Below are 143,138 nucleotides of genomic sequence, written 5' to 3' on the forward strand. Positions count from 1 at the left end.
CCCCTTGGAGAGGGCCCTGCGGCCTCCAGGGACCGGGTGTGGGGGAATTTTGGTGAAACTCTTACCAGCCCGTGGGGGTGGGGGTGGGGAGGGCCCGAGGCCAACTTTCTCAAAAATCCCACCCTGACCACCCCACCCCCACCCCTGAATGCGTCGTCCAGCCCCCCCCTCCCTCCCCCCAGCACCCAGTCTGGCCCTAGGCCGCCACCCCTTGCGGTTCTGGGCAGGACTTCATTTGAGCTAGCCCCTGTCTTTCCCCCATTTTCTCTTTTCCCAGAAGCAGGAAGAGGTAACACGTGAAAGTTGTCCCGAGCCCCGAGTGATGCGCTTCCTCTTTCTGTCTCTTTCAGGCAGCGCGCCTTCCTCCACCACCCTGAGCCTGGAGGAGAAGTACCAGGGAGGAGACCCCTCACTCCGCTCTTTCTCCCCCACTCCTGTCTGCTCACCTCATGCCCGGGTCCAGGGTGGGTGAGGGTGAAGAAGCCACCCAGCCAAGATGATCGCCTCCCTGGGGGCTGCTGCTACTGCTGTCCTCCCCCAGAGCCTGGGCCCCAGCAGGTGGGAGAGCAGCCCCAGAAGGAGCCCTGTCCGGCTGCTGCAGAGAAGGTGAAGAGGGCTTGAGAAGAGACACCCACTCGGGACAAGGAAGCTCCTGGTCTTCACGCTTGTAGACTCTTGACTGTTTTAGGAGAGAAGGACCTGTTGGTGGCCTTTTGCAGGCAGCAGGAAGCTGACCGTGGTTCTGCCTGGCACCTATGCCCCCACCTCTGGTAGCATCAGCATCAGTGTCATGAGCCAGTTTCAGGTGCCCCTGGCGGTCCAACCGGACCTACCAGGCCTTTATGACTTCCCTCAGGGCCAGGTGATGGTAGGGGGTTTCCAGGGGCCTGGGCTCCCCGTGGCAGGGAGTGAGGCCCAACTCCGAGGGGGTGGAGACGGGAGAAAGAAACGCAAGCGGTGTGGGACTTGTGAGCCCTGCCGGAGGCTGGAAAACTGCGGGGCTTGCACCAGCTGTACCAACCGCCGCACACACCAGATCTGCAAACTCCGCAAGTGCGAGGTGCTGAAGAAAAAAGTGGGGCTTCTCAAGGAGGTAAGCCGGCCCTTGCTAGGCTTCCCATCCCTTCTTTGAGATCATGAGGCCCTTGTTAAAGACTGGTCCACTGAAGCCCATTCTCTCACGGCTGGTCTCTTGGGCCAACTTTTGGTGGGACCACAGTTGGAAGCATAATTGGCCTCTGACACCCCCCCCTCCCGGAGTGGGCTTCTTTGCATTTGTATGAAGTAACCTGACCATTTGTATGAAGTAACTGAGTCACAGAGAACTGAGGGTAGCACCTGCATCGCTGGCACAGTAGTATCTTGGCAGGTAGTAGGCACCCAGATGTTAATGAGTGGATGCATGAGGTACTTCTGAGACACTATGGGACCCAAAGAGTTGTTGAGGTGAGAGGGTGAGGGAGAAATGGAGGCGTGACCCCACATTGGCCATTTACCCCTTCCATTCTGGCAGCGGACTGCCGGCTCAAGGTTGGTGGCGGCCTCCACGGCGGAGAGTTGGCAGAAGTAGCCAAGTTGAGCAGCTTAGGCGGAGCGCTGTAGCGGCTGAGGTCGCTCCAGGCAGCGGAACTGGCGCTGGACAGAGACAGAGGCCGGAGCTGTCTGCGGGGCTCCCCCTGGCTCTGCCACTGATTTCTCTTAGGGCCAGACAGCTCGGGCCTCTCTGGAGCCTGTCTTCTCCTTGGGGACATGGAGGAGTTGTATTTGGCCTTTGAAGCCTTCCCAGCTGGGCTGGGAGCTGCTGCGCTTCTGCAGACCAGGGCACCTGTGGCTGGGATGGACTGGCGGTGCGTGCGCGGGATTTCCCTGACCGCAGAGCGCAGAGCTGTGCTGCGAGCTGGTGGTGGGGGCTGCCGTCAGTGGCCAGGAAGAAAGATCCAAGTGTTGGGGGCAGGGAAGTGGGTTTTTCTGTCCCTTCTCACCTTCCCTTTCCATTTGCTGTGGACACTGGATGTCATGATCCAGGGACCACAAACCTAGTGCCCTGTTTACCCCATCTCTGGTTAAAGCAGACATCTGGATCACATCTGCATCCCCCCATTCCAGCCTGGGAGCCAGTGTGCAGCCCCTTTATGTTGCTGGCGTTGAAGGCGTCAGCATCCTGCTGGTTCTGTGCCCTGTAGGTCATTTCTGAGAGGAGCTGAGATCGGTATAAGACTTCACTTTTGGCCATGAGATCTGGTGTTCTGGTGTGATGATCACCCGCCTCGTGTAGTTTGTAAACCTTGGTTCGTTTACTTCCTTTCTTCTAGCATTCATTGCCTTCCCACTCCATGTATCTCACTGTATCCCTCCCATAACCAGACCCACAGGGAGCCAGGAGGCTGAGCTTTGTAGGCTTGGTGTTTTTGGAACTGGTGGCCCTTGTGAATGGTGTTAAGTGCTTCTCTTGGCAACAGCAGGGCATACCTGAGTGAAAGGGGCTGGGAGCAAGGCCAGGGTCTTGTCATCCTTGTGTGTAAGCTTCTGGCCCAGGCTGCCGGGTGGTCATGGTAAAGATACCGTAGATCTGGGTTGGCTGAGACTTAGAGGCAACCTGCTGAGAGATGCCTGTATCCCTGTGGACCTCGCCATGGCTGGCTGCCGCACTAGACCCCCAGGGTCTGTTAACACGTGGCTGGATAACCTGTGATATTCCAGGGCAGAGGGTTCACGTGCTGGTCTGTCAACCAGTGTTGGCTCACAACAGAATTCTAGTTTCTAGAGAACAAGCACAGTGGAGACAATAGAGTGAGCTTTTTCTGAAAGCCGACTTTCTTTGTTTTAAAGAGTAATAACTTTCTTCTGAGGATAGGTCCATGTTTTGATGAAGCAGAACTATGAATAGAAAAATCTATTTCGTAAAGAAATCTCTACTTGGTAAAATACAAAATGGTAACTAGTGTCTCTCTACACCTTTTTTTTTTTTTTTTTAAATTGGTTCATGAAAGCCAGGGAAGCACTGTCTAGATGACACTGCATGTAATGGGCATCCCTGGCACAGCCACACAGTTGAGTCATGCTTCAGAAACACTGCCTGAGCAGAGTGGTTAGCAGCTCTGGGGGACTGCTGGGACCTTAACCATTAGATTTTGGTAGCATGTACCAGAAGGAACATGCCCCAGGCTGGGGAGGTTGTTTTTGGCCCTGACTGTTCAAGTGGGCCAGGACACAGCATCCTAGGAACCTCAGAATTGAGACCTTCTACTTGCATCTCTGCCCCTGACACTTCCTCCTCTCCATTAGAGTGGTACCGCTGCTCTGGGCACCCTTTTCTTCCATCCTGGCCCCATTTCTCCCTGCTGGGCTGCCTTTGGGGCTTCTTGGAGTGGTCTGCTGATAGCTGCTTTGAATCATCCTGTAAGGGGGGAGATTATCTTGGGCCTTCTGTCTTATCTACTCCTCAGTCTATCCCCCAGTAGGCTTTAAGGAAGGTGCTGGGGAATCCCCTTACTCAAAAAAGTAGGTCATCACTTAAAGACTAGAGACAGTTCCCCAGGGACAAGTGACTGCTTCTCCGGGTCCTAACCTGAGGTTGGTGCAAGTTGACAGCAGCTATAGGTCTCACAGGGTTTCGTTCCTGTACTGTGGTCTGTCTTCCTTCCTAGTTCCCAGAAGGATTTAGATCCCAGGCTGATACCGGAGGCTGTTTGATTCGCATTCTTTTTGCCTGAGTGGTGATTTGGTAGCACAACGAAGATAGCTGACTAGAAAAGTAGGGTGTGATGGGTATGGAGAGGCGCAATAGGGCCCGTAGTAGGGCAGCACAGTTAATCACGTGTCAGTTTCCCCCAATGGTAATGTCAAAGTAACCCTTGTTGGTAGAGTTGTTAAGAGTAAATGAAATAAAATATGCATAATGTCTGTCACATAGTAGGGAATCAGAGCACTGTGACAGTGTTCCTAGAATGTGGAGAAGAGAATTGATCTTATTTATTCATTTATTTTTATTTTTTTGGTGGTATTGGGGTTCCTGGAAGCTCTTCCACCTCAGGCTACACTCCCACAGGCTACACTCCCAGACCTATTTTATACTTTTTTATCTGGAAACAGGGTCTCTTAAGCCAGCGCAGCTGGCTTCGAACCTGTGTCATCCTCCTGTCTCCGCCTCCCAAGCGTGGGGATTACAAGCGTGCGCCACCACGCCCGGCAAGAATTGATCTTTATGCAGAAACAACTGCGCATGAGTGTGAGTTGTAAACATGCCATACAAATTAAACGATTATCTCAAGACATCCCCTGGCTTGCTCAGAGAAGTGTGGGGCAGGCAGGGGAGCTTGCACACCCTGAGCAAGGGGTCGCCATGATCCTAGGCTGCCTGAGAAGTTGCCCCTGGATAAGGGAAGTGAAGCCCTGGTCGAGTAGGAAAATGACCCTTTATTTTGTGTGTGTGTGTGTGTGTGTGTGTGTGTGTGTGTGTGTGTGTGTCTGCGTCTGTATAGCAGAGCATGTGCGTCAGATTGGAAACATGGCTGAGCCACTGTGTGTGAAAGTGAGAGAGATGAAATGGTGGATGGTTTGAGAACCTTCTCTAGCCCTTGGCCAAGTAGAGTCCAAGTGGAGTTAGGGGCTGAAACACATCTTTCTACCTGGGACCTGGGGTCTCTCAGAAACATTAGAACACTACATGACAAATTCCTGCCCACCCTGTTGGTAGCTCTGTCTTCCTGAAGACAGGATATGAGTGGCAGCACTTTCCACATCACAGAGGGAGCTAATCGGTGGAGGAGAATTGATGAGTCTTTAGAGCAAGGGATCTGTCTTGGTGTTTACAGGGCCTGAGAAGGCTGGGCAAGGAGAAATGTTTACTTTAGACTTCAGAAAATTATATATATATATATATATATATATATATATATTTTTTTTTTTTTGGTGGTACTGGGGTTCCTGGAAGCCCTTCTACCTCCGGGATACACTCCCAGACCTATTTTTACATTTTCATTTTGGAAACAGGGTCTCCTAAGCCAGCGCGCGGCTGGCTTCGAACCTGCGCGATCCTCCTGTCTCCGCCTCCCAAGCGCAGGGATTACAAGCGTGCGCCACCACGCCCGGCTGAAAATTATCTTTCAAATGCAAGCAGTTTTCAGTTCCAAAGCTGCAGTTTCTAAAAGGGACGCCATATGGAAGGATAGAATTGTGCGTGCGTGTGCGCGTGCGTGTGTGTGTGTGCATGTGTGCGTGTGTATCAGTCACTGGGGATTGAATCCAGGAGCATTCTACCCCTGAGCTACATCCCCAGCCCTGTTTTGATTTTTACTTTGAAACAGGGTCTTGCTAGGTAGTGAGAGTCTCAGTACTTGTTGAGGCTGTCCTTAAACCCACAACCCTCCTGTCCCAGCCTCCCAAGTACTGGGATTACAGGCATGTGCCACCATGCCTGGCTTTGCATTGGTTTTTAAAGCAAATGCTAACAGAACAGTCATGAATGGTGGCCTAAGGAGAAAGACAGAGGCATGGGGGAGGACTGAACCTTCTGTGTGGCTGCATGGCTGCTGTCTGTTCTGTGCAGGTGGTAAAAAGCCGTGCTCCTGGGGGTTGGTAACACTGCATGCAGATTCAGGAGTGGTCTGAGAGGCCAGAGTGTGCTGAGCTTGGAGGAAATAAGTTGTCTTCCCAGTAAGAACAAAAAAGAAGAGGCAGGCCAGCCTACAACTTGAGGAGCTTAACAAGGGAGCCAGAGGGTTACTGTTGGGTCCTGGCCATGCTAGAAGGCATAAACTGGGCAAACGGAGCTGGTTGGATTCTCTGCTTGGGCATGAGCCGTTTGCTTCCACTGAATGTGTTCACATGCACTCAACTCACAATCACACTGCAGAATTCTGCGAGTAAAAGAAGGCTGAAAGACCAGAGATGGCATAAAGTTCAGTTTTTCAGCGGTTTTTGAAAATACATGTAAATGTAAGTTAATTTTTTGTAGTTGTAGAACATGTTGTTTAAAGGATGGTTTGTGAGCCTTGAGGAAGGCAAGTGGTGGACTATAGGAGTTCTCATAGTTCTTTATGAAGCAGCTCAGGAAAGCTAAGATCAGCATTTCTTTAAAGAAACGATGATGGCGCTGGGTGCAGTGGCACATGCCTGTAATCCCAGCACTTGGGAGGCCGAGACAGGAGCATGGCATCTCTGGCCAACTTCGTGGACAGATTAGAGGTCCAGTTATTGACATACATCCTGAAGGGAGGATGCTGATATAATTGCTTTGTTCAGTCTCTTTGTCCATCATGTATATCAGGTTCCATATTGGGATCACTTAGGAAAATTTAAAAGACCAGTCCCTGGGTCCTACACCTCCCCCAGGAATTCTAATCTAATTGCTCTGGGCTGGACTCCATTGGTCTAAGGCTCCCTGGATGTATGTAACGTTTAGCTGCATAAACATCTTCTGAAACAGACAAGAGACTAAAGTGATGGGTTCTCGCCTAAACTCTCTGAAGATGCTCACCCAAGTCTTAAGACACCTGAGTGGTTCACGGCTTTACCTCCACCCTTCCACTTAATGGACCAGCAGTATCAGTATCACCTGGGAGCTAGAAGTGCAGAATCTCACTGGGCAGGGGCACATGCCTGTAATCTCTGTACTAGGGAGACTGAGACTGGTATGGCACATTCCAGGCCAGCCTCAGTAACTTATCTAGAGTGTGTTTAAAATAAAATAAAAAGGGTTGGGGGTGTAACTTGGAGGCAGAATGCCCCTGGGTTCAAACCCCAGTAACCAAATAAATAGACAAACTCTCCGGGCCTTTCCCAGTTTCTGAATCAGAATCTGTACCTCAGTCAGAGTCTAGGTGATTTATGTCAGTAAGAGTTTGAGGAGCTAGTCTGCAAAACTTTTGTGGCTAGAAGGGAATGGGACATGGAGAAGAGAGCACAAATAAGGCACAAACAGGTACAGGATTCCAGTTGCCGACCAGGACAAGGAGGATGACCCAATCCATTTCTTCACCCTGTAAGCCAGGAAGGCTTACTCTGTGTTTATTCTTGTTCTTCTGCAGTGCCTATGGCGAGCTATCAGTAAAATGCTTTCAGAATGTGTGTGTTTTGAGAACAGCCAGGAGAGCTCTCATCTGTGCAGCTCGGCACCCTGACTGAGCCCCACAAGAGTGGTCGTAAGTGGTGATGGCTGTGCCGATGAGAGGTGTGTCCGTGGAACCTTGGGCCTGGTGCATGGGTGTGGAGCCTTGTGGAGCAGAAGGGATGTGCGCCTCTTTCACAAAATGTAGGTAATAGGTATGTCAGAGTGGGTGCTGGTCATGAAGCAGCTATTAAATTGTATGACGGGACAGTGGACTAAGGAAAGTGGGGTGTCTTGAACTGTGAGCCGCAGCCAGAATGGGGTTTAATCAGAATAAATGCAGAGTCTCTTGTATGTCTTTTAAAAACGAGAGGAAATGTACTAGTAAGAAACCCTTGCTTTTTAGCTGGTAGAAAGAGCTGAAATTCTACAAGGAATGTTGACAGCCTATCTTGAGATCTGTCAGAGTGGTCACAGGCAGGACAATTGAAGGAAACAGGGCTGCTGGGCTTGCAAATGATCAGAGGAACAAGCAGGCTGAGGCAAGTCCTGTGTGAGCGGGAGTCGGCTCCTTCATGTGGAGGAGTACACAGGACTCTTATTAGTGGGTGAAAGTGCTAGGCAGGCCTGCTGCACCCAGATTAGAAAAGGGCATGCCTAAAGTTTATAAGTGGTATACACTGAAGAGCTGGCCCTGAGATGTGCTGGCTGGCAGAGATGTTAGGAGGGCATCCCCAACGGGTGGGACCTTCCTCTCTTGGTGGGCTTCAGCTAGGACTTTGTAAAGTATAATATCGGGTCTGTTCTCATATTGCTTCAACAGCTACATTGTAGAAGAAACATCTAAGGCCACAACATTTTTGGTCAAGGTCTAGATTTAATTTTACTTTTTTCTGTGCCTGGATTGTTGGGGGGAGGGGGGGGCTCACCCTTTCTAGCTGAGTGCTCTGTCACTGAGCTATACCCCAAGCCCTAGACCTAAACTTATGCCTCAACCTAATCTCAGACCTGGGTTGGGGTAAGGTTTGTGACTTTCTGAAAGTTTCAGCCAAATGTCATATGTATAGGGGTGTGTTTTCTCATCTCAGGGGAGAGAAGACTATGTGTTTAGCAGGTTCTCTGTGACTGCCTCAAATTTAAGAAGCATCTTCTACCTGAGCTGTCTAGTATGATAGTCATAAAGCCACAAGTGGCTATTTAACTTTTTTTTTTCCGAGTCTGGGGATGGAACCCAGGGGCATTCGACCTCCGAGCTATACACCCCCTGCCCTATTTTTTATTCTTTATTATGAAACCGGGTCTCACTGAGTTGCAGAGGGCCTCACTCAGTAGCTGAGGCTGTCCGTAAACCGCGATACTCCGGTCTCAGCCTCCCGATTGCAGGGATTACAAGCGTGCACCACCACGCCCGGCTGCTATTTAACTATTAAACTAAAGTCAGTCACTCAGTCACATAGCTGCCTTTCAAGTACCTAATAGCTACATGTGGCTAGTGATCTATGCATTGGACAGTGCAGAGAAAGAATGTTCCTATCACTGCAGGAAGTTCTGTTAGGCAGCACTGTGAGCTAGATGTGTCTTGTCCCTGTGTGGTCCCTGGACCCTCACCACAGCCTCTTTCTAGTTGGGGGAAATAGCTATCTGGGTTGGTTGCTGTTCTCTGATGTTTTTTTTTTTTTTTGGCTTAGGATCATAGCCTCCCCCCATACCCCCCAGGTAAGTAGTGAGATCTGTGGAGAGGGACAGTATTTTGCTGAGTTCTAATCTACCGCAAAGCTAATTGCTTCTTGAAGGTACGGCCATGTTTTATTTATCTGCTATGGGGAGAAAATAGCAGTAGGAGTGAGTTGTGACTCCCCACCCAGACATGCTCTTCATGGCTCCCTAGTGGGAAAATTGAGTCCTCTTTGCCCATAGCCCTGAGCAGCAGCCCCAGTGAACTTTGTTCATATTGACTTCTAGTCTCAAATGTACTTCTTCATGGGCCCCACCCAGTCATCCCTCTGTCTTGGGTCGCCTCATTCTGTAGAAGGCAGCATGGTGACTGGATGTGGTGGATGGTCACGTCCATCCCATCTATCCCCCAGTGCTGAGAAGTTATCATTAGTCCCCATCGCTTCCTTACAGTGGCCTTGTGGAATGAGGCTAGGATATTCAGAAAGACAGGAGGTATTGGGAAGAAAAGAGACCCCCTAATCTTCCTCTTGAGTCCTGCTGATGTCCAGCTGGCTGGTCTGGTCATTCAAGTCCCTGAGAGTTGCTTTGCTGTGGGTTGCTGCCATACCTGGAGTGCACAAACCTCTTGGTGGTTGTGTCCTCTGTCACTTGTGTAAGAAATTGGATAAGTTATTAATCGTGGCCTGGTTGGATAACTGGCTGGTCTACAGGTGACCAGAGGCTGAGGGTTACTTGATGGCTTCATGTAACACACAGCGGGCCTGGGCTCTGTTCCAGCATTTGCTGCTCCTGACTCGTACAGCCTCCAGCTCCATCATGTCCCACCTACCCACAGCCACCCTGGGGACTTAGTGGACAATTAACGTACCTCCCCCTGCTGTGAGAGCAAGAAATCTAGATTCTCAGATGGGAGGAGAGTTTCATTGGATGGAGTCATCTAGGGGCACTGACTAAACCATAGGCATCCCCATGACTCCCTGCTCCTCCTAATTGTGGTCAAGGAAGCCTCAGAAAGGGGGCATAGGGAAGCTGGGTAAGAAACAAGTGGAAGCTGGGCATGGTGCCACACCTGCAATACCAGTCGTTTGAGAGTCTAAGGCAGGAAGATTGCAAGTTCAAGGGTAGCCTGGGAAATTTAGTAAGACCTAATCTCAAAATTAAAAATATAAAAATAAATAGGGTTGGGGAAGTAGCTCACTGGCAGTGTGTCCCCGGATTCAGTCCCCCGCATTCCCCACATACACACACATACACACAAGTCTCAAAGTACTAGACCACAGCCTCTTCTTTCTCTAACCCATTCTGAGCTACACCCCCAGCCCTATATTTTAGTCTTTTTTGTGTTTGAAACGGTCTCACTGAGTTGCAAAGGGCCTCACCAAGCAGCTGAGGCTGTCCGAGAACCACGATCCTCCGGTCTCTGCCTTCCGAATGCTGGGATTACAAGCGTGCGCCACCAAACCTGGCACTGTCGTACTTCTTACTGACATTTTCCCCTTTCCTTCAGTGATGCTGGCAATGGTCCTGGAATCCTGAAGAGACAGGGATGGCAGACTTACTTTGCAGGCTGTGGGATGGATGGGCGCACTGAGGGGGAGGGGGACAGCGGAGTGGGGAGGATGGTACTAGGAGGACACAGAAGAGAGACTTCTTGGAATGTTTCCTTGGTCCCTTGTACTGGAGGACGGAGCGCCTCTCTCTGGTGGTGGTTTGGTTTTCGGAGGCAGGAGGTTATCTGCTTTGACCTGTAGATGTTTAGGTTGCCTTCAGCCCCATTCAGCAAACCTTGCCTTGGACCAGGCGTGGGTAAGGCTCAGTGCTGAGCCTGAGTAGTGAGTAAGGGGAGGCAATGTTAACTCTCCTTAATGAGCTCGCAGTCTGGAAAGGGCAACAAGCATGAAAACAAATAATTACAGCTTGTCCTAGAAGGACTGTGATGCCTTGAGGGCAGAGCCCAGCCTTGGTTACCTTTGGGCCCCTTACAGCCCAGCAGTGAAGGAACAGCTTGAGAGTTTCAGTGTAGCCACATGTGAAGGATGAGGAGGGTGCCTTCTCCTGATTCTGCAGAGTGTGGGAATGCAGCTGGGATGCTGGTGGCTGAGGCAGCAGAGCAGGACACAGGCAGGTGGCTGGGCGCACTGGAGGGTGTTCATAGTTCCGTCTTGTGGAAGCTTAGATACTTTGTGTTCATTCCTTGTGGAAGTCTTCCTCCTGGGCTTCCCAGGGTTTCTAGGCTACTCAGTGTTTGGGTCCCGCCTTCTCTATAGTATCCTATAGTCCTTTGTTATTTGCTATATCCTGGAACATCTGGTGGCCCAAGGCTGTTGAATTTGGGGTGAGGGGACCCTGATGAAGTTCCCAGGATAAAGCATGTAGGAGGGCATGCAGGGTGTAGGCAGGGTGTGACTGCCACCTGTGCATGCTGCTTGTTGGCGTGGAAGAGGGTGACATTGTTGACTGCCTCTCATTGGTTTCACTTGGTCAACCCTGGGTGCCTTGGTTCAGTCTAGTTTGGCTGTATCTCCAAGGAGGGCCATCTTTTTTTGTCTGTTGCTGCTGCTGCTCCTCGGCTTCCTCCTCCCTGCGATTGCCGTTGACACAGACTTCCGCTGCCAAAGCTAATTGTGAGGCCTGATTAGTGAATGAAGGCAAAGGCAGTTCCCATGACAACTGCAAAGAGTTTCAAATATAGGGGATGATGTGTGTGTGATGGGCTGCAATTACTTGGGTGGAAATTGATGCGTGGACACCGGGGACTTCAAACATAGGCTCTGAAGGTGGAGGGGGTGTTAGGTTTCTTTGGCAGGATCCTTTGTGTGATGGAGAGGGAAGGAGGTCACAGACCTCCCTCGCAGTCGATTCTAAGTGCCTTTCCTGTGTCTAATGTTGGGCAAAACCCCACTGGGGCTCTGGAGAGGTACAACTCCAGTCATTCTGGTTGGGAAGCAGGACACACATAGAGGCAAATTCCAAGTGTCAAATGAGAAATGTTAGAAGTGCTGTCGGCTGGCAGGGGCTGGGGTAACCGGAGAAGACTTACTTCCTGAAGGAAGCGGGGCTTGAACCGAGCTCTGAAGTAAAGCCTGTGGAGAGAGAGTGACCTGGTTCAGGACACAGCCATGGCAAAGGAGGAAAGCCCCTTCCCCCCCTGTCCCCTGCGGGCTCTGGAAGAGGTAGGTGCACTGGAAAATCATATAGTGACTGATGTGAGCAAGGGGTTAGTGAGGCCCCTGCTCATTTCCTAGCTGTGTGGCCGTAGGCAATGTCTTAGCCTTTGTTCATCTGTAAAGTGGACATGAGTAATTCCTGTCTTGGTTTCTTTTGAAAATACTACATATCGTGTCTTCAGGTGAGGGGCTGTACATGGGGTTGGTGCTTGGTTGCTATTCTTGTAAATCTGCCCTGAATGTATGTCTGCGTTCCTTGGTCTTTATCTGTATGGAGTCTGGCTGTGGGTATCCATATTGCTGAAGTGCTCAGTGTGTGTCCCCAACATGGGTGAGTCAGTTTACTTTTCCAAGTGGGGAGGGCTGTGGCCCATTCTTCTAGGTCGGAGCGCAGTAGGGACTTGGGGTATGCTAGGAGGAGGGGTGGACACCCCTTTCCCCATGCAGAATGGTCCCAAGTACCTCTGGGTGGGCCACTGTGAAGTCTAGATGTAGAAGCAGTTGGGGCAGATAGAAGTGACAGAGGGTCAGTGGGCAGTGAAGAGAGCCCAGCTGGAGGCATGGTGCCCCAGCCTGTGCTCAGACTCCCTGGAGCCCTGGCATTCCTGGGCCCCACCAGAGGGGAAGGAGCCAGAGTGGATGAGGATGGGAGCAGATAGACTGCCTGGGGACTGTGGCTCCTTCAGGTTGCAGGCAGGGTGGGGACTCGTGGTTGGGGTAGGGCTGAGTTTGCAGGTAGAGATGGGTCACACAGGGAGTCAGGGTGGAAGTAGGCTCTGTGGCTTCTGCAAGCTGGTAAAAAAGATGTGTGTAGACTGAACAAGTTTAGGACTCAATTTTGGCAGGTCCTGCTCCCCCCTGCCCCAGGAAAGGAGGCATACTCCTGGATCCTTGGGGACCTCAGCGAGGAGGTTGAACGGGACCCTCTCTGTGCCCAGCCCGTGCCTTTCCACCCTCCTGTGTAGAAACTCAGCTCAGCACATTCCAGCTCTGCAGAGCCTGGTAAAGTGTGGAAGATGTGCCCTGCCCACGTGGGGAGGACTGCCATGTAAATAACTGTGCTTCACTGTGACTGGTGCCCTAGAAGAGCAGTGTCCTGCCCTGTGAGGAGCCCATGACTGAGAAACGGCAGAGGGGAGCACTGTTGGGTTCAGCCTTGCACCGCATTAGCTTGTGGGGAGCAGAAGGGGATGGATCCAGGCAGAAGGAGCAGCATTTGGGGAGTCTCTGAAGCAGGAAAACATTACAGTGCTCAGATCTGCAGCTTAAAGGGAAGCAATCAGTTCCAGTGACCCCAGTTGTCTTTGCAGTGTCTGCAAGGGGAGGGGGCTCTAGAATTTGAATGAGAAAGGCCTAGGTTTCAAATCAGCCTACCACTTACCAGCTGTTTTGACAGGCAAGTGACTTAACGTCTCTAAGTCCCTCCTTTCCCCTGTAAGAAGCAAGGTTGTTTGTGGAGTAAGTCAAATGAGATGATCCTACAGCGTGGTTGGCACAGGGCCTGGTATGTAGCAGAGGCTTGATAAACTGTGGCAGGCATCGCAGCAACAGTATTAATTGATACTGTCCACACAGTGTTAGTCTCTCTTGGCCAGCAGCAGACTGGGTTTGGGGTGGAGACCTGGGGAAAGGGCTTTGGGAGCCAGGGTAGGACTCCACTTGGCCTGGTCAATGCAAGAGTTGAAAGGCACAGAAGTCCAGTCCCTCACCCAGGCCATTGCTTGGGACATCCTTAACCTGCCTCCTCACCTGCCCCCTCCTACCTTGAAGAAGCCCCGAGGGCAGCTGTTTGTCTCTGGAGAAGGCAAGTGTGGGCCCTGCTTCCCCCTGGAGCCTCCACACCAGAGATGAGCCTTGCTGTCTGTCCTCAGGTAGCTCATCCGCTTCCGACCCCCCACCATGGGCCCAGGGAAGGGCGGCAATTAGGCATCTTTGATGGAGTGGGGTAATAGAGCGAGTCACTGCATCAGGGGCTCTCACGCATTCTTACTGGTCCTATGAGTCACTTCTCTGGCCTCATCTTATTTATCTATGAGCATGAGCAGCAGCACTCAGTTCTTCAGTTCTGGAAATGAAGAGTGCTGGTAGCTAGCAGCAGCCACAGCCCAGAGGCACTGTGCTGTGCTTCTTTGTGGGAGCCCCCACCGCTGTAGGAAGTAGCTGCTAATTTCATTTTACAGATGAGCAAAGAGAGGCTAAGACAGGTACGTTACCGCCAGCCAGGTAGTGGTAGTGCACGGGACCGAACTTAAATTTCTGGGTTCCAGAATGTGTGGAAGCTCCGGAGTGCTCCGCTACAGGGAGGGAGGTGGTAGAGAAGGTTGTGCCAGGGGATGCCTAGGAATTGTATCCAGGAGTGGACTGCAGCGTCTTCCTCTCCCCTCTCTTCCTCCCTGCTCTTAGTCTCTTGGTTAACGGCCTCCACAGGCCAGAGCTTTCTGGACCATTTTCCCTCCTCTGCCTCTCTTGGAGGCTGGAAGCCCAGAGGTCTTGGGGGGGGTATGAGTGGGGGGGATACCTCCTGCAGCTTCTGGAAGAGGGGAGAAACCACGTCGGGGCACCAGCAGTGAACCATGCAGTGAGGTGTTTGGCCCTGGAGGGTGCAGCTGACCCACAGAGGCTTGAGGGCCAGGTGGGGAGTGGGGGCTTCCAGAGCAGCCTCGGAGAACCAGAATGTGGCTGTGGTCTTGAGCGAGCAGCTGCCACAGACCTGGCTTGGAGTCCCCAGCTCTGCTGTGTTCGGGGCTGTGCCGCGTCACCTTGGCCAAGTGACTTCACTCGTCTTGCCTTATTTCCTCTTCTGCAAAACTGGGTAAAGGTTCGTGCTGCCTCGGCCTTTTCTTCTTGGAGGATAAGTGTATTGCGCCTCAAGCTTGAGCCTTAGCCACCACCAGGAAGGGGCTGGCTGGAGCAGCAAGGGCAGGGGTGGGAACAGCGCCGCCTGGGCCCTACCCCGGGCGCAGTTTGTCTTCTTTGACCCTGGAGGTGGGGGGTGCCCTCTGCGCATAATGTCTTCGGGGTGCCCTCGGGAGGAAGCCGGGGGTGCCCCGGGATCCCCAGCCTGCCAGGGCGCGGCGGCGGGCCTGGGAAGCTGCCCTCCCGGCTCGGCCGGCCCCCGCCTCCGGCTGGGCAGGCCCACGGCGGGCAGGGCGGCCGCGGGATTGGCTGGCGCGCGCGCCGCCCCTCGCACACCAGCCTCGCGGCGGGCGGGGAGGGGAGCGCAGCCGGCAGCTGGCCGCCGCCTCCTCTGCAGTGCCTCCCTCCGTGCGCTCCCTCCGGCGGGGATAATGGGAGGCCTGGCGGCGGCCGATGCACCAAAGGAGGCCGGCCGAGGTATAGCGCAGGGCCAGGAGGGACTGGCGGGCCGCGCGCAGGCAGGGGGGCTGTGCCCTCTCGGGAGGGTTCAAAAAGGAGAAATGAAAACAAAAACACACTGGAAGGCGAAAGGGCCCATCCGCGCGGGTCTGGGCGGCAGCTGGAGGAAGGAAGATGGTCCCTGCTGGCCTTTCTTCCTGAGGCCCCTTCCTCTCCCTTCCCTACTTCCCCCTCGGTGTTCCGGGTGCTGCGGGAGACTTTGCTTTTCTCCCGGTACTAGCTGGCTCATCGGTCTCTCTGGCTTCTTTTGCAGGTGGAAATAAAGGCTGGTGAAGGAGCCGGGCAGTGGGCACAAGGGGCAGTTGTCAAGGTACCTTGCGTGTGCGTGTTTGCGTGTGTGTGTGTGTGTGTGTGTGTGTGTGTGTGTGTGTGTCTCGGGGGTGAAGTGTTTGGATTGGATAAAAATAAAGGGTCTCCTCTGGTGATCCCTTAATCTCCCACTGTGTGTGTAGCAGCAGCTGAGGGGGAGGGGCGGCAGGAGTGTGGGCGGCCAATGAATTCTCAGGCCTGTGTGGGTTTTGTTTGGATTCTTTTTGCTTTCTCAGCTGGATGGTTTGGGTGCAGTTGGGGTTTGATTTGTTGAACTGTGTTGTTTTTTTTTTTTTTAAGACATACAACCCACTCCCCACCTCTGGCTCTGGAAATCTCTGGAGAATGTCCCTGGCACTGTTGGTTTGCATCCAATCTGCAGAAATCCCGTGGGGGGGCTGTAAGGGGGAGGGGGAATTGAGTCTGAAGCTGATAGGGTGTCATTAGTCATGCTGCTGTCACCATGGAGATGGCTGGAGAGGAGGTGGTGGGGGTGAGGATATTTTGGGTAGGGTGGGGGCTGATGCAACATCATGACGGGGAAGCTGGCGGGTGTCTGCTGTTCCGCCTGCAGCTTGGTGTCTGGGGGACTGGGAATGAGGAAGCAGAGAAGGGGGCACTGAGCTGTTCCAGGTGGTTGTCTGAAGTTGGGGGCTGGGCTATTTGGGGCAGTTGAGTGGAGAATCTCATGGAGTATTTGTCTTTATTAGGAAACCATGGGTAATTCTCCCACGTTGGCAAGGACCAGATCCGTAGGTTATTTTGGGCTTTGCCCTGTTTTCAGGGTTTGGGGACCCACCGAGAGTTTGGGATTACTCAGCAGTATCCTCTGCTGGCTCAGGGTGGAGAAAACAGAGTAGGAGACAGCTCGATGTGGCTGCCTTTCAATAGCAAAGAAACAAGAAAAGTGTGGGGACAGGTGAGTAGGGGCAAGCCCCGTGGGACTCCTCCTAGTAGAGAGGGAGCTGCTTGGGTAGCAGGTGGGTGAGCTGCCAATGTCCCCACATGCTCCTAATCTCCCCCCCTGCAAGTCCTCCTCCTGCTTCCTGTGAAAACTGTGGGAAGCTCTGAGGAGGTGCTGGAAGTGGCACCCTGCCACCTCACTGCCTGGGCGGGGATGCTTGCAGCCGGGAGGGGCCCTCTGCTTCTCTACGTGAGATGGGGACTCCTGAGCCTGCCGCTGCGGGTGGATCAGGAGGCCGGGGGAGGGAGTTCCTTGTCCTTGTCCTGTGGAACTTGAATCAAGGAAGTGCTTGTGGGAGGGCACAGATTTTGCTTCTGGAGCAGCTTCTTGGGGAAGAAGAGCCAGGTGGCGCCTGCTCCCTGGGGAGCCAGCATGCCTTGCTGAGCTGAGAGAGCAGTGGGCGATCACCTGGGGTGAGACTGTGGGAGGCCCCAAGACAAGCAGAGGTGTTGTGTGCCTTGATTCTGTGGGAGAGAGGAGTTGTGAGCTTACCCTGGCTCCTGCTGGCTTGTACTCCACCTCTTTTTCTGAGCAGAATCCCCAGGTTCCCCTTCCCTCCCTTGGCTGTCCACTGTTGCCTAGAGGAGTTGCGATCCTGTGTGTGCTGTGGCAGGGCTGTAGGCACTGAAATCACAGAGTGGACCTGTTCTTCCCCCCAGCCTGGGGAAAGCAGGACAAGGGGATGGGGACAGATGGGACCAGAGAGGGGCCAGCTCCCTCCTCCCTCTGTATCTCCAGCTTTGTCAGCAGAGCTTCCCTTTCTGCTGGGAGAAGGGACTGGTCTGTTTACTCCTGAAAGCATCCTTCCTGCCTGCTGTAGTGATGGCTCTCCCTGGCAGACCTGCTTCCCTTCCGCTCTCTCCCAGTGTGCTCTCCAGTTCTGCCTGCATTCTGCCGGCCTGGGATAAGGCCAGTTTTCTGCAGACCTGCTGGACGCTCCCAGTGTAATATTCTAGCCCTTAATGTTAAGGGCATGTGGCGGGGGCTATTTGAAAACTCAGAGGAAGCCCTCCAAACAGGTCTTCCCCTTCCCTCTTTTCAGTGCAGGAGCTGAGCCAACTGCCTCTTTACAGCTCCATGGTTGTGTCTGTACTTGTTTTTGTCGTTGAGCTGTCTGAGAGTCGTAGCTTCCTCTTAGCCCGGGCACTGCCAGCCAGCCTTCAGGCCTGAGCCCTATTCCTGGTGCTTCCTTACCCCACATGGGGTTTTCTCTGGTGGCCAGCTGGATGTGTTATTCCCACATTCCATAGATAAGGCAGTTTTGCCAAATACTCTTCTGTCTTCCGGTCTTGGTATAAGTATCCAGCATGGAAAGTGTTCCAGGTCAGGAGAATATGCCAAGACACAGGGTAGAAGGGGTATTACGGTCTGTGTTTCCACTGGACGGGTGCATTAGGAGTAAGCCCCATAGGTAAATGGTATCCAGCAGCCAGAAGAGATAGGACCATCTCCTGTGTGCTGAGTCTCACTAGGGTTTTCGGGAATCTGATGTATGGGTGTATGCAGTGCCTAGTACAGGCACAGAGCTGAGCTTGATAGGTGCAAGTTGTCATTTTCCTGCCTGGAATACCCCCTGTGTCCCCACGATATCCCAAGGAACATGCCGTAGCTCACGCTATTGCCACCTCCCCTCCCCCAGCAGCCTGGACAGGAGCACCAGGCAGCCCTGCTTTGGGGCTCCCACACGGCTCCCACGGGAACACTCCACTGGTTAAGGATGTCTGGAAACTATTTTGGGACAGTGCCCAGGATCTCTGCCTTCTGTCTTTACTTTTGACCACTGTAAAAATGCCCTGTTGTCAAGAATCTGTGGTCCTCAACTTTCTGTGCACTCTGAGGTCTTTCTTGTCTGTCTTGCAGCACTTTGTGAGGGACTGGGAGGAGCCCTTTCTCTCTGAGGTGTGAGGTGGTAGATCCAGAAGCAGGTGAGCCTGCCAGGCTAGAGCAGGAAAAGAACCCACCAAGAGTTGGGTTTGAGGATGGAGAGAGAGGGAGCTTTGTCATGCACGTTAAGAACTGGAGTTGAGTCCCAGAGCTTAACTCCACCTTGCTGGTGACCCCAACCCTTTTCACATGTCAAGGGAGAGGAGGAGAGCTTGGTGAGAGAGACAGCAGAGTGAGAGCCTTCCTATCCCTAATGGTGCAGGGGCCCAGGGCTGAGTTCAGGAACCCTGCGATGGTCCCGCAGCCCTCTTTTGGGCCCTGTGCTGGGTTCCCTCCAGCTGCAGATGGACATTGCTTCTAGAAATGGACTTTGTGGTCTTGCCAAATCCCCTCCCATACCCTGGAGGCTGTAGCAAATGGTATTGCTTTCTGGGGTGGGGGGGAGGGAGCGTGGGGAGGGGCTTTGTTTGGGCGCAGCTTTTGGGTCTCCCAATCCTCTTAAGTCCGCTCTTTCCCACTCCTGACCTCTTGGCTTTTGGCCTCATTTCCTCTCACACCCAGACATCTGGCAGTCAGCTGAGGACTTCCCCTTGTTCCCAGCATCTCTGCTACTTCTGAGGAGGTGGATTCCTTGTGGATAAGTTTAGGAAGCCTTTAGGCAAGCAGGGGACAGAAATGACTTGGATAATGAAGGCATACTGATTATTGTGCTAAGCAGGGATCCGACTGTCTCTGTTTTATCTCCCTTTCTTTCTCCCTCTGTCTTTCAACATGCATCGAGCATTTACCACGTTCCAGGTACATTAAGTACTAGGTACAGAAACATAGGAGAAATCATTGCTATTTGAATCTCACAAAACTGTGGTAAGTTAAGAGACATTGACTCAAACACTCTTAAGTGGGAAAACCAGCATCGCTGGTTTCTTATTTTCATGCAGTGGAAGCCTTTGATCTTAACTGTGTGCAGGGCTGTGAACTTCCACATGGCAGACGAAGCCCTTCATCCCATACCTACCCAGCTCTTTATCTTTGCTTTTCTCCCTGGCTCAGTGAGCTTCAAGGGACTTTGAAGGAAGAATCAATGTGCCAACCTTGTTTTTAGTAAGTCAGGCTAGTGTGGTCGGGAGTGGAGTAGCTGGAAAAGGAGCTTGATTTTTGAAAGGAAAGCGTTGGTTTTTGGTGTGTTGGGTTGGAGGTCCTGGGAGAGGTGAGTAGAAATACTGCCTAAGCTGTTGACCCTAAGTCCAAAACTGCCTTTGACTCATTAAGAGCATCAGTCCTGTGGCCTTTATTGCTTCCGGGGCTCTGCAGAAAGACCTGCTGGCTTAGAGGAAAGGGGCAAGAAGAGCAACCGTCCAGTCTTTTTCCTGCCTATTTCTTACTCTTGCTTGTGGGTTCTGTTTTACCTTACAACGGGGAACTCACTTAATGTCCGTGGACTTCTGTTTTCTCTGTAAAGTGAAAGGGTTGCCTTTGAAAGTCGAGGCAAGGCACCTTGACACCCCTCTTTGGTGTGACCCAGAGGTGTAGTCCTCTTCTCCTGGGGGCTAACCACAATCCTGATTTCTGTAAGGAGGACATCCTAATCTTTTTGACTGAGTTTAGGCCTCTCTCCCCTACTTCCTCTAGCCGAGGGTCTTTTGTTTGAGATGCCAAAGATTAGACCAAAAATAGGAATTTCCTTTTGTCTATCTGCCTCATCCTAGAGGAAATAAGGGGGGCAAAAGGATAGGTAACACTGACTTGGCCACAACAGTATTCCTTAGGAGGCAGACGAGCCATGGATAGAAGGATTAGGGTCCACACAAATCCTGGTTTGTCTGTGGCCTGGAACCCCAGTGCCCTTGGTGCTTAGGTAATTGGATTTCTCAGCCCCGCCTTCGGGCATTTTCACGTGTAATCCTAACCTCATGGGCTTTGCAAGGAAATAAAGGCATTGAAAGGGTTTGTAACTTGTCCCTGACAGTGAGCCCCTGAGCGCCATGTCTTGTTGACTGACTTTTCCTGTTTTGCTGCTTCTTGGGCATCCTCCGTCTCCCCAGGAATGCCCCATCCCCTGTCTTTCTAGACTGCAGGCTTTGGTTCCCAGCCTTGCTAAGCAGATGGAATTTACAGAAAGAGCTATTTCCTACCGTCCACCTTCCTGTACTTCAGGGAGGTCCCATCTCTGACTGCCGGCTACACTGCAGAAGGGGAAGAGCCAGGGAGGCCAGTAGCACCTGTCAGAGGTGGAGAGAGACCCTGGGAAGGGTTCCAGGCTGAGAGCCCCGTCTGGGTGCCCAGACTAACTCTTCTGATGCACATTCTCCTTTGGGTGTGCCTCTTGGGCAAATCATATCTCTGCTGGCTTCAGCAGGTTCAGACTGGGGTTCAGAGGGCTCTCTCTGATAGCAACAGGCCCTGCTAGACCCAGAGAGGGGAGACTTGTCCTTTATGATGTAGATAATTGTTGCTCCATACCCATAAGCGTTCTGGGGAAATGGATTTTCAGTGGATCTGGAGGTGGTACCCAAGAGATGCTCACCTTGTTTTTCTTGCTATCCTTCTCTCTTCCCCTGTCCTCTCCATCCTAAGACACACATCAGGGCCTCAGCCCATCCACATTCCTGCCCTCATGCTTTGAGTAGAGCTCTAAGTTGTAGACAGAAGCAGGAAGGCACTTCATACTTTGTGAAGTGTGGGCCATGGACTCCTTGTGTCAGAGTCATTAGGGAGCTTATAAAATGCCACAGAGCTGCCTCACCAAGATAGCCACTGACTGGGTCAAGCCTGTGGGCCCCTGTCACACTGTTAGGTAGAGTGACTCAAGACAAGGTATCATGGGGGCCCTAGATATTAGTGCTAGAGGCTCTGAGCAGGCCGGCCATGTGCCATCCCCCTGCTCACGGAACCTGCCTCTTGTCCTGGCGCCCATCCTACTTGATAGTTGAGCTCTGTGCTGACCTCTGCCCTGTTGCCTGTCCTACTATTATTTCTCTTTGGTTTCCTGCTTCCCAGCTGTGGGTTTCCAGTGGCATCTTTTGGACTCTGAGCAGTAGTTAGGGCTTAGCTTTAGGGTTGTGTGGTTGGAGTGGCGTGTGTCTTGGGGCTGTCTTGGCAAGTGGTCCAGAGCAGTCTGAACACCCCGGCGAGGAGCCAGAACCCAAGGCTCTGTGTCCAACCCTGGGAGCTCGTCCCCTTCACTTTGCAGACACTGCACCCTCCACATGGGAGACATTGCTCTCCATCGGGCCTCTGCCCACAGTCTGGGGGAAATGAGATGTGGAGGAGGATCTGGGTGGGTGCCAGGACATTTCATCCCTAAACACTCCCACCCACAGCTTCCACCCGGACAGGCAGGGGCCACGCTTCAACTTGTCTAGAGTGTTCCCAGTGACCAGTCCCTCTGGTTCAACTAGTTTAGTGGTTCACAGCCCGTTGCCTATTAGAATGATCCAAGGAGCTTTGTAAAAAGAAAATATCAGTGTCTGGGCTCAGCCTCAAAGAGCTGGGTATCGTTGGTCTGGAGTGGAGCCTGGCCCCAGTATTTTTTTTTTTTAAGCTCCCCCAGTGATTAGAATGTGCGCTCAGGGTTGAGTGGCCTTTTCCAGTTTGTTCGCCATGTCTCCCAGACCCACAGGTTGCCCCAGAATTCATTTCTTACCCATTGATAACTGTAGTGATAATAAAGTCTAGAACAGTGGACATAAGCATGTCTTTCATGTGTATTGAATGTTAGATTGACCGTTCTCTTCCGTGAAGGTGATCCTTGAGTTCATTGTTAAAGCCAGAACTTGAGAAGGGAATGGTGTAGCAGATGATAGAAACTTAGTGCTGTCCACCCAGATTTTAATTTTTAAAAAAACTTTTAACTGACGTGCAGCAGATACACAGAAAAAGACACATGTTGTCTACATTGTGGTGAATTTTCACAAACACACCGGTGTAACCAGCACCTGGATCAAAATGGGTTTACTTGCTCTGTTCTCAATGCCCAGAATTTCTATGGCATCTGGTTAAAGCCAGGGCAGGCCTTAGCACAGCAACATGCTCTGGCTTTGAGCCTGGAGGGTTTTAGCTTGGCTTGTGCCAGGAATACCTTTAAATACTTTCACCAGCATGATCCTGTATGAGTAGGCATCACTGTGCTAGAACTGGGGTGGAGAATGCTATGAGCACCTTCCCTGCGTTACCCTCCCCTCCACCCCCTTAGTTCCTTTTCCATGTGCGCCTTTCGTATGCCAGGCCCCAGTCTTGGGTAAATTAAAAAAAATATATATATACATATATATATATATATACACACACACACACATATATTTTTGCCTTTTCTTTTTTATTATACAGGTAATACTTATGTTCTTTGAAAAAATTAGAAAATAGAAGTAAGACAGAAGGGAAGGGGGGGGGAGAATTTGCCCATAATTCCACAATCCAGTCAATCACTGTTAACTGTTCCTGTCCAGACTTTGTTTCCTGCCTACTACATACCTGTGTATAAAAATGTAGTCAGCTGCCTTGTGGCTCACTTTCCCCTACATGACCCCTCGCACTTGCGCCGCTTACTGAACACTACCCGTGTGTGGAGTGGACACAAAGGCAAAGTTTTCACAGTTCTCTTCTGCAGTTCTCATGGCCACTCTGGGGCTGGTGATAGTAGCCTGACTGTCTGATAAGGAAACTGAGAATCAGGCCAGGAGCTTGATCAGGGGCTGATGTTTCATGAGGGGTGGAGCTGAAATTGAGGCCAGGGTGTCTGTCTTTTCATGTTAAATGCATTTGCCAAATATTTGTTGGATAGAGAACATCTTTCTCATTGGTGATTTTTTTTTTTTAAATTTTCACTTCAGTGGGAATGTAACTCTAGGGTTTTACTCTGTGTGTGGTACTGCTGATTGTTTTAAGGTCTTATGTTTGCTGTTTGAGTTCTAGTATATCATGTTAAAGAAGTGGTCTCATTCTATCAAGAAAGTTTTTCCTATTAGGAGTGGATATTTTATTTTGTCATGTTTGTTTAGCATGCTGTGAAGTTCAAATGAATTTCTCTCTGCTTATAAGTAAGATGAATTGTGTTAATATACTTTTTAATATTGAACTATCTTTGCATTCCTTGAATATACTTGGTAATGGGTATTTTTTAAACATGATATTTGCTTTATCAACATGGAAATTTTCCATCTATATTTGTGAGTAAAACTGACCTGTAATTTTCATCGTCAGATGTTGGTATTAGGCTAGATTGTGAAGCTTTTATGCTTCATGCTCTGGTACAAGTTAAATAATGGCGGCTTAAATAATAATTCCATTTCTTAAGGAATTGAAAAGATCTCATGAACCATCTGAATTTGGTGTCTCTCTCTCCTTTTGTGTATATATGTATGTATGTATTTTTTGCAGTGCTAGGGATTGAGCCCAGGGCTTCATACATTCAAGGCAAGTGCTTTACCACTGAGCAATACCTCCAACCTTTTTTTTGTGTGTGTGGTACTGGGGGTTCCTGGAAACCCTTCTACCTCCGGGCTACACTCTCAGACCTATTTTTAGATTTTTATTTGGAAACAGGGTCTCTTAAGCCAGCGTGTAGCTTAAGAGATTCTCCTGTCTCCGCCTCCCAAGCGCGGGGATTATAAGCATGCGCCACCACGCCCGGTGTACCTCCAACCTTTTTTTTTTTTTAATTTATTTTTATTGGTGCATTGTAATCATACATCATACTGGAATACAAGACTTGAGAGGATATACAAACACACATCATCCAATTAGCCCTCATCCAGCCCCCATCCCATTCCCTCCCCCTCCCTTGATCCCATGCTTGTTTGGTGATTAACTTTGATACATTTGTTTATGTACCTCCTGTGTTTTAAAGAGGCTCCATCCTCCCCTATTCCATACCCTCTGATTGGTCACCTTAGCAGCATTTTGCCAAGTTGCCTGGGCTGGCCTTCAGCTTTCAATCCTCCTGCCTCAGCCTACAGGCAAATGGGATTCTATAAATGTGCCACTATGCCAAGCCCTGAGCTTTGTATTTGTTTGGAGGGATGGGTCTTCACAGCTTTGTGATGTTTGTTTTACTTATTTATTTTTTGTGATACTGGGGATGGAACCCAGGGGGCATTCTACAGCTCTGAGCTATACCCTAGCCCTATTTTTTTTTTTTTTTAAACAGGGCCTCACTAAATTGCTGAGGCTGACTGCAAACCTGCAGTACTCCTGTCTCAGCCCCTCAAGTACTGGGATTACAAGCGTGCACCACCACGATGCCTGGCATTATTTTTTACTCTAGCTACTGGTATAAAATGCTTACTTTGCATTTTCATGAATGTGACCTATTTTCAGATTTATTAGTATAATATATATGTAATTACTTGTCCTTCAATACTAAGATTTTTTTCACTTTCTGCATTTCTAATATACAGAATTTTAAAAAGCACATAGATTTGCCAGTCATGCTATTTTCTTTTTTTCTTTTTTTCTTTTTTTTGGCAGTACTGGGGATGGAAACTAAGGGCATTCTACTTCCGAGCTACACCCTCAGTCTATTTTTTATTCTTTATTAAAATATGAAACAGGCCAGGCGTGGCGGCACATGCATGTAATCCCAGCGCTTTGGAGGCTGAGACAGGAGGATCGCACAGTTTCGAAGCCAGCCTCAGCTACTGAGGCTCTCAGCAACTTAGGAAGACCCTGTTTCAAAATAAAGAATAAAAAATAGGTCTGGGAGTATAGCCTGGAGGTAGAAAAGCCCCTGGGTTCCACCCCCAGTACCACAAAAAAAAAAAAAGAAAAAGAAATAGGAGCTGGACGTGGTGGCACATGCTTTTATAATCCCAGCATTTGGGAGGCAGAGACCAGAGGATTGCAGTTTGCGGACAGCCTCAGCTACTCAGCGGGGTCCTTCACAACTCAGTGAGACCCTGTTTCAAAATATAAAAAACGACCAAAAAATAGGGCCAGAAGTGTAGCTTGGAGGTAGAATGCTCCTAGGTTCCACCCCCAGTATCACAAAAATAAATAAATAAATATATGAAACAGGGTCTTACTAAATTGAGGAATAGCTCACTAAGTAGCTGAGGTTGACAGTGAACCTGCAGTCCTCCTGTCTCAGCCTCCTAAAGACTGGAATTATAAGCATGCACTACCACACTGGGCTCCATAATGCTATTTTCTAAAGCATTAATTTCTGCTTTAGTCTTAAATTGTCTTCCTCAGATTTAGTCACTAGTCATTTTTCTGAATTCTTAGTTGAATCTTTAGGGCACTTTTTCTAACTTTTTTCTTTGCTAATGAACACATTCAAAGATCGGACTTCCTCTTAAGTTTGATTGTGGTCTTCTCTGGGTTTTGATAATTTGTCTGTTGGAACTTTGGAGTGAGATGTAGTGTGTGAACATCAAGCCCCTGTTTTGCCTGGCTACCTTCCTCCTGACGGGGGCCCTGAGGAGAGTTGTTGCAGGTAGAACAATAGCTACCCTGAACCTTCAGGTAGAGACCCTAGTAATACCTTACCAGTTTGGCAGTGAGGACCTGTGAAAAATTTTAACCTAAGCAAAATATTTGAACTCATTGCCTAGGATGAGTGCATGTCCTAACCCCACATGGAAGTTTCAGTAGTAGTATTTAGAAAAGCCCCATGCTTTCACACAAGAGGAACTACAGCTAATGGTGAAGACAAAAAAATACTTGACCCAGAGCTCAGAGCCTGAGGTGGACTCGGCCACAGGTAAAAGTTTTGCTGCCTGCTTATTTTATGCACCAGCTGCTACCTTTCGGGCTCTGATGAATGCCTAGGATGGAGAGGACAGTAGAAGAAGAAAAGAGGGGTTCTAGGAAGAGCAGGACGGCCGTCTCCTGGACACTACCTCTGGCTCCATGTGGCTGCCCTAGAGCTCAGGGTGTGGGGCAATGAGGAACCACATCGTGAAGGCCCATTCTGCTCTCTCTGGGCTCAGCAGGGCCTGTTGCAGTCCTAAACTTGTTCAGACTCCCAGAGAAATGATGTGGCCCAAGGGAAAAGACAGGATACCTTGAAGGATAGATTCTCTTGCCCTTTATCCTGACTTTTTAAATTTTTTTTTTCAGTACTGGGGATAAAACCTAGAACCCTTTTATCTCCAAGCTACACCCCTAGCCCTATTTTTTTTAAATATTCTTTATTTTGAAACAAGGTCTCACTGAGTTGGGGAGGGCCTCACTAAGTAGCTGAGGCTGTCCATGAACCTTGATCCTCCTGTCTCAGCCTCCCAAGTACTGGGATTACAAGTGTGTGTCACCATGCCTGGCTGTCCTGACTCTTTTGAGAACTGTACAGCGAAGGGGAATGGAGAAGGCATACTGAACTTTTAGTTCAACTTAGATAACATCAGTAATGTTGTTCCTTTTTTTTTAATGGAAATATTTTTAAAGTTTAAAAGTAATGCATGTCCACTTAAGTAAATTAAATAACATATATATATGTTAATGCTGGAGTTAGCCTGCCTGAATTCAAGCCACAGTTTTGCCACCTACTTAATGTCCTCAGCTGCTAGTTTGAGTTTAAAGAGCACCTGTCTCAAAGGATCATGAGTATTCAGTAGAATACTGCATGGAAAGTCTTAGAACAGTGTCCTGAATCTAGAGAGAGCTTAACAAATGTTAGTTATTTCCAGGTACCTCTGTAATCCTAGTACTTGGGAAGATGAGTTGGGAATCCATAGGTTCTAGGCCAATGCCTAATAACTTAGGAAGAGCTTGTTTCAATATATACATAAGGTCTGGGCGTGTCGCTTAGAAGTAAAGCACCTCTGGGTTCAGTCTCTAGTATCACACACAGAAAAGTACATCATTGGAAACTGAGACTTTTAAATTTCTTCATTCCAGTGTAATTACTACAATTTATACAAATCTTTCCAGATTTTTTTTTTTTTTTTTGTGGTACTGGGGTTCCTGGAAGCCCTTCTACCTCCGGGCTACACTCCCAGACCTATTTTTACATTTTTTATATTTGGAAACAGGGTCTCCTAAGCCAGTGCGCGCGGCTGGCTTCGAACCTGCGCGATCCTCCTGTCTCTGCCTCCCAAGCGCGGGGATTACAAGCGTGCGCCACCACGCCCGGCTAAATCTTTCCAGATTTTAAAGTGAGTACATGAACTTAATGACTTTTCACACAGTAATATGCTTGTAGCATATGTATTTTCAAGTAATCTTTTATTCACTAATATTTTGAAGACATCTTTCCTTGTCAGTACAACTATTTTATCCTTTTAAATTATTATGGAGTATTTCATTTTAAGGTTTATGGTATTTAACTTATTTTACACTGATGGACACTCAGAGTTCTGAATTTTGCTGTTATAAATAATGAATTAAGCCAGGCGTGGTAGCGCACGCTTGTAATCCCCACGCTTGGGAGGCAGGGAAGGAGGATCGCGCAGGTTCGAAGCCAGCCATGCTGGCTTAAGAGACCCTGTTTCCAAAAATAAAAATAGGTCTGGGAGTGTAGCCCGGACATAGAAGGGCTTCCAGGAACCCCAGTACCACCAAAATAATAATAATAATAATAATAATAATAATAATAATAATAATAATAATAATAATAATGAATTAATGAGCATATTTGTACATATATTTTTTTGAAGTTGGCATAGAATAAAAACATGCAAGTCACATTTTGCCAGGCATGATGTGCCTATAATCCCAGTGGTTGGGAGGCTGAGACAGGAGGATCGTAGGTTTCAGGGCAACCTCTGCAGTATAGTAAGAGTCTGACCAACCTATCAAGACCCTGTTTCAAAATAAAAACTAAAAAGGGCTAGGGTGTAACTCAGAGATAAAATGCCCTTGGGTTCAATCCCAAGTACTGAAAAAAAAAATTACCCAAGTTACCTTTCCAAAGGATAATTTGATGATAATTATCAAATTTACTTTCCCACCAACACTGAATTGAGGAATTAATGGGTTTTTTTTGCCAGTTTGATAAGTAAAAATATCTAATTTTAATTTCTTTTTTCTTTCTTTCTTTCTTTTCTTTCTTTTTTTCTTTTTTCTTTTTTTGGTGGTACCGGGGTTCCTGGAAACCCTTCTATCTCCAGGCTACACTCCCAGACCCATTTTTATACTTTTTTAAATTTGGAAACAGGGTCTCCTAAGCCAGCACAGCTGGCTTCGAACCTGCACGATCCTCCTGTCTCCGCCTCCCAAGCGCGGGGATTACAAGTGTGCGCCACCACACCGGGCTCTAATTTCTTCTATTAGTGAACACTTAAGAATGGTGTTCTGTATATTACCTGTTATGTACATTACCTATTCTTAGATTATCTTTGTATTGAGCTATGAAAATTCTTAATATATTGACATTAATTGCTATTAGGAAAAGGCTCACATATATGTGTATGTGTGTGTGTGTTATATAGAGAGAGTTGTGTGTGTTTTTGTGGTTCTGGGGATTGAACTGTGGGCTTCACACATGGTAGGCAAGGACTGAACTGTACACCTAGCCCTTTCTGTTTTATTTTGAGATAGGGTCTTCCTAAGTTGTCAGGCTGGCCTCAAACTTGTAATCCTTTTGCCTCAGCCCCCCAAGTAACTGAGATTACAAACATGTGCCACCATGCTGGGCTTATACATACATTTTTTGGTTTGGGTTTGGTTTTAGGTGTTGGGTATTGAACCCAAGGCTTTACACATTCTCAGAGTATGCTCTAACACAGAGGTACCCTCTACCCACACCCAATTTGTTTTATTTTCAAAAGAGTTTTAGCCCATAATTTGTCTCTCATTGTATCTATCATGTGGAGATTGATCTTTGTATAATCAGAATTTATCAGTATTTTGACTTCTAAGTTTTTATAGTTTTATTTTAGACATGCATATCTCTAAAGTGAAATGAATTTTTATTATATGATATAAGATAGGTTTGAACTTTTCCCAAATAGAAAGCCTATTATCAGTAGTCTATTGCATATAGTTTCCTCAGTGGTTTATAATTCCATGTTAAGTATTTTATAAATACTCACATATTCATTGGTGTTCTAAGGCCTCTCTTCAGTTCTATTGAATTATTAGTCTGATTTTATGTATTTCATTGTTTTAATTACCACAATTCTTTTATTTTCTTTTTTTTTGTGGTATTAGGAATGGAACTCAGGGGCATTCTACCTTTCAGCTACACCCCCAGCCCTATTTTATTCTTTATTTTGAAACAGAATCTAAGTTGTGGAGGGCCTCCCTAAGTAGCTGAGGCGGCCACAAACCTGCAACTCTCCTATCTCAGCCTCCCAAGTACTGGGATTGTAAGCCTGGACCACCATACCTGGCTAATTACCACAATTCTTATTTAGCAGTGTTGTGTTTTTTTTTCCTGAAAAAACTTTCCCACAACATTTGTTTGCCTTCCCCACCCTTCCAAATAAGCTTGAGAACAACTTATGAGAAATGTTGAGGGTGTTTTTTTGTTTGTTTTGTGTGTGTGGTACTGGGGGTGGAACCCAGGGGCTTTTCTACCGCCGGGCTATACTCTCAGACCTATTTTATACTGTATTTGGAAACAGGGTCTCACTAAGTTGCCTTGAGCTTCACTAAGTCGCTGAGGCTGGCTTTGAACCTGTGCGATCCTCCTCTCAGCTTCCCAAGTGCGGGGATTACAAGTCTATGCCACCATGCCCAGCATTGAGAGTTTTTAATTGTAATCACTTAGAGCTTAGAGATTTGGGGAAATGGCTGGTTTTATATTAAGTCTTCCCATCCAGGGGCAGGGAGATGTATCTTTCCATTTAGTCTTCTTGGGTGACCATCACAGCTTTAAAGTTTTCTTCACATGGCTGTTACGTGTGTTTTAGGTTTATCCCGAGGCATGTCATGGTTGTCATTTAAGTTGTGAATGGGGTCATGTCTGTTGCACAGCCCACCCCCACCCAGCACTGGGGTGCACACCAGCCACACCCCACCCCCACCCCCACCCAGCACTCTTTAACCTGTCTGCAGGCATGGTGGAAAAGCCTCTGTTTTTTTGTCAGCAGTTCTGTGTGGTTGACACTTCCTGTCCCTCATTGTCTGTGCCTTCAAGGTAATACAGCAATGCCTGGATGTGGGGTCCCCATCTTATCAATTCCCTGTTCCCATGCCTGACACAAAGCCTAGCATGTAGTAAATCCTTCTGATCAATGCTCGTGGAATCAAATTGGTGAGCGGAACTGAGAGCTTCACCTCTTCAGAGCACGCTGGTCTGGCCCAGGGCAAAGAGCAGAGCCTGCGGCAGCCTGGCGCCAAGCCTGAAGGCTGTGATGTGGATGACAGGTGGGGCACCCACCCAGAGGAGAGGGTCCTGGGCCATTTTCCCATCAGGGAGGAGCACACACCTCATAATTATCCTAGGACCAACAACTCAACTTGTCATTAGTCCCCATTAGCACTAACTACTAGGGAGAATTGCTTTCTTGATTCCTAAACACCTGAAGGTAGCACAAAACAAACATATCTGCAACCTCAAGGCTGGTCGGCAGAGCTTATGAAGAGCACTGGTGGGTGGCTGCATGCCAGGCCCCGTCTCATGGCAGCGGGGTCTTGTTCCCCTTGCTGTCCTCCTCCCGTGTTTCCCAAGCCAGGTTTAGTCCTGTCAGTGTGCTGATCTTCCCATTTTACGCTTCTCTGGGTAGTTGAGCACGAAAGGCCCTGCTGCTTGACGGAGCTGTCCAGGTGTGCTGTCTGCCCTTCATGGCCGTTCCGGATCCGCAGGTCCCCAGTCTCCTGCCCTAAGAGCCAGGGTGGACGCGGAGGTGTGTTTATGCCGAGGAGGGCTGGGCTCACCAGGGTCATGAGGGGGCATTTCTCACCAGTGGGGCTTGGAGCGAGGGAAACCCCTGCTGAAGGTGAGCAGAGGACGTGAGCAGTTCCCAGTCCCTCTGCGGGGCTGTGTCAGTATGTCATCTGCTTCGCTTCACTGGGGCATTGAACTGTTACTGATTTAGCTGGTGATCTAGGTTCACCCTCCTGGCTCACTCATCGCAGGGCAGCAGAAGAGATTGAAATGCTTCTCTGGCTTCTTTGCCTGGTTAATTCCCCAGAAGCAGTGGAAACAAGCAAGGGTGCATACAAGAGATGTAGGGGTCAGGGAGGGAGGCAGAAGCACACTTCCAGGTCCCCACTCCACCTCGTCTTACTCTTATCTCCCCATGCTCACCTGGAGCAGGTGAGCCCCCTGGCCTGGAGCCACTGAGTATCTTCACCAAGCTTTGGAGGAGCTGCCCTCTCGGGGTTCTGAGCCGAAGCAGATGGCCCTCTGTCAACCCATGGAGTCCTTCCAAATGCCTGTCCCCACATCAGAGCACATCCCAACAGGCAGCCTGGCTGCTCGGGACTTCAGGCCACCTGATGGACAAAGCCTGTTCTAGCCCTGCCTTCTCTATCCACTCTTTAAAAGAGCAGAGGTGACCACGGGCAGCTCAAGCCTGCGTATCCACACCAGAGGTAGACAGAGACTCCATCCCCTGCCTGCCTGTAAGAGCCCCTGCTTCTGGGCCAAGTGGGGCTTCCCCGGTGTCTACGCTCACCCTCACCCCTGTAGGGTTAATTGAAGGAAGTAGTTATATTCCTTTTAACATAATTTGTAACATGTACTTTTTTCTTTTCTTTCCCCTCAGGTCTGGGGATGGAACCCAAGGGCATTCGACCCCCAAGCTATACCCCCTGCCCTATTTTTTTCTTTATTTTGAAACAGGGCCTCACTAAGTTGCGGAGGGCCTCACTTAAGTATCTGAGGCTGTCCATGAACCCCGATCCTTCAGTCTCAGCCTCCAGAATGCTGGGATTACAAGCATGCGCCACCATGCCCAGCTTACTTTTTTTTTTTAAAGTAACCAGTCTTGCCGAGCATGGTGGCGCACGCTTGCGCTTGGGAGGCGGGGACAGGAGGATTGCACAGGTTCGGAGCCAGCAGAGACCCTGTTTCCAAATAAAAATATAAAATAGGTCTGAGAGTGTAGCCCAGAGGAAGGGTTTCCAGGAACCCCAGTACCACCCTAAATAAATAAATAAATAAATAAATAAATAAATAAATAAATAAAACCAGTCTTGTCAGAGTTTATTAGTCTTTTGGAAAGCCTTCTGGATTCATTTATAAATATTGCTATTTTCTGTTTTCTAACTATCTCTGTCTTTATTAGATCATTTTTTATACTTTGCTTTTATTTTCTAGGTTCTTGAATCGAAACTTGACTATTTTCCTTCTTTATTGAATTGTGAGCTTTTCAGTGAATAGATATGTCAGATCCATAGTTGTCATTTTGACTGTTTTTCCCCCATGACCCTAGAGTTATTTTGGAGACATACCTAGGACCTCCAAATGCGTGTTCCTTCTGTTAGAGGGGCCTGAGTGCTGCCATTCCAGGCTGTGTGCCCATGCTTGGAGCCTGTGTGCTTGTGTTGCTGAAGCGTCACGTTGCCCTCTGGAGTGCACATGAGAAAGGCAGTTAAGTGCCCTGTGTGCAGAAGGGGTGGTCCCTATCTCCCTGACAGCCCCTCTCCACACATGCTGCTGCTGGTACCCAGAGACTGTCCAGGTGAGGTGCCCCCTCTGCCCTCCGCACTGAGGCTTGGACCCGGGGGCTCTTTATCACCAAGCTACAACCCCAACTTTTAAAAAATTCTTTGAGACAGGGTCTTACTAAGTTGCCTCGGCTGGCCTCAAAGTCCTCCCAAGTGGCTGGGGTTCAGGCCTCTTTCTTACAGGCCTTCTCCTCTGTTCTACTCAGTCCCTTGGTTGGAAGGCTCAGGGTTGGCGAGGAGGGACAGACTTAAGCCAGAGAACCTGCGTTTTGGAGCCTTGCCACCCTCTGCCTGCCGTGATCACTCACTTTACCCCGCTTCCTCTTCATTTGTAGACGGAGGAGAACCTGGACAACCCTTAGAGATCACCTGGTAGCATCCCTCTTTTAAACACCGTTTTTTACTTTGGCATAATTTCAGAGTTTCAGAAGAGTTACAGGAATAGTACAAAGAATTCTTTTCATTCAGATTCCCAAACATTAACATTTTACTGCTTTGGCTTCATTTGCTTTCTTCTTCTCTTTCCCTCTCCTTCTCTGTTTGCATGTGTGTTTTGTGCTGCTGGGGATGGAATTCAAGGTTTCATGAGGGTGCACACAGTTACACCCTCAGTCTCCTTTGTGTGTGGTTTTTCACTTGAGCCATTTAAAAGTTCACAGAAAAAGATGAGGTCATTTACTTCTAAAGAGTTGGATGTGGATTTTCTAAAAATCACATTAATAACCACAGAATAGTGATCTAAAATCAAGATGTTAATGTGGATACAGTATCATTTGTTAATCTGCAGACCTTGCTCAACAGTTTGCTGGCTGTCGCAACATCTTCTGGGGGAGAAAAGCCCCCAGATCACATACTATATTCAATGATAAGGATTTTTGTTGTTGTTATTTTGACTTTTAAATCTCCTTTAAACTGAAGCATATTCTCCCATTGTCATTTTATACTTTGATGAGTACATTGTAATTATACATCCTAGTGAGATTTTGTTTCGCAATGCATCTATTGATTGATAGGTATTTGGGAGAAGGGTTACTGGAGATTGAACTGGAGCTAAACCTCAAGCTATCTCTTGAGTTACACCTTCTTTTGAGCTGCAGGAAGGCAAAATGACTTGCCTACAAATTTAAAAAAAAAAATGGTAACAGGGTCTCACTACATTGCAGAGTCTTGCTAAGTTGCTGAGGCTGGCCACAAACGCGTGATCCTCCTACTTCAGCCTCCCAAATACTGAAAATTACAGGTGAGTGACCACCATATCCAGCTGTTTTGATTTTTTTTGTGTGTGTTGTACTGGGGTCTGAACCCTTCTACCTCCGGGCTATACTCCCAGACCTATTTTATATTTTATTTGGAAACAGGGTCTCTTAAGCCAGCAAGGCTGGCTTTGAACCTGCGCAGTCCTTCTGTCTCCACTTCCCAAGAGCGGGGATTACAAGCGTGCGCCATCATGCCCGACTATTTTGACCTTTTTAAGGAAAAAATTTAAGTTGATGAGGAATTTGAGCTGCAGGTAGGCAAAATGACTTGCCTTAGGGCCTACAGCATAGCAGAGCTGTACAGGAATCTGGCCTGTGCTGATTCCCTGACCACTGTGCTCTCAGGTTTGTATCACCAGCCAAGTCCACAGGCAGAGAGGCGGGGCGGGGCCAGCTCCCCCAGGACTGCCTTCCAGCCTCTCCTTTTGCGCCATCTCTGCAATGCCAGGCAACTGACTGGTTTGGTGTTGGCCTGGGATCAAGAACATAGCTGGAGAGAGGAGGACTTTAAAACTGGTCCAGCAACCTCCTCTCCCTGAGAAAGGTGCTGGGAAGGAACTCCCCACCTTGGGTGGGGCACAGCTGCCAGGAGCAATACCCGAGGGCCTTGAGTGTGGCTTCAACCCCCACGCCCCCGCCCCCACACTCTTTGGGGTCATTAGCTGGGCTTCTCTCATCCCCAGCCAGCAGGGAGGCCTGAGCCCTGTGTGGAAGCTGAGCCCAAGAAGGCAGGTCACCTGCTCCGGGCCATCCCTCTAGGGCAGTACTTCTGGGAGCCATCATTTACATGACAAGGGGGATGCTTAACAGGTAATTGACTGTTAGGTTATCTTGCTCTGGCAGAGCCCCCTTGTATTGTGCGTACTAACCACGTGGTTGGTTTTTTTCAACAAATCATTAGCATTTAGGTCTTTAAAGGCTGGTTTATTGCTTAATACACAATCTTGACAGCACCTTGAGCCTGGGGGTAGGTCTCACACTTAGTGCCTGGCTGTGAGGTGTGGGAGGTCTCCTGTCTTTGAAAAAGGAGCTACCACCAGAGTCCCTAGGATAGGATCCTCCTGCTTTCACTTTTGCCTCTAACTTAATGGGGAGGTAGAAAACCCGCTGGAGGGAGTTACAAACCCATCTTCCTCCCAACCCCCACACAGACTTCTGGTTTTCTCTTTTTCTTCCCTTTTCTTTTCTTTGAACTTTTTTAGTACTAAGGATTGAACTTAGGGATATTTTACCTCCAAACTATACCCTTCTTTATCTTATTTCTTTATTATTTTTTATTTTGAAACAGGGCCTCGCTAAGTAGTTGAGGCTGACCTTAAACTTGCCTTCCTCTTGACTTAGCCTCCCAAGTACTGGGCCACCACACAGGGGCTCCTTCTTCCACCTGTGCTTGAGGGCAGGCTCCCCAGCTCAGCCCTCCCCTCCGTGAGCAGGCAGTGTTCAGCGGCCACATTTGTCTTGCAGCTTAGAGAGATGGAGACTTTTTTTTCTAAAGTTTTTTTAAGTTACAGTTTTATTAAGATACAACCCATACTTTACCCATTTAAAAGGGCATATTTAGTTGTACAATCAACACCACTATCAATTTCATAAAATTCTCATCCCTCCAAAAAAAACCGTGCCAAGTAGCATTAACCTCCCAACACTCAACGCCCTAAGCCCCTGGCAGCCATCAAAGTTCTTTGTCTCTGTGGGTTTGTCTTATCCACACATTTCATATGAATGGGATCACATTGTATGTGACCTTTTGTGCCTGACCTGCTTCCCCCAGTGCAGTTCTTCAAGGTCCATTTATGTTACACCATGTGTCAGTATCCCCTTTTATGAACAGAGCACATTTTGTTTATCCATTCATCAATTGATGAGCATCATTTTGGCTGTTTCTACTTTTTGAATTTTATGAATAATGCTAGCATGAGTTTTCACATACAAGTTTTTGTGTGAATGTGCTCCCCCCCTTTTTTTTGCAGTACTGGGGATGGAACCCAGGGGCATTGTATGTCCGAGCTATACCCCAGCCCTATTTTTTGTCTCTTTATTATTTTTTATTTTATTTTATTTATTTTATTTTATTTTGGTGATACTGGGGTTCCTGGAAACCCTTCTTCCTCTGGGCTACATTTCCAGATCCATTTTATATTTTTTATTTGGAAACAGGGTCTCTTAAGTCAGAGAAGCTGGCTTTGGACCAGCCTCCACCTCCCAAGCGCGGGTATTACAAGCGTGCCTCACTCTGCCCGGCCTAGTCTCTTTTATTTTTGAAACAGGGTCTCACTGAGTTGTGAAGGGCCTCGCTGAGTAGTTGAGGCTATTCATGAACTGCAATCTGCCCGAATGCTGGGATTACAAGCGCGTGCCACCACGCCCAGCTACGGTTCCTGGCTTTAAATCATGTTTTCTTTTTATTATTGAGTTGTGTTTCCTATACAAACAGAAGTCCCTTATCAGTTGCAGGACTTGCAAATATCTTTCCCATGGTCTGGGGTTCCCCTTCTCCCTACTTTCTTGATGGTGTCCTTCAGAGCTGAAGAGTTTTTTATTTGGTGAAGTCTAGTTTATCTTTTGCTCTGTTGGTGTCTCATCTAAGAAACCATTGTCTAATACAGGCTAATGAAGATTTATGCCTATCTTTTAAGAGTTATTTTTATAGTATTACCTCATGTACTTAAGTCTTTGATCAATTATTGAGTAAATTTTTGTCTACGTTGTGAGGCAGGTGTTCAAGTTCAATTTATTTTATTGCCTGTGGCTATCTAGATGTCCCAGTCCTGTTTGTTGAAAAGACTGTCTTCCCATTGAGCTGTCTGGGCACTTTTTAAAGCTTTTGAGATGTTTATACCAAATGAGATAGCTAAATTGATCATTACAACTTTTTTTTTTTTTAGTGGTATGTGTGAATTGGCTGGTATTAACATTTAAATAGTGTACGTGTATGCTCTTCAAAATATCTGGTGAAGGACAAGGGTTTTTTATTTTTGACTGAAACATAATGTACATATTTATGGGCACAGTGTGACGTTTCAGTGCATGTACAAAATGTGTAATGATTGGGTAATTGTTAGCATATCCATCACCTCAGACATTTATCATGTCTTTGTGTTGGAAGCATTCACTTTCTGATAGCTGTTTTGAAACATACAATTAATTGTTGTCAAACGTAGTTCCTTTACTGTGCTATAGAACATTAGAAATTACTCCTATCCAGCAGTATCCTCCTGTACCTATTAACCTCTTCGGTTTTTTACATTTTTTACATTTCTAGTTTTTTTTACTTTTTTTGTGTGTGTGTGGTACTGGGGTTCCTGGAAGCCCTTCTACCTCCAGGCTACACTCCCAGACCTATTTCTTTACATTTTTATTTGGAAACAGGGTCTCCTAAGCCAGCACGCGCGGCCGACTTCAAACCTGCACGATCCTCCTGTCTCTGCCTCCCAAGCGCGGGGATTACAAGTGTGCGCCACCACGCCCAGCTATTTTTTTTTACATTTTTAATCTACCACTGGCTGATTGTTGTATAAGATCGAGTAAAAATGAGTTGCTAGTAACAGAATCCCGTGCTTAGATGCCCTTGCCATGTCTGGTTGTGCTCCAAGTTCTGAAGTTGAGGCTCCCTCGCAGCCTCACTGTGGAGAGTGTGGAATAGCAGCCGTGCTGGGCAGCAAGTCCCTTGCTGGGCGTGTCTTAGACAAGCGCTTTTCAAACTCTTGGGCTTGGGGGCCTCCTCACTGACACCTGGGCTCTGGACCAGCAGATACTGGAAGCCATTGCTTGCAGCCTATCCATTCAGCCCTTTGTGCCAAGTTTTTGTTCCTGCCTTGGGGGACTCATAAGCCCAGACAGATGTAGGAGGAGGTAAGAAACCACCCTGACAGTTGCCAGTGCCGTGGGAATGTGGTAAATCTAGAGGCTCGCCCTTGGGCGCTGCATGTGCTGTGTGTGTCCCAAGGAGAACGGTACCAGGAAGAATGGTGCAGCTATTCAAGATGAAATTCTTAAACAGTTAATAATATGGGCAAATGTTTATGATATAGTAAGGGAAAAATGTTTTTGCATTGTGTGGTACAGGGATTAAACCTAGAGGTATTCTACCTCTGAGCTACACTCCCAGTCCTATTTTATTTATTCATTTACTTTTATTCTTTTTATTTATTTTGCTGTACCAGGAATGGAACCCAGGGGCATTCTATCTTTGAGCTACACCCCCAGCCCTATTTTTTATTCTTTTGAAGCAGGGTCTCACTAAGTTTCAATGGACCTAAGTATCTGAGGCGAACCATGATCCTCCGGTCTCAGCCTCCCAAATGCTGGGATTACAAGCGTGCACCACCATGCCCGGCTTATTTTTCTGAAACAGAGTCTCACTAAAACCCTATTGGGGCTGGCCGCAAACCTGCAATCTTCCTGTTTCAGCTCCCAAGTACTGGAATTACAAGCATGTGCCACCATGCCTGGCTATAGGGGAAGAATTTAACATATAAAAACCCACCAAATATATGCAGTGATCCCAGTTTAAAAAGTACCAAATACAAACTGGTTCTCTCTGTGTAGTAGGAGTCTAATGATTTTTTTTTTTTTTTACAGTACTGGGGATTAAACCCAGGGGCATTCTACCTCTGAGCTATACCCCCCAGCCCTATTTTATTTATTTTGAAACAGGGTCTCACTAAGTTGCAAAAGGACTTACTTAGGTAAGGCTGGCCAAGAACCTGTGATCCTCCTGTCTCAGCCTCCCAAGTACTGGGATTATAAGCATGTGCCACCATGCCTGCCTTTTTTAAAAAAATCTTTTTATTTTCCACTCGATAGTGGAAAAAGCCTCCTGTTCTCCCATCCCTCTGAGTGACTTCTGCCGGAGCTGTCCTTTTTCTTACTGTCCTGTTCTTATGACCTCTCTTTATTCTCTCGGGTCATCCAGCAGGGCTTTCCCTGGCTCTGTAATGAGTTTATCGTATGCCTTTGATATCCTATCAGTAACTACATAAAAGGCAGCTGCACTTGGAGGTGAATTCACATTAATATCATTTTCATTGCTTTCATTACATATTCAAAGCCACAGAGCATGTGATATAGGTTTATGCTGTCGACACATTCTAGTGATGGTGGTACAGTATGAATTTCTAAAGGGCCATAATTTTGAATAGGATCTAAGACAAATTCAAACACCTAATAAGTCCCTTTTCATGAAGTAGGAACTGTGCTCTTTCTCTACTGTACCCCATTGCCTAAAAAATGAGGCTGAATACGTATTTGTTGGAGGGATAAACGAATGAACGCGTAATTACATACATGCACAGATGAAAAATTATTGTTAAAATGCATCAGTAACAGGAGGTAGACTTTTGTACTGTCAAGGGCCAACACCGCTATTTTCACTTGGAAAAGAACTACATTTCTTTCATCATTTGCACTTTTGGATTTACAGTGTTAGTCATAACCTTCATACGTGATGGTATCTTGCTATTTTCACTACTTGTTTCATCCAACTTTTTTCTTGGTATTTGTTGTAATCAGGGGTGTTGACATGCACATAATATTCCAGTGGGTTAGGTCATAGTCTTACCAAAACCCTTCCCCTGATAGTAAGTTTTCACTAGTGTATAAAAGAGACAAAAATGTAAAAACTGGGTGTTTAATTCCCTTTGATACATCCATTCATTTGCTTATCCGCTGATCTATTTATTTATATATTGTTGTTTGCTTCAGCCAAAGAGAAGATTAACGTTATGAATTAGAGGTCACCCTGGCCTGGAAATAGAGGGACATAGGTGCTAGACCCTGGATCGAATGTGCATCTAGTGGTGGTGATGCTCAGTGGGACTAAGGCAGAGGTAGGGTAGCCACTCAAGGAGCCCTTACTTGGACTGTTCCATGAGAGACTCAGAGACGAGGCCAACTACTGAAGAATGAGCTGAGATACTTTGGAGAGAAGCAGGTGTAGGGAGTGCTTGCATGTGGAAGCTTAAAGAGGAGGACAGCAAAAGGATGGAAGGTTTGAATTGGGATGCGTCAGAGGATGGCTCCTGACATGAATGTTTAAAAAAAAGAATTGCCAGGCGTAGTGGCGCATGCTTGTAATCTGCGCTTGGGAGGCGGAGACAGGAGGATCGCGCAGGTTCGAAGCCAGCCTCACTGGTTTTAAGAGACCCTGTTTCCAAATAAAATATAAGATAGGTCTGGGAGTGTAGCCCGGAGGTAGAAGGGTTCCATCCCTCAGTACCACCAAAAAAAAAGAAAAGAAAAGAAAAGAATTGTCCAAGCCAGATGCAGTGGTGCACACCTATAATCTTGATACTTGAGAGGCTGAGGCAGGAGGATTGCAAGTTCAAGACCAGCTCGGGCAGCTTACACTGTCTCTCTAAATCATGAATGGATGAGTGAATGCTTGGAAACTGGGGATGGTGGCGCATGCTTGTAATCACAGCATTTGGGTGGCCGAGACAGGAGGCTCACAGTTTATGGCCAGCTTTAGCTACTTAGGCCCTTTGCAACTCAGTGAGACCCTTTTTCAAATAAAAAATAGGGCTGGGGTGTGGCTCTAAGGTGGAATGCCCTGGGTTCCATCTCCAGTACTGCAAAAAAAAAAAAAAAAAGTTGGGAATGCAGGTCAGTGGTAGAACACTTGCCTAAGTGTGTACCAGGCCCTGGATTTGGTCCCCAGTAGGAAAAGAAGAGATGTCCAGAGAAGTTCCAGGGAAAGACAGGTGCTAGGTTAGGTTTTAAATATATGGGTTTTAAGTTGCATCATGTAGAATCATGTCTGGTAGCTGGAGGGCAGTTGAGGAAAAGGAAGCTTTTGGATTATTGGTGTAAGCTAAGTGGCAGGGTCTTGAGTGGAGATGAGGTTTCCAGAGGGGTGTGGGGAACTATGGGGGTGAAGGCTGGAGAGCAGCTTCTAATAGGATTTTTCCAGGAGTTGAGGTTTAGGATACAGATAATTTATTTGCACTCTCTAATTTCTTGCCTTGTGGACAAGCAGCTGGCTTTCCTAAATATGTTGCGTCCTTACTTCCTAGCCCAGAGAGTTGGTTTTATAGCTGATAAGTGTATACTCCTCAGCCACAAATTTTTCTTCAACTTTTTGGATGGTTAAAGATTGATTTTTTTGTGTGTGTTTTGTTTGGGTGGTACTAGGAATTGAGCCCAGGGGCCATCTACCTCTAAGTTACACTCTCAGCTCTTATTTATTTATTTATTTATTTATTTATTTATTTATTTATTCTTGTGGTATTGGGGATTGAGCTCAGGGGCATTTTACCTCTGAACTACACTCCAGCCCTATTTTTTATTCTTTATTTTGAAACAGGGTCTCACTAAGTTGCAGAGGGCCTCAGTATGTAGCTCAGGCTGCCTGCAAACCTTCGATCCTCCCAAGTACTGTTATTACAAATGTGAGCCACTATGCCCAGCTCCTCTTTTTATTTTTTATTTTTTTAAACCATCTTGCTTTGCTGCTGAACGTCTCCCAGTGTTGCTGAGGCTGTCCTCAAACCTGTGATCTTCCTGGTTCAGCTTCCCAAGTGCTGGGATTATAGGCATGAGCCACCACACTTAACAAGATTGGCTTTTTTTTTTTTTTCCTACTGGGGATTTAATCCCAGGGGCATTTTACCTGTAAGCTGCACCCCCAGCTTTTTTTATTTTTGTTTTGAAACAGAGTATCTGCTAGATTCCTGAAGGTCTCCCCACTTTACTGATCCCTCCCCATCTTAGCCTCCCAAGTACTAGGCCACAAAGCCAGGTAGATTTTATTTATTTATTTATTTATTTATTTATTTATTTATTTATTTATTTTTGGCTGTTGAGTATCTTGGGTCCTTGAGAAGGGAATGAGCAGGGAGGCTTGAGGAAGAGGCTGAAATCCATTAATAATTCTTGAGCACCTCCTGCAAAATGTAGGAGCTCATTCTCCAAGAGAATCAGAATCTCTGTAGCTGGAGGCCAGGCATGGCTGTCTGATCAGTGCAGGGACTCTAGATTCAGTGTTTGCCACTGGTGGGTTTTGAGCCTTGGGAAGAGGTAGTTACCACCCTGTGCCTCCCCTCTGCTCAGCTATTAAAATGATGTAGAGTTGTTGGAAGAGTTGAAAGGTTACATTTAAACGTCAAAGTGCTTTTTAAACCCATTTCCCACCCATCCAGCACTTTTTAAAATTTTTTATTTTTTGGTAGTACTGGGATGGAACCCAGCGGCTTTCTACCTCCAGACTATACTCCCAAACCTATTTTTATATTTTATTTGGAAACAGGGTCTAAGTTGCTGAGAGCCTCACCAAGTAGCTGAGGCTGGCATCGAACCTGCACAATCCTCCTGTCTCAGCCTTTCAAGTACTGGGATTATAAACCCCCGGCGCCACCCAGCACTTTACACTGATAGCCGTGGTCCTCCTTCCTAGCCCCTTTGACACAGCTGCGGTGCTCGTGTTTTGGAGGGATGCGGGGCCCCTTCAGGGACAGTGCAAAGGGGCCTTAGCCAAGGCCTGGCTGTGTGGGGGGCTGCAGTGTTTCCTTGGCCCTTTTCACTTGGTGGGGGTGGAGCAGCTGGTGGGCGGGGCTGGGGCCCTTCTGGCGCAGACGTGGCCGGCAGTGTGCAGGCGAGTGCTGGGGGTTGGGGCTCCGGTGGAGCAGCCGCCAGCGCGTTGTGACCTGGTTCTTGTGTGCTGGAAGCAGCCAGTGCTGCCTTTGCCAGGCCTCAGATGTGGTCGGGCTCCATTTCCTCCCCGCTGGCCTGGGGCCGGCCGCCTCCAGCTGCTGAGACTGAGGCTTCTGCCGGAGAGCTGGACCCTGTTTCCCGGCTGCAGATCCAGAGGCAGCCCGCCGTGCCATGGGGTGCTGTAGACTGTCTGCCCAGGCATAGATAGAGGGCCTGAGTTTGGAATTCCAGGCCCAGCACAGCAAGTTGCAGAGATCTGCTTAATAGGTGGGGAATTTCAGGCTGGGCACCCCACCACAACCAGACTGAATCTTCCAGAGTGTCCTTCAGTGTTTAGGTAGGTAGGTAGGTAGGTAGGTAGGTAGGTAGAGAGAGAGAGAGAGAGAGAGAGAGAGAGAGAGAGAGTGTGTGTGTGTGTGTGTGTGTGTGTGTGTGTGTGTGTGGTGTCTGTCTCTGCGCCTTGCAAAGCCAACAGCTCTCTAACACCAGAAATAGCAGGGGGAAAACTCGCCGGCAGATTCCTACCCCAGAACTTTCCCTTCTGGGCTTGTTCACCAGCATGAAGTTTGCGTAGTTTGCGATGCTCTAAAACCTCTCCCCTGAATAGAAATGGTTAACAAGAAAATGTACCCATTCTTTACTTCCATGTGTTGACCACGAGCGTTAGTGTGTACCTGCGTAGGTATGTCTGTGTACTGGGGACTGAACCCAGTGGCATTCTGCCTCCCAGCTACACCCCCGGCCCTTTTTATTTTGAAACAGTGTCTTAAGTTGCTGAGGCTGGCCTCAAACCTGTGATCCTCCCATCTCAACTTTCCAAGTATTGGGATTACAGGTGTGCAACACCATGTCTGGCTTAATTTTTTCATTTTACACATTTCCCTATGTATAGTTCTGGTTGTTTACTTCTTTTGGTACTAGGGATCGAACCCAGGGGCATTCTACCTCCAAGCTTATACTCCCAACCCCTTTTATTGTGAAACATGGTCTCGGTAAGTTGCCAAGGCTGGCTTGAACCTGCCATCCTACTGTCTTGACCTCCCTGGTACTGGGATTACAGGCGTGGGCCACCACACTCATTTCCCTATTTTTTAAATATGTTCTTATTTTTATTAAAGTAGTTGTATATGCCTGATTAAATATTATAATTTTTCTTATATGTACATAAACATACTACACTTAGTGTTTTATTTCTGTTAAAATAGATAAAACAGAACAATAAAGAAACTCTACCCACACAAATTTAGGACGTTGACAGCATCACTAAAACTACACATGTCTTTTGTGAACATTTGCCTCCAGCCCATCCACGTCTTCACCTCCAGGGCTAGGCAGTACCATGGTTTTGTGTTCCTCTTTCCTTAGCTTTTTGTAGTTTTGTTTTTGTTGTTGTTGTTGTTTTGTAGTACTGGGGATGGAACCCACGGGCATTCGAGCTACACCCCCAACCCTATTTTTATCTGTTTTGAAACAGGGTCTCTCTGAGTTGCAAAGGGCCTCACTAAGTAGATGAGGCTGGCCACAAACCGTGATCCTCCTGTCTCAGCCTCCCGAATGCTGGGATTTACAAGCGTGCGCCACCACGCCCGGCTTGTAGTTTTCATTTTGTGTTTATATTCTTACACATTTAACTTTATTAGAGGTTTCTAGATTTGGCAGAATATATGTTATCTTTTGAAGCTTGCCTTCTATTTTGAACTCACTCTAAATTCTGAAATTCATTCATGGTCCTGTAGTTCATTTATCTCCATTGTCCATTCTATGTTTAGTGAGCACTTAAGATATTTTTACACTTTGTTGCTAATGAGTAATGCTGTTTTGAAAGTTTGTGTATGCCAGGCTTAATCCCCGGGCTTGGGAGGCAGAGACAGGAGGATCAGGAAGGTTCAAAGCCAACCATGCGGGCTGGCTTAGGAGACTCTGTTTCCAAATAAAAATGTAAAAATATGTCTGGGAGTGTAGTCCGGAGGTTGAAGGGCTTCCAGGAACCCCAGTACCACCAAAAAAAAATTAAAAAAAAAAGTTCGTGTACATATCTCCCTATGCACGTGTACAAAGGCTCTCCACGAGTGGAATCTGTAGAACCATAACACATATGCGTGTCAAACATTACACACAGTGCCATGAACCTTCCCAGAATGTCTGCTTTTGCCTTCTTGCCACTGATGTATAAGGAAAAGTCACTGCTAAACTATACTGGCACAGTGGTGTTGGGACTAAAATCCCCTCTCAAGTGCTTACTTTGTATCTGGTGCTATTATGAAAATTCTTTGTATATTAATTCTCATAGCAACCTTGTGAGATAGATACTGTTATTCTCAATTTGTAGAGAGGAAATGGGGACACAGAGATTAACTTGCTTAAGTCACACAGCTAGTTTAATGGTAAAAGCAAGCATCTAATGAAATGTTCTTCCTTTATGTGTGTGGGGGTACTGAACCCTCAGGCAGTGTATCTCTGTGCTACAACCCCAGCCCTTTTATTTTTTATTTTGAGACAGAGTCTTTCTAAATGGCTACGGCTGACCTCAAATTTGTGATCCTCTTCTCCCAGCTTCCCAAATACTGGGATTATAGATGAGTGCCACCATACCCAGCACATTTTTCCTTCTAAGTTCTATATCATGGGCATAAAATGAAATCTCACTTTGGTCTTACTTTGCATGTCTCTGATTATTAACGAAGCCGAGTATGTTTATTCCTCATTTTCTCTCATAATCCACTATTAGGGCTTCAAAGGATTCTTGGGCAGGTATTATTTCATTCCTTCTCTTCCGCCTCCTCCTCCTCCTCCTCCTCTTCCTTCTGTTTATTTTTTGCATTAACCACTAAGTTAAAAATGAATGTGCTTTCGTAGCTTGCTGTGTGGTCTTGGGAATGTCACTTAACATCTCTGGGTTTGGTGTCTTATGGTTCCTACCTTTCAGGAGTTTGTGATGATTAAAGGAAATAAACGTGGAGTGGTTGGCAAGATACTCTGCCTGTCATAGGGGCATTTGATCAGAGTTAAGGAGACTTTTCCTGGTGCCTCCTCTCTTCCTTGAGGCCACATTAATTGCTATTAGGTCAGAGGGCGTGAACGGTCACAGTCCTGTGCTTCTGCCAGAAATGGTGACCGCAGAGAAGTAGGCTCATTTCGGCATTTCCCTGAACATCACCCCAGGCACTGGAAAAGCTGCTGTATCTGTTCATTTTGTGCTAGGAAAAACATTAGAATTTAAAATGTTTTACTGATATGTACATGGTAACCACAAGAACCACTTCCTCCCCCTAACTCACACAAGAACACCCTCTGCAAACATGTGATGGTTTCAAGAAGTCAGACACAACCCTCTTGGGTTTGCTGTCTGCAGGGAGGGCCCACTTTGATGTGGAGGGTGCACGCATGCAGCTGGGCTGGCCTGCTGCACACGCTTTCTCCTGCACAATGGGCAGATGGTCAGGTCCTCTGCAGGGGACCCCTAAAAGTCTCTCCGCACACAGATTGGTTTCATCAGTGAATCCCAAGAGGGGAGGATCCTCTTAAGAGATGAATAATTGATCTGCTCTAGACAACATGCCATAAATACAGCCCGTGTACTGTGTACTGTTAGAGGGAGTGGGCGGGGCATCCATTTGGGGGAGGGAAAGAATTTGCCCTTGTGTGGAGGTGGAGTCTGAGCTCAGTGACCAAGGAAGACGGTGGCCTAGTGTGTTCAAGCCTTCAAACAGCAGTGGAGCTGGTGCTGCACGTGGCTGGAACAGCACCAGGTGGGATTGGCTAGCTGGCTGGTGGGGAAGCGGCCACCACCATCTTGGAGTCCCATGAGAGTTTCCACTGTGGAGGATGGGCTGCTCATTCTGCCTGCAAACACCTTGGACACGTGTTTTTTAACAGGTCACTTCGCAGCTGAGGGCCAGGTTAGCTCTCTGTCACAGCTTGTCTTCTAACTACGCTTTTCTTAGAGGAACTGAGAGGATCCAGTGAATGAGGACGAGGCTCCTTCCAGATAGTATTCTAAATCTTCTCTTTGCAGAACTGATGATCTGGTTTGGGTGTGTTGATACTCCTAAATTCAGGAAAGACTTGGGAAACGGCGTCGTTTCTGCACTGCTCCCTGTGTTATTCACTGGATGCCGTGTTTGGGGAGTGTAGTTCCCCGCTTTTTCAGCCTCACCTGATATCTGAGGGTCTCTAGAGCACCTCGGGTGGAGAGGGCAGGCTGCTGCTGTTAAGTACCTCCTGCTTTCTGGGGATTTGGAAACCTAAGAAGAGAGTTTGCTATAGAGGAAGAGGCAGGCAGGGCTGGGGAGACCTGACCAGGTCAGTGCAGGGTCAGATTTCAGCACGGGGTTGGAGGAAAAGGCTGGTGTCTTCTGCAGGTGGCAGCTCTGTAGGCGCTTTGGAGCCTCATAGAGCAGAGTGAGGGGTTAGGTCACTTCTTGGATCTGAGAAGGACATTTTCTCTGCCCGAGTAGTGTTTACTGCCTCTGATTCTTTTAGTAATAAATCCCTGCCGCTCCAGGTGAGAGAGCACAGGGCCAGCTGAATGGGCCTGAGGGCTGAGCTGTGTGTGTGATGCTGGAGGCTAGGCGCCTTCCTCATGGGGTTGAGGTGGAGGGGCCCAGTGAGGACGGGAGGTCTGTACCTGGAAGGGAAGCACCAGCACTTTGGGCCTCTCTCTGGAGGGAAGGCATGGGGCGTGTGGATGTTCCCAGGTCTGTTGCTAGATCCTTGGGTTCAGGGCAGAGCCATCCCCAGTGGCATTCAGCAGCCTTTGCTGACCTCGTCTGTGTAGGGGACAGAACGATACCGCCGTGGAGCAGAGACCACTGACTGCCTGGCACTCCCAGGTCATCCTCTCAGGTCAGCACGATCTAGCTCACTTGGTCTAGCTTCCAAAGGTGTGAAGGAAGCCTCGTCCCTCCCACAAGACTTTCATGTAATTTGCCATATAATCTTAGAAAAAGATCCCCATAGAACGTGGACCCTGGGGCACAGCCTCTGCTGGGCAGTACTGGTCAAGGGGGACTTTGCAGGAAGTTGATTCTGTTCCTTGTCTTACCCCCTACCATTAGTCATTGACCTCTATGACCAGTGACCTCTATGACTGTCCCTCTCCATGTACCTTAGTCTAGACCCTTACTGGCATGATCTGAACAGTGCATGAGTTCAACTGCTGTGTGTGTGTGTGTGTGTGTGTGTGTGTGTGTGTGTGTGTGTGTGTGTGTTTCTAACTCTGGGCTACACTCCCAAACCTATTTTTGTATATTTTATTTGGAAACAGGGTCTCATGCTAAGAGCCTCACTAAGTAGCTAATGCTGGCTTTGAACCTATGCGTTCCTTCTGTCTCAGCCTCCCAAGTACTGAGATTACAAGCGTGCGCCACCACGCTGCTCAAATGCTCTTTGGGTCACTAGTCTTGTACCCTGCAGCTCATGCTCTGCAGGAACACCTGAATGGCCCTCTTTCTTTTTTTTTTTTTTTTTTTTTTTTTTTTTTGTGGTACTGGGGTTCCTGGAAACCCGTCTACCTCCAGGCTACACCACCAGACCTATTTTTTAATTTTTTTTGAAACATGGTCTCTTAAGCCAGCACAGCTGACTTCAAACCTGCGCGATCTTCCTGTCTCCGCCTCCCAAGCGCGGGGATTACAAGCGAGCGCCACCACCTCCTGCCCTGAATGGCCCTCTTGAAATGTGTATCTACTCTCTCCTGTGTTCCTGCCGTTCCCACTTACCTTCATCCTCCCACTTGAGAACGAAGATTCATTCAACAGCTGGGCACAATGGATCAAAAGTTTGAGGCTAGTCTTTTCAGCAACCAAGACCCTGTCTCCAAATGTTAAATAAGACATGGAGATTGTAGCTCAAGGATCAGTGCTTGCCTCACAGTTGCAAAGCCATAGGTTCTATCCCCTTAATACACACACACACACACACACACACACACACACACACACACCATGAGACACAGCACCTTACCCATCCTGAAGCCTGCCAAGCCTCACTGTGATCTGTACCTTTACATAGGCCATTCCTTCCATCTGGAATTTCTCCTCCTTTCCAAAAATACCTGCACTGCTTTTTAGCCTCATCCCTAAGATTATTTTGAGATGAAAACTCTCTGATACCCATGCACTTACATACACACCTGTTCCTTGCTCCAACAGGTGCAGGTATGTCTGCCTCTATCAACACTGAAGTCCTTCAGGGCATTTGTTTATAAACCTGTTTCTTCTCTTTCATCTTTATCTTTGTGAGGTTCTTGGAATATACAGTCTGGTCTGTTGTTGGGTAACAAGCCTCCCCCTCCCCCAAAATGTAGTGGCTAAAACACCAATCATTCTCTCTGCTCTTGGATTCTGTGGATTAGGAGTTCAAAAATGGCACGGCGTGGGTACCTTGTTTCTCTTCTTTGGAGTTTGGGATCTCAGCTGGGAAGGCTTAAAAGCTCCAGGTAACTAGATCCTCAAAGGGCTCCATCTACATGTTTGGTAGATAATGATAGGTTGGCTGGGGTTCACCCTGGAGTGTCCTCCTTTGTGCCCCAAGAGGATGTGATCCCGAAGGGAAGCTGTCAGTCTTTACTACTGGTCTTGTTTAGGGCACATTGCAGCTGTGTAAGTAGGGAGACCATTAGTAGACTACGAAATCAGCTTAAAAGATTGCAACCATCAGCCGGGCATGGTGGCACACACACCTGTAATCCCAGTACTTGGGAGGCTGAGACAGGCGGGCCTCAGGTTGGAAGCCAGCCTCAGGACATAGTATGTCCTATCATCATTGATAGATACATTGAACAGGAAAGTTCTGAGAACAGAGCCCTGTGGCTGATTGCTAGATATTCTCTCCCACCAGTTGATATGCCAATCATATGAACTCCAGGCTTGGTTCTCTAACCAGGAGCGAGCCCATGTGGCCTATAATTCTACATAGCTGACCTCAAAGGGGTCATGACAGATCATGTGAAATTTGAGCATCCACAGACTGAGTTGCAGACTCAAAAGCCTACAGAGGCCTGGCAGGTAACACAAGTGAATGGAGTGATAATTAATTCAGGCAATTAGTAAGCAATCCCTGACCTCTGGCCTTGGTTTCAAGAAGGTGAGGTGGAGTGGCGGAGCTGGGGTGAGTTGGAGCAGTTCTAGTCTCTGAAGCAGTAACTGTGCTCCACCTTATGTAGGATGGGCCACCACCAAAAACCAAAACAAAACAAAAAAAAACCCAGGTTCCGTGTACAGTTTGATTTCTGGGTGTTGGCAAAACAAACAAAAACATTAACGCTGGATTCGCTGATTAAAACAGATCTGTAGCAGATTTGGCGGGCAGCCTCCGGTCTGCCCTGGTCTCCCCGTGTGCCGGTTCGCTGACCACATGACACAGAGCGGTGAGGTTGGTAGGACAAGGACTGGTGCTGGTCTTCCATGCAGCCTGGCTCCTGTGACACACCCAGGATTCCTGCCTAGGGTTTTCTTGAGCTTGGTGGACAGAAAGCTGGGAATGGTGCTCACGCTGCCTGTTGGCGCTTTCCACTCTGGGATCGCTGGCGGCTGTTGAGAAATAAATCATTTGGGAAACTGGAATTTAGGATTTCTTAAAATCTCCCCACCCATGCTGGCTTCACTGCCTGCCCCCTCGTGTCCTTATCTACTTTCCCCTTCTTAAGCCAAAAAGATTTTTCCTTCCCAGTGAATTCAGAAGCGTAAAGCTAGCCTGGCCCTTCCTCGTTCTTACTCGTACACCCAAAATAACTTTTTAAGTCCCTTTTAGTTGTCTTGACCATTTTGGGGAAGCCTCAGCGCATGCAGCATTAGTCTTCCTGACACTGTTTTTGTAAATCCGTGTTCATCCCGTGTTTCTCTTTGGAGATCCTTTTGCTCCTTCTGCCTTTTCCGCATAAGCATGTAAGATTTGATCATTTCAGATTTTGTAACTTTTACCTGCCGTATTCATGTAAGTTTTTTCTAAGAGAGAAAGGAGTGCCATAACCCTAGGCCTTTCCTCTGAAGGGCTCATGGCCAGTCAGGGACCGGAGCCCTTTTATTCTCCTGGGCGTGTGATTCTGCGCCAGCTGTGGGCAGGAGGCACAAGAGTCATTGAGATCTAGACATCGCCTTGCAGGAACTCACACCTGGTGGGGTAGTCGTGGCATGTGGTAAGTGCTAGTTGAACACGTAGTAGTCACGGCACACAGTAGGTGCTAATCGAGGTGCCATGGGAACCCGGGGGAAGGAGCCACAGTGTACGTGGATCATGAGAGCCCAGAAGATGGGACCACAGGTAACTCAGCAGCTGGGTACAGGGAGGTGGCACTGAGCTGATGCTCAAAAGATGAGCCAGAGTGACCTCTGAGAGGCTGGCACCAGCATTAACAGTGCTAGGCGACATCAGAGAGCATGTTGAGGAAGCCAAAGATCTTTGTGGTCAGAACCGGGAGCATTGAAGTGATGAGGGAGAGGTGCAAGCTGGGCCTCTCCTCCTCCAGGCTGACCCTGAGGCCCAGCGTGCACCACCACTGCAGAGCCTGTGTTGGTCATGGCGGATGGTCAAGGGGCAGAATCATTTTAGCCATCTGTTTAGGTACTTTTTTTTTTTTTTTTGAGGGGGCACCATCCATCTCCAAGGTGTACTTCCAGCCGTATGTATGTATGTATGTATGTATGTATGTATTTTGTGGTGCTGGAGATTGAACCCAGGGACAGTCTACCTTTGAGCTATATCCCAGCCCTCTTTATTTTTAATTTAAAACAGAGTCTTGATAGGTTGCTGAGGCTAGCCTCAAAGCTGTGTGATCTTCCTGTCTCAGCCTCCCAAGTATTAGGATTACAAGAGTGCATCGCCATGACCACCCCTATTGTATTGCATTGTATTTATTTATTCACTGATTTATTTTGTGGTATTGGGGGTTGAACCCAGGGACCTTCTACCTCTGAACTCTACCCCAGTCTTTTTTATCGTTTTGTTGTTTTGAAATAGGGTCTTGGAAGTCTTGCTACTTGCAGAGGCTATCCTTGAACCTGTGATCCTCCCAAGTACTAGAATTACAACCACCACACTGGGCTTATTTTATTTTATTTTTATTTATTTATTATTATTATTTTTTTTTTCGGTGGTACTGGGGATGGAACCCTTCTACCTCCAGGCTACACTCCCAGACCTATTTTTATATTTTTTATTTGGAAACAGGGTCTCCTAAATCAGCCCGGCTGGCTTTGAACCTGCGCGATCCTCCCGTCTCAGCCTCCCAAGCGTGGGGATTACAAACGTGCGCCACCACGCCCGGCTTTATTTTTTATTTTTTAAAGTGGGTCTCACTATGTTATTGAGGCTACAATAACGAACCTACAATCCTCCTTTTTCAGCCTCCCAAGTACTAGGATTAGAGGTGTGTGCCACCATGCTCAGCTCCTTTTTACTTGTTTATTTTTTATTTTGAAACAGGTCTTGTTAAGTTGCTGAGGGTCTCACTAAATTGTTGAGGCTGGCCTTGAGCCTATGATCCTCCTGTCTCAGCCTCTCTAGTGCTGGGATTACAGGTGTCACCACCTTGCCCAGTTTATTTATGCATTTTGTATTCTACTTGAGGGACTTTGTTGTTTAGCTTCTTATTTATTTATTTATTTATTTATTTATTTATTTATTTATTTATTTATTTATTTATTTATTTTGGTGGTACTGGGGTTCCTGGAAACTCTTCTACCTCCGGGCTATACTCCCAGACCTTTTTTTTTTTTTTTTTTTTTTTTGCAGTACTGGGGATGGAACCCAGGGGCATTCTACCTCCGAGCAACACCCCCAGCCCTATTTTTTATTATTTATTTTGAAACAGGGTCTCAGTGAGTTGCAGAGGGCCTCACTAAGTAGCTGAGGCTGTCCGCGAACCATGATCCTCCTGTCTCAGCCTCCCAAATGCTGGGATTACAAGCGTGCACCACCATGCCCAGCTTAGCTTCTTACTTTAATGGAATTTTAAAATTTATAGTCAGGCCCGGTGGCTCACACTTATAATCCTAGCATTTGGGAGGCTAGACAGGAGGATTAAAGTTCAAGGACAGCCTCAGCTACTTAGACCCTTTGCAACTCAGTGAGACCCTGTTTCAAAATAAAGAATAAAAAATAGGGCTGGAGCCGGGCGTGGTGGCGCACGCTTGTAATCCCCGCGCTTGGGAGGCGGAGACAGGAGGATCGCGCAGGTTCGAAGCCAGCCGTGCTGGCGTAAGAGACCCTGTTTCAAAAATATAAAATAGGTCTGGGAGTGTAGCCCGGAGGAAGAAGGGCTTCCAGGAACCCCAGTACCACCAAAAAAAAAAAAAAAAAAAAGAAAAAAAAATAGGGCTGGGGATGTAGCTCGAAGGTAGAATGCCCCTGGGCTCTACTTCCAATACCGCAAAAAAAAACCCAAAAAAACCTTAGAGTAGTTTTTAGTATCTGGGTCTCCCACATCCCCAAAATGTTTATTTACATTTTACCTTTTGTACTTTATCATCTTTTCTATATGTATATATTTTAATGTATGCATATAACTTTTTTGGAACCAATTAAGTTTGGAACTACTGTGTTCCTTTACCTCTAAATTCTTCATTGTGTGTGTCCTGAGAACAAGTGCCTTCTCTTATATAAACACAGTCTAATGATCCAAGTCAAGAGAATTAAGGTGAATGCAGTATTATCTTGTCCATGCCCATATTCAAATTTTATCATTTGTCCCAGTATTATACCTTATTGCTGTTTTTCCCAGTCTAAGAAGTAACCTGTGAGCACACATTTTATCCACAGATGTTGTAAGAGATTGCTTGCCTTTCTTGACTCTGATTTTTTTGGGGGGAGGGTGGTACTGGGGTTCCTGGAACCCCTTCTGCTGGGCTACACTCCCAGACCTATTTTTTTTTTTTTAATATTTTTATTTGGAAACAGGGTCTCAAGCCAGAGAGGCTGGCTTTGAACCAGTGCGATCCTCCTATCTCCGCCTGCCAAGCGCAGGGATTACAAGCGTGCGCCACCACGCCCGGCTTGACTTTGATATTTTTGAAGAGAACATTTGAGGTACTTCCTAGAGCACCCTGTAGTTTGGGTTTATCTGATGCTTCCTCACGCACAGATCCAGATTTTGGCAGGGATTCTTTGTGAATGGTTCGCGTCATCGGTGTATCATATCAATCAATATACTGCTGGTTCATCCAAATATTGGCGATGAAAAATTTGGTCATTCGATTAAGGTGACATCCACCAGATTTCTCCAGGACAAAGTTACTATTGTAATTGAGTAGTTCGCATGGAGATGCTTTGAACCCACGTAGATATCCTCTACTGCATCAGGCTCTCACCTACATCCACTTTTAAAATCCATCATTCCTTCCCCATTTGCTTGGCATTCTACAGGAGGGGAAACTTTTTTCTTCCCTGAAGGATGAATTTTGCAAACTCACTTTCATGTCTTTGTAATTAACATTTACTCCCCGGCTTCATCCTCTCCTACCTGCTCTTCCGTGTGCTTCTGTAAACACTGGGTGTATAATGGTGGCTCCCGGACTGGGGAAGAGGCCTGAAGCTTTTTCCAAGCAGCAGGTCACTTGCTGGCATGACTGGCTGGTGAGAGGCTGAACGCCTACTGTGTGGGATGGTCAGTGTTCTCTCAGGCCTGGGCTGTGTGTGGAGATGCGTCTGTCACTAGCTCTCCGCGCTCAGCCTGAGCTTCAGCTGGGGAGAGGAACTGTGGCTTCCTTCCACTGGGAAGCCGTGGCCGACCTATCTCTGGGCAGGTGGGAGTGTCTGAGGCTGCTTTCCTATGCCCTGCACGCTCTTGCTTCACACTTGTAGCACATGGCGCCATGCTGGGCTCAGTTTTCTTACCATCATGATAAAAAATGAAATAAACATGGGTCAAGTATGATACTGGTTATTGTGCCCTAAGGACCTTTTCAGTGTCCTGGGTTTCGGTGTCATCCATCTGAGGCTTTCACCAGAGCCTGAGCCACACTGAGAACCCCCAAGTTAGGATCTCATAAAGGTCTCCTTTCCATTCTGCTGGTGAAGCTAGCTTGGGAACAGAGACATAGGCGATGAACTGAGACTCCGGAAGCACCAGTGGGGAGGATGTGCAGGAAGAACAGAGCTTGGAAGCATGCCTGAGTGAGGAGAAATGGGGTGATGCTTTACAAATAATGTTGCTCACCATCTTCCTTTTTCACTCTCCCCTCTCTCTCCAGACAGGCTCAGAGCACAGCCCAGTTGATGGACCTGTTCCAGGTCAGATGGACTCAGGGCCAGTGTACCATGGGGACTCGAGGCAGCTAAGCACCTCAGGGGCGCCGGTCAATGGTGCTAGAGAGCCCGCCGGACCCAGTCTGCTGGGGGCTGCGGGTCCTTGGCGGGTAGACCAGAAGCCCGACTGGGACGCTGCCCCGGGCCCCACTCACACTGCGCGCCTGGAAGATGCTCACGATCTCGTGGCCTTCTCTGCTGTGGCCGAAGCTGTGTCCTCTTACGGGGCCCTTAGCACCCGGCTCTATGAAACCTTCAACCGTGAGATGAGTCGCGAGGCCGGGAACAATAACAGGGGCCCCCGGCCAGGGCCTGAGGGCTGCCCCGCTGGCAGCGAAGACCTTGACACGCTGCAGGCGGCCCTGGCCCTCGCCCGGCATGGCATGAAACCACCCAACTGCAACTGCGATGGCCCCGAGTGCCCCGACTACCTCGAGTGGCTGGAAGGGAAGATCAAGTCTGTGGTCATGGAAGGGGGGCAGGAGCGGCCCAGGCTCCCGGGCACACTGCCGCCCAGCGAGGCCAGCCTCCCGGCACCAAGCTCCAGGCCACTCCTGAGCTCTGAGGTCCCCCAGATACCTCCCCTGGAGGGTCTGCCCTTGTCCCAGAGTGCCCTGAGCATCGCCAAGGAGAAAAACATCAGCCTGCAGACCGCCATTGCCATTGAGGCCCTCACGCAGCTCTCCTCTGCTCTTCCCCAGCCTTCCCAGTCCACCTCCCAGGCTTCTTGCCCCCTCCCCGAGGCCTTGTCCCCCCCTGCCCCTTTCAGGTCGCCCCAGTCCTACCTCCGGGCCCCCTCATGGCCAGTGGTTCCCGCGGAGGAGCACCCACCCTTTGCTCCTGATAGCCCTGCCTTCCCTCCGGCAGCTCCTAGATCAGAGTTTCCTGAAGCTTGGGCCACCGATACCCCACCAGCCACGCCCCGGACCTCCTGGCCCGTGCCCCGCCCCAGCCCCGACCCCATGGCGGAGCTGGAACAGCTCTTGGGCAGTGCCAGTGATTACATCCAGTCAGTATTCAAGCGACCTGAGGCCCTGCCCACCAAGCCCAAGGTCAAGGTTGAGGCGCCCTCTTCCTCCCCAGCCCCTGCCTCATCCCCCATTCTCCAGAGGGAGGCTCCCCCACCATCCTCCGAACCTGACACCCACCAGAAGGCCCAGACCGCCCTACAGCAGCACCTCCATCATAAGCGCAGTCTCTTTCTAGAACAGTCCCAAGATGCCTCTTTTCCCCCTCCCTCGGAGCCACCTGCTCCCAGCTGGTGGGCTCCCCCAAGCTCTCCTGCCCCAAGGCCTCCCGACAGACCACCCAAGGAGAAGAAAAAGAAGCCCCCCACACCTGCTGGAGGGCTTGTGGGAACAGAGAAAGTCCCTCCTGGAATTAAGCCAACTGTCCGAAAACCCATTCAGATCAAGAAGTCCAGGCCACGGGAAGCCCAGCCCCTCTTCCTTCCTGTCCGGCAGATAGTCCTGGAAGGGCTGAGGCCCCCAGCCTCTGAGGAAGTGCAGGCACAGCCACCTGCCCCTCCCCCAGCTCAGCTCCCCTCCCTTCCCCCCACTCCTGTCCCTGCCTCGCAGGGCTCTGCGGTCCCCCTGCCCCCAGAACCTTCTCTTGCGCTCTTTGCACCTAGTCCCTCCGGGGACTGCCTGCTGCCCCCTACTCAGGAAATGAGGTCCCCCAGCCCTATGGCAACTCTGCAGCCAGGCTCCGCCGGCCCCCTTCCCCCTGCTGATGACAAGCTGGAAGAGCTCATCCGGCAGTTTGAGGCTGAATTTGGGGATAGCTTTGGGCTTCCCGGCCCCCCTTCTGTGCCCATTCAGGACCCTGAGAACCAGCCAACGTGTCTGCCCGCCCCCGAGAGCCCTTTTGCTACCCGTTCCCCCAAGCAAATCAAGATTGAGTCTTCAGGGGCTGTGACTGTGCTCTCGACCACCTGCTTCCATTCAGAGGAGGGAGGCCAGGAAGCCACACCCACCAAGGCAGAGAATCCACTCACACCCACCCTCAGTGGCTTTTTGGAGTCACCTCTTAAGTACCTGGACACACCCACCAAGAGCCTGCTGGATACACCTGCCAAGAGGGCCCAGGCCGAGTTCCCCACCTGCGACTGTGTTGGTAAGTCCATCTGGGTGTCCGGGGAGGGTGGTGTATTCCTAGGCTCTGTCTTTCATTTGGCACACACTTGATGTATACTGACTGCCAGGCCAGGTCCTGAGACACAGACAAGAGCTGGTAGGCTAACGCAGAGGACGCCAGCGGAAGCTGATGTCGATGCCTCTTGGTGTAGGTGGGCACCGGTGCTCTGTGGTACAGAGGGAGCCAGATGCCTGTGCTGTGCCCTGCAGGGCCGCCAGGTAGAAAGAGACATTGCAGGAAGTTGAGGAAGCTGGGGCTGTGGGAAGGTCGGACCTACTTAGATTGTCCTTGGGCAGGCAAGAGCAAAAGAAGAGGACAAAAGGTGGCTCTAGGGGAAGTCGGGGGCCAGGTGGAACAGAGCCAAGGGAGCCACCCATGGCCAGCAGTCGGACTGCATCGAGTTGGTGGCAGTGAGCTCCTGAGGTTTTGAAGACAAGTAACAGGGTGCTGTGGGTGGGAGCAGTGAGTTGAATCAACCTGGAAGCCATGTCTTCCAGAATAAAAGCAGGGCCTGGGGCCGCTGGGGACCACACCCATCTCTGCTGTCCCAGAGAGGTGACTGGCGTGGCAGTAAGCTCCAGGGCTTCTGTGCTCTGCTGTTGTGGAGTGTTCCGTAAAAGACGTGCTTTTCGGTGTTGACAGTAAAGCATATTGATGCTGGTGATAAGCATGTTGAATTCTCGATGTGTTCTGATGTACAACCAGGTCTTGGGAAAAGGCTGTTTGTTGTTTAAATGCGTACGTAGCAGGTAACTCATGTGATATGTTGGAATACTGTGTCCCAGTCAGAGGAGCTGGCCATTCTCCTGCTCTAGCTACCCCAGACTCCTGGGTGTGAGGCCCAGGGCCAGTGGCAAGGACTCGCTTGGGGAAACCAGAGCGCTGGCCCCTGTGCTTGTATTGGGTTGAACAGATGGGAAGAGGGTCTTGCCAAACCTTCCCAGGCATGCTCTGGGATCCTGGATCTCCCTAGCCCTGCTTGTTCTTCTGTGACTAATAATGGCATGGCCTTAGGCATCTGGGAGAAGCTTGTTCTGGTCACAGGAATTGTCCCTGCCCTTGCTCTTTTCTATGTATTTGTACACATCTGTCTCACTAATGGTTTAGTGCTGTGTTAAGCATCTCTCTCTCCAAGGTTGGGAATATCCTTATCTAGTGCCTAGGGCGGAGCCGATTCTTCATAAATATCTTAGTTGTTGACTTTAATTGTATAAGTATTAGGATTGGTCAAGCTAGTTTTTCAGTTTGAATTTCAACTCCAGCACTTACTAGCGCCGGGAGACCTCAGTGTCTGTTTGCTCCAGTATCCGATGAAAATATAAGTAGCACCTATCCATGGGGCTGTCCAGGGGTTAGATTGGTTCATCTGTGCCCACGCTCAGATCCACACCTGGCACATGGCGAGAACTAGAAGAATGCCAGCTAGTATTGAGCCTGTCAGGAGTCCAAGACACATGATGTCACTCAAAGGGGGAGGGGTCAACCATTCCTTTATCAGTCATGGTCTAGATCTAGCCTTGTATGGTTTCCAGTAAGGGTGAACATGAAGAGAAAGAGCCATGAGCCAGATGTGGTGGTGCTTTTTTTTTGTTTTGTTTTGGTGGTACTGGGAGTGGAACCCAGGGGCCTTCTACCTCTGGGCTACACTCCCAGACCTATTTTATATTTTTTTTACTTGGAAACAGGGTCTCTCTCTTTTTTTTTTTTTTTTTTTTTTTTTTTTTGGCGGGTCTGGGGATGGAACCCAGAGGCATTTGACCTCCAAGCTACATCCCCTGCCCAGTTTTTTAATTCTTTATTTTGAAACCGGGTCTCACTGAGTTGCAGAGGGCCTCACTAAGTAGCTGAGGCTGTCTGCAAACTGTGATCCTCAGTCTCAGCCTCCCAAATGCTGGGATTACAAGCGTGTGCCACCATGTCTGGCTTGAAACAGGGTCTCTTAAGCCAGAGAGGTTGGCTTTGAACCTGCATGATCCTCCCATTTTCGCCTCCCAAGCGAGGGGATTACAAGCCTGCACCATTGTGCCTGGCTGTTGTAGTGCATTTTTTAATCCCAGTATTTGGGAGACTGAGACAGGAGGATTGCAGATTCGAGACCAGCCTTGGCAACTTAGCAAAACCCTGTTTCAAAATAAAATAAAATCAGGCTGTGGGTGGATCTCGGAGGTAGAACATCCCTGGGTTCAGTCCCCAGTACCACCAAAACAAACAAACAAAAAAGAATGGTTCAGTACCAAAGGACTTTGAAACTTTCTCGAGGAGAACAAGTAGTTGATAAAATATCCAGTGTCCCATTCCACAGTGTCTGCCCCCTCCCCTCATGGCTGTGCTGTTGCACCAGAAGGAGCTATGTTTACATGTAAGACGAGGCTTCTAGGTCCTCATTGTGGAAAGTAAATGTTCTATTTGGGAAACTCGTATTCCAATACTAGGTTTTGAAAAATGTAGTGAACGTGGACGGGGAAAGATGAGCAGGTGCCCTCTGCACGGAGGAGCCACGAGCAGAGGCGCGCAGTTGTGAGCACGGGAGGGGTGGGAAGTGGTGCAGGGTGGCCCCAAAGCCTGTGTCCCCCTGCATGCCTCGGACCTGAGGAGCTCCCAGCCAGGACGCGTCCCAGCTCGAAGCCGACTAGCAAAGGAGCAGACAGTAGTCAGCCAGTAGTCAGGGTTCTGAGAAAGCCCACAGCGGCACCTGCTGCCGGCGAGCCCGGGAGCCCTGGCCGTGGGCGGACAAGGGCTCGGAGAATCCCGGCGCCACCAGTCAGTTATGGCTCGGGTTGTGTATTACCTGTATCCTATTCCATACAAAGAATTAGAACCAAGCCTATTTTATGTTGTTAAATGTTACATGAAGATGCTTGAATGAAAACAACAGAAACAAATAGTACTCTTTTTTGTGTGTGTTGTACTAGAGATGGAACCCAGGGCATTTGACCTCCGAGCTATACCCCCAGCCCTATTTCTTTATTCTTTATTCTTTTTTTTTTTTTTTTTTTTTTTTTTTTTGTGGTGGTACTGGGGTTCCTGAAAACCCTTCTACCTCTGGGCTATACCTCCGGCCTATTTCTTTATTTCATTATTATTATTATTAATTATTATTATTATTATTTTGGTGGTACTGGGGTTCCTGGAAACCCTTCTAACCTCTGGGCTACATTCCCAGACCTATTTTTATATTTTTATTTGGAAACAGGGTCACTCTCTTTTTTTTTTTTTATGGTACTGGGGTTCCTGGAAGCCTTTCTACCTCCGGGCTACACTCCCAGACCTATTTTTTATATTTTTATTTGGAAACAGGGTCTCTTAAGCCAGCGCGACTGACATCAAAGCTGCACGATCCTCCTGTCTCCACCTCCCAAGCGCAGGGATGACAAGCGTGTCTCACTGAGTTGCAGAGGGCCTCGCTAAGTAGCTGAGGCTGTCTGGGAATCAGTCCTCCTGTCTCAGCCTCCCGAATGCTGGGATTACAAGCGTGTGCCACCATGCCAGGCTTCAAATACTACTTAAATGATAATCTCACCTAGGTGTATAGAGAATAGAAAGACTGACAAGAACTATATCAAGTGATTGTTTTAATTAGCAGACCATAGGTGACCATTCCCTCATATTTTCTCTTTCTTTCTTTCTTTCTTTCTTTCTTTCTTTCTCTCTCTCTCTCTCTCTCTCTCTCTCTCTCTTTCTTTCTTTCTTTCTTTCTTTCTTTCTTTCTTTCTTTCTTTCTTTCTTGCGGGTCTGGGGATGGAACCCGGGGCATTCGACCTCCAAACTACACCAGCCCTATTTTTTATTCTTTATTTTGAAACCAGGTCTCACTGAGTTGCAAAGGGCCTCACTAAGTAGCTGAGGCTCCCTCATATTTTCTGAACATTTCTGTGATGAAATACATATTTTACAGTCAAGAAATATTTTAAAAATGCAGGTTGGCAGAGGATGCTCATCCTGTGGCAGGGATCCAGGTACGGAAGCCTTTGAGAGCAGTAGTAATAGTATTTATGAAGCACATGCTCTGTTTCACGCACTGTTTTATGTACTTGAGAGTCAGCATTGCATTCACTCCCCGGAACACGTGTGTGAGGCGAGGCCCGTTTAATGGAGAGGAAACTAAAGTCAGGTCATACTGTTTTGAAAATTTTAACTGGTTAGTTGAGAAAAGCCCCACCATAGTAGTAGAATGAAGAGGGCACAGAAGGAAGAGATTTGCCCTGGGACTGGTTTTGGAGGGTTTGGGGTTTGTCTTGGGGAAAGCTGTCCTGTCTTCCTGTGTCTGTGAATTCAGGCTAAGGAAAGACTCAGGCTAACAGTGTTCAGTTTGGGATTCATGAGAGATGAGGACCATCCCATATCCCAAAATCTGCACTCTCCTCACGCTGGTAGGTGGAAAGGTACAGATTGTAGGTTCATATAAGGAAGAATTTCTCATAGATGTGACATTGAAATTTGGGGACTCTCATTAAGCAGTCATGACAAACAACTAATAATACACTATGAGAACAATTTTATAAAAGCACAAACAATTCCATATAACAAAGCAAAAAAAACCTTTTATTCAAGTTTCTTGGTAAGCCTTGCCAAGTAAGCAGTTTTGGCTAGCACGGTCATTACCATGCAATCATTTAGATTACCAAGAACTTTGTTTTACCCTATTTGGAAATTATGAATTTTCTGAGGGTGTGAATAGGATTCATTTAAGTTTATTCTCTGAATCTTGAAATAACTAGAATTAAAGGTACTCCTGAAACTTTAAAGAAGTACATTTAGAAGCTATTGGAAGCATTGTTTTTCTCCAGAAGATAGTGTGATATTTGCAGTGTTGAGGAAGCATAGCAGACTGAAGTTGTGTGTGTCATTACTGGAGGGGTTGTGTGGGTGGCAGTGTAGTTCTCATATGGTGAGGCATGCACTGGCGATTCCCCCGACGCGCCAGCCCCTGGCCATCCGGTAGCGCCCTTGTCAGGTAGGACACCGAGCTGCAGGCTTTCAGTGTGGAGCTCTGTGCCTTGTGCCCATGAGCAGTAGTGGGGACATTCCCCAGAGGAGCGGGGTTAGGACAGACATGAGTCCAAATGTCTTTTTAGTGGGAAAAGCATCCTTCAAGATCCAGTCATCTTTTTATAGATGAGGAAACAGTTTGTGTTAGCTTTTAAGTGTGTTGTCCTGATGTCTCTGAGGAGTGTCTGGCAGGAAGCTGCAGAGACTAGACCACAGCCAAAGCAGGAGGTTAAGAGATGTAGATTTTAGGGGTTGCCATCATAGAAGTGCTCTTTTCTTTTCTTTTCTTTTCTTTTCTTTTTTTTTTTTTTTTTTTTTGCGGTACTGGGGATGGAACCCAGGAGCATTCTACCTCCAAGCTACACCCGCAGCCCTATTTTTTATTCTTTAAGAGTCTCACTGAGTTGCAAAGAACCTCACTAAGTAGCTGAGGCTGTCCGCGAACCACGATCCTCCTGTCTCAGCCTCCCAAATGCTGTGATTACAAGCGTGTGCGCCACCACGCCCGGCTGAAGTGCTGCATTTTTAACCTGTGAATTATCCTGCTCTAAAGAAGTGGCCACAAGAAAAACCTCTTTGCCGGGAGCCTGGAGAAAGTCAGGTGAGGGAGTGGCTTTGTCACAGGGTGCGGCTGATCGCACCCTTTTGCAGGGTGTGCAGGGTAACATCAGAAAGGACTGCAGCCCGGACTGGGAGGTACAAAGTGATCTCTGTTTACCATCAGGCAAGGCCCATTTTTTTTTTTTTTACAGTTTTTATGAGAACTTATCTGCACTATTTTGCATTCAGTTTGAGATGAAGGGGATCATCATATTATTAAATATTTTTCAAGACATCAAACATTTGGATGCCAATATAAAGGTTGGGAATCTCACACTGGGCAGGAAGGTATCGGAGAGAACTTCCCAGAGACTTGTTGTCCAGTTGAGGTTTAACCCATCTGTAGACATTTCATGAGTCAACAGGGAGAAGGTAGCAGGTGCCAGGCAAAGAGACATGGGACACCACGTGAAGATGTGGCGATCACAGAACGTGGGAAAATACGAGTCGATCTGGTGTGGTTGGTTTGTTGGATGATGGGCTGGGAGCGGTTGGAGAGGAGTGTTTCAGGGCAAGAGATGATACCAAAGGCAAAGAAACCAGTTTTCAGGCTCAGGTGTCATTCAGGCAAAAAATAATCAGTGCTTGAACTAAGAGTGACACTGAGTGGGAAGGAGGAAGAGGAGCAGATAGAGAAAGAATAGGAGAAAGAAGGAGCTGCGCCAGTGGCAGCGGGAGGAGTGGAGGAGGAAGAGCGTCACGGGCTCCTCGCTAGGCCCTGGGTTGGGCGGCTGCGTGGATGGTGCTGTCATTCAGAGATTGGAAGCAGCGGAGGGGAGCAGGTTGGGCCACCCAGCCCTGGTGGTGGCTGGGGCCGGGGCTCCCGTGGATCCATGCACTGGAGGTTCTTCGGCAAATGAAGATGTTACTCGAAATTTGGATTGTGCTCCTTTCACCAAGTTGAATGTATTAGACTGAGAAGAAGTCTGATGGTGGAGGAGACCTGCATTTATAGGAGAAAGGTTACAGACAGGGAGCTCTGAAGAAAGTTTGGAAGAAACAGTAGAAACTGAGAGGGGGCAGCGGGGCGTGGTGGCGCACGCTTGCAATCCCAGTACTGGGGAGGCTGACACAGGAGGATTTCAGGTTCGAAGCCAGCCTTGGCAACCTAGCAAGATCCTGTTCTCCAAAAAAAGAAATAAAAGGGGTTGAGGGTGTAGCTCAGAGGTAGAATGCTCCTGGATTCAATCCCTAGCAACACAAAAAAAGAAAAAAGAAAAATATGATTTACATTATCATATGAGGCTATAATGCACCAATAAAATAAACACACACACACACACACACACGCGAAATTGAGAGAGGACTAGTTGAAGTAACAGATGGTTTCAAGGTTGAGAAGGGCTGACAGCATCCAGCCTGGGACAGAGGCAAGATGCAATGCAGGGTTATTCGTTGCCTGACTTTTTTTTTCTTGGTGCACCGATTTTTGCAGTTAAACCCCAAATCCTTTAAAAACAGAGTAGTATGTCATATTTTTAAAGCATCTGTGCTGGTGCTGAGCATATGGCAAGTACACTCCCTATTTTTTTGGTTAACTGGTCCATCTTATTCTAGCTCCTTATTTCAACTTTACAAAGGTGTCAGATCAGTTTAGGTATAATCTCCTTACCTTTAATCTTTGTTGTCAGCAAATGGGGCCACTCTTATAAAGATATTTATCTATTACCAGTAAGCCCAGCATGCTGCCTGTGGATTCATAGGTATTAAAAATCTCATCAAGCCGGGCATGGTGGCGCACGCTTGTAATCCCCGCGCTTGGGAGGCAGAGACAGGAGGATCGCGCAGGTTCGAAGCCAGCCGCGCGTGCTGGCTTAGGAGACCCTGTTTCCAAATAAAAATGTGAAAATAGGTCTGGGAGTGTAGCCCGGAGGTAGAAGGGCTTCCAGGAACCCCAGTACCACCAAAAAAATAAATATATAAATAAAAATAAAAATCTCATCAAGCCAGGCGTGGCGGCACATGCTTTGATCCCAGCATTCAGGAGGCTGAGACAGTAGGATTGCAGGTTCGAGGACAGCCTCAGCTACTTAGTGAGGCCCTCTGCAACTCAATGAGACCCTGTTTCAAGATAAATTATTTAAAAAATAGGAAGAGGGATGTATGTCAGAGGTAGAATGTCCCTGCTTTCAATCCCTAGTACTGCAAAAACAAAACAAAACAAAAAAACTCATCTAACATACCTGATCCAAGGTAGGCCCCACCATCTACCTGCTTACTGTTTCGAATCTGTGACTATCAGAAGGCATGCCAGGGGTCAATTATTAAGCCAATACTATCAACATATTCTCTCTCTCTCTCTCTCTCTCTCTCTCTCTCCTCTCTCCTCTCTCCTCTCTCCTCTCTCCTCTCTCCTCTCTTTTCTCTCTCTCTCTTCTCTTCTCTTCTCTTCTCTTCTCTTCTCTTCTCTCTCTCTCTTCTCTCTCTCTTTGGTACCAGAGATTGAGCCCAGCGACATTCTACTTCTGAGCTACCCCCCTCAGTCCAATTTTGCAGCTGTGTGTCACCATGCCTGTCAGCTACAGACACTCAAGCTTTCCAACTCTTAAGTCCATGAAAATTAATTAGAAAACTGAGGCATTATGGAGGAGGATTGCTTGGAAAGAGAAGATGGGTACAAATAAAACCCTCTTGAAGGACAGGTGAAGGTGCATTTAGAAGCTGAGCATCTTCTTCCTGTTAGGTAGTCATGATTCGCTTCTTGGGTTGAGGTGTCTTGCTGATAGTAGGGAAGCTGTGTTCCTTCTCTCCCGGCTGTGTGAGAAGTAGAGCAGAGCATAGTTTTCTATATTAATAGAGATAAGAGTGAGTGCACAGGGTTAAGAAAAACACCTAGAGCCATATAACCGGTATTTTCTCAAAAATTGAGTTTTGTTCTTGTGAGCACTCTCCCAGAGATTTTCTTTTGGGAGAGAAAATGTCACTTCTTATCTCATTGCTCAAAGAAAAACATAAATCAGATTTTTCTTTAAGAAGAATTGAGTGCTGGGCATGGTGGCTCACACCTGTAATCCTGGTACTTGGGAGGCTGAGATCAGAGGATCTCAGGTTCACAGCCAGCCTCAGCAATAGAGACAGCCTGTTTCAAAATAAAAATAAACTAGGGCTGTGGTATAGCTCAGAGGTAGAATGCCCATAGGTTCAATCCTCAGTACAGAAAGAAAAAGAGTCTATCCATTACTTTGCTGTGTTACTTTTTCTTTGTAAAGAAGAAAGAAATTGTATACTGGGAATTGAAAGGAAAAACAGTGACTTCACAGAAAGAAAAATACTCCTTTCTTGATACCTGGTGAGAGGTACCAAAAGAAACAAAATCAGGAGAAACTTTCGACATTTAGGGATAACCACAATCTTAAACCATGGATTCCAGGAGCCACCTGCCAGTAGAAGCGCAGGTTAAATTAAAATAAAGGAGGATAGGAAGGTGTTCAGCTCTTAGGGCGGGGAAGACAGTCTTGGAGGCTCAGAGGACCCTCACAGTTGGAGAATGGGCTGGAGACCACTCAGCTGGAAGGATGCCCTGTGGAGAGTGGGAGGTCTCCACAGGGCATCCTTCTCCACAGGGCCTTTCTCCCTCTGCCTCAGCTTCTGAGGGCAGGTCTGGGCTGACCACAGTTGGCTGGAGAGAAGAGAAGCCAGACACTAAAAGCCACTCTGGACCCAAAAGCCAGCATCCCCAAACACAGGCCATATGCAGAGGGAAAAAATGTGTGTATTTGCTGAACCACCAAACAAAAATCCTGCCAAATAGGAGACTTTCTTTTCACTTGATGTCTTATCAGAGTGACCAGCTCACACTTTTTTGAAGGAATAAACCAATACTAGAGTGTACAGGAGACCCTGTTTCCAAAAATAAAAAAGTATAAAATAGGTCTGGGAGTGTAGCCCAAAGGTAGAAGAGCTTCCAGAAACTCAGTACCACCAAAAAAAAAAAAAAAAAGTTAAATCCTTGTGTAACCAACAGAATGGAACATTACCAACACTTCAGCATACCCTTTATCCCCCCATCCGATCACTTATCTCCTGACCCACTAAAGCATGGGTTAGCAAACTATGGCCTGCACATCAAATCTGGCCCATCTGTGAGTTAAACTGATTTATGTTTAATTTTATGTTAAATTGTTGAAAAAATGCAAGAATACTATTTCATGACTCAAATATAAGAAATCCATGACATACTCCTGTATCCCAGACTTGAAGGCTGAGACAGGAGGATCTCAGGTTCAAGGCCAGCCTCAGCGACATAGTGAGACCCTGTTTCAAAATAAAAAATGAACTAGGGCTGGGGACATAAGTCATAGGTAGAATTACCCTGGTTTGCCTGGTGTGGTGATGCATGCTTATAATCCCAGCACTTGGGAGGCTGAGCCAGGAGGATCACAGGTTTACAGCTAGCCTCAGCTACTTAGGCCCTCCACAACTTAGACCCTGTTTCAAAATAAAGAGGACTTCCGGGAAGATGGCGACCGAGAAAAGCGGGGCTTAAGAGTCCCGCTAACAACCAATCTCCATTACCACAAAAAGAGCGCCTTTCATAGCCAGAAAACACCATCACCAGAAAAACAAAAAAAACCACCAGGCTCCAGAGAGAAAGCGGACTGAGAACAGAGCTCAGGGCCACAGAGGAGACACACGCGCCCGAGGACGCGGCAGCAGCGCCATACTGCCGGCGGCAGCGGCGAACTCAACAGACGGCTACAGCAAGCCAGGTGAGCCGCTGCGGAACAGCCAGGCGGGATCTTTCGGCGCAGACAGCATTTAAAGCTCCCAGTGGCTGAGCTCAGCACACGAGGCAGGGATTCAGAGTGGAAATCAAAACCAGAGAAGAAAAAATACGTCAGCCTCATGGCCGAGGGCGTGGCAGAGGCGCCATATTGTCACCGGCGGCGGCAGCAGCAGTGAATTCACCGAGTCCAGTACAGCTACATCTGCGTACTCAAGAACAGTGAGTCAAATTGCGGGCCACAGAGGAGAAATCGCAGTATTGGGCCTCCTGGGACTTGACCCAGTGAGGGAGTGGTGATGGCAGAGATATCACACCATAGGAGAACGTGCAACCTGGCACCCCCCATAGTTTAAAGCAGCCTCTATCGACTCCCTGGGTCGGAGACTCTGTGATACAACCCAGTAAAGGAGTAGTGGGGTCTGAGATAATACAGACTCGAGATCCAGAGCACCTTAAGTGAAGCCATAGTGACCCAAGGGAAGAACCCAGAGAAGGCACAAACATCCGAAATCATGGGAAAGAGGAATAACACTGGAGTAATGAATGTGCACAACCCCACAACATCAGAACCCGATAAAACAGAAAATCAGAGATTTCTAGAAGATCAAATCAGGAAAATAACTGTAGAAATAATAGAGGTGCTTCGAAAAGAACTCAGAGAGAGCCAAAAAGAGATAAAGGATGCAATTAATGAAGTAAAGGCCTCAATTCAAAGCACAAACAACCAATTAGACCACATGGAGAACAGAATCTCGCTCTTAGAAGATGAGCAATCCAAAAATGAATGCATAGTTTCTAATCTAGAAAAAAATATCCAACAGCAGGAATCTGACATTGAAGAAATATGGGCCCATCTTAAGAGAGCTAACCTAAGAATAATTGGAATAGAGGAGGGAAAAGAAAGTGATACCAAAGGGATCAACAATCTCTTCAAGGAAGTAATAGCAGAAAATTTTCCAAATATAGAGCAAGAGGTTGATACACAGGTCCAGGAAACTTATAGAACTCCCTTTAGACAGGATCGGAGAAGAGGATCCCCACGCCATATAATTGTCAAAATGACCAATGTGGAAGCCAAGCAGAGAATCTTAAAGGCAACAAAAACAAAGGGCCAAGTGACATTCAGAGGCAAACCAATTAGAATCACTCCAGACTTCCCAAACCAAGTCATGAGAGCCAGAAGGGCTTGGAGTAACATATTCCAAACTCTGAAAGAAAACAACTTCCAGCCAAAAATTTCCTATCCAGCAAAACTTTCTATCAAATTAGATGGAAAAATAAGAAGCTTCCATGACAAACAGAAACTGAAGGAATTTATGTCTTCAAAACCAGTACTAGAGAAAATACTCAACGAGATTAACTACAAAGAAGAAATAGGTAACACTCACCAGAACCAGAGAAACAAGAGTTTCCATCCAACAGACAACTAAGATTGGTTATCTGTGGAGATTCATTATTTATGTTAGTCTTTTACCTATCTCTAAGTTGTATTGTTTGCCTTTATTGTTGTTAATTTTTAGGATTTCTAGTTGGAATATTAATATACCTTCAGATATAGCATTTGGAAATATTTTATCCAATTCTATTAGTAACTTTTAACTCTGTTTACATTGTCTTTGGATATACAATATTTTCTTTTATTTTTTAGGGAGTTTGTATATTCTTCTGTTGCCTGTGCCATTGAAATCATATCCAAGAAATCACTGCCAATTTCAATGTTGTGAGGTTTTATGACCCAGATTTTCTCCTAAAAGTTTATAGTCTAAAGATTTATATTTAGGTCTTTTATCTATTTTGAGTTAATACTTGTATATGGGATTAGGTAAAGGTCCAATTTTATTCTTTTCCATGTAATTATTATTTTTCAACAATATTTAGTTAAAAGATTATTATTTCCACCACCAAATGTTCGTGGAAACCTTGTCAAAAATAACTTGACAATATAGGGAAGAATTTAGCTCTAGGCTTGTATTTAACTCCAATGGTCTATATATCTGCCTTTAGAACAGTACTACACTGTTTCAATTATTGTAGCTTTATATGGTTTGAAATCAGAAAATATATATCTGCTAGCTTTGTTCTTTTTCAAGATCGTTTTGGGTATCTAGAATTCATATTCCATATTAGGATAGATTTTTTTCTGAAAAATAAATATATAAATATATGATAGTTTCACCTAAAAAAACAGAAAAAAATATGCTCTAGTAAGAAAGAAAGCAAAAAGAAATATTGAAATGTTATCTTTAAATCATCAAACACTTGGTATCAGACAAATGAAACTGTTATGTGAGATTATCATTTTTAATTTTGGATAAATTGCTATAATACTAGATATCAACCACTAAGCCAAGCATGGGAAGGAGGGATGGGGAGAGAATGGGGTGGGGATCGGGTGGGGGCTGACTGGGCGATGTGTGCATGTATGTCTACAAAAGTTTGTATCCCACTATGATGTATGAATACAGTGCACCAATAAAATAAAACTAAAAAATTAAAAAAAAAATAAATAAAGAGTAAAAAATAGGGATGGGGTGTAGCTCAGAGGTAAAATGTCCCTGGGTTTAATCCCCAGTACCACACACACAAGAAAAAGAATTAGCCTGGGTTCAGTTCCTAACAACACACACACACACACACACACTCTCCAAATTTCAGGGTTCATAAATAAAAATTGACACATAGCATTTATTAGTTTCTGTATCATCAGAAACATTTTTGTCTTACAGTAGCAAAGTGGAGTAGCTGCTACCCTGCACCCTGTAACTCACTTTGTGTGTGTGTGTGTGTGTGTGTGTGTGTGTGTGTGTGTGTGTGCGTGCGTGTGCGCGCGTGCTACTGGGGTTCCTGGAAGCCCTTCTACCTTTGGGCTACACTCCCAGACCTATTTTATACTTTTTTTAATTTTTTTGGAAACAGGATCTCTTAAGCCAGTGGGGCTTGCTTCCAACCAGTGCGATCCTCCTGTCTCCGCCTCCCAAGCGCGGGGATTACAAGCGTGCGCCACCACACCCAGCTTGTAACTCACTCCTAACCACGCACTTCCAGTTCTTAAGCTTCATGCATCTTGCAGCTGTGCGTGCATGTGTATGTAGCTTCTACATTCTTGTTGTCATTCAGTGATGGGTCTGTGAGAGTCCTCTGTGTAGTATGTACCAGGACTTTTCATTTGTTCTTACTGTTTTATAGTCTTCTTCTTTGTAACTATGCCACTCTGTAGCCACTAGATCGCAGATGGGCTTTTGGATTGTCCCTATTTGGGGTTATAAATCTTGCAGATATAAAGCATTCTTATCCATGTCTCTTGGTGGAGAATATATATATATATATATAATTTCTGCTAAGTTTATTCTTAGGACTTAAATTACATGTGTTTAGTGTTACCAGGTGCCATCAGTTTTCCAAGGTAGCTATAATTATTTAAACAAGCATTGCGCTGTATCCTAACCAGCAAATAGCGCTCTCAGTCTCTTTGCCATCTTGACAGGTATATAATAGTAACTCACCGTGGCTTTAATTTCCCAGATAATGAATGAGGCTGTGCACTTTTCCGTGTGCCCCCTTTTGTAAATGCCCGTGCGATTCTTGCACATTTCTCTGTTGTGTTTTTATTTTTTCCCCTCGCTGGTAAGAGTTCATTATTCTGGAGATGAGTAATTTGTCAGGTGTGTGTTTTGCATTCCTGAGTAGAGTGTTGAAATAAAAAGTTTAACTCAAGAATAAGTCACCATTCATGCATGTAAAGACTTCATCAAAACATTTCCAAGTATTCAAGAACTCAGATTTCGTGGAGATGCATCAAAATGCTGGCCGTGAACACTAAATCTGTTCAAAAATAAAAAAAGAAAAGTCTAAATTTATGTAATTATAATTATTTTCTAAAACAAAAAATTCCTTACTCCACTTGAAATATTTTTATATTAAACATCTTATAATAGAGAAGGGAAGAAATGTTCATGAAGACAGTAAAGGCAAAGAGAAGCGGAAGAAACTGCAGAGGTTCTAACTTCTCCCAGTACTATTAGCAACACCAAAAACTACTGTGGGTTTTACAAAATTACCAGGGGTGGTGCTAGTAGAGGAAATAAAAGAAAATGCAAAACCTATGGCAAAAGAAACCAAGGAAGCATATAAACTTGGAAAGCAAAAAAGGACAAGAAGACCAAATATATAATGTTAAATGTAAATAGAATACATTCACCTATTGATTTGAAGATCAGTAGCATTAATAACACGGTGAAGGTTAACAAACCTAATTTTGCTATAGGAAAAACAGTTCCACATGCTAGTTGCTGGTGCAGAGCATCGTCTCTGCTCGGGTACCGTGGCCGAGGACAAGCCTGGTGGCACCTCTCACTAGCTGCCAAGTGAACTCCAGTGTGTGTCTGTGCGTGGTGCCGCAGCGACACATACGGCGTGGTGTAAGCCCACAGGTGGTGTGTTTGGCACTGCAGGAAGGAAAGGCAAATCAGTGCCCAGAACGTATTGTTGAAGAAAACAGGGTTGGTTGTCCCACACATAATCTCACTGCCATTCTGGATTTCTGATATTGTGACTTATTTCTGTATCTCTGTGGGCTAGAGGTTAGATCTGAGTACTTGATTAGATTCCTGTGGGGAAAATATTTTTTAGATGGATGATGTTCATACTGTGTCACACTCAGAAGTCTGATTGTCCTACTTTGTGATGGGCAGTCACTAGGTTGAGGAGGTGAGAGCCAGGTCTTTCCACTGTATAAAAGTTACGTTTTCTCCTTTGCATCCAGCAAGTAACCTGTGGACGACGCCTGGCACCCCTGTGACGGTCCAGATCCACACGTTCCTTACACCAATTAATTTCTCATTGGGGATTGCAAATTGGGGTTCTCTAATTCTCTCATTTTTATATTTAATACATGCTGTTTTTCTTAGCCTGGATGGATCTGGAAAACATTATGCTAAGTGAAATAAGTCAGTCTCAGACGAACGCATACTGCGTGATTCCACTTATGTGAGGTATCTAAAATAGTCAAGCTTACAGAAGTAGAAAATAGAATGTTAGTTGCCAGGAGATGGGGAAAGAGAAAAAAGGGAAGTTGTTCAGTGGATATAAAATTATAGTCATACAAGAAAGATAAGTTCTAGAGAGCTACTGTATAACATTTTGCCTATACTTAGTATCATCGTGCACCTAATATTTTGTTAAAAGAATAATCTTAAAATGTTATCACCAAAAAAAGGGATTTGGGGGGAGTACTGGGGTTGGAACCCAGAGGCTTTCTACCTCCAGGCTACACCACCAGCCCTATTTTATATTTTATTTGGAAACAGGGTCCCACTAAGTAGCTGAGGCTGGCTTCGAACCTATGCGATCCTCCTGTCTCAGCCTCCCAAGCGCTGGGATTACAAATGTGCGCCACCACGCCCAGCAAAAAAAGGGATTTTTAGGTTACTTTCTTTTACCAGAAAACCAGGGTATTGCATAATTTCTCTTTTAATGATCAGTTATCAGAATATAAGTAGTGGTTTCCAATTACATTTCATCAGTTAGAAAGTGTATATGTGTATACATTTATATATATTTTTTGTACTGGGGAAGGAAACCCAGAGTCTTTCTACCTTCAAGCTACAGCTCCATCCCTCTTTTTACTTCTTTTTTTTTCAAACTCTGTCTTGCTAAGTTGCTGAGGCTGGCTTTGAACCTATGATCCTCCTGTCTCAGCCTCCCAAGTACTGAATTACATACATGTGCCATCACACCCAGCATGTATATATGCTTTTTTATTTTTGCTTTTTGTGATACTGGGGGTGGAACCTTAGGAGCATTCTGTCTCCAAACTACCCCCAACTTTCCCCCCCCTTTCTAAAACAGTCTTGCTAACTTACCGAGGGTCTTGCTAAGTTTGCTGTGGCTAGCCTTGAACCTACAGTCCTCCTTTTTAGCCTCCCAAGTACTGGAATGACAGGCAGGCACCAGAATGCCTGACCCCTGCATATACTTTCCAAAAGCATCTTTGATATTTTTGTAAGTCAGCGTGTGGGTTTTAATAAGTGATACCTTATCCAAATTGTTAGCTGGGCAGCCATTATGATACCTGAACACACATGCATTTGATCATATGTTTTTATTTTATCTTTTTAGTCAAGTTGTGTCATGTGTGTTGGGTTTAAATGCTCTTTAAGAAAGCCAGGCATGCCGGGTGTGGTGGCGCACACTTGTAATCCCAGCATTCGGGAGGCTGAGACCAGAGGATCGTGGTTCGCAGACAGCCTCAGCTGTTTAGCGAGGCCCTCCGCAACTCGGTGAGACCCTGTTTCAAAAATAAAGAATAAAAAATTGGGCAGGGAGTGTTTGTTACTCGGAGGTCAAATCCTCTGGGTTCCATCCCCAGACCCGCCAAAAAAAAAAAAAAAAAAAAAAAAAAAAAAAACCAGCCAGGCGTGGTGGCACACTCTTGTAATCCAAACATTAGGGAGGCTGATTCAGATTGCAGTTTGCAGACAGCCTCAGCTACTTAGGTTCTTTGCAACTCAGTGAGACCCTGTTTCAAATTAAAGAATAAAAAAATAGGGCTGGGTACCGCAAATAATAATAATAATATAATAATAATATAAATAAAATCCTCTTTAAGATGTCTTCAAATACAGTGCGCTGTATTTCAGCATGTAAACAGAAAGTTACTGTATATGCAGAAGCAAAGTAACTAAGCTCAGGGCCTAAATTTGATGTTAGCAAAGCCAGACATTCTACTTGGTCAAGTGATCACATCTTCTCTACTCTTGAAAAGCAGCAGCCGGTTGGTTGGTTTGTTTGTTTGTTTGTTTTGTAGTACTGGGGATGGAACCCAGGGATATTCTACCTCCAAGCTACACCCCTAGTCCTATTCTTTATTATCATTTATTTTTGTGTTACTGGGGTTGAACCCAGGGGCATAACTACCTCTGAGCTATACCCTCAACCCCCCCCCTTTTGTTTTTTTGCAGGTCTGGGGATGGAACCCAGGGACATTTGACCTCCGAGCTACACCCCCTGCCCAATTTTTTATTCTTTATTTTGAAACAGGGTCTCACTGAGTTGCGGAGGGCCTCACTGAGTAGCTGAGGCTGTCCGCGAACCGCAATCCTCCAGTCTCAGCCTCCCGAATGCTGGGATTACAAGCATGCACCACCACGCCCGGCTTTTATCCTTTGTTTTAAAACAGAATCTCACTAAGGCTAGTGTTGTGGCTTGGAGGTAAACTGCCCCTGGGTTCAATCCCCAGTATCGCCAAAAAAAGAAAAAAAGCATATTACAGTAAATGAAACAAATAGTCACTTTTAATGGTAGTAAGTGAAGGTTTATCTTTTTTTCTTTCATTTCTCTCTCTTTTTTTTTTTTTTTTTTTGGTGGTACTAGGGGTGGAACCCAGAGGCTTTCTACCTCCGGGCTATACTTCCAGACCTATTTTATATTTTATTCGGAAACAGGGTCTCACTAAGTTACTGAGAGCTTCACTAAGCAGCTGAGGCTGGCTTCGAACTTGTGTGATCCTCCTGTCTCAGCCTCCCAAGTGTGGGGATCACTAGCTTGTGCCACCACACCTGACTTCTTTCTCTTTTTTGAACATCATTAATATGCATCCATGAATATACATTTAATATGCTTTAGCTGCAGTACATTTTTTAATTCAGATTGACCTAAATTTGTCCAGTAGGAAACCCCTTTAGGCCAGCTGCAGTGTTGTTTTGACATACCGCACCCCAGTTATTCTTTGAGCACTCTGTGCTTATTGAGCAAGATACCCAGAGCACATGTTGTATCTCTCCTGCCTTGGCTTTTAATCATTTCTCTAAAAACACTTGTTCCTTTAAGTGGATAGTGGTATTTAGAAATCAAAGTCAACCAGGTGTGGTGGTGCACGCTTGTGATAATCCCGGTACTTGGGACACTGAGACAGGAGGATCACAGGTTTGTAGCTAACCCCAGCTATTTAGGCCCTCCGCAACTTAGTGAGACCCTGTTTCAAAATAAAGAATAAAAAATAGGGCTGGGGGTGTAGCTCGGAGGTAGAATGCCCCTGGGTTCAGTACTGGGTTTCAGTAATGAATGAAAGAGAGGGCGGGGGGGAGGGAAGGGAAGAAAGAAAGAAAGAAAAGGGAGGGAGGGAGGGAGGGAAATCAAATCAGATCCAACATGGATACCCCAGGAGGTCACTCTTGGGTTCTGTTCAGGTGGCTTACAGGAGCACAGTGCCCTGACCTGTGAGGCACAGTCCCTTTCCAGTGTTGGAGAGGAAGCTGGGCTTTGTGTCTGCATCTGTTTATTCCTACAACTTCTTCTGAGACTCTGGCTTATGGACAATGACTGAGGAGATAAGCCATACCGGAAACAAAGGGGGGAAACCCAAAGTGGAAGAGCCGTGGGTGCTCACAGTTACTGAAGTGTTGCTGCTTTCATGTTCTTCCAGTGACGAGAACCCAGATTTTAGCAATTGCTGTAGATGGATCTTGAATGTTCCCAGAGGCCCGTATGCTGAAGGCTCGTGTTCAGCCTGTGGTGGTACTGGAAGGTGCTGGGATCTTGCGGAGCCCAGTGGAAGAAAGTTAGGTCATTGGCTCCCTGCTCTTGAGGAGAATATTGGGAGCCTAGCCTCTCCTTTTCCTTTCTCTTTGCTTCCTGGCTGCCGTAAGGTAAACAGGCCGCCTCTGTCGTGCTCGTCCACCGTGATGCACTGTCACAGGCCCAAAAAACAGGGCCAGACAACCTTGGACTAAAACCGTGAGCCAAAATAAACTCCCTATAATTATCTCAGGACTGATTTATTCTGTCTCTCCCCCCTCCGTGTGTGTGTGTGTGTGTGTGTGTGTGTGTTGCTGGGGATTGGAACCCAGGGGCCTCCTCCTACCTCTGGTCTGCACCATCAGCCCTATTTTATTTTTTTATTTGAAAGTAAGATCTTGCTAAGTTGCCCATGCTGGCCGCGAACCTATAATCCTCCTGTCTGAGCCTCCCAAGTACTAAAATTACACGCATGTGCCACCACCCCCAACTTAACGCAGGTATTTTTGTCATAGTGACAGAAAGCTGAGTAACACAGTGGCTTTTACAATTCAAATTTAACAGAATAGGGTTTTTACTTCACTTTTTTTTTTATATACTTGTATCTCTTTTCTCTTATACTTACTATGTTAGTTCCTAACTCAGGAACCTTTAAGTACCATATATAGTGCTGAATATATAAAATAAACATTATATGAAAATGAGATGTTTACATAACAAGACATGGGTAGCATCAGAGTATGTGTAAATATACACACACTAGTTTCACAGCTAAACATATTTGTCAGATTTCTTCCCATCACATAGACTCCCCGTCCTAGACATACACTCAGGGAACGGGATCCAGTGAAAAGAAACAGTGCTCTTAAGGCACTCCCTGGTTTGCCTTGTAGAGTGCTGTAAGTGGCTTTGGTTTCGTTTGGCTGCCCTGTGTGTTTGAGCGGCCCTCCCAGAGAAACTCGGCCAGCCGGTTCCCAGGTTGGCTTGGTTTAGATCTTCATTTCTTCTGCTGGAATACAGCTGCCAAGATTTAGCTTGCATCTTCTTGAAAAATCTTCTTTCTCTGCCCTTAACCTTGTGAATTTTGAGGTTTTTCAACTTGGGATAGAAGGCAGTCACCAAAATCCATGTTACATTCTAGTTCCAGTGTAAGACCTGTAGTCAGTTCATTACTTTGAATTTTCTCCAGACAGTAGAAACTGGAACAGAGCCCAGAAGTTCTGGCATATTCTTACATTCTATTTTCTGTGTACCATGTGGTCTCCTAACGCCTATGAAGAGCTTTCAGACCAGCACTTCCAATACGCACATTCTCCTACTCTCTCCGTTACCCCTGTTCCCTCCCGGCTCCTCTCCTCCTCCACTCCTGACTTGGATCCTTCTGGTAATCTTCTCGATTTTATGGTTTAGAATAGTGCGGTGTGAACTGGGCGTGGTGGTGCACATTTGTCATCCCACTACTTGGGAAGCTGAGGATCACAGGTTTGCAGCCAGCCACAGCAACTTAGTGAGGCCTCTGCAACTGAAGATCTAAATTTGTGTAAAAATACAAATATAGCATGGTTAACCTGGGCACTCGTCGTTGGGAGGGGTGAAGGGGAAGGGAGAGAGTGTACCAAGGATAATTCGAATGTATGCCATTTTCATTATGTTCCACATTAAAAAATAGAAGAAATCAGATGCTTTCCCTAATATGCGAAAACTGAGGAGAAATGGGTAACAGGAGGAACTCTAGATGAAGGGGGAAATCCTGTAGAGGAGCAAATAAAGCAACCTAACTGAGGGGATGGGAGGGGGAGAGGGAACCTCTAAGGCGACCTCACTGAGGGGATGGGAGGGGGGAGAGGGAACCTCTAAGGCGACCTCACTGAGGGGATGGGAGGGGGGAGAGGGAACCTCTAAGGCGACCTCACTGAGGGGATGGGAGGGGGGAGAGGGAACCTCTAAGGCGACCTCACTGAGGGGATGGGAGGGGGAGAGGGAACCTCTAAGGCGACCTCACTGAGGGGATGGGAGGGGGGAAGAGGGAACCTCTAAGGCGACCTAACTGAGGGGATGGGAGGGGGGAGAGGGAACCTCTCTAAACCGAGTGATGTCCTTAAACATATCAAAGTCCATCACTAAGCCAAGCCTGGGAGGGAGGGAGGGGGAGGGAACGGGTGGGGACTGGGTAATGGCTAATTGAATGGTGTGTGCATGTATGTCTCCACAAGTCTTGTATCCCACTAAGATGTATGACTACAATGCACCAATAAAAAATTTAAAAAAATTAAAGGGCTATATGCATGTAAAAAAGAATAAAGAATAGTATAGTGGGGGTATGTGTAGTAAGTTAAAAACCAAAGATTGAACGTTAAGCTGAAGGTTGAGGTCATTTCATTCATGAAATGTCTAAGCCCTAGTACCTTACGTATCATCCAGTTCTCAACAGTTCTATCATCTATTGTCTTTAACTGCTTTGTAACTTATGAGGGTTGTGTAACTTTCCCACAATCACACAGCTTTTTTGGCAGATTCTGGACAGTCTCAACCTACTGAGTTCACATTATGTGCGAACAGCTGTGCTAAACCCTTTATGTGTTTTGCACACGAAGGCATGAGGATTAGAAAGACTGGGGATGAACACATCCTAGTTACCCAGGTTTGTCTGCAAGATTGATGTTTTTGTTCTGTGCCCCATCAACAATTTCATAATGATGGTGATTCATGTCTTGATGTTGCCTTGTGTACAAGGTGCTCTGAGCGAGTCCAGTGGACCTTCACAGAAAGGGGGGCCTTTAAACTAGGCCCTCAGAGGTGAGTTCTTCCAAAGGGAGAATAAAGGAAGGCACTGTTGTCAGTGAGAAGGCACTTAGAGACGCAGGGCACGGGCGGCTGTGTGGCAGGGGCCCGCGGTGGCCGAGGCAGGGTGCGAGGTCAGGAGGTGGCCAGAGGATGTGGTGGGATCAGTAGACGGTGCTTGGGATTTGGATTCTGTCTTCTGTCTAGTGTGGCGTCATCAGCAGGAAGTGTTTTGAGCAGGTTTTTGTTTGGGGAGCATAACTGATGGCATTGGATAGGATGATTTAGGAGGGAGGAGATTAGCTAGGAAACTGATAATAATTCAGGCAAGAGCCTGACCCAGAACCGTAGGGAGGGAGGAAGAGCCTTCACGAACTGTTGGAGGTGGGAGGTAACTTCAATTCGTTCATCTGCTGGGCTGCACACAACATGGCTAAGCATTTTTTTTAAAGCCAGAAAAACATCTGAACTCAGTTTGAAATTGCTCCTTACTGCTCTTAGTGTTGGTAACGGTATGTGCACCATTGTGCTGTGTGATTATACATGTTAACCATAGCATGTTACACGTGCTCTGTAGGAAATCTGTACCCTCACAGTTAAAATACCTGAAAAGTAACCAACCTTCCTTCCTTCCTTCCTTCCTTCCTTCCTTCCTTCCTTCCTTCCTTGGTGGTACTGGGGATGGAACCCAGAGGCATTCTACCTCTGAGCTACACCCCAGCCCTGATTTTTATTCTTTATTTTGAAGCAGGGTCTCACTAAGTTGTTGGAGGCCTCACTAAGTAGCTGAGGCCAGCAGCAAACCTGCAACCCTCCTGTCTTCAGTCCCACAAGTCCTGGGATTGTGAGCATGTGCCACCACGCCAGGCGTGGAGAGTAATTTGTCGGAAAATCTGAAGCTGCTTAATTCTAACCACACTGTAGTTAACCACTTAATGATGGACATTAGGTCACTTCTGATATTTACCCACTAAAATGATGCCTTGAATATTTGTGAATACTTATTTTATATGTGTGCAGGTATAACTAAACTGGAAATTCATTCTTTGAGAAACTTGAAATTCTTTGAAAGTTCCAGGTCAGATTGAGTACTTTTAGTTTTAAAACACTGCTTTCCATACCCCTCATTCCCCATTCCCTCGTCAACAGTGAGTTGTCAGACTTTTTGATGGTGATTCATCTGAGAGAAGAAAAATGTATTTTATTTAGCCTCATGTATGTTGTGTGCCATTTGCGTTTCTCTGAGAATCATTTTTATCCTTTATTTCCCTCTTAGGTTATTGGCTTTATTTAGATGTAGCCACTTCTGATATATTAAGAATATTCACGTTTTGTGGGGAGGCTCTCTGTCTCTTCTTGTAAGGGTACTAATCTTATTCATGGGGCTCTACTAATTAATTCTCAAACGCACCTCCTCCTAATACCATCTGGCTTGGGGTTAGGCTTCGACATGTGACTTCCAGAGAACACAAACATTCTACCAGCTTGTTTCCAGTTTTGACTACTGAAAACAATGTTGCTTATGAAAACCTTTTCTCTGTGTTTTGATGTGTGTGGCCAGGATTTCTTATAGGACTAGATCTTGGCTCACTGCCTGATTACTTTTACTTTTTAGAAAACTTTCTTTTGAAATAATTTCACGTTTATAGGAGAGTTGCAGGGTGGTATAGAAGGTTTCTGTATACTTTTTACATGCTTCCCTAATGTAAATTTCTTACATCATTATGTACAGACTAAAATATTCTTGCATTTCTTCAGTTTTTCCACCAGAGTCCTTTTTCTGGCATCGGACCCAAAAGTAAGCTACTACTTTGCTTCAAGTTGTCAGCCTCCCTTTAGATGTGAAACACGCTTGCCAACTGCAATAGGACATGTGTACTAGTTTGCATACTTGTTATGTTTACCTTTATAGTATCAAGTTAAAACATTGTTTTCCAAAGTTGCTATTATGTAGCTTTTGGGGTCTGACTTCTTCCACTTAGAAAAATGATTTTAAACCTGACACCTAATCACATACCTATAATCACGGGCAATTTGGGAGGCTGAGGCAGGAAGATCGTAAGTTCAAGGCCTGCCTGGGCATTTAATGAGTTTCCTTCTCAAAAATAACATTTGGGGCCAGGCATGGTGGCGCACACTTGTAATCCCACTACTTTAGAGGCTGAGACAGGAGGATTACAAGTTCATAGTCACCCTCAGCGAAGCCTTCCACAACTTAGACCTTGTTTCAAAATAAAGAGTAAAAAATAGGGCTAGGAGTATAGCTCAGAGGTAGAATGCCCCTGGGTTCAATCCTCAGTACTGGAAAAAATTTTTTTTTTTTTTTTTAAGAAAGTGCTGGGAGAGCTGGGCGTGGTGGCGCACGCTTGTAATCCCCACGCTTGGGAGGTGGAGACAGGAGGATCATGAAAGTTCAAAGCCAGCTGTGCTGGCTTAAGAGACCCCGTTTCCAAATTAAAAAAAAAAAGTATAAAATAGGTCTGGGAGTATAGCCCGGAAGTAGAAGGGCTTCCAGGAACCCCAGTACCACCAAAAAAAAAAAAAAGAAGAAAGAAGAAGAAAGAAGAAGAAGAAGAAAGAAGAAGAAAGAAGAAAGAAGAAAGAAGAAAGAAGAAAGAAGAAGAAGAAGAAAAAAGAAAAAAGAAAGTGCTGGGAGCTGGGCATGGTAGTACATGCTTGTAATCCCAGCATTTGGGAGGCTGACAGGAGAATCACGGTTTGAGGACATCCTCAGCTCTTACTTAGGCCCTTTGCAACTCAGTGAGACTTTTAAAATAAATAATAGACTTCCAGGAAGATGGCGATGGAGAAAAGCAGGGCTTACGAGCCCCGCTAACAACCAATCTCTATTACCACAAAAGCAGCGCCTTTCATAGCCAGAAAACACCATCAGCAGAGAAACAAAAATGTAATTTCAAGGGACAGAGAAAAAGAGGGCTGGAAAAATGGGACACCAGAAACCAGACCGCAGTGCTGCAGCCGGAGCTGCGGCGTGAAGCAGCGGGCGCCATTTTCCCTTGCAGCACCAGGCTCCAGAGAGGAAGGGAACTCAAAATGGAGCTCAGAACCAGAGAGGAGATACGCCAGCTGCATGGCCGAGGACGCGACAGCAGCACCTTATTGCCAGCGGCAGCGGCAAGCTCACCAGATGGCTACAGACCAACACACTCAACAGCCCACCAGGATCCAGAGAGGAGCGGCGAACAGCGAGCCGAGGTGAGCCGCTGCGGATCAGCTGGGAGGAATTCGGCAGATTTCTCGGTGCAGGGAGCGTCTAAAGCTCCCAGAGGCTGGGCTCAGCACACCCTGCAGGGACTCAGAGCAGAGCTCAAAACCAGAGAAGAAATACGTCAGCTCACAGCCAAGGGCGTGGCAGCGGCGCCATATTGCTACCGGCGGCGGCAGCAGCAGCAGCAGCGAATTCACCAAGTCCGCGACAGCTCCATCTGCGCGCTCAACAACAGTGAGTCAAATTGTGGCCCCTAGAGGAGAAATCCCAGTACTGCACTCCCAGGGACTTGACCCAGTGGGGGAGTGGTGGTGGCAGAGATATCACACCATAGGAGAACGCCCAACCTGGCACCCCCCCCATGGTCTAAAGCAGCCTCGATTGACTCCCAGGGTCTGAGACTCTGCGATACAACCCAGTAAAGGAGTAGTGGTGACTGAGATACCACAGACTCGAGATCCAGAGCACCTTAAGTCGTAGTGACCCAGGGAAGAACCCAGAGAAGGCACAAACTTCCAAAATCATGGAAAAAAGGAATAACAATGGAGCAATGAATGCCCACAACCCCACAACATCAAAACCTGATAAAACAGAAATTCAAGATTTCTAGAAGATCAAATCAGGAAAATAACTGTAGAAATAATAGAGGTGTTTCGAAAAGAATTCAGAGAGAGCCAAAGAGAGATAAAGGATGCAATTAATGAAGTAAAGGCCTCAATTCAAAGTACAAACAACCGATTAGACCACATGGAGAATAGAATCTCGCTCTTAGAAGATGATCAATCCAAAAACGAACGCATAGTTTTTAATCTAGAAAAAAATATCCGACAGCAGGACTCTGACATTGAAGAAATATGGGCCCATTTTAAGAGAGCTAACCTAAGAATAATTGGAATAGAGGAGGGAAAAGAAGGTGAAACCAAAGGGATCAACAATCTCTTCAAGGAAGTAATAGCAGAAAATTTTCCAAACATAGAGCAAGAGGTCGATACACAGGTCCAGGAAACTTATAGAACTCCCTTTAGACAGGATCGGACAAGAGGATCCCCATGCCACATAATTGTCAAAATGACCAATGTGGAAGCCAAGCAGAGAATCTTAAAGGCAACAAAAACAAAGGGCCAAGTGACATTCAGAGGCAAACCAATTAGAATCACTCCAGACTCCCCAAACCAAGTCATGAGAGCCAGAAGGGCTTGGAGTAACATATTCCAAACTCTGAAAGAAAATTTCCAGCCAAAAATGTCCTACCCAGCAAAATTTTCTATCAAATTAGATGGGGAAATAAGAAGCTTCCACGACAAACAGAAACTGAAGGAATTTATGTCTTCAAAACCAGCGCTAGAGAAAATACTCAGAGATTAACTACAAAGAAGAAATAGGTAACACACACCAGAACCAGAGAAACAAGATTTTCCATCCAACAGACAACTAAGATTGGTTATCTGTGGAGATTCATTATTTATGTTAGTCTTTTACCTATCTCTAAATTGTATTGTTTGCCTTTATTGTTGTTAATTTTTAGGATTTCTAGTTGGAATATTAATATACCTTCAGATATAACATTTGGAAATATTTTATCCCATTCTATCAGTAACTTTTAACTCTGTTTACACTGTCTTTGGATATACAATATGCTTTTATTTTTTAGGGAGTTTATTTACCCTTTTATTGCCTGTGCCATTGAAATCATATCCAAGAAATCACTGCCAATTTCAATGTTGTGAGGTTTTATGACCTAGATTTTCTTCTAAAAGTTTATAGTATTAAGACTTATATTTAGGTCTTTTATCTATTTTGAGTTAATATTTGTATATATGTTAGGTAAGGGTCCAATTTTATTCTTTTCATGTAATTATTATTTTTAAACAATATTTAATTAAAAGATTAGTATTTCCTCCACCAAATGTTCATGGAAACCTTGTCAAAAATAACTTGACAATATATGGAAGAATTTATCTCTAGGCTTTTATTTAACTCCAATGGTTTATATATCTGCCTTTAGAACAGTACTACACTGTTTCAATTATTGTAGCTTTATATGGTTTGAAATCAGAAAATATACATCTTCTAGCTTTGTTCTTCTTCGAGATTGTTCTGGGTATCTAGAGTCCATATTCCATATCAGGATAGATTTTTTCTGAAAAATAAATAAATAAATGTATGATAGTTTCACCTAAAAAAAAGAAAAGAAAAAAATATTCTCTGGTAAGAAAGAAAGCAAAAAGAAATATTGAAATGTTATCTTTAAGTTATCAAAAGCTTGGTATCAGACAAATGAAACTGTTATGTGAGATTATCATCGTTAATATTGGATAAATTGCTATAAAACTAGATGTCAACCACTAAGCCAAGCATGGGAAGGAGGGATGGGGAGGGAACGGGGTGGGGATCGGGTAGGGGCTAACTGGGCGATGTGTGCATATATGTATACAAAAGTATTTTCTTTATACCATTATAATGTATGAATACATTGCACCAATAAAAAAATAAATTAAAAAAAATAATAATAATTATAATAAAAATAGGCTGGAAGTGTCACTCAGTAGAATGTCCCTGAATTCCACCCCTAGTACCACCAGAATAAAATGGCTGGGGATATTTTCAGTGGTAGAGCACCCAAGGGTTTAATCCACAGTGCAACAAAAATTGATGGAAGAGGAAGAGGGAAAGATGAAAGGGAAGAGAAGGGAAATTTTATTTAAAATTCACCCATAATGTCATGTGAATCAATAGATCATTTATTTAAATTGAGGTAAATTTGCCAGGCGTGGTGGCACACGCTTGTAATTCCTGTGCTTGGGAGGCTGAGACAGGAGGATCGCACAGGTTTGAAGCCAGCCTCAGCTACTTAGTGCGGCTCTCAGCAACTTAGACCCTGTTTCCAAATAAAATATAAAAATAGGTCTGGGAGTATAGCCCGGCGGTAGAAAGCCTCTGGGTTCCATCCTCAGTACTGTTTCCCCCCCAAACAAAATTGAGGTAAATTTCACATAATATGCAATTAACCACTTTAAGGAGGACAACCCAGTGACATTGAGTAATCACAATGATTGCAACTACCTCTTGTCTAGTTCCAAAATATTTTCCTTACTCAAAAATTAAAAACTGACCTTTTTTTTTTTTTTTTTTACCCAGTACTGGGGATGGAACCCAGGGGCATTCTACCTCTGAGCTACACCGCCAGCCCTATTTTTTATTCTTTATTTTGAAACAGTGTCTCACTGAGTTACAGAGGGGCCTCACTAAGTAGCTGAGGCTGGCTTCGAACCACGATCCTCCTTCCTCAGCCTTCCAAATGCTGGGATTACAAGTGTGCGCCACCACACCTGCCTTGAAATTAAAAACTATACTGGTTAAATAACGACTTTCCATTTCTCCCACCCACCCAGCCTCTGGCAACCACCAATCTTCTTTGCTCTTCTATGAATGGAATTGTATAATATATACCCTTTTTTTTCTTTGTTTTATTTTACCTAATATAATGTTTTCAAAGTTCAGCTGTATTATAGAATGTGTCAGTACCTTTTTTTTGTACTGGGGATTGAACCAGGGCCACTCCACTTCCAAGCTACACTCCCAACATGATTTTATTTTTATTTTGAAGCAGGGTCTCATTAGATTGATGAGAGCCTCACTATTTGCTGAAACTGTCCCCGAACCTACAATCCTTCTGTGTCAGCCTCCCAAGTACCAGGATTACAAGCATGTCTCTCGCGCGCTCTCTCTGTGTTTTAATTATGGTAAAACATTATGCATTTGTATAGATGTATCATACACATTGCCATTTTAATCATGTTTCACTCTTCTAGAAGCATTAGTTAAACTTTTGCCAAATAGCACAACTGTCACCACTTTCCATCTCCGAAACTTTTCTCATCCTTAGCAGAAACTCTGTACCCATGAAGCAGTAACTCCTCATCTCTCTCTTCCCAACCACTAATAACTTCTGATCTGCTTTCTTGTGAATTTTCCTCTTCTATATAATTCATATAGGTGGAATCATGTGCTCTTTGTCCTTTGTGTCTGACATGTTCTGCTTAGCATAGTATTTTCAAGATTATTATTGTAATAGCAGGATACACTTTATTCACAACAGGAAGGAATCTTATCCCTGTTGTTGTTGTGTGGTGCTGGGGATTGAACTAGGGCATTCTACCTCTGGGCTACACCCCCAGCCTTATTTTATTTTAAACAGGGTCTCACTAAGTTGCTGAAGCTGGCTTCAAACCTGCAATCCTCCTGTTTCAGACTCCCAAATACTGTATTAACAGGTGTGCACCACCATGCCTGGTCAACTTCATTCCTTTTTAAAGCTGAATAATATTCTCTTGTCTGGATATAGCATCTATTGGTGAGCATGTATGTTTTTGATAGTGAATGATATTGCTGTTAATATTGTTATTTTGAATCCTTTTATAATTGGAGTCATTTGCTGATTCTTGGTCTGGAGTGTTTCTCAGAAGAGGAATTGTTGAGCCATACAATATATAGGTCTTTAGATTTACTGAGCTAAATTCCAGTGTGATTAGATCACAGTCCCACCACTTGGTTTTATCAGATTTCTAAAATTTTGCTCATTTGGTGGATGTGTGATGACATCTTATTGTAATTTTTTTATATATTTCTAGAACGCATTTTCATATGCCAGTGAGCCATTTTGGCTTTGTGTTTTGTAATGTACCTTTTAATTTTTCCGTTTTGCCTTTCTGTACTAGACTTGACTATTTGATATCTCCAAATAATGCTTGTTCTTGGTGTTTCTGCAGAACAAATAGTGGAGAAAGATGAAGGTCCGTATTACACTCACCTGGGATCTGGCCCAACGGTAGCCTCTATCCGGGAACTCATGGAGGAGCGGTGAGTGGGGCACAGATGCCCAAGGAGAAGGGGCATGGCTGGTGGCAAGCTGGCTTTTAGGCACTTTTTGCTTTCATTGCCCTGTACTGGACAACACACACAAAGGAAGCCCGACAGCCAGATGACGGCGGGTCTGATGTGGGCATCACCTCAGTCCTTCAGCCTCTTTCCCTCTACAGACCTGCCCTCTGTATGCAGCACACACACACACACACACACACACACACACACACACACACACACACACCTTCCTGAAATGTACACACACACACACCTTCCTGAAATGTAATGAGGAGACCTGGCTCTGTGGTCGTACATCCTGCAGTTAGTTTCCCACAATCTGAGTTTTGCTAATGGTTTTCCTGTGGGATTATTTAGCATGCTTTTCTGCTCTCTAGAAGGTCCTGTAAATTGGTGATTAGAGCTAAAGACCTGAGTGGAATCAGGGTGTTGCTTTTTCAATATATTTTTTCAGTTTTTTAAAAAAACTACTGCATAGGTAGCATCATCTTGCTTTCTCATATAACGGGATATTCTGGTCTTATGTTGTACTTGTTTTGTGTGTGGGGGATGGAACCCAGAGGCTTTCTACCTCTGAACTATACCCCCTGCCCTATTTTATTTTTTATTTGGAAACAGGGTCTCCCTGAGTTGCTGAGGGCCTCACTAAGTTGCTGAGGCTGGCCTCAAACCTGTGATCTTCCTGTCTTAGTCTCCAAAATCTTGGGATTGCAAGCATGCACCACTACGCCCAGCTCATGCTAAACATTTATTTAAGAAGTCTCAGTTCCTTTCATTGGAGAAAAAAGCATTTAGAAAGCACACTGTGTGCTAAGGGGTGCTCATTGCTACAGTGTTTAGGCCATTTCAATAGAAAGACCCAAGTTCTAGCTGCAGATTTTTAATTTTTGTTCATTGTTTAATGGATAAATACATCATGAGTTTATATTAATGCTCCCAATTCAAATTCATGACTAGAGAGTACTTAACAGTTCCATTGTTGTAGAAGGCAGCTCATGGAGAAGGAGGTTTTAAACTACCTGTGTCGGCAGCAGCTAGTAAATACAGTGAGTTGAGGTGTGTGGAGAGCTCACATAGCTTGATCGGTAAGAGAGTGGACGCTGGAGCCAGGCTGGCGTCCAGTCCTGGCCACCCACTGCGGAGTCCTTGGTAAGTTGTTCTCTGTGACTCAGTTTCCTTGTCTAACAAAGTAGAGATGATAAAAAAAAGTACATGCAAAGCAGGAGAGCTGTGCAGACAAGGCGACATGAAGAACACGTAGTATTTGCACAAAGTACTGTGCAGTGAGCAGGCTTTGTCTACTTCGTGTACTTAGGCACCGATTACATTTTTCATAATAAACTATATTAAATAAAGGCAGCTGGGCATGGCAACACACATCTATAATCCCGGTACTTAGGGGGCTGAGAGGATCACAGGTTCAAGGCCAGCCTCAGCAATGTAGCGAGACACTTAATGACCTAGACACCATTTCAAAACAGAAAGTAGGGTTCAATCCCTACTACCACAAACAAAAACAACATATTTGGGAAGGGCTGGAGGTATATGTAGCTGGGATGTAGGATGCTCCTGGTTTCCACAAATTTGGGGTCCAGATTTTGTCTAGCCAGAGGAGCCGAACTCGTCTTGTTGGCATAGCAGGGAACGTGACTTTGAACTGAATTCCCGTAAGGAGAGATGGATAGGGGGTCAGTGACCCATGGTAATCACTCTTAATATCCAATACCATCTGGAAATGTTTATATTCAAAGTAACCCATCAGAAGAGCATTTGATCAAAGACCAAAAATCCTGTGACTTTGGTCCTGATACAAAGGGCGCTTCTGAGCCTGTGAGAACAAAACAGATTGAAAGCAGTGTGTGTGTTGTACACACTTGCTGCCTGTGCATGCTTGCGTGTGCTCTGCGGTTCTAGATTGGGCCAGGCAGCATTGGCCAGCGGTTTTTGTAAGGAATTCAAAAATCGTTTGCTGCAGGGGAGCCAGTGGTGCTAGTTCAGTTTAAAATGGGTAGTTGGGTTTTGTTTTTGCTTTGGGGGGCTTAGGGTAATAATTTTATAAGATTTTCAGACAAGTTTTTAAATGACTTTTAGTTATAGAAGAGTACATTTTGTTTGTTTGTTTGTTTGGTTGTTTTTTTTTGTGTGTGTGTGTGTGTGTGGTACTGGGGTTCCTGGAAGCCCTTCTACCTCCAGGCTACACTCCCAGACCCATTTTATATTTTTATTTGGAAACAGGGTCTCCTAAGCCAGCGTGCGTGGCTGGCTCCGAACCTGCCCGTTCCTCCTGTCTCTGCCTCCCAAGCACAGGGATTACAAGCGTGCACCACCACGCCCGGCCAAGAAGAATACATTTTGAAACAAGAAATCGGGAGACAGTGATGAAGTTTAAAATCGTATTTTTTTTTCTTTCTCACTGCTTTTAAAAATAACGGCCAACTGTATAGGTTCCTCGGAAACTGATCCAAGGGAGGAATTCCTCTCGGGACCAGGAATGCTTGTATTTTTCCTCAGCAACTGGTTTATTTTTATCTTGAGGACCTTGTAAACCATGTAACAGATTGCGTTTCCATCTTCATGTCGGCTGCCAGTAAGTTTAGAGCCACATTTGTGCACCCCGCTAGGAGGGATGTGATGGCTCACCTTTGGCTGTGGCGCCTCCTTTAAATTGCTCCCGAGCTTTTTGGATGACGTGACTTTTACAGTCTTTATAATGTCCTCAATTTCTCATTGCAACAAAATGTTCCAGGCTCATCTCTCAAAAATACAAAACTACTGATTATATTTTGAGCACCAGCATGCCTGCCTTTTTCCCCTTTTTAATATTATTTCTGCCTTTTTAATCTTATAGGCATGCTATTAAGATCCATTCTAGAAGGAATAAGGAAAGGAATAAATGAATGAAGGACACAAATCCCCTGACTGGGGTCGGGTTTGTGAATGGTCCCAGCACTTCTTTCTCTAGACTTTTTCCTCCACCCCTTCTGTAGGACCACTCTGCTTTGAGGAGTTGGCCAACATCAGGAAGGGGAAATAAATTGAAATCAAGGAGACGATGCTCTTAGTTTCTTATGGAAGCTAAAAGAGAGGGAGGTTGGAAACAAATCCTAAAGTAGCCCAATTTATTTATGGGGCTTCATGCCTCCTGGGTACCCAGGTCCTCATTGTCGTAGTAATTGGAATCAGTTGTCAGACTGATAACTGAGAATGGTGTGTTGCACAGGGCCCTGTGTATTCCACCTTAGGAGGGATTCTCTGCAGCCTGGAGGTTCATTAAATGCTTGTTTTCAAAATGAAGAACCAGCACTGTTTGCAAGTCCTCTGCACTTTGGGGGATCTGATCTTATTAGTGTGGTAGAGTGAGCCCCGGGGAAGCACGGCATTGTAGCGGAGGTTCTTAAACTCTGCCAGATGTCCTGCACCCTGAGGGCAGGGGAGAGCAGCATTCACTGGGCCCCACCAAGTTTCTGACCCAGCGGGTCTGGGTTGGGACCCAAGAAACAACCTCCCTTTCCTGCCCAGTTCCCAGGTGGCGCTGACGCTGCTGATCCTGCTTAATTGCCCTTCAGAGTGAGGTTGCAGCCCATCCACCCAGACTTAGTTTAGGGCCTTTGAGTTTATCTGTGTACTAGAAGATAAACTTCATGATAGGCCAGGAAGTAGAGGTTTACCAAAAAGAACTAAAGTTGTCTTTAAGCACCAAGAGACACTTCTGTTAAGAAAAATAAATAAATAAGCTGGACATGGTGGCACACACTTGTAATCTCAGTACTTGGGAAACTGAGACAGGAGGGTCGCAGGTTCGAAGAAGACAGCCTCAGCAACTTAGGCTCTCAGCAACTTAGTGAGACCCTATTTCCAAATTAAAAATAAAAAAGGTAAAATATGTCTGGGAGGTGTAGCTCAGAGGTAGAGAGCCCCTGGCTTCCACCCCCAGTACCACAAAAAAGGTTTAAAAAAAAATGTCCAGCTGATCAGGCAGTGCTTGGTCCTTATTTGCTGTCTAACGTGAAGCTCACTGCAGGACCCATTTCTCCCAAGGGTGAGAATGAAGAAGCTGGCCCAGTGACCAGCTGTCCTCCTGCGAGGGACATGAACGTCCTCTGACTCAGATTAGTTTGGTTACCTTGGGCAGTTCTCCCATTAGATCCCCAGGACACGGCATGTGCCCAGCCCCTCACGTGTGGGTGGATTTCTGATAAATGGCATTGCACTGAGAATTGTCCAGGAAGCAACAAAAGCAATGCTACGCAGTCAGCTTTTCCTCAGAGTCCAGACCATTGCTGTGGAAGTCTGAGTCCTACTCCAAATGCCCGCCTGCCTGCCCGCCTTTTTGTGTGAGGGGATACTAAGGATTTAACCCAGGGGCATTCTACCTCCAAGCTACACCCCCAGCCCTATTTTTTATTCTTTAAAACAGGGTCTCAGTAAGTTTCAGGGAGCCTCACTAAGTAGCTGAGGCTGGCCTCGAACCTACAATCATCCTATCTCAGCCTCCCAAGTACTGGGATTATAAGTGTGCGCCACCGTGCTTGGCCTGAGCCTTCTGCTTTTAATGTTGTAATGATTTAGCAGCAGTTCCAACTCTTTCACTGAGGTCTTGAGTGAACTGGACAACATGGAAACCAGAAGAACCTTACTTAGGTCAGCATTTTTTAAAAGCTATGTTCTTTTTTTAACAATTATGAAAAATGTAACATGAAAGTACAAACCGAATAAAGGTCTCCAGCAGTTATTCTTTACAGAAGAAACTTTTTCTAAAAAAGATTTGACATTTCTGGGCATGGTGACACAGGCACTTGGAAGGCTGAGACAAGAGGATCCCATGTTTGAGGACAGCCTCAGCAAGTAGTGAGACTTTCATCAACCTAGTGGGACCTTATTTCAACATAAGTAAAATCAGGCTGGGGGGTGTTATCACGAAAGTCGAATGCCTCTGGGTTTATTCCCCACAAAAACAAATAAGTTTGACGTTAACCTTTCTATCTTTGTAAACTTTTACAAAGATACTTGTCTGTATATAAAGAACTTTTGACCAAGTAAAATTAGTCGTACTCCACTGTTGTACCGCTGGGCTACAGCCCCAGCATTTGTACAGTTATTTCTGAGGCTGCAATTCCTAGAGCTGGAGTGGAGGAGATAAAGAATATGTGGTATTTAAAACTGTAATTGCTGTGATAACATTATGCTTTATTAAATAGTATGTTAGATACCATGAACAAATTGTATTCATCACAGAAATACAAGGAAGGTGTGCTTTAGACAGTCTATTAAAAACACACCGCTGGGCGTGGTGGCACACACTTGTAATTTGTGCATCACCGTGGATTTAAGAGGCTGAGACCAGAGGATCGCGGTTCATGGCCAGCCTCAGCTACTTAGTGAGGCCCTTTCCAATTCAGTGAGACCCTGTTTGAAAATGAAGAATAAAAAACAGGGCTGGGGATGTAGCTCAGAGGTAAATGCAGCTGGGTTCCATCCCTGGTACCACGCACAAAAAAAAGTACGCTGTTAATTGATCAAAGAAGAAAAACGATTTAGTCATCTATCTCCTTAGATGTAAAAAATGTATTTGATGGCTAGGGGTGGTGGCTCAGGCCTGTAAGTCTAGTATTGGGGAGGCTGAGACAGGAGGGATTGCAGGTTCGAGGTCACCTTCAGCAACTTAGTGAAACTCTTTCAAAATAAGAAATAAAATTGGGCTGTGGGTGTAGCTTGGGGGTAGAATGTCCCTGGGTTCAATCTCCACTACTAAAAACTGTATTTGATTGTTTTGTTTGTTTAGTTCTTTTTTGTTTTGTTTTGGTGGCACTGGAATTGAAGCCAGGGGCATTCTACCTATGAACTGTACCCCTATCTCTTTTTATTTTTTGTTCTTGAAACAGGGTCTCACTAAGTTACTGTGTACTGGCCTTGAACCTGTGATCCTCCTTTCTTAGCCTCCTAAGAACTGGGATTACAGATATGCTCCACCGGGCCTGGCTTGAGTTAATCAATTCTTGATTTAAAATCTTAGTAGCACCCTTGGAAATGAAGAGCCTGACTCCCAGAGCCAGCCTGATTCATGTGCAATGTCAAATAGTTGGACCATTTTCACCAGAGTGGAGAAATAGGCAAGTCAGAGCATGGGTCACACTGAGAGCTGAGCAGCTGGAGAAGTGCGAAGAGTAGAAGGGAGGAGGTGACAAGTGACTGTAACGTCATCGTATCACATATTATCTGCAGATGATGAGAAACTGTTTCTGAAACTGAAATCTGTTAAAAACAAAATGGCTCTGTTAGACGGCTTTCACATGACCAGAAATAATATTTATTGTGCTCCCTTTCTCATGCTGGGAACTTTGACACGCTTTTTTTTTTTTTCTTTCTTTCTTTTTTTTTGATGGGGGTACTAGGGTTCTTGGAAACCCTTCTACCTCTGGGCTACACTCCCAGACCTATTTTTTATATTTTTTAATTTGGAAACAGGGTCTTCTAAGCCTGGCTTCGAACCTGTGCGATCCTCCTGTCTCCGCCTCCCAAGCGCAGGGATTACAAGCGTGCGCCACTTCGCCCAGTGACACGCTTTAAATAATGTACTCCCAGCTAGCTGGACATGGTAGTGCATGCCTGTAATCCCAGTACTTGGGAGGCTGAGAAAAGATGGCAGGTTCAAGGCCAGCCTCAGCAACTTAGTGAGACCCTGATTCAAAATAATGAGATAAAATAGGGCATAGCGGTATAGCTTAGAGGTAGAATGCCCTTGGGTTCAATCCCCAGTACCAGAAACACACACACACACACACACACACACACACACACACACTTACTTTTCCTAAACTCACTAGCTTACTGCTGCCTCTTTTTCAGGGAGAAAAAACGTAGTGCCCCTTTGGCACTTCCAGCACACCCTTAGATTTATTCAATGCCCCCAGTTACACCTGAAGCTTCTGATTCCCCCCAACCCAGGGCATTGTATCACCAACTTTGAAGAGTTATCATTTGATCTTTACCAAGTGTAGGAGGTAGACAATTTTCATATCCATTTTTACAGATGAGAAAACTCAGACTTGGAGAAGGAAGTTGAGTAATTTGGCCACCATCATATATCAAGAAAATGGCTAAGCCAGGAAATGCCCATAATTCCAATATTTGGGAGGCCAGGACAGGAGGATCGACAGGTTTAAGACCAGCCTCAGCAATTTGGCAAGCTCCTGTCTTTAAATAGCCACCAGTAGAGCTTGGAGGGAGAATGCCCTTAGGTTCAATCCCTAGTAACCCCGCTCCCCCCAAAAGAGAAAGTGGCTCTGAGAGCCAGTCTGATGGCGCAGGCTGTACGTGAGTCGCCATTGTCCCCATGTAGTATGTGGCTTTGGACAGACCAGCTCAACTCCAGGGCCGTAGTCTTGTCACCTTTGAGCATAATGTGCTTGGTTAGGTGGTCTCAGATCCGAGGCTCTACAGAGCTGAGCATGTGGGCCAGCACCGCGGGTGTGTGCAGGAGCCAGGCGTGTTTATGTTGTCCAGGGGAACTGGGAGCTGGTGTGTGTATTGGGGGGCCACTCCCCCAGAGGTCAGTGAGGGTGGTTAAAAGAGAAAAATAAGGGTTTCTCCCATTTATTTTGTGTATTGAATGTATAACTAGTTAACTCTCAGAGTGACAGCTATCGAGGCTGGGTACAAATGCCCATGTTTAGGCCTTATTTCGGGACCCTTCTTGGTGGTTCGGAAGCAGTGATCAGGGACATTCTGTCTGACTGCCCTCTGCCCTTGGACAGAAATGGGCCATATGGTCAGGAACAGAAGAGGCAGGTGAGCCAAGGTCTGGGAACCTGGAAGTAGCCGCTGTGTCTGCAGAGCCTCTGAGCACAGAATAACCATTTAAGCCTCTCTTCCCTCTCTGGTACCCCTACATCAACCGGAAACCCAAACCAGAGCACACAGGATCTGCCTTCTTACCACAGTTGCTCTCCTCTGGGGTTCCACTTTGCTAATAGCATCTTCTCTCTCCTACTCTAGGTATGGAGAGAAAGGGAAAGCCATCCGGATCGAGAAGGTCATCTACACCGGGAAGGAGGGGAAGAGCTCCCGCGGCTGCCCCATTGCCAAGTGGGTGAGTGTCGGCTCCCAGAGCCACGCGGTACCCGCTCTCCTCACCCCTCCATTCAAAGCACAGCAGGTTGCAGGTGGGGCATGGGGTTAGGACAAGGACTTGGTTACTGTCAGGGGAGCCCTGGAGCCAACGTCCCTCGCTTGGTTAGGGCCCTTCACCCCCCACATCAGCTGCCGTTCTGGTTTAAAGGCCAGCCCCTGGCATCCTGGGATGTCTGGGAACTGTGTTATCATGACTCTTAGTTCCTCTGGCCTCTGATTCAGGCTTTCAGGGTGTAGAAGGCGGGGAGGGGAGGGTAGAGTTGCTGTTATTACCCAGCACTGAGCCCCGCTGAGGACTCTTGGATTGCTCTTCCTTCTCTGTGTGCCCTGGAGTGGCTGGTGCTCCTATCCCCTGCCTGGAAGTCAGAGAGGAAACTGAAGGCCAGCCTGCCGTGGCCCAACCTGAGTAATGAGCTGGACCTCCAAACGGGGTCATGACCAGCGTTGCAGCTGCCAGGCTTCTGAGCCGCCGTTTCCTCCCAGGAAGCCTGGCATCTCAGCAGGGAAAATGTAACTCAGACCCCAGTTCACCAAAACCCAGTTCTCCTTACTTGCCCTCCTGGTCCACAGGGAGCGGTTTGAATAGCAGAGTATCTGCTTCTGCAGAATGAGTGCCCCGAGCCACGGCGAGGCTCTGAGAGTCCCCGGGAGCTCCGCAGGGTGCTCGGTCTGTGTGCAAGTGCGTATACTTTAGAGATAGGTGAAAATCAGCCATAGTCATCCCAACCTGAAGAATTGAGATTTGACTCTGAGAGGCGAATGGGCTGCGTAGGAGTTCAGGGACAAGAGACTGGATTGGCAGTAGGAAAGTTCAAGCTAAGCTTTCTGAGAAGGCACACCAGCAAGGGGTGGTGGATAGTGGGCCGTGTTATATGGACTGGGGAGAGGGTGTGAGCAAATGTAGAAAGCCGTCCACCTGCACGCCTGCCTGTTTTCACTGGCATACATCTCCGGCCTCCGCAAAATAAAAGGTGTCTGGACTTCAGCCACCACACACCTCTTTTGAGTGGTTTTCAGTCTTTTCTACAGAATTATATACAACAAAAGAGTCTAGAGCTACTTAGTACACCCAAGGTATGGAGACGCATCTTATCCCCACCCTCCCGAGAAACGGCTCTTGGAGTGCGAGGTCTGATGTGTGACTGATTGGGGGGTGGAGGGGGTCACCTCTCCAGAGAACCCATGTAGAAAATGGCATCATTATTGAGGAATTCTAAAGTCTTGGGCAGTGGGGGCACTGCTGGAGCTGAGGACTCTTCCAGCTCAAAAAACTGGCACCTTAAGCTGGGCGTGGTGGTGCACGCTTGTAATCCCAGTACCTGGGAGGCTGAGACAGGAGGCTCGCGAAGCCAGCCTCAGCTACTGAGACCCTGTTTCCAAATAAAAAATATAAAATAGGTCTGGAGTGTAGCCCAGAGGTAGAAGGTCCCTGGGTTACGTCCCCCATACCACCAAAAAAAAAGGCACCTTAAAGAGGACAACCGGCTATGTAGACAGCATCAAAGAAGAGAATGTACATTTCTAGGGCCTGGAAAGGAAGGTAAAGCATTAGTCCTGAGCAGGGATGCACGGCTCTGCCGAGGGCTTGGAACAGTGTATGTGCCTGCGAGAGGGATGCAGAGCGTGCAGGGTAGGAGCGCCATCCTCTGTTGGTCCCCCAGGGCCTGGGGACAGATGCCCCAGGCTGAGCAGATGTTGCATCCAAGGATGGGGCAACTTGTGGGGATCCCCAAGGCCTGGTGGACGATGTGTAGAAGGGAGTATACAAGGCTGGGGAAGTCCCCGGGGTTCAGTAAAATTTTTAAAAATAATAATTGATGCTTCAAAAGGCAAAAACCCTCCTGGCCTGGAATGTATTTAGTATGTAAAGTAGCCTTTAAAAGTTTGAAGAAAATTCTGACACAGACTACAACATAGTTCAACCTTGAGGTTATGCTCATGAAATAAGTCACAAAAGGACAACTTTTATATGGCCCCATCCACTTCTGAGAGGTACCTCAAGAAGTCAGATTCATCGGACAGAAAGTAGAATAGTGCCGGCTAAGGCTGTCGGGGAAAATGGAGGGTTACTGTTTCATGAATCAAGTTTTAGTTTTTGCAAGGTGAAGGAGTGCTAGACATGGCGATGACAGTTGCACAGCAGTCTGGATGTACCTGATTTTCACTAAGACCTACACGTAAAATGACAAATTTCACGTGTGTTGTACCACCACCACCACGAAACTGAATGTGGTGCTCACAGTTTTAAAGGGATGATTTCATGTGAATGTGTGGGTTTCCATTTTTTTCCTGCAAAATCGGAAGAAGTGTAGTAGGCTGGGATTCCCCTTCACCCTGATAGTTAATGGAGGGAAGGTCTGGCTCCCCCCTTTAATGGACAGATGCCTTCGATTGCTGTGGTCCACACACACTGGCCTCATCCCAGGCCCATTTTCTCATTGGTATGATTTGCCTGGTGACTCCTTTCCACACATTGTACACAGGCACACGTGACCACGTCTGTCTGCAGCCAGGCATCTCCTGACCTCCAGACCATTGTGAGGCCTCTTTGAAATAGCCGCTCAGGCATTCATAAGCCGCTCGACCTTGGTGCACTGCCAGTGGGTTCCTAGTCAGCCCTCCACTGGACACCACCACACCCAGTCACCTGAGCCACAAAACATGGACGTCGCTTAAGACTTCCCTGTCCCTCAGCCTCAGAAGTCCCAAGGTCACTTTTCTCACATGTGCCTGGAACCCATTCCTCTTCCTTCTCCACTGCTGTAGACCAAAACTTTGTCTGTTTTGGCTTGTGTACAGCTGTGGCCCAGCTGGCCTCTCTGCTTGCTTGTCTCCCACCAGTGCCCCCCTTCCTAAAGCACAAAGCTATTTGGTAAGCCCCTGCTCATGTGCTTTCCCAGAGCCCCCGCCTTGAGGCCACCCAGCCTTTCCCTGTCGTCTGCCCTCAACCCAGCCCTGCTCACAGGCCCTCCACCTGAATCTGTCTCAGAGCTCCTCGGAGGCGTTCTCCTTTGGGGGAGATTCTGCCACGGCAGCCCCCAGCTCCCAGGACCCTTCGTCCTGATACATCTTTTTACATGGGGAGGGAATGAGAGCCTGGACAAGGGAGCGGCTGGCTCCTGAGCTCTGGAGCAGTGGGTGTCTAGGGCCCTTGGTTTTTAACTATTTTTTTAACAGCTCTTTTTTAAACACAATTCACCTACCCTACAATTCAGACATTTAAAGTATACCATTGTGGGGTATAGTGGTGAACACCTGTAATCCCAGTTCTTGAGAGGCTGAGATAGGAGGATTGTACTTTCAAAGCCAGCCTCAGCAGCTTAGTGAAGCTCTCAGCAATTTAACAAGACCCTGTTTCCACATAAGAAATAAAAGGGTGTAGCTCGGAGGTAGAATGACCCCAGGATTCAATCCCTAGCACCACAAAAAATAATAATAAAATAAAAGACATTATTTAGTCGGTTTTAGCGTATCGTTTCTTAAAATTATGGTAAAATATACATAATGTAAAATTTTCCATTTTAACCATTTTAAATGTCCAGGTGAGTGGCCCTGAGTGGATTCTCATTGATTGGCAACCATCACCGCATCATCTGCCATTGAAACGCTGTCCCTGAACAATAGTGCCCCGTTCCCTCCTCCCTGGGCCTCGAGAGTAGTCTGCTTTCTGCCTCGGTGACTGTTCTAGGGGCCTCGTGTTAGTGGAATCATCTAATACTTATCCTTCTGTGTCTGGCTCATTTCACTGAGCTTAATGTTTTCAGGGTCCATTAATGTAGCATGTGTCAGGATTCATTTGTTGTTATGGTTTAATAATATGCCATTCTGTGTACATACCATATTTTATTTACCCATCCATTGACAGGCATGGGTTATTTCTGCCTTTTGGCTGTTGTAACTCATGCCACAGTGACACTGATGTGCATAACTGTCTGAGTTCCTGCATCCATTTCCCATGGGTACACTGAGGCATAGAATTTCTAGAGCAAACGTTAATTCTATTTTTAGCTTTTTGAGGACCCACAAACTGTTTCCCACAGTGCAACACCCCTTGCTTTTCTACTAAAAGCACACAGGTACACTGTATTTCACTGCAAATGTTATAGGATAATATCAAAATCTCTATTTTCTGGCTTATAGTTTTTAATCTATGTGTTTTTATTACTAAGCCTATATAAGTCATCAACATCTTTAGACATTGTAATAATTATTTTTATTTCACTTGTGTGTGTGTGTGTGTGTGTTTTTAATTCCCTAATTGTTTTGTAACAGTCTCAGCCTGTGTGGTGGCTGTCATCAGGATATGACATCAATGAGGCACTGCCCTAAAGATCCACTCCCTTGGGTCCGTGTGGCAGCGAAGGGTTTTGGCTCCTGCAGTTAACAGTGGCCCCGCATCCCTACAGGTGATCCGTAGGCACACGCTGGAGGAGAAGCTGCTCTGCCTGGTACGGCACCGGGCGGGCCACCACTGCCAGAATGCCGTGATTGTCATCCTCATCCTAGCCTGGGAGGGCATCCCCCGAAGCCTCGGAGACACCCTGTACCAGGAGCTCACCGACACCCTCCGGAAGTATGGGAACCCCACCAGCCGGAGATGCGGCCTCAATGATGAGTACGTAGCAGCGGGTGGGGGCAGTGGGGCTAAGGGCTCCCCACGCAGGGAATCCAGGCAGCCCTGGGCCAATGTGCACCCTCCTCTGAGCGCCGTTTGTCCTGGAGAGTTAGACCATGGTTGAGGAATGCTACCCATGGGTGCTGGCCCCAGCTCTTGAAAAGCTGTTAATTTGACTCAGCTTCACTGTTAAATCTCAAGTTGACACTGAAGCTCTAATGATGTTAACAAGTATGAAAAAAGTACATAGGTCCCACAATCATAAGGTACTGATATTTACAAAACCTGCCTTTGTTGGGGTTTTATCCATTTTTTAAATTAAAACGTGTTTGTTTCCAATAAAATCTATCCTTTCAGTTACATAGTTTGAATAGTTTTGACAGATATTTGCAGTCAGGCAGACTGCCACCACGGTCTAGATAAAGAAGAGTTCATTGCCTCCTAAAATTCCCCCTTGCCCTTTATCGGCAGCCCTTGGCAGCCACGAGCCTCACCTCCTGTGTTTGCCTTTGTGAGAGCATCCTGTGGGTGGGCTCACACCGTGTGTCCGTGTGTATGAGGAGCCTGTGAGCCTGGCTCCTGCTATTGGGCGTGATATTTTCGAGGTGGATGGGTGTCAGTAGCTCATTCCTTTGTATTGCTGAGTTGTTCTCTGCTGTGTGGGTGTATAACAACTTGTTTACTACTTCCCAGTTGAGGGGTGTTTGGGGTATTTCCAGGTCACATTAAGCATTGGATTTGAGTGTCAGCATCTGTTGGTTCCGTGGCCTGTCGCGTAGGTTGTAGAAAGCAGGCATGTTCTAACCCTGGGCTCCACATCCTTGCTGCTTGGGTCAGCGTTGGAGCTGGTCAGGATATTAGAGTTAAGGCAAAGACTGGGATTTTTTACTAGTTCTTCTCCCTCTCTTTAACCCATATTCTCTTCGCAATAACAGATTCTGGGTTAGATCTTCAGGCTTGGGTGGGGGCAGACCAAACTCTTCAGAACTGGTCTTCTGAAAATATGAGCCCCAGCCCCTGGGAGGCTAGTGGATGCCAGGCCCAAGCAGGGCCTCCCTTCAAGGAAGGAAAAAGAGTCCAATAAAGAGAGGTATCACATCTGCATGCCTAACCTGTGATGTGCTTTGCAGCCGGACCTGCGCTTGCCAAGGCAAAGACCCCAATACCTGCGGTGCCTCGTTCTCCTTTGGCTGTTCCTGGAGCATGTACTTCAATGGCTGCAAATACGCTCGGAGCAAGACACCTCGCAAGTTCCGCCTCGCGGGGGACAATCCCAAAGAGGTGAGCAGAGCCAGCCAGGGACCCCGCCCCTCTCACTGTGAGTTGAAAACAATTCCATTTGAGCTGGGCATGGTGGCACACACTTGTAGTCCCAATACTCGGGAGGCTAAGACAGGAGAATCATAGGTTCACGACCAGCCTCAGCAGCTCAGTGAGGCCCTCTGCAACTTAGTGAGACCCTGTTTCCAAATAAAATTTAAAAATAGTAAAATAGGGCTAGGGTAAGTTTAGCTCAGAAATAGATTGCCCCTGAGTTAAATCCCCAATACCATACAAAAAATAATAGCTTAATTTGAACCTAGCCTTTTACTTAAGATTTGGGCCCTCCCTTCCCTTGAAGAGGCAAATGCAGGCACTTTAGAGAATACAGGAGCCTCGGGTCATCAGGACCTAATTATTCCCAGCAATGAAAATACTGGTTCAGTTTCTCACAGACACTTTCTTCGTTCTGTCAGCCACCATTTTCTGTGTGCATATTATGTGCAGAAAAACATGCTAAGCACCTCACAGGTATCCTAGTAATCTCAGAACCTCCCAGTGATCTGGCCACTGTTAAATGACTAAAGATGTCTGGGATATAGCTCAGTGGTGGGAGGTTTGCCTACCATGGGTGAGTTCAACCCCCAGTGCTGAAAAATACAAAGGAAGGGAAGAAGGGCGGGCAGGCAGGCTGGCTTCACCTGGGCAGCAGCCGGGGAGGTGGCCAGGCCTGACTGCCCACTGGGTGGGCAGCTGAGCCTTGGCCCTTGACTGCCCCTTCTCATCCTGTGTACTGGATTCTCGCTCCCACTTCCTCCTCCTTGCTTCTTCACAAACTCTTTGTGCCTGTGTTCAAGGCGGGTCTGGGTCCCTGAAAGCCCTAGTTGCTGCCCTTGGAGGGCGTGGATGCCTGACACTTCTGTGGCTGCGACGTCTAGAGCAGCGCCACCCAGTGGAGCCTTTTCTGATGATGGAAATGTTCGCTGCAGTCCAGTGCAGGAAACTCACAGAGCTACTGAACATTTGAAATGGGGCTAGTGTAACTGAGGGACTGAACGTGTCATTTGTTTAATTTCAATTAAAAATAATTTAAGCCGGGCATGGTGGTGCACACTTGTAATCCCAGCATTCGGGAGCCAGAGGATTGCGGTTTGCAGACAGCCTCAGCTACTTAGGCCCTTTGCAACTCAGTGAGACCCTGTTCCAAAATAAAGAGTAAAAAAATAGCACTGGGGGTGTAGGTTGGAGGTAGAATGCCCCTGGGTTCCATCTCCAGTACTGCAAATAATAGTAATAACAATAATAATAGTAAGAGTAGTAGTAGTAATTGTTATTTACATTTCAATAGCCACATGTGGCTTGTAACACGTTAGATGTTGTGGGTCTAGGTCATAGCTTTAGAATTTAGTCTGAGCACCTGGCAGATGACAGGCTGGCCATGGAGTTTTTAGCACAGAATCCTGTCTGCCTCTGCTTTCCCATCACTAACGTGGGAAAGAGGATCTATACCTATAGGTTTTTCCATGGCTGTCATACCACACCTGATTTCAGGATTTCAGCACTGAAAGCAAAAACCAGTTTTCTCTGTCTGAGATGAACTGGGCCACAGCCGGGAAGAGCAGTAGCTTAGCCTTCAGAATGGCTGGACCTTCTAGCCGTGGCTTTCCCTAATGAGGCTCCGTGCCCTCAGCTTTAAAATGGACTTGGCAGACAGAGCACAGTCAGACCCCAATGGCACCTGACTTCCCAGTGACACCCAGCTGTGGCTCCGAATGCAGCTCATTCCCAGCATGCAGAGCTTGCCAGGCTGGGCCACTCTGGATGGTGTGACTGCTCTTCTCTCCACAGGAAGAAGTGCTCCGGAAGAGTTTCCAGGACTTGGCCACTGAAGTTGCTCCCCTGTATAAGCAGCTGGCCCCTCAGGCCTATCAGAACCAGGTACTGGGGCGGGCGTCGTTTTCTGCCTGTGTGCTTGCTCGTGTGGGCTCCTTTGTGCTTCCACAGAAAAAGCCCAGAAGTAAAGTGGTGGTGTAATTCTTTAATAAGACCCCATTTTATCCAAGCTAACAGCATCCCATACCATCTCTCCAAAGCCCCTGTTCTTTTTCCCCTCCCCCTGGTAGTCCTCCTCCTCCTCAGGTCTGGTTTCCAGTGCTGAGATCCAAGCTCCTCCTGGAACCCTACATCTCCCAAATGAGGCGATGAGCCCTAGAGATAACCAGGAGGAAGCCATTTCTGCAGGGTCTGGAAAGTAACTTTTTCAGAGCTGGGTCCCCTCAGGCAGTCCAAGTTGAAGGCACCTGGCTTCCCAGGTGCGGAATCAGGGCCGCTCGCCTTGGGTCCATAAGCAGCTCTCCTTGGCCATTCACACAGGTGACCAATGAGGAAATCGCAATTGACTGCCGTCTGGGGCTGAAGGAAGGGCGGCCCTTCTCGGGGGTCACAGCCTGCATGGACTTCTGCGCCCACGCCCACAAGGACCAGCATAACCTCTACAATGGGTGCACTGTGGTAAGGAAGCCCTATCTGCAGCGTGGTCCTCGGAAGGAAGCCTAGCTGTGGTCTGCTGCAGAAAGTGGGCCCAGAGGAGAGGGGGAGGCGGGGCTCTCAGTTACGGGAGGTGTCTGGCCAGACCGCCTTGTCCCACACCTCAGAGAGAGTCTTCAGCAGGCAGATGTGCAGGCTGGGAGCAGGCTCTGTGCCTCGGGTAGGTGCTTTGGGATGCAGCCGGAGTCCCCAGCTGCCCAGAGTGTAGTTCCAAGTCTTTGTGGATTAATTCACACAACCCTGGGGTTCATTTATGTAACAAATGTTCACTGCCTGATAATGGGGAATAAAACAGAGCGCCCACCGAGGTCTGTGATACTCTGTCCCATAGTGAAGAAGGCCCTCCAGAGCATTGAAGTAGGGGAGGGATAAAGTGGCAGAGACGCGGGAACAGCCAAGAATAGGTACACTGGTGCCATTTACTGAGAAGTAGAATAACGGGGAGGCCAGGTTAGCAGCAGGAAATCAAGAGTTCTGTTTCGAGCTGCTAAAACTGTAGGATCACAGATTTGAGGACACCCTAGGTTTAATCTCCAGTATCAAAATTTTTTAAAAAATAATAAAAGAAGCCAAGTGTGGTGGCACATGCTTACAATCCCAGTACTTGGGAGACAAAGAAAGAAGGATCACAGGTCCATGGTCAACCTCAGCAATTTAGTAAGGCCTTCTGCAACTTAGACCCTATTTCAAAATAAAAAATAAAATGGAGCTGGGGCTGTAGCTCAGAGGAAGAATACTTCTGGGTTCAATTCCTAGTACCACACAAAAATATGGAAGTAAAATAAAACTATTTTAAAATATTTTAAATAATATGAAAAAATTTGCCTGAAATCTTGTAAAGACAACTACTGTTAGCATTTGATGACCATTCGGGCACTTGTGTGTCTACACAGCTGCATAAAACTATACAGATGTTTGTATAACTTCCTTCCCATTTTCTCTACATGCTGTACTATGACCTTCTGAACTCTGGGGTGACTCGGCTTTGGGTCAGTGGATATAGATTTGCACTCATATTTGCAGAGGCCGTGTGTATGGCTCCATCATCTCTTGTCTAACCAGTCCTCTCTGGATGGATAGGAAGTGCTTTTGTATGTTTCCCATTTGTAAGCCTCCAGGGGGCCCATCCTCGTCACAGCTTTGTGCAGAGGTGTGGTCGGCTTCTCGAGGACCCAGGACAAAATCACTTAAATTTGTAGGCTCAGAGAGTGCCTGTTCTGCCTACTGGCAATGCTAGATTTTGTCTTTCTTACTCTGCCTGCTTCAGTGGCAAAACATGTAGTCTCAATTCCATTTGTGTCTCTTTTATACTAAAGAGGTTGAACAGCTTGCCTCTTTTAATTTCATCTTTGTGAATATCCCATTTATGTCCTCTACTGTTTATTTTTAAAATCAGGATTACCAGCTGGGAATGGTGGGACACGCCTGTAATTGGGAGGCTGAGACAGGAGGATCATAGGTTCAAGGCCAGCCTTCAGCAACTTAGTGAAACATTGTCTCAAAATAAAATATAAAATAAGGCTAAGGGGTATAGCTTTGGGTTTAATACCCCATATTACACACACACACACACACACACACACACACACACACACACACACACAAAATCAGAATTACTATATCTCTTTTTTTTTTTTTTTTTGGTGGTACTGGGGTGGAACCCAGAGGCTTTCTACCTCCGGGCTACATCCCCAGACCTATTTTTTATACTTCATTTGGAAACAGGGTCTCACTGAGTTGCTGAGAGCCTCACTAGTAGCTAAGGCTGGCTTCGGACCCATGCGATCCTCCTGTCCCAGCCTCCCAAGCACGGGGATTACAAGCGTGCACCACCACGCCCGGCAGAATTACTATATCTCTTGACATCTGTGGGTGTCTTTTAGAAGCACAGCCCCTGTCATATCTTACCCTGTCATTACCTTCACCATGTTTATAACATTGGGTCTTAGTGGCAGGAGACAAGGCACCGGGCAGCACCAGGGTGGGTCAGGAGACACAGGGGGCTGGAGAAACGTGGGTGGGAGATTTTATTGTGGTTTCTACCAGAAGGGACCATCGAGGCAGCGTAGGTGCATCAAGTAGGTTTCTGTGTGGGCCATAAAGGTTGCCTAGGATCTGGCCCTGGGGTGATTTAGAGCAGGGAGAACGTTGGCTTGCTGTGTGAGTTTGATGAGGGAGTTTGTTCAGGTTGTGGGCTCTGGCTCCCTTGGTTCACATATCAAATGCACATTCTCAGGGAGTCATTTACTATCACAGAATTAGCTAGCTATCTCTTCAGAGCCCAACTGCCAGAGTATCAAAAATACAGAAAATGGCCAGGTGTGGTGGCGCACGCTTGCAATCTTCACGCTTGGGAGGCGGAGACTCGAAGCCAGCCGCGCTGGCTTAAGAGACCCTGTTTCCAAATAAAAATATAAAAAATAGGTGTCTGGGAGTGTAGCCCGGAGGTAGAAGGGTTTCCAAGAACCCCAGTACCACAGGCTTGGGGAAGCCAGACGTGGTGGCACATGCTTATAATCCCAGCATTTGGGAGGCTGAGACTGGAGGATCGCGGTTCACGGACAGCCTCAGCTACTTAGTGAGGCCCTTTGCAACTCAGTGAGACCCAGTTTCAAAATAAAGAATTAAAAATAGGGCTAGAGGTGTAGTTCGGAGATAGAATGCATCTGGGTTCAATCCCCAGTGTCTGTCTGTCTGTCTGTCTTCTCTCTCTCTCTCTCTCTCTCTCTCTCTCTCTCTCTCTCTCTCACACACACACACACACACACACACACACACACACACACACACACACACCAAAAAAAAGACTAAAAGGAAAACTATCTTAAAAAGAGTAAAAAGAATTGAGTGCTTAGAACCAAGAGGATAAGGGAGGAAGGTTTGAGGTTCAGCTCAACAGAATGCCGGACTATAGCCCTGTGCCCTGGCCCTGGCCCTGTGCCCTGGCCCAGTCCTCGTCATCACTGTGACCCCGTGCCAATCATCCCGTCGTGTTAGGGGCATATGACAACGTGAGCATCCCCATTTTAGGATTCTACATGTTGGCAGTACTGTTACTTTATGGACCGAGGCAATTGTGCTCTCCAGGTCCTCTAGGAAGCAGGAGAGAGTGCTAGGGCCCGGGGCTGGCCGGCAGTGGGACTGTGGGAGAGGAAGGAGGCAGTCACGTGTCTGGGAACTCGGTCCCCAAGCCCAAGTCTCCTCTTCCCCTGTGCGCGACAGGTCTGCACCCTGACCAAGGAAGACAATCGCTGCGTGGGCCAGATTCCCGAGGACGAGCAGCTGCATGTGCTCCCGCTGTACAAGATGGCCAGCACGGACGAGTTTGGCAGTGAGGAGAACCAGAACGCCAAGGTGGGCAGCGGGGCCATCCAGGTGCTCACCGCCTTCCCCCGCGAGGTCCGCCGCCTACCCGAGCCTGCCAAGTCGTGCCGCCAGCGGCAGCTGGAAGCCAGGAAGGCAGCGGCTGAGAAGAAGAAGATTCAGAAGGAGAAGCTGAGCACCCCAGAGAAGATCAAGCAGGAGGCCCTGGAGTTGGCCGGGGTTCCCACTGACCCAGGTATGACCAGGCTGGCCTGGGACCGTCCTGGGGGGCCCACCCCCACTCCACACTCCTGCGTCACACCGGCAACTCAGGTGGCGAGTCCTGGGGCATCTGCTGAGTTGTCAGAGAGCGATTTGATAGGAGGCAGGAGAAGGTTAGTGCGAGGAGGACTGAGCAAGCCTTGAGGTCTCCTCCAGCAGCGTGCTCACGTATGGTCTCAGGGTCTGAGGAAGGGAGCATCGCCCCAGGGCACGTGAGCACCTGAGTTTCTCTGACCCCCGACCTCGGTCCCTGCAGTCCCAGGTTGGAGAAGCGTTGGTACTTTGGTGCACCACGCTTGCACACTTCACTGGGGTAGGATGAAGACAGCACACACCTCCTCCTTGCACCCCCATGGGGCTGGGGCCTCTGCTTAGGGACATCCAGGGAGCCAGGTCTAGTTCTAAATTGGGCACACTTCAGCACCTCACCTGACCTGCCTCTCCCCAAAGAGAACCCCAGGGAAGGAAGGAGGTTCCAGCCCCACTCCCACTCCAGGCCTCACCGGACTGTGGTGTGCCTGGCTTTTCCACCTTGCCTTCTGCCTTCCCCAGGTCTGTCTCTGAAGGGTGGGCTGCCCCAGCAAAGCCTGAAACCCTCTCTCAAGGTAGAGCCGCAGAACCATTTCAGCTCCTTCAAGTACAGCGGCAACGCGGTGGTGGAGAGCTACTCGGTGCTGGGCAACTGCCGGCCCTCCGACCCCTACAGCATGAACAGCGTGTACTCCTACCACTCCTACTATGCACAGCCCAGCCTGGCCTCCGTCAACGGCTTCCACTCCAAGTACGCCCTGCCGTCCTTCGGCTACTATGGCTTTCCCTCCAGCAACCCCGTCTTCCCCTCCCAGTTCCTGGGTCCTGGGGCCTGGGGCCACAACGGCAGCAGCAGCAGTTTTGAGAAGAAGCCAGACCTCCACACTCTGCACAACAGCCTGAGCCCGGCCTACGGTGGTGCTGAGTTTGCCGAGTTGCCGGGCCAGGCTGTTCCCACGGACGCCCGCCACCCCACTCCTCACCACCAGCAGCCGGCTTACCCAGGCCCCAAGGAGTATCTGCTTCCCAAGGCCCCCCAGCTCCACCCGGCGTCCAGGGACCCTTCTCCCTTTGCTCAGAGCTCCACCTGCTACAACAGATCCATCAAGCAAGAGCCAGTAGACCCTCTGGCCCAGGCCGACTCTACGCCCAGAGATCCCAGTAAGATGAGCAAGACACCTTTGCCAGAGGCATCTCAGAATGGGGGACCCAGTCACCTGTGGGGACAGTACTCAGGAGGTCCAAGCATGTCCCCCAAGAGGACTAACATTAGTGTGAGTGGCAGCTGGGGCGTGTTTCCTCCTGGGGAGAGTGCCGCCATGGTCCCTGACAAGCTTGGTTCTTTCGGGGCCAGCTGCCTCACAGCCTCGCACTTCCCAGAGGGCCAGTGGGGGCTGTTCAGTGGCGAGGGGCAGCAGTCGGCCCCCCATCCTGGAGGGCGGCTGCGAGGCAAGCCGTGGAGCCCCTGCAAGTTCGGGAATAACACCTCTGCCTTGGCCGGGCCCAGCCTGACAGAGAAGCCATGGGGAGCAGGAGCCGGGGATTTCAACTCTGCCCTGAGAGGTGGCCCCGGATTCCAAGACAAGTTGTGGAACCCCGTAAAAGGAGAGGAGGGGAGGATTCCCACCCCCGGGGTGAGCCAGCTGGACAAAGCCTGGCAGGCCTTTAGCATGCCCCTGGGCTCCAGTGAGAAGCTGTTTGGGGCCCTGAAGTCAGAGGAGAAGCTGTGGGACCCCTTCAGCCTGGAAGAGGGGACAGCGGCCGAGGAGGCCCCCAACAAGGGGGTGGTGAAGGAGGAGAAGGGCGCCGCTGGGGAGGAGGAGGAGGAGGAGCTGTGGTCCGACAGCGAACACAACTTCCTGGATGAGAACATCGGTGGAGTGGCCGTGGCCCCCGCCCACGGCTCCATCCTCATTGAGTGTGCCCGGCGGGAGCTGCACGCCACCACGCCGCTCAAGAAGCCCAACCGCTGCCACCCCACCCGCATCTCGCTCGTCTTCTACCAGCACAAGAACCTCAACCAGCCCAACCACGGGCTGGCACTCTGGGAAGCCAAGATGAAGCAGCTGGCGGAGCGGGCGCGGGCGCGGCAAGAGGAGGCCGCCCGGCTGGGCCTGGGCCAGCAGGAGGCCAAGCTCTATGGCAAGAAGCGCAAGTGGGGTGGCGCCATGGTCACGGAGCCCCAGCACAAGGAGAAGAAGGGGGCCGTCCCCACCCGGCAGGCGCTGGCCGTGCCCACAGACTCGGCGGTCACCGTGTCCTCTTACGCCTACACGAAGGTCACTGGCCCCTACAGCCGCTGGATCTAGGTGCCAGGGAGCCAGCGTACCTCAGCGTCGGGCCCGGCCCGAGCCTCTGGTGCTTTGCCCTCACGCCCGGGGGCGGGTTGGGGTGCAGAAGTCTTTCTCTATACATACATATATGGATATGCCTATCATATATATGTATTTATGGTCCAAACCTCAGAACTGATCCGCCCCCCTTTCCCCCACTTCCCCAGCACTTTGAAGAAGAAACTACGGCTGTCGGGTGATTTTTTTTTCCGCGATCTTAATATTTATATCTCCACAATGTTTTAATTTTTCCCCTTGTTTGAGGGGCTTTTATTTTCTTTGTTTTTAAAACTCTATCCTTGTATATCACAATAATGGAAAGAAAGTTTATAGTGTCCTTTCACAAAGGAGTAGTTTTAAATTCCATTTAAAATGTGTATTTATTGGATTTTTTTAAGGCGACAATAGTAATGGTAGCGGGGGGCAGGAAGGGCGGGCAGTGTGCCTTCCTGCCTGGCGAGCCCAGCCCGCCCGCTGGGAGCTGACAGGTTCTCTCGGTCACCCGCCCCTCACCGGCCAAGTGCAGCGTGTAGGCCTGGTCCGTTTCTCCCTCCGTGCGGGCAGGGAGCCCTGGGGACAGCCTCCGTCGTCTCTGGTGGGATTCGAGCAGCTGTAGCAAACTATCCCGGGCCCCTCCCCAGTCGGCGGCAGGGCAGAGGCCGCCTGGCCCCAGAGACGCTGGTCTAGATTTCCCCAGAAACCAGGTTGGCAGTAGACGGCTTCAAGCCTGCTAGTCTCCACACTGAATCCCCTCTGTCCGTTACTCGAGTCACAGGACGTCATGGTTTGCTAGGCAGCACCTCACGCTGTAGCTGGAGTTGGGAGGCTCCTAGGAGCCTCCCCACCACCTTGATAAGCCAATGAATACTGGGCTGAAGGAATTTGTCTAGTGGCAGTTTTTAAAAATCGCCCCAAAGTCTGTGCTGATGCTGATAAAGGGCTACTGTATCTTTAAAAACAAGAAGTTGAACCCAAGCTGTGAAGAGTCAGCGTGCTCCGTGGCTCCGTGCAGAGCCTGGTGCTGTAGTATTGTGCTGGGACTTTCTTGACTCGGCAGGTCGTGTCCTGCGGGAGCTCAGCCGACCAGTGTAACAGCAGTGACTGAATCTGTCCTTATTCCTGGATCTCCACATTGGACCACGGTGCGTGCCCAGCCCACCCCTCCCTGCTCGGCGTGGGGAGGGCCTACACTCAATCCTAGAGCGTAAGAGTCAGACGTTTTCAGCAGGTTGCTATGATTCCCTCCCTCATTGGTGCCAGTTCTCCATTGGATCGTTTTCTCTTTTTCCTCTCTCCCCTCCTTGCCTCGTTAACACACCCGTTCTAAAATTCTGGTGCACTTGTTCAGTTCTTTGAAATGAGATTGTGGTGCTTAATTTTGGTGACAGTGTTGAGAGAGGTTGGTCCTGACAGGTGGAAGCGGCGTCCCTGCCGCGGGGCCGAGGCCGGCCGCACGGCGAGTTTGCTTCTCCTGTGGCGTTAGAAGTGAATCTGAGCTACTCGTGTGGACGTGTGTGGTGAGTGAGGGGACTTCGTCAGGACACAGAGGGGGTGTGGCCACGCAGCGAGTGACAGCCGAGCCCTGAGACAAACGTCAGATACTTAGGAAGCAGCTTGGTTCAGACGTGGGTCTTCGTAAGCTGAGTTTAACAATCAGATAGCAGTGCTGACGGCAAGCTCCTGAGCGCCCAGGTGCCTTGTGTAAGAGCTGGGAACCCACCCGCCGGGAGAGTACTGTAACCCTTGTGGAAGCACTGGCAGAGAGTCGCTGTGAGATGTTTTGAGCATTTATGTTGGTCTGGTTTTAACTGTAAATAGTGAAAGATTTTTTTAAGCACTTTTGCCTAGATTTAAACAGCAACTTGAAAAAAATAAAAAAGTACGTTTTAACATGTAATTGTGGGAGAAATTGTAAATAGTAGCTGAATATTTAACGTGCTTTGTCTCTCCTCCACTTTTACCATATTCTGTAAAATTGCATTTATTTTACAGGACAAAAATGAAATATTATTGCTTTTTGAAATAAATACTCAAGAGCTTATCAGGATTTAGAATTATTCAGAACTCAGATTTATAGGAAAACCTCTGACCTTCCGTTTGACAAGCTAAAGGAAGCAGAGTCTTTAACGAGCATGCTGATTTTCTAGTTTTGAGGAAAAGTTGGGTCCTTTAAATGCTATTTTGCTGATGGCATCAGTACTTTTATGCAGGTCTCATTTGACTCCGTGCTTAGGTAGATGCGGGGGTGCCTTGAAAACTTCATTTTAAATGATCTTAAGCGAGAAATACGATATTTTAGGAAACATTTGGAGAATGTGACCGTCTGTATGGCCCGTGGAAGCCCCAGGTTGGCTGTTGGTTTGGAAGGTCCTGAGTGTAACCCAGGTGATTCTGATACTTGGCATGTGTGGATCTCTGATGTATGTTAAATATGCTCTTCCCCTCGTCACCCTCTGGTAGCAAAGCCATTAGATGAAAGGAGAAATCGATACAAGCTAAAAGCATGTGACGTCTGTCCCCCAGCCCTGGGGCAGCCCGTGGTCACGCACCTCGAGGCGAGGCAGGGGCAGTCTGTGCGGGGTGCTCCCCTCCCCCCAGCAGTGGTTTAAGAGCTAGGTGGTGCTGTTGCTGCGCTCAAGCCCATGCTGATTTTTACACACTACACGTATAACCTACCTCAAATCTCAGTCATTGAAATTAGCATGCTTTAGACAATATATTTAAAAAGTAACTATGCACAGCTCTCTATCCCCCCCTTGCTGCTGAAGGCTTCTTAGAAAGATCAAATTTTTATTTTTTACTGGCACTATCATTTTTTTTAAGTCCTAAAGGTGATTGACAAACATTTTAATCATGAGAAGAAAAATAAAGCCATTGCAACTAAAGAACCTAACAGCATGACCAAGTTTTCAGAATAATATTGTAATAATGGAAAAGGAATGGAGTCTCGCCGTCGCCCCAGCGCGCCCGGTCCGCGGACACGGTCCACGTGCGGTGCAGATGTTCGTTTGGTTCCTTTTTAGCGTTTCGCTTTCTCTTCCTGTTGCGTGCAAGGGAAGTACTTGCGGGTTGTGTGCTAAGAGATTTTTTTTTTTTAAATAAAAATCACTTTGCAGCAGGTTCTCACAAAATAACTGGTGCTAGCTCAAGAAACCATCATCTTCCCATCGGGAAGCTTGACTAAAGGTGTCGCGTGGATTCGGGGGTTTGTGTCGGGTCTGGTTTTTAGCAGGGCCTGGGTTCCCCACACCCCAGCTTCCTGGGTGCTGCTTTGCCTTCTCACTGAGCGGACGATGGTGTGCATGGAAAGGGATCCTGCCTGCCCCCTCTGGTCCTTCCTCCTGCCGCTTTGGAATGGTAGTTTCAGAGCAAGGGATTTTTAAAATGCTAAAGCCAGGGAAGAAGAGGCGGAGTTTAGTCCTTTGTATCAGCAACAGCAGATGTGTGAGGACGGTTGAGGACGAGTTGATGGTGACCTGGTTTTCCCTGAGAACTCCAGCCAGATTTTCTTCTAGAAGTTTAACCACCACGAGATCTCAGGCCAAGGCAGAGCTGGTGGAAAACTCTGATATATCCCTGATGTGCCTCGACCAATATCTCTTTCCTTTTGTTACTGAAGTATGTTTTATGGACTAGGAAGCATTTTTATGAATTGAAATAGTCTAAATAAAATGGTGCTACGGTGTTTTAATGTGACTGTCCCTGATCCTGTCTTGCTGAGGTGCTAATCAACGTTCTGAAACCACAACCAACCAAAAACAAGGTGGGCTCCGTCTCTCTCGGCTTTTATTTTCCCCCTCCTCGTTTGGTGCTGTCTCCTTAGACCTCTGTTTACCATGCTATAATCTGCTCTGAGCAGGTTGTTTTTGTTTCGTTTTACTGTTCTTCCCTCAGTGGCCAAAGAAAGGCAGGTGGAGAAGGCAGCTCCCTCCTGGCTCAGGGGGCGGGGGCCTGTCTGGCTTGGCAGGTGCTTTGGTTTCATGCAGGTGCTTTGGTGTCACGCCTGTCTGCTCAGGCCCAGTGAGAAGAAACAGGGCAGGGCTTGGAGTGATGTCTTCGATGGAGGGGAGTCGGATACTCCTGCCTCTTCTAGCACAGCAGGCATCCTCAGAGCTAGGGCCGCACATCTCCCCCCGTGGCCCAGGGTGCTAAGCAGACGTCTCTGGGAATCTCAAAGGTGCACCAGAGGAGCGCCAGAGGGGCAGCTTCCTCACCTGGCACTGGCCAGCTCTGGTAGACGAGGGGCTCTTTCCCTTGCCAGTCTTGGCCCCAGGGTGGCTTCTGCTCACGGGTAACCCTCGGGTTCAGACGAAAGGCAGGCGCTTTCTTTGGCCCTCAATGCCGCAGGGGCTGCTTTTTAGTTGGTGCTAAATTTCTCCTTGGGTCCACGGACACTGATGTTTTAGAACTCAACAGGAAGCTCCATTCTGCATCATCCACTGTCACAATAAATTTTTTTTAAATACCTCAAAATCAGGACATGGTGACAACTTCAGTAGATCCCATGAGGGTCCAAGACCTTCCGGCTGTCCACTCGATGACATCCTAGACCTGGAAAAATCTGGGGTCATTTGGGTTTTTATTCTTCAGCGGTTAACATGGCCGAATGCCTAAAGGAAGGAGCATGGTTGACCTAATTTGTGCTTTTGAAGAAAATGTGAATTCCCTATGCCCATCTCATCGAGCTTTCTCAGTCATCGTTGCTGTCATTTGAAATGACTCCCCCAAAACCTAGTTTTATTAGCCGGCCACCTCTGCTGTAGAATGTGGCCAACTTCATCACACCCTGGACCAAAATCACATTTTTGAGGTGCATACCCCAGCATAGGTTATACAGTCCACGCCCACACGTGCATAGTTTCTCCCGCGACAAGCGCAGGCCCGTCTGCGCCCAGCCCTTCCTCCGCTGAGCCGCCGGCAAGAGCAGAGCAATAGGCTTCTCCCCTGAGCAGAGACTGCGGCACAGTAACGCCGGGTCCGTGGTTGGTCTTTGCCTAAGAACCAGTGAGCTGTCTGGCCTGCTTCCTCATCTGCTTCTCTTCCGATATCAGGGATGCTGTTGTAGTGGTATTGTCCGTGCGCCCCTCGTTTTGACTTCCCACATTCAGGGGGAACTCGTCACTCCTCACTTGGGGACTTAAGATACTGATTGGCTCATTTGAACATTCCAGACTTCCTTGGTTCTGATACCTTTTTTTATTTTGTTTTCTTTTGAGGGGAAAAAAAAGGGGGAGAAAAGCAGGAGCGATTGTCATTTCTTTTTCATGTATTTAATTAAAGAAATAGGGCAGGTTGTCTCCTGGCATATTGATACGTTAGACTTAGTCAAGAACCTTTGTAGCTTTCTGATGTGTTTTATTTCTTATCTCTTTGAATTCCTGTTTGGTTACTTGGCTTCCAGTGGAGGTGAACTTAACAACCATACTTGAATATTCCGTCTTGACTTTGTGAACTGTGGCTACTTGAAATGAAGTTTATCTGGGGTTGATGGATGAATGGTAGATTTTTGCAATGTCTCAAGGCAATAGGATGTGTATTATTAAACTGTAGATATTCTTAGTACAGTAAATTTATGCCGATAATTTTATTTTGTATAATTTTTACCTTTTTGTTAATATTTTGTTCCTTCCACTTCATTGGTTTGCCTCCTGAGCTACCCCTCCTTACCCTCCCTGTTCCCCCAGTGTTTCGGTAAATTTAATTTAGGGTGCCTAGAAATTGCAAGTATGTATCCTTTTTTTTTGATTTGTATTTTATTATAATTTCCACAAACAACTGGGTTTGTGACTGTATTACTCCTGGTATCTTTAAAATATTGTGGGTGTTTTAATAAATTTTATATTTATTTTTTGCACTCAAATTCAGTGTGAGTCTTTTTTTTTTTTTTTTTCCTCCTTGAACCTGAACTTGGTTTTGACTTAAGGGCCCCGAGAACACTCTTCCAGCATGTGTTGCAGAAGAATCAAGCAATCCCTTACCGGTAGCAGCACCAGCGCCTGACCCTCCTCGCTCTGCCACCTGGATGAAGCCGCGCTCGGCGACCGCGTGCTGTCGACGTGGGGGCGAAGGGGAGAGGCAGAGATGGCCTCTCCCTCATCTGTTTCTCCTTTGTTTTTCTTTCCTTTTTTGTCCCCGTTTCTCATTCGACACTAAATTTTTACCTTCCGGTGGTCCATTTGCTAAGGATGCCCACGCTCCTGTTCCTCAGGTCTGTCTGACCGGCTGGGTTGAGGTGGACCGTGGCTTTGCTCCAAGCGGGGTTGAGAAGGCAGCGCCTCCGCCCTTGGCTCCTATCAGAAGTGGGTGCAGCTCCCACCATGGTGCAGAGGAGGGTTGGGGGTCTTTAAACCCTGGAAAAGGACCTAGTCCAGGTCCATCCCAGAGTGTAGGAAACTGAGGGTCCATGGTCATTATTTTTTTTTAAAGTACTAGGGAAGGAACCCGGGAACATTCTACATCTGAGCTACACCCCCAGACCTAATTTTTTATTCTGAAACAGGTTCTCACTGAGTTACAAAAGTTTTCACTAAGTACTAGCTGAGGCTGTCCTCGAATTGTGATCCTCCTGTCTCAACCTCCTAATGCTGGGATTACAAGCGTGTGCCACCCTGCCTGGCTAAGTTCAGCCATTTTAAACAGACTCTTCAGCTCCTCCTGCCTGTTTTGAATTTTCACTTTGTCAACAGTATTCATTGTCCCTGCCCAGCTGCACAGCTCAGATATGACACAACTCAGTGTCCTATCCTGACACCCACCCAACAATAACCATATCAGAAATTCTGCTTCAGCCAGGCTTGGTGATGCATGCCCATAATCTCAGTAGTTAGGAGGTTGAGACAGGAGGATCACAGGTTCGAGACCAGCCTCAGCAACTTGGCGAGGCTCTCAGCATCTTAGTAAGACTTTTTTCCAAATAAAATAAGATAGAGAAAAGCTGTATCTTGGAGATAGAATGCCCCCGAGTTCAATCTTCAGTACCAAAATGAAACAAAACAAAAAAGGTTCTACTACTCGTGTCCTCTGGAACCCTGAAGAGCTGCTGGTCACCTTCATGCCTCCCACCTACTCTGCAGGTAACAGGCAGTCATCATCCTGGGGGAGCAATGAGGCCCTGGAAATATGATCAACCTACATAACCCAGGGCCCGGACCTGGGGGAGCCACAGGACACCATGCAAGAATGAAGGCACAGCTTTGCCAAGTCCAGCCCCGGCAGCCCCAGCCACTGCCACCTCCAGAGGGCTTGGCAGGGGCCCCCTTCCTCTCCTCCCAGCCGCCTCCTGTGTTCCCAGCCTCTACACACATGCTGATCCCTGCCCTGGGAGGACATACTATACCCATAACTCCCTTTCTCCTCATCTCAGACTCAGGTCTGTGCGGACCCGATACTGCTGTCCAGCTGGCCCACACCTTTCCCACACCGTCCTGTCACCACCACACGCCCACTGATGGGGACAACCTCCTGCTTCACTTAGACATCCCTCAGGCGCCTGTGCCCTTCTCCAGAAGGAGCTGTCTCCCAGGCCTGGAGCCTGCAGTCTGTGTCCTTCATCCACCCAACACACCACACACTCACGCGCGCATACACACACACAACCAGAAACCCTCCTGGGCTCTGTGGACAGTAACGTGCACGTGCACGCGCGCACACACACACACACACAAAAAAAAAAAAAAAACTTCCTGGGCTCTGTGGACAGGAACACAAGACCCCAAAGTCTTCCCCTTCGTGGCCTGCTCTGTGCCACAAGAGAATCAACTCCATCTTAACAGCTGTGCTATGAACCCCTCCAAGGCCTTGTCCAGCCACAGGCTTACTCCGTAACCAATGCCAATGATTCTCCAAACCATGCCCAGCCCTGGCCTCGCTCATGAGTTTGTGCTGCTGGCTGGCTCTAGGGGGCTGTTTGGCAGAGCCAAAGTCTTAAGTGCAAAGCAGCCGTAACCGAGCTCTCAGCTCCCTGCCACGTTGCCCATTTTGTCCTGGTTATATCCTGACACCCACCAAGTCTAGATTCTACCTCTCAGCACCCTCAAACCTGCCACTCCTTGCCCTTACTAGCTGCCCACATTCTAGTTATACAGGCTGTACTGACAACTCCAGGAGAAAACACCTTTACAGACAACCGTGTGATCCTCCGTCACTCGCAGCCTCCTGCCCCTGGGTGGGGCCGCGCCGCAGAAGGACCGCACCAGAGCCCTTCAAATCTGGGGGCCCCGGAAAGCAACTTCTCATACTTTGGTTTAAAGGTGAGATCCTTCAGACAGGTTAAATTACTTGCTCAGTACTAGCCAGGCAGTAGCAGAGCCCAGGCGCAACTGGGTACATCTGATGCCGAAGTCTGTGCCCTGTCCAAATATACCCATTTCTAGCCAGGCGTGGTGGTACACACTTGTAATCCCAGTATTCGGGAGGCTGGGACCTGAGGATCGCAGTTCATGGACAGCCTCAGCTACTTAGGCCCTCTACAGCTTTAGTGAGACCCTGAGAAGATGGAAAGTCCTTGAGAGCATTATGTTAAGTGAGATCAGCCAAGCACAGAAGGAGAAGGTACATATGTTTCCTCTAATATGCCCAAACTAGGAAACACAGAGGATACCAGTGGGACTCCAGATAATGGAGGGGAAATACCAGCAAAGCTTGAATGGTAAGATAGGAGAGGAGGAAGGCTGATCTTGATTAATGAGGGTCTACATCTGAATATGTATAAAATTATGAATATGACATGGTTAACCTGGACAACCATTGGTGGGAGGGGGGAAGGGAAAACGGGGGCGGGGGGGAGAGGGCACCAAATATAGTTTAAATGTATACTATTTGTGTTCAATAAAAAAATTTGTTTAAAAAAATACAAATACAAAATTGGGTAGGGGGTATATAGGTCAAATGTCCCTAGGCTCCATCCCCAAATCCACACACACAAAAAATATATCCATTTCTTCTCCATCCTGAGACCCATGTACCCAAAGGACACATATTGTTCTAGCCAGTGGGAGTCTGCCCACAAGCAGAGCATAGGGCCCATAGGTCTGTGAGCACAGGAGGCACCGTTTGCAACAGGGTGGCTCTACAGGCAGCCCTGTGCTCTTCAGGACATCTTCAACAGGTATCAACATCTGAAGAGCTTAGATTCTAGCCCCCATTTCTGAAGACTCAGATTCTAGCCCCCATTCCATCTCCACACCGAGCTCACCAAGGTCAGTCTCTCCCTGCAAACAACCTTCCTGAAACCAGACTGAACAATACTCTCTCCCTGGAATTCTGCTCAATACCCCCTCCCCATTTGATACTGCTCTCAGGATAAGGTAAACATCTGAACTTTGTCCCAGGGCCTTTCAGGATCCTGCCCTAGCTTGCATCTCTAGAACTCTATAGGCTACGAGGTATCTTTCTGGAATTTACATGTTGGTGCCTCTCTCCAAGTGGCCTTTCAAAGATAAAGGGCTTCCAGGCTATCAGTAGGGCCAGAAGTACCACCCAAAAGTCACTCCGCCCTAACTCCACTAAAACAGTTCTTTAGGGCTGGTGACCCTTCTGTCATCCTGAAAACCCTTCAGATTTGAGAGGCCACTTCAGCTTAGCGAGGCCCTGTTTGGAAAAGGGCTGGAGGTGTATCTCGGAGGGAGAATACCCTCAGATCAGGAAACGGCTATAGAACATTAAAGAATACATGATAAGACTGAAAACGTGGCTCATTAATAGAGCCCTTGCCTAGCATGTGTGAGGGCCTGGGTTCAATCCCCAGGACTACCACACGCGCGAGCGTGCACACACACACGCACACGCACACAGAGTTTAAAGAGAGTATATAATGAGCGGGGCATGGTAGCACAAGCTTGTAATCCCAGTACTTTTGAGGCTGAGACAGGAGGATCCAGGTTCACAGTCAGCCACAGCTACTTAATGAGACCCTCTGCAACTTAGTGAGACCTTGTTTCAAAACAAAAAATAAAGCCAGGCGTGGTGGCGCACGCTTGTAATCCCCGCGCTTGGGAGGCAGAGACAGGAGGATCGCGCAGGTTTGAAGCCAGCTGCACGCACTGGCTTAGGAGACCCTGTTTCCAAATAAAAATGTAAAAATAGGTCTGGGAGTGTAGCCCGGAGGTAGAAGGGCTTCCAAGAACCCCAGTACCACCAAAATAAATAAATAAATAAATAAATAAATAAATAAATAAATAAATAAAATAAAAATAAAACATCGGGCTGGGGGTGTAGCTCAAAGGTAGAATTGAACCCCTGGGTTTAATCTCCATCATCCCTTCAAAAAATAAAAAATAAAAGAATATATAATGAAATGCAAGCAGCCATTACAAAACAGCAATATAAGAACAGCACTGCTTGATCAGGTTCCTGCCAGCCTCAGCAGCTTAGGCCCCTGCAACTTTGTGAAACCTTGTTTCAAAATACAAAGATAATATTTTTAAAAAGAATAAAATAGGGCAGGGGTATGGCTCAGAGGTAGAATGCCCCTGGATCCCATCTCCATAAGAGCACAGAAATGCCTCTTGAGAATACTGGCAGTTTCCAATAAAGAATAAGCGATTGAAAATCAGTATCCAAAGGCCGCCCGGAAGAACACCGTTGTGAACAAGGCCAGGTACGGACAGCAGCCCCCAAGCATGGGGGATGTGGCCTGTCCCACCAGGAAGTGAGAGTCCGGGCATCACCTCCTTCCTGCTAGTCGGCTGAGCGAGCATTTCTGCACAGGGCATCTTAGCTCATGAGCCGTGTTTTCTCCTGGAACCTGGAGCACAGGCCTCCCCCGTACCCCTCTACTACTCCCTTCTACTTTGCTCTCAGCCGGTGCTGTGCTGGGCACCTGGGGTCCAGGGAAAGCCCGTGAGCTGGGTCCACCTGGAGTGTGATAAGAACACAAGGAGCAGGCCAGACCTAGGCAAGAGGCTCGGCAAGGACCCCGCAGCTGAGGCTGCAGCCGCCCGGCTCGGGGAGGGAGCCAGGTCTCGGCTCTGTCGCGCAAGCTGCGTGGCCTTGGCGATGCACCTCGCCTGGCTTGTCTGAGCCTCGGCTTCCCCACTTGTAAAGTGGGAGTCATTATACTTAACCCTTAGCTTTGTGGAAAGACTCCCAAAAGCTAACATTTATAAAGTGCCTGGCACAGCATCTGGCGTACTGCGCCGCTCACTGTAGCTATACGGCCCTCGTTCCCCGCCATGGATGACCAGGGTCAGTAGGGAGCAGACAGAGGGAGCGAGAGCAGGTCATTCCGGCAGGGGCTCGGCATGTGCACAGACCCAGAGAAGTGCACGCACACCATTCAGCGACGTGGAAGTAGTTCCATGCTAGAAAGAAACGATGCCTGCCCAGAAGAGACTACAAAATGGCAGGGCCAGAGAAGAGGTGTGTGAGCCATGCTATGCATGTGGGCACCGCCAAGCAGGTATGAGCAAGGAGCGGCACGGTGGACCAGAGGCCAAAGACTGGGACAGAAACCTAGAGGAGAGGTGGCCGTGGTGCCCCCTGAGGGGGGAGGAGTAGAGAAAGCATCTGTAGAGAGCTCAGGGAGGGAGAAGAAGCAGGACTTGGTGACCGTATCTGGAGGGACAGAGGAAGGCATAGGTGACTTCCAGGTTCCCGGGTTGGACACCACAGTGACACCATTCCCTAAGACAGCACAGGGGAGGGAAGGAAAGGAGAGAGAGAACTTGGGGTGGGCATCCAAAGGAGGACTCTCACATCCACGTGGAACATGAAGGATCTGAGGCCCCCTGGGTGTCCAGGCAGCCCTGGGGCCAACGCAGAGCTGTCTGCAGCCCAGGGCCATCAAAGGCCGAAGCAGGGAGAAGGGAAGGGAGGGAGGTAGAGGGGTGACTGGCCAAGAAGGAAACAGCTCTCCAGAGGGCGAGGCCGGGGGGGGGGGATGGGGGGGTAGGGGAGTGCTGGGTGTTAAGTTGGGTCCTGCACTCATGTGACTTTGTGTCACATGACCTCTGCAGGGCAAGGGAGGGGCTGAAACCCCCGCGAGAATTGGGCGTTCCCACGAGTAAAACCCCCATCTCGCGAGATGCATGCCTTTAAAAGGAGAGCCCGCGTCCTCTAGCTTCGGACAGGCGCGCGGGCCCCACAGTGCCTCTACCCTGATCCCCGGGAGAGCCGTGCCATTAAAACTTTACATGCCACGTGTACCGGACCTCTCTCGTGTTTTTCACACTCCGCCGTGCGCACATTATTTTTATTTTACTCGCATTTAATTTTTTATTTTACTTATCATTTGGTGCCGAAACCTGGGAGAACTCTTGGGTCCCTGCCCATTTTTTTTTTTTTCTGTTTTCTCTTTTTATTTTTACTCTCTTTTTGAGCCCCGGACTCTCCGACCCGCCAGCAGCTCGACTGTGAGGTCCCACACCAGCGCTCCGCTTGCAGGCGTTGTTCCCACCACTGCCGCCGCTGCTGCCCCGTGCCTGCCCGGACCGTAAGCCATCTTTTCAGCCCCGCGCTCTCCGGGAGAGCCGGCGGCCTTCTTCCTGCCCCGGGCTCTGCTGAGAGTCCGCGGCCATCTTTCCAGCCCCGAGCTCTGCTGAGAGCTCACGGCCATCTTTTCGGCCCCGCGCTCTGCTGAGAGCTCAAGGCCGTCTTTCCGGCCCCGCGCTCTCCGGGAGAGCCGGCGGCCATCTTTCCAGCCACGAGCTCTGCTGAGAGCTCGCGGCCATCTTTCCAGCCACGAGCTCTGCTGAGAGCTCACGGCCATCTTTTCGGCCCCAAGCTCTGCTGAGAGCCGGTGGCCATCTTTTCCCGCCCATGTGCTCTCTTCCGGAGCGCCGGCGGCCATCTTCCGCGGCCACCACCGCCGGGGCGTGCAGGCTCCACCGGCCGCCAGGCTGCTAGTTCCACCCGCCCGGAGCCAGGCTCCTTGGGTGATGCTGGCACCTGTTCTACTTGCTGACCTCCTGCACGGGCCAGGAACTCTGCCTGCTGCTTGGACCTCCTAAAACCGCCGTTCCCGCCTGCCCACGCCGCCCGCCGCTGGAATGGGACCGCGCCGCCCGTGGACTGCGCCACACTGCGCGCCTATGTCTTCTCCGCGCCTGGCGTTGCTTAGACCCGCCTGCCGGGGCCGCCTGCCTCCTCCATCTAGGCGGCCGCCACTCTGCTAAACAGCCCCCAGCCCGCCAAGTCCAGCCCGCGCTCCAGCTGGTTCCTCCACTCGGACTCGCGCCCTGGCGCCCTTCACCCTGTGCCTGCCCACCCCTGCTGCCTGGGCCTGGCCATTCCGGTAAGCAGCCACATGGGATTACGCGGGGGGGGGGGAGGGGGTGGTCGCCAGCTTTGGCCCGCCATCTTGCACACGTGGAATCACTGGGGGGCCGCCATCTTGGCCCCACCATCTTTAACCCCTCCCACCTCATGGCCTCACTGGAGGCCTCGCCATCTTTAACCCCTCCCACCTCATGGCCTCACTGGAGGCCTCGCCATCCTTAACCCCTCCCACCTCATGGCCTCACTGGAGGCCTCGCCATCTTTAACCCCTCCCACCTCATGGCCTCACTGGAGGCCTCACAATCTTTAATCCCTCCCACTTTCCACTCCTAACCAATCCTAGGAGTCGGCGGCCATCTTTCCGGCCCGAGCCAGGCAGCTTGGCACTTGCTCTGCCTGCCAACTGCCTGCGCGGGCCAGGACCTCTGCCTGCCGCTTGTACCTCCTAAAGCACCGTTCCAGCTTGGTTCTCCGGTCACCGCCGGGACCTCTGGCCGGTTTGCCCCACCCGCCCCGAGCCAGGCTCACTGGCGGTGCTCCTCGGGGCCCAGCCTCAGCGTCTGGCGCGTGCCTGGAAGCCATTTTGTCTCCACGCCGCCTGCCCGGCAAGCCATGCCGCCTGCGCACCCCCACTGATCCCACCTGCGCCAGCCGCCAGTGCCGTCCACACCAGCCACCAGCATCCATGCGCCCCAGCTCCACCACGCTCCCAGCAGCTTCTCAGCGCTTCTGTCGCAGCCAGCGCTGGCTGGCAACACTTCACTCCGGTAAACTGCCTCCTTCCCTTGGTTAGCGGGTTCCGGACTTGGGTCTTCCGGTCCACTGGGACCCAAAAATCCAAGCGCTTGGTGACCCATTGTCCCCCGGTCCACTGGGACCACCGTGTGGATGACCAGGTCATCCTCCGGTTTTGAGAAGGAATGAAGATGTTCTTCCCTATTTCTTAACCTCTGTTTCCGAACGATTGAGCAGGGAAATCGGGGACGCCCATTTCCTGTTCTTCGTTTCCGCCTGCGAACCAATTATGGGGAGTCGAACCTTTATACTAGCAGATGCCCTGAGAGCCTGTCTGCCTTGATACGAGTTGGGAAATAGGTTGCGGTGGCCCAGGAATAGTTAGGAACTTTTATAAGCGGTCTGGTATCCCTCCAAATGCTCTCCCCCATCAGCTTCCATTTATTTTCCTGCCAGCTGCCATTTTGTGATGGCGCATAGTCACTGCCTGGTGATGTCACAGTCACCATCTTGGCCTGCGCCAGACTGCAATTTTGCTGGGTGGCCCGCTCGGGCGCGCCCTAGGTGCTGCGGGAAACGACAGGCCGGGGCTGGGGCGACACTCTCTGTCTGCCCGTGCGTAGTCCGCGTTGCCATTCTTGCTGGACACCCGTCTCAGGATGTGCTCTTTGTGAGTATAGGTCCGTCGCAGCTGACAGAACCTTAACATAGCATCTAAGTTTTAACTCCAGAGAGAAACAGGCGGAAATGGAGCATACACTCCGACTTTGCCAAAAAGCAGATCCCTGGTAGCTGCCCTTCGGCTGGCGGTGGCGGCTCAGCCCTCTGGAGCGCCACCTAGGTGTGGAGGACTGCAACAACAACTACCTCCAGGAGCCTGCCTCAAGTGGGGCAAAGCCACGCCTACCAATCAGACTGCTCGGCGTGTGGCCAGGAGGGCCACTGGAACAGTGCCCTTGGAAAAGGGTGAGCCCCAGGTGCCTCAACACAGGGGGAGCACCTTTCCAGACCAGGCCCCGCCGCTGGCCCTACTCAGCCTGGCTGAAGACTGATGGCTCCTGGATCCCTCAACCTCCATCCTCTTTGCCAGCTCAGGGTAGCTCTCCAGGTACTGAGTAAGCCAGTCTCCTTTTTGGTCGCCTGCTCAATCTCATGATTTGTTTTTTTCTTTAATAGCCCTTGCCTGTTCAAGCCTCCTCAAGCGCATATCACTAAGCTGTCCAGGGTAACCTCCAATTCGCACTGCAGCTATGCACCCACCTGCACCCCCTTCTGGGGGACTGAACTCCCGACTCCTCCCGGCCTGGGGCCCCTGACGACGCCCCTTGACAGCAGGAAGAAGCTAGAGGGTCCAATCGTCATCCATTATCCCTACCATCAAAAGGCCGGAATGTTAAGTTGGGTCCTGCACTCATGTGACTTTGTGTCACATGACCTCTGCAGGGCAAGGGAGGGGCTGAAACCCCCGCGAGAATTGGGCGTTCCCACGAGTAAAACCCCCATCTCGCGAGATGCATGCCTTTAAAAGGAGAGCCCGCGTCCTCTAGCTTCGGACAGGCGCGCGGGCCCCACAGTGCCTCGCCCTGATCCCCGGGAGAGCCGTGCCATTAAAACTTTACATGCCACGTGTACCGGACCTCTCTCGTGTTTTTCACACTCCGCCGTGCGCACATTATTTTTATTTTACTCACATTTAATTTTTTATTTTACTTATCACTGGGAAGGGAGGCAGGGAAGAAGACTCGGACCCGCTGCACAGGTCGTGCAGGTTTTGAAGGTGGATGAACCAGGATTTGTGTTGGGATTGAATGTAGGTTGTGAGAGGGGAGGAGGAGTCCAGAATCGCTCCCAAGTTTTGGTCTGAGTAACTGGCAGAAAAGCTCTGCCATTAGCACAGCGGAGAGCAAACGCTGAAGAGCCATGCGGGGAGGCTGCGCACAGCTGGCCGCAGGGTTGGGAGCCGATCAGACATCCAGGCCCGGCAGAGTTTTTGTTGTTGTTTTGTTTTTTTTGTTTTTTGTTTTTTGGTGGTACTGGGGTTCCTGGACACCCTTCTACCTCCGGGATACACTCCCAGACCTATTTTTTATATTTTTTTAATTTGGAAATAGGGTCTCCTAAGCCAGCGAGGCTGGCTCTGAACCAGTGTGATCCTCCTGTCTCCGCCTCCCAAGCACGGGGATTACAAGCGTGCGCCACCACGCCCGGCATCTGGCTGCTTTTTAAATTCCCATGTGTCAGCAACCGTCATGTCATGGCAAAATAAAATAAATATCATGGTAAAGGAAAGTATAGCTGGCTTCCGTGGTAAACACCTGTAATCCCAGCTACTCGGAGGCTGAGGCAGGAGGAACGCAAGTTGAAGGCCAGCTTGATCAACTTAAGTCCCTATCTCAAATAAAAAGGAAGCCGGGCGTGGTGGTGCACGCTTGTATTCCCCAGTACTTGGGAGGCTGAGACGGGAGGATCACACAGGTTCGAAGCCAGCCTCAGGTACTTGGTGAGGCTCTCAGCAATTTAGTGAGACCCTGTTTTCAAATAAAATATAAAATAGGTCGGGAGTGTAGCCCAGAGGTAGAAAAGCCCCTGAGTTCCATCTCCAGTACCAAAAAAATAATTATATACACACATAATAAAAAGGAAGGGAGCATGATAGCCCACACTTGTAATCCCCAGTACTTGAAAGGCTGAAACAGGAGGATCACAGGTTTGCGGCCACCCTCAGCAACTTAGTAATGTGCCCGCCATAATTTAGTGAGACCCTGTTTCAAAATAAAGACTAGCCGGGCGTGGTGGCGCACGCTTGTAATCCCCGCGCTTGGGAGGCAGAGACAGGAGGATTGCGCAGGTTTGAAGCCAGCCACGCTGGGTTAAGAGACCCTGTTTCCAAATTTTAAAAAAATATATAAAATAGGTCTGGGAGTGTAGCCCGGAGTTAGAAGGGCTTCCAGTAACCCCAGTACCACCAAAAAACAACAAACAAACAAACAACAACAACAAAAAAAAAGACTAAAAAATAGGGCTGGGGGTGTAGCTGGGAGGTAGAATGCCCCTAGGTTCCATTCCCAGTACTACAAGAATAAATAATAAAAGTAAAAAGGAGCCTGATGCAGTCACATTCCTGTAACCCCAGCAATTTAGGGAGACCCTGTTTAAAAAAAAGAAGTAGGGCTAGAGGTGTAGCTTAGTGCTTCAGCCCCCAGTGACACATGCATGCATGCACACGCAAAGTAAAAAGGGCTGGGAATGTAACTCAGTGGTAGAGAGCCCCAGGTTCAATCCCCACTCTCCTCCCTACACCCCCAAACACACACATAAGGATTTGTGTGTGTGTGTGTGTGTGTGTGTGTGTATGTGTGTGTGTGGTACTGGGGATGGAACGCAGGGGCATTCTGCCTTCAAGCTACACCCCCCAGCCCTATTTTTTATTCTTTATTTTGAAACAGGGTCTCACTGAGTTGCAAAGGGCCTCACTAAGTCACTGAGGCTGGCCTCGAACCACGATCCTCCAGTCTCAGCTTCCCAAATGGTGGGATTACAAGCGTGAGCCACCACGCCTGGCTTACATTCTTGGGTTTTTTATTGCGTAGACTTTACTGTTAGAGCAGTTTCGAGTCTATAGAAAAATTGAGCAGGAAATACAGAGTATCCCTATATACCATCTCATAGCCCTCCACCCGGGTTTCCACTGTTACTAACATTTTACATTAGGGTGGTATGTTCGTTATAATTGGTGAGCCAGCGGTGATCATTGTTAACTAAAGTCCCTGGTTTCTATTAGGGTTCACGCGTGGACCCTCCATCCCAGCATCACGAAGAAGAGCTGCACCTCTCTAGAAATTATCTTGCTCCACCTAGGTACCTCCCACCCTGGTGCCACTTAGCTCTTGTTCTGTGTTCATACGTGTGTGTGTGTGTGTGTGTGTGTGTGTGTGTGTGTGTGTGTTACTGGGGATTGAACCCAGGAGCATTCTACCTCCATGCTATTCCCCCAGACCTATTTTATTTTTATGTTGAAACAGAGTCTTGTACTTGCTGAGGCTGTCCTCGAACCTGCAATCCTCCTCTCTCAGCCTCCCGAGTAGTGGGATTACAAGTGTGCAGCACCATGCCCAGCAACGTTTTTGTCTTCTTTACATGTGATATAGTTGGAATCAACAGCGTGGGTCTTCTTCAGATTAGCTTCTTTCATTTACCAACTTGACTTTAAAGTTCCTCTATATCTTTTTGTAGTTTGATTCCCCTCCTCCTCCTCCTCCTCCCCCCCCCTCATTTTTTTTGTCATACTGAAGATTGAACCCAATAATGTTTTATTTCCGAGCTGCATCCTCAACCTTTTTAAAATTTTTTTATTTTGAAACAGGGTGTCATTAGGTTCCTGAGAGTCTCACCGCATTGCTAAGGCTGTCCTCAAATCTCCAATCCTCTTGTTTCAGTCTCCCAAGTACTGGGATTAAAGGCATGTGCCACCATGCCTGCTAGTTCATTTCTTTTTTTCTTTTTATTTATTTATATTTTATTTATTTATTTTGTGGTGCTGGAGATTGAACCCAGAGGCATTCTACCTCTGAGAATTTTTCTACCCAGAAAAATTCTACCTTGAATTTTTATTCTTTATTTTTTATTTTTGTGTGCGTGTGTGGTACCCGGGCTTTTCTACCTCTGGGCTATACTTCCAGACCTATTTTATATTTTATTTGGAAACAGGGTCTCACTAAGTTGCTGAGAGCCTCACTAAGTAGATGAGGCTGGCCTCGAACCTGTGCGATCCTCCTGTCTCAGCTTCCCAAGCGCAGGGATTACAAGCGTGCGCCACCACGTCTGGCTTTATTCTTTATTTTTTGAAACAGGGCCTCACCAAGTTGTGGAGGGCCTCACTAAGTAGCTGAGGCTGGGCCGCAAGCCTGGATCCTCCTATCTCAGCCTCCCAAAGTACTGGGATTATAAGCACATATCACCATGGCTGGCTTGTTTTTTATTTTTATTTTTTGAGGTGTGAGTTTTTGTTAGGAAGGGAAGTTGTTGACTTACACAGCAGCAAATGAAGAGTGAGCAAGGAAACTCCCTGCTGTCACACACAGACATGACCTCCATAATGTGGGAGAGAAGGCGTTTCAATTTGCGACCCCTGCCCAGGGTGTCAGGTGCTTTCCTGTTACACTAATACTTGTGGATTCCTATGAAGCAGGAATACAGGAAGAGCACGGAAAAGTTGCTTAATGAAAGGAAACGCCCAAAGAATAAGGGTGGGAGTACCGAAATTAAGACGCCATGGATAGGCCGGTGCCGGGGCCTGCCCAGCGGCGAGGCCGGTGCCGGGGCCTGCTGAGCGGGTCTGTGAGCAGGCCGGTGCCCAGGCCTGCTGCACAGCAAAGGGCCAGCGGGTCCCTGCAATCGTGCGGGCAGGAAGCACTTGAAGCTGCTGAGGACTCACCCTATCTCTCAGCAGATTGCCAGATCCAAGTGGCCTCTGTTTAAAAAATTGGGTGTGAGGGGATCATCTCATCAAAGTCACTCACCTTCTGGCAGTCAGGATTTCAGCAAATGGGAATCAGTGTGGAAAATAAAAGGAGGACTTCAAGGAAGAGATAAACTGTAATTGATCAGATGTGAAGAAGTAGAAACTCTAACACATTATCGGTGAGATTGCAAATTAATGCAAACACTTTGGAAAACAGTATGGAAGATCCTCAGAAAAATGAAAACGAACTTACCATAAGATCCAGCAATACCACTTCTGGGTATCTACCCAAAAGAATGGAAACCAAACCAATGCACGAGTATCTACGTTCATAGCCGCACAATTCACCATTGCCAAACTGTGGAACCAGCCAAGATGTCCATCAACAGATGAGTAGATTACAACACTGTGGGATATGTACACAATGGAATTTTACCCAGGAACCCCAGTACCACCAAAAAAAAAAAAAAAAAAAAGTAAATGAAGGCCGGGCGTGGTGGCGCAAGCTTGTAATCCCTGCCCGCTTGTAATCCCCGCCCTTGGGAGGCAGAGACTGGAGGATCACTGTTTGCCACAGCCTCAGTAACTTAGGCCCTTTGCAACTCAGTGAGACCCTGTTTCAAAATAAAGAATAAAAAACAGGGCTGGGGGTGTAGCTCGGAGGTAGAAGGCCCCTGGGTTCCATCCTCAGTACCCCTCAAAAATTTTTTTCAAAGGTGCAGGTGGAAGAGTTGGGGAGTGACGAGCTGGGGTCATAGTCCAGTGGTTAGCGCACTCCTGGGTCCAATCTCCAGGACCCAAAACAAATAGATGAAAAGCACATCCAGTCATTAGCTCAAGAAGTGTTGCTAGGCCGGGCGTGGTGGCGCACGCTTGTAATCCCCGCGCTTGGGAGGCAGAGACAGGAGGATCGCGCAGGTTCGAAGCCAGTCGCGCGCGCTGGCTTAGGAGACCCTGTTTCCAAATAAAAAATGTAAAAATAGGTCTGGGAGTGTAGCCCGGAGGTAGAAGGGCTTCCAGGAACCCCAGTACCACCAAAAAAAAAAAAAAAAAAAAGAAAGAAAGAAAGAAAGAAAAAAGTGTTGCTAAGAGGACAGCAAAGTGGATTACTTATCAGCTCAAGAATGACCATGACTCGGAATATTAGCATCCTGGCGTGATTATCACCATCCTCTCTATTTCCAACCTTTTTCAGAAAATGCAAGCAGAGGGGAAATTAGAATATTAATAGAAGACTCGGGGAAGAGGCAAAGGCTGGTCCACAAGTAGTAGCCGGCAGTAAAAAGCGCTTGGAGGGAACAGTGAAGGAGCTGAATCGTGCTCGGGAGCACCAGGCTGGCAAAGCACCTGTTATGAAGTCAGAGTTGGAGCCTCCTGAAGTGATGTGAGGATGCAAGGAAGCGCATTGAAAAGGCCTAATATCAAGGGAGCTACGCCCCCAGCCCTGTATTTTTTTTTTTTAATTTCAAAACAGGGTCACACTAGGTTGCTGAGAGTCTTGCTAAATTGCTGAGGCCGTTCTCCAATCTGAGATCCTCCTGTCTCAGCCTCCCAAGTACTGGAATTATAGGTGTGTGCTACCACACCTGGCTCCTGAATTCTTTTTGTGGTACTAGTGATGGAACCCAGGAGCCTTCTACCTCCGAGCTAAACCCCCAGCCCTATTTTTTAAAAAATATTCTTTATTTAGAAAGCCAGGCGTGGGGGCGCACGCTTGTATTCCCGTGCTTGGGAGGCTGAGACAGGAGGATCGCACGGGTTCAAAGTCAGCCTCAGATACTTAGTGAGGCTTTCAGCAACTTAGTGAGACCCTGTTTCCAAATAAAATATACTAAAAAAAAAAAAAAAAAGGTCTGGGAGTATAGCCCGGAGGTAGAAAGCCTCTGGGTTCCACCCCTAGTACCATAAATATTCTTTATTTAGAAACAGGGTCTCACTGAGTTGCAAAGGGCCTCTCGAAGTAGCTGAGGCTGTCCGCAAACCCGGGTCCTCCTGTCTCAACCTCCCAACTGCTGGGATTACAAGCATGCACTGCCACTAAAATTTTTTAAATCGTGGAGTCATCCCTCCCGCAGCTGTGCCTGAAAAGATGGGAATGGATGGAGGAATAGATAGCAGCGTGCCGCAGTAGCAAGTCTTCAGAGCCACAGTGGCTCAGGCATCATCGTACCCAGCTTTTCCTTGGCTAACTTTCACTCTCCTCCAGTTCTCTTGCCGAGAAGATATTTTACATGGAAAGCTGCCAGCTGCCACTTTACAACGGTGTCGCCCCAGACCTGACAAGTATGGCTTCTTCTAGCAGCATCTATAACTAAAAAGCAGATTCTAACTTACAACCATTAATTAATTCTTTTTTTTTTTTTTTTTGAGGGTCTGGGGATGGAACCCAGGGGCATTCGACCTCCAATCTACACCCCCTGCCCTATTTTTTTTTTTTTTTTTGGTGGTACTGGGGTTCCTGGAAGCCCTTCTACCTCCGGGCTACACTCCCAGACCTATTTTTTATATTTTTGAAACAGGGTCTCTTAAACCAGCGCGGCTGGCTTCGAACCTGCGCGATCCTCCTGTCTCCGCCTCCCATGCGCAGGGATTACAAGCGTGTGCCACTGCGCCCGGCTACCCTCAGTCTTTTTTATTTTTTGTTTTTAAACTGAGTCTCACTAGGTTGCTGAGAATCTACATTTCTGAGGCTGTCCTCCAACCTGAGATCCTCCTGCCTCGGCCTCTCAGGTACTAAGATTACAGGAGTGTGCCACTATTCCTGGCTGTATAATATCTATTTGATCCCAAATATTCTATTAAATTTTGAAGATGTTTGGTCAATTACCTGTTGATTTTTACATACGATACCAGCAGTCTTCCCTTCAGGTTAACACAGTATACCTGATGTTTTGATACTGCACAGAGAACCTTGCATAAAAGCCCAAAGTGTCTACTTCTCAACCCCTTGGTTCTGTTTTATGAAAAAGAGAAGTGGTGATTTATTCTAATATTCTAATGAGCCATAAATGTTTATCCCTCTTTCCTTAGCACTATCACCAGCTTTACATATTTAACCAAGCAAATCGGATACTGAAGATAATAAAATCTGACCTTTCTTATATCAGATGATGAGCTCATTTCCAAACTACCTACCTAAGAAGGCAAACTAAACACCAGAAAGGTCCAAAACAGGGCAAATAAAATTAGCTGAAAATTAATGAAAATTAGCTTTTAAATGCCCGCCTTGTAAAACATGTTATTGTGTGAAGTTTTTTTCTTCAGTTGTGCAATTTTTTTTTTTTATATTGGGGATGGAACTCAGGGACATTGTACCCCCCTGAGATTCAGAAAATAGCTTTGATTGGATTCAGAAACTAGCTCAGTTTGTATGGAGCAAGGGGAAAGGGACTATGTACAGACATTTATGACAGCTGGGGGTGCAGGCACACACCTGTAATCCCAGCACGTGGGAGGATGAGATAGGAGGATCAGAGGATTGAGGCCAATCTCTGCAACTTAGACCGTATTTTTTAAAAAATACAACTAAATAGGGCTGAGGGTGTAGCTCAGAGGTATGATGCCTCCAGGTTCAACCTCCAGTGCTCCCAAAATAAATGTATGATGACTGCTTTGAGTTGTATGATACGTGGCATTAACTAAACAGGTAAAGAGATTTTCTAGTCAGTGCCTCGAATGCTTGAAAAGGTATCGAAATGATTCCCAGAATGGCAGGAACTTCCACCCGGAATAGTCTTTTCTTCTAATAGTTCTTACTAAATAAACGTGGTGGGAAGCGTGACGTGTTTATAGTTTCTTCCTGTATATTATAGGTTCGTAATGGCTGCAGAGAAGCCTTTCTCACTAACCTTGTTGACCAGCCAGCAACCCGACCTCAAGCACCGCCCTTCCTAACCCACCCTCTTTGGGCAAAGCAGCTGTGGCCCAATGCCGCATACTTGACACTTGTTTTATTTTCATTTTACTTTTTGTTTTGCCAGGGATTGAACCCAGGGGCATTCTACCTCCAAGTTATACCCCAGCCCTATCTACTTTTTTTTTATTTGGAAACAGGGTCTTACTAAATTGCTAAGGGCCTCGCTAACTTGCTGAGACTTGACTTCAAACTTGAGGTCCTCCTGTCTCAGCCTCCCAAGTACTGAGATCGCAGGCGTGTGCCATCGCGGCCGGCCTAGTTGTTTTATTTCCATTTAATGTCAGTGCATTTGTTGGTGCAGTGACGAAAATGTGATTATTTAGCCTTTGCCAAAATGTTTGGAACAGAGAAACATCCAATTGGTCAACTGGTTGTACTTTCTTCTTTTATGGTTTTGTTCTTAAAGATGCTGTCTGATGCCGGGTGTGGTGGCGCACGCTTGTAATCCCGCTTGGGAGGCGGAGACAGGAGGATTACACAGGTTCAAAGCCAGCCTCAGCTGGCTTGAGACCCTGTTTCCAAATAAAATAGGAAATAGGTCTGGGAGTGTATCCCGGAGGTAGAAAGCCCCTGGGTTCCATCCCCAGTACCACCAAAAAAAAAAAAAAAAAAAAAAAAAGATGCTGTCTGCTAGCCAGGTGTGGTGGTGCACGCTTGTAATCCCAGCATTTGGGAGGCTGAGACAGGAGGATCACGGTTTACAGACAGCCTCAGCTACTTAGGCCCTTTGCAACTCAGTGAGACCCTGTTTCAAAATAAAGAATAAAAAATAGGGCTGGGGGTGTAGTTCGGAAATTGAATGCCCCTGAGTTCCACCACTAGTAAGAAAAGAAAAAAAAAGAAACCTTTCCTCTCCCATCTTTCCTCTTAATTCTGGAGAAAGAGCAAGTGGGGTGGGGGCTACTTTAGTGCGTTCTTGCTGCCAGATTGAGGAGCAGGGGTCTGGACAGTGGCAGGATGGACATAGTTCGCTGCCCTCATGAGTCCCATGGGGTGAAACCGGGAGGTGCCTGCATTTCTCTGGCATGTGGAGATTCCAGGCGGGGCCTGAGAGGCCATACTTACTTTTTCTTCCAGTTGAGAACACCTAGTGTTTTGTCCTGAGAACAGACCCCCCCCCACCACACACACACACACACACACACACACACACACACTTCACTTGCAGACTCCTCCCTGTGGCCCAAGCCGGAGTCCAGTCAGAGGCTGCAATTTTACAGGACTCCGGGCCACCAGTCCAGGCCTGCTCCTGAGTCACCATGAGGCAACTGAAGGCCTTTCCTGGAACATGGAGGTGGAGGGTGAGTCTGTCCGTATCATAGTCTGGACATTAAGATATAAAAACTAACAGCTACCACAGCCCAGTCCTACTACATGGTAGACAGCAGCCTAGAGCGAGACATCAAAGCCGACCTGCCCAGAGAAGCGGGCGGTGGACACCTGGGCACTGCTGCTCCCGACATCTAGCTGTGGTCGCCCCGTCTTCAGTTTGTTCTTCAACCCTTCCATCAAGATGTGAGATGTGAGATGTCCCAGTATCCTTCTGGTAAAGCACAAATAAATATTTTTCTTTCTTTTTTTTTTTTTTTTTGGTGGTACTGGGGTTCCTGGAAGCCCTTCTACCTCTGGGCTACACTCCCAGACCTATTTTATATTTTTATTTGGAAACAGGGTCTCCTAAGCCAGTGCGCGCGGCAGCTGGCTTTGAACCTGCACAATCCTCCTGTCTCCGCCTCCCGAGCGCGGGGATTACAAACATGCACCACCATGCCCGGCTTTTTTTTGTGTGGGTCTGGAACCCAGGGACATTTGACCTCTGAGCTACACCCCCTGCCCTATTTTCTTTATTCTTTATTTTGAAGCAGGGTCTCACTGAGTTGCAGAGGGCCTCACTAGGTAGCTGAGGCTGTCCGCGAACCGCGCCTCAGGTCTCAGCCTCCCGAATGCTGGGATTACACGCGTGCGCCACCACGCCCAGCTTCACAAATATATTCTTCATTGCTATATACAAATTTACCCACAGCTGGGCGTGGTGGTGCACGCCTGTAATCCCAGCACTTGGGAGGCTGAGACAGGAGGATTGCAGGTTTGAGAAGGCCTTAGCAGTTTAGCGAGGCCCTCAGCAACTTAGTGAGAAAATTAAAAGGGCTAGGACTGTAGCTTGGAGGTAGCGTGTCCGAGTTCATTCCCTAGTTGTCCCCCCCCCCCCCCACATACAATTTACCCCCAAACCTGGTGACTTAAAAAAGCTGATCTTACAGTTTCATTGGTCAGAGCTTGGGATGGCTCGGCAGAGTGGCTCTGGCCTGTCAGGATGTCAGCCACGCCAGTCTTCTGACATAGGATCTGCTTCCAAGATGGACCGCCCACACGGCTCGTGTCTTGGTGGAGCCTCAGCCTCTGGCTCGCCGTGGGTACGAGGCCTCACCACGTGGTTCTCTCCACACAGTTCGAGCATCCTCAAACATGGCGGCTACGTTTCCCCAGGGCAAACAGTCCAAGGGGGAAGGCAAGAAAGAAGCCACGGTTCCTTCTAGGACTTCACTGAAACGGCTCGTCACTCCCCGTCTTAGAAGCAGATCGCTATGTGGGACCCACCCTTAAGCAGAGTTAGGTTCCACATAAGTAATCGGCGTGGATCGAATTCTGTGCTCTCTCCATTCTTGCTGGCCGCCACCTCCTGGCTGGCCTCTGGGTCCATGGTCCCGGGTATCTCCTAGCACCACCTAAAAGCTGTCCCCTGGGCTGTCCAGCCCTTTCAAGGTGGCCTGGGCCCTCGGGCGCCGTTCTCTCATTTCTGCAGCATCTTCTCAGCGCTGGTCAAGGTGAGCGGCGATTCCACATGAAAAGCAGTTCTACCCTAGCGGGACACCAATCCCCTCCTACCTCGTGGTGCAAAGAGTATTTTTAAACCACAAAATGGGGACACAGTATGCAACAGTGTTTGAAATTTGTGCTGCCCCAAAAATAAGAGGCCTAAGGACATGTCCCTCATTTCTTTTTTTGGTACTGGGCTTCCTGGAAGCCCTTCTACCTCCAGGCCACACTCCCAGACCTATTTTTATTTTTGGAAACAGGGTTTCTTAAGCCAGCACGGCTGGCTTCGAACCTGCGCGATCCTCCTGTCTCCGCCTCCCAAGTGCAGGGATTACAAGCATGCGCCACCATGCCTGACCATGTCCCTCATTTCTTAGGGAGGTGTCTTCAGAGCCCATAATGCCACCGACGGCCCTGGGGTCAGGGCCACGCAACATGAGGAGGAGTCCGAGGAAGGAGTTGAGAGACAGTCGGCCTCCCACTGTGGCGAGCAGGGAGCTGAGGACTGAGGGTGGCAGTGGCCGTGGTTGTTTCTCAGGAAGCTGCTCGGCAGAGGTGGGAGAGGAGGGCAGGAGCCACGCTGTAAGGGGCTCATGAACCGTCAGGGGTCTCGGCTGTGAACAACAGACACTGAGCAGAGGAGACTCTAGTGCAAGGCTGTGGGGACGGTCACAGAATTCGAGACCCCTGGAAGTCAGCTTCTGGGAAGAGGCAGGTTCTGTGGCTGGAGCCACAGGCCCAGAGATGGCAGCTTCTAACACTGACTCTGCGGCCTCCACAGCACTCAGGATGCCAGATGTCCACCCACGGAGGCGGGAATGGATGCCCGCGCCCCGGCTCCTCAGGTCTGTCTGACCGGCTGGGTTGAGATGGACCGTGGCTTTGTTCCAAGGGGGGCAGAGGGGGCTGCACCTCCCCCCCCCAGCTCTCATCAAGGAGGTGGGTGAGGCTCCCACCATGGTGCAGAGGGTTGGGGGTCTTTAAACCCAGGAAAAGGACCTAGGTCCAGGTCCATCCCAGAGTGTAGGAAACCGAGGGTCCAAGGTTATTCTCGGAAGAAGTTTGGAAAGGGAAGAGACTTACAAATTAAAGGAACACCTAAAGCAAAGGATCTTGTCTTTCTTTTGGTATGACTAGGAGGCCTGAGCAATTTCACAGAGAGAAAGAAACAAGAAAATCTATTTTCTGGTGCTGGGGATCGAACCCGGGGCCTCACACGTGCGAGGCAAGTGCTCTACCACTAAGCTAAGAAAACCTCTAAATTAAGAAAACCTCTTCACATGACAAAGAAGCTGGCACTGACTCTGTCTGGCGCTATCAGCAGGACAGACTTGTCCAGAGATGAGATGGCTCTGGACAATAGGACACCACTTCGGAATTGAGGAGCCCGAAAGCACCGGCTGCCTGTGGCCTTTAATTAACATCGAAATAGATAACATATCTTCTATAATTATAATACGGAAATGTCTAGGACCAAAAATAGATACATTTCTTGGCAAGAGCCGTGGGAAGAGCTGTGAGAGGCGTCCATCCCGGGCTTTCGGCAGCAGCATCCCCACAGCCAGGCTGCTCAGCGCTTGGGGACGGAGGTGAAGATGCGCAGCCCGTGCATCCCTTTGATTTCTTCTTTCAGGGCCTGAGCAAGCGAAAGAGCATCACCGTTTATTTGTGTGATTGACAGTGATTACAGAGTATCTTTACATTAAGGATCTTTTTCTATCTGAAGGAGACCGCACATGCTCTGCGGAAGCAATTTTTCCTTTATAATTTCTTTTATTTTTTTAGAATCAATAACATCTGAGCTGGGTGCGATGGAGCACAGCTGGAGCCACAGCACTTTTGGACCCCGAGGCAGGAGGATCACCTGAGCTCGGGAGTCCCGGGCCAGCCTGGGTAACACAGCGAGACCCGGTCTCAAAAACCAAGACACTCAAACACAAAAGCTCCTAACACGGACTAATAGTGAGAAAGTAGAAAAAGGTGCATGGAGTAGCAGTCTCCTCCCCACACCTGCACTCCATCCTCCTTTCTGCCCCAACCCCCCAAAACAGTTATTATTAGCTTCTAGTATTCTTTGCAGGGATTTTATTTTATTTTTTATTTATTTTTATTTTTATTTTTTTTGGTACTGGGATTCCTGGAAGCCCTTCTACCTCCGGGCTACACTCCCAGACCTATTTTATATATTTTAAATTTGGAAATAGGGTCTCTTAAGCCAGTGCGGCTGGATTTGAACCTGTACGATCCTCCTGTCTCTGCTTCCCAAGCGCGGGGATTACAAACATGTGCCACCACCCCCGGCTTTGCAGGGATTTTATTTTATTTTATTTTATTTTATTTATTTATTTTTTTGGTGGTACTGTGGTTCCTGGAAGCCCTTCTACCTCCGGGATACACTCCCATGGGCTATACTCCCAGACCTATTTTTTAATTTTTATTTTATGTGGAAACAGGGTCTCTTAAGCCAGCAAAGCGCGATCCTCCTGTCTCCACCTCCCAAGCACGGGGATTACAAGCATGCGCCACCACGCCTGGCTCTGCAGGTATTTTAAAACACATATTCAGCTGGGCATGGTGGCGCACACTTGTAATCCCCGCGCTTGGGAGGCTGAGACAGGAGGATCATGCAGGTTCGAAGCCAGCCACACTGGCTTTAGAGACCCTGTTTCCAAATAAAAAGATAATACAAAATAGGTCTGGGAGTATAGCCCGGAGGTAGAAGGGCTTCCAGAAACCCCAGTACCACCAAAAAGTAAAAAATAAAATACATATTCAAGAGTCAGGCGTGTTGGCACACACTTGTAATCCCAGCATTTGGGAGGCTGAGACAGGAGGATTGTGCAAGTTCGAAGCCAGCCTCAGCTACTTAGTGAGGCCCTTTGCAACTCAGTGAGACACTGTTTCAAAATAAAGAATAAAAAATAAGGCTGGGGGTGTCACTTGGGAAAAAAAAAAAAGGAAGATGCATATTTGCATATTCAAGCCGGGCGTGGTAGTGCACACTTATAATCCCAGCATTCGGGAGGCTGAGACAGGAAGATCACGGTTTGCGGACAGCCTCAGCTACTTAGTGAGGTCTTTGCAACTCAGTGAGACCCTGTTTCAAAATTAATAATAAAAAGTAGGTTTAGAGGTATAGCTCGAAGATAGGATGCCCCTGGGTTCCATCCCCAGTACTGCAAAAAACAAAAAACAAAGCAAAAAAAAGCATATTCAAGCTATGTTTAAAAAACACAACCTGCTAACATTTCAAACACACTGTTCTGCACCTTCACTTTTTCTGTCTTGGAGATCTTCCATATCAGGCTTAAAAAATGTCTTTGCAACAGCGCTGTGTCCCATGAGATGGATGAATGGTAGCTTTCAACCTGTCCCCTAATAAACTTTAAGGCTGCTTCCTATGTTTTGCTATTTCAAGCAATGAGCAGCTGTTCTTTAAAATCACACTGACTGTGGTTGGACTCAGTAGGGCACATTGTCATCTCAGTATTTGGGAAGCTGAGACAGGAGGATCACCAATTTGAGGTCAGCCTCAGCAACTCAGCAAGACCCTGCTTCAAAATAAAAAATAAAAAGGCATCCCCATTACAAAAAAAAAAAAAAAAAAGCAAACATCACCACACTCTTAATCATCCAGAAGGTGCCCAGACTACATCAGTACATTCAGACACACATCGGCAGCCTCACACTGTGCTGTGGCTATGGGGGGGTCGCCTCAGGCTCGGGGACTGTCCTCCTCTGCCGCCCACCTTGGCCTCCTGAGACAGGACAGTGCTGGTGGGGTGGTGGCCGGGCAGTGACCTCTAGAGTAAGCCAGGCAGTGTCCGCCCCAGCATAAGTGCACAGTAATGCCAGGATGTGAATTCTCCAAAGTGCAATGCCTTTCAGGGACTGATTTTTTTTTTTTTTTTTTTTTTTTTGTGGTACTGGGGATGGAACCCAGGGGCCTTCTACCTATGGGCTACACTTTCAGACCCATTTTTTAATATTTTATTTGGAAACAGGGTCTCGCTAAGCTGCTGAGAGCCTCACTGAGTAGCTAAGGCTGGCTTTGAACCTGCGCGATCCTCCTGTCTCAACCTCCCAAGTGTGGGGATTACAAGCATGCGCCACCATGCCTGGCAGGGAATGAATATTTAATTCCCTATGAGCCAGTGAGAAATGGCAGGCCAGGTCTCTTTTGTGCCTGCACCCCTCGCCAAACCCTGCCTGGGCTCCTTCCGGGTGCCAGGACCTTTGTTAGGTGGCGGCTGTCACGGAGCCTGCTTGCTTGGGGACAACAGGGAAGCAGCCGGGTCGCCTTCCCAGGACAGGGCCAGTGAAATGCATGTTGCTGTCGAGACTCAGGCCACCTGGAGCCCAAGACAGACAGGCGACGTTCCCCGACACGGAGGGACTGGCCGCCCTCGCCGGCCTCGGTGCAGGTTCGCGTCCGGTCCAGGCACTGCGGGCGAGCGGTCACGGGGCTCGCTCGCTGCTGACTCGCCATGTGTCTGTGCTGTTCTCAGGGCTCGACGTGCACTTTATCACTAACCCTCCTAACAACTCCGCGAGGCAAGGGCCCTTCCTATCCCTGTTACAGATCGGGAAACCGAGGCCAGGAGGCCGAATAACTTGCTCAAGTTACAAGATGCAGCCACACCGAGCAGAACTCAGATCTGCAATGTGGGCATCAATCAGAACGCACATCTTTCGCCTCTTGCAGCTGTGGCTTCGAAGCGTGAAATGCTCACGAAATAATAGCAAGCAGGAGGCTGGTCACACGGGGCAGTGAACAAAACCCAAGCTCCACGGCCCTTTTTATTTTTGAAACAGTCTTGCTAAGTTGCCAACAGTCTAGGTTGCCAAGGCTGTCCACGAACCTGCAATCCTCCTGTTTCTGCCTCCCGAGAACTGGGATTACAGGTTTGTGCCATCACGCCTGTCCCCAGCTTCCGTTTCTCAGGTTCCCAGCCCTGTCTGCAGGATTGTAGTACGGCATGCCCCGCGTGTAGTACGGTGAAGACACCGCGGCTCTGAGCGGCCCTCAGCTGCCGAGGGCCGGGGCAAAGTTATGCCGCCGCTCCCACTCACCTGATTAACCATCTGGTGCTGCTGGACAGTTCTCTTCTCCTTAAATTCTTCTGATTCGATTTTAATTTCATACATCGCCCCACAGCCTCCTAAAATAAACACAAGTCAAACGTATTTGAATTATTAAGTACAGGTAGCTATAGTCCCATGGGTCCTGGAAGTACTACACAGTCCAAAAAAGGCCTGGATATTGTTATTCAGCCTAAAGGAAAGCCGCTTAAGACAAGCAGAGAAAGATCCTGGCTCCTGACCTTTGCACACCCTCCTCCTGGCAGGCTGCCGCCACCCGGGGCGCTCTTCCTCTAGGAGGCCGCTGCGCCACCAGGGCAGGCAAGGTATGGCACAAAGCATGGGATGTGTAGGCACAGAAAGCATTTCATTTTAGTGGACCAACAAATACCAGAGAAGAGTGGGAAGGGCTGGATTTTGATGGTCCACCTTCCAAAAGGCCTGCAATCAGCAAAAAGTACAAAAATACGCTATAATTTGTTTTAAAACTTGTGTTTGAGTTGGGCGTGGTGGTGCACGCTTGTTATCCCAGCATTTGGGAGGCTGAGATGGGAGGATCTTGGTTCGCAGCCAGCCTCAGCTACTTAGGGAGGCCCTCCGCAAATTAGTGAGACCCTGTTTAAAATAAGAATAAGATACCGCGCTGGGGGTGTAGCTTGGGGGTAGAATGCCCTGGGTTCTATCTTCAGCACCACAAAAAAATAAAAAAAATAATAAAACTTGTGTTTGTAATACTATCCAAAAGGAAGGGAGACTTGATGAAGGAAACGGACACTCTGCACACGTATGAAATCATCAACGCCAATCTCAGAATCGCGTGGGGCAGGAAGTGGGGTGCAGTGGGGGGAGCTCTCCTCGTGCCGTGTGCATGTAGGTCTCCATCAGTCTGAACTTCATTATGATGTATGCTTACAATGCACCGATAAAGTTAGAAAATTATGAATGTTCATTAAAGAAAAAAGGAAAGAAACAGGTGTAAGCTTCAGGGACACAGCACTATGCTGGGCTTGAAGCTGCCTACGGGCTACCTCTGGTCCCTTCTCATCCCCAGAACAGCCTCTGGCCTTCCCGGGGGCGCAGGACAGGGTCAGGGCAGGCCCACGGCAGGCCTCCTAGCCCTGCTGTGGACGCAGGATCGCACACATGCTACACCAGCCCAAAACCCAGTGAACGAGGGTCCTGGAACGCGGGGCCGCCGCCGGCTCGAGGCTTGGTTTTGCTCATAATGTGCTCCAGGAGTCCACCTTTTGGTCACACCCAGGTCCCTGGCTTCAATGACTGAAGACAGGGAAAAACCCCAGTTTCTACTACACACTCATGACTTAGCTACTGCTGGGGCCCCCGCAAGGGGCAGGGTCCTCCCACCAGCAAGCAAGCCGTCCTGCAGCAGCGACGCCAGCTCATCCAACTCGGCCGACGCGCCCACCTGGTCGCCGATGCCAGTCGCAAGCCCCGGGCAGTGTGACCTGCTACGGTCAGGCTCCCGTGACCCCCTCCTTGGGTATGACTAGTTTTACTGGTATTGGGGGTTTTGGGTATGCTTTCTTTTGTATGTGCTTGGGACTGGGGATCAAATCAGGGGGCTCTCCACTGAGCTCCCTCCCCAGCCCTTTTGTTATTTTTCATTTTGGGACAGGGCCTCACTGAATTCAGGCTGGACTCAAACTTTCGATCCTCCGGCCTCAGTCTCCTGGGTCGCCATTACAGAGCCTACAGGTGAAGCTATGCGGAGGACGAGGGATGTGGTGCTCCCTGCCCCCTCTGGGTGCACCACCCTCCAGGAGGACGTTCTCCACGTGCAGCCAAGCTTAGCTACCCAGAAGCTCTCCAAACTGTCTTTTGGGATTTTATGAAGGCTTCGCTGCAAGGGTGTAATTACTGATAGTCTGGAGGTGGGGTGGGGAGAGGCAGCAAGGCTGGGGTCTGCTCAGATTCTGTTTGGTCTCTCTGGGCAGCATTCCTTCTTTGGGAGACTGTGGCAGGGCCCCTTTACATCTTTTAAAAATTTTTATTGGTGCATTGTATTCATACATCATAATGGGGTAAAAAACTTGTGTAGACAGACATGCACACATCGCCCAGTTAGCCCCTATCCTATCCCCACCCCATCCCTCCTTCCCATGCTTGGCTTAGTGGTTGACTTCGATATATTTAAGTTCATCATGTGCTTTAGAGAGCTTCCTTCGTCCCCCACCCCATCCCTTCAGTTAGGTCGGCCTATTTGCTCCTCTATAGGATTTCCTTTTTCACCTAGAGTTCCTCCTATGACCCATTTCTCCCTAGTTTTCACATATTAGGGAAAGCATCTGCTTTCTTATTTTTTGAAACTGACTAATCTCACTTAGCATAGTGTCCTCCAGTTCCATCAATTTCCCTGTAAATGATGTAATTATGATTTTTTTAATGGCTGAGTAAAATTCCATTGTGTACATATCCCACAGTTTGTAATCCATTCATCTGTTGATGGACATCTTGGCGTGATGGCGCA

At 47.9% G+C, this 143,138-nt stretch overlaps 2 protein-coding genes across 3 annotated transcripts in view; one reads left to right on the forward strand and one right to left on the reverse strand.

The window, feature by feature from the left end:
* Positions 1 to 790: 790 nt before the first annotated feature.
* Positions 791 to 109,400, forward strand: TET3 (tet methylcytosine dioxygenase 3; the record flags this gene model as incomplete). 2 transcript variants are annotated; one of them, XM_080711155.1, is made up of 11 exons in its annotated part: positions 791 to 1,093; positions 15,521 to 15,577; positions 55,014 to 57,183; positions 86,813 to 86,903; positions 94,920 to 95,013; positions 99,461 to 99,669; positions 100,800 to 100,950; positions 102,778 to 102,867; positions 103,303 to 103,440; positions 106,699 to 107,035; positions 107,614 to 109,400. In XM_080711155.1, the coding sequence occupies 11 exons, from the start codon at positions 791 to 793 to the stop codon at positions 109,398 to 109,400; spliced, it is 5,427 nt and encodes a 1,808-aa protein (XP_080567281.1). The 2 variants fall into 2 exon arrangements, with proteins under 2 accessions (XP_080567281.1, XP_080567282.1); XM_080711156.1 differs by lacking the exon at positions 791 to 1,093 and adding an exon at positions 15,202 to 15,225.
* A 27,650-nt stretch (positions 109,401 to 137,050) lies between these two features.
* BOLA3 (bolA family member 3) overlaps positions 137,051 to 143,138 on the reverse strand; it is a 9,628-nt gene continuing 3,540 nt past the window's right edge. Inside the window, exons 3-4 of the mRNA XM_080712089.1 lie at positions 140,642 to 140,730; positions 137,051 to 137,204 (exon numbers count right to left, since the gene is read on the reverse strand). Of these exons, the coding sequence (XP_080568215.1) occupies positions 137,139 to 137,204; positions 140,642 to 140,730 (155 nt within the window). The 3' untranslated portion in view covers positions 137,051 to 137,138. The remainder of the gene's footprint in view (positions 137,205 to 140,641; positions 140,731 to 143,138) is intronic.

The sequence above is a fragment of the Muscardinus avellanarius genome (assembly GCF_963383645.1).
Source record: "Muscardinus avellanarius genome assembly, chromosome: 15".
Classification (NCBI taxonomy): domain Eukaryota; kingdom Metazoa; phylum Chordata; class Mammalia; order Rodentia; family Gliridae; genus Muscardinus; species Muscardinus avellanarius.